The sequence below is a fragment of the Populus trichocarpa genome, chromosome 10 (genome assembly GCF_000002775.5).
Source record: "Populus trichocarpa isolate Nisqually-1 chromosome 10, P.trichocarpa_v4.1, whole genome shotgun sequence".
In the NCBI taxonomy this organism is placed as follows: domain Eukaryota; kingdom Viridiplantae; phylum Streptophyta; class Magnoliopsida; order Malpighiales; family Salicaceae; genus Populus; species Populus trichocarpa.
In genome coordinates, this window is record NC_037294.2 from 9,367,506 (window position 1) to 9,469,387 (window position 101,882).

At 32.9% G+C, this 101,882-nt stretch overlaps 10 protein-coding genes across 20 annotated transcripts; 4 read left to right on the forward strand and 6 right to left on the reverse strand.

Moving 5' to 3' along the window:
- The first annotated feature begins 12,053 nt into the window (after positions 1 to 12,053).
- LOC7475426 (3-isopropylmalate dehydratase large subunit, chloroplastic) lies at positions 12,054 to 18,185 on the forward strand. The gene is made up of 15 exons (XM_002315555.4): positions 12,054 to 12,296; positions 12,404 to 12,541; positions 12,709 to 12,879; positions 13,385 to 13,537; positions 13,652 to 13,720; positions 13,804 to 13,920; positions 14,412 to 14,486; positions 14,604 to 14,681; positions 14,789 to 14,884; positions 15,027 to 15,076; positions 15,849 to 15,903; positions 16,083 to 16,214; positions 17,068 to 17,115; positions 17,214 to 17,372; positions 17,796 to 18,185. Exons 1-15 carry the CDS (start codon positions 12,246 to 12,248, stop codon positions 17,934 to 17,936), a joined length of 1,533 nt encoding a protein of 510 aa, XP_002315591.2. The 5' UTR covers positions 12,054 to 12,245; the 3' UTR covers positions 17,937 to 18,185.
- A 2,257-nt stretch (positions 18,186 to 20,442) lies between these two features.
- Positions 20,443 to 23,688, reverse strand: LOC7475425 (auxin-responsive protein IAA13). Its single transcript, XM_006378254.3, has 5 exons — positions 22,874 to 23,688; positions 21,935 to 22,254; positions 21,472 to 21,586; positions 20,916 to 20,977; positions 20,443 to 20,815 (listed from the first exon to the last, which is right to left on the reverse strand). Exons 1-5 carry the CDS (start codon positions 23,236 to 23,238, stop codon positions 20,766 to 20,768), a joined length of 912 nt encoding a protein of 303 aa, XP_006378316.1. The 5' UTR covers positions 23,239 to 23,688; the 3' UTR covers positions 20,443 to 20,765.
- Positions 23,689 to 33,390: 9,702 nt separating this feature from the next.
- Positions 33,391 to 35,494, reverse strand: LOC7459993 (uncharacterized). Its single transcript, XM_002314472.3, has one exon. It carries the CDS (start codon positions 35,078 to 35,080, stop codon positions 33,698 to 33,700), a length of 1,383 nt encoding a protein of 460 aa, XP_002314508.1. The 5' UTR covers positions 35,081 to 35,494; the 3' UTR covers positions 33,391 to 33,697.
- Positions 35,495 to 38,837: 3,343 nt separating this feature from the next.
- LOC7475424 (uncharacterized) lies at positions 38,838 to 43,681 on the forward strand. Its single transcript, XM_052456444.1, has 6 exons — positions 38,838 to 39,717; positions 40,437 to 40,609; positions 40,938 to 41,022; positions 41,164 to 41,313; positions 42,702 to 42,874; positions 43,314 to 43,681. Exons 1-6 carry the CDS (start codon positions 39,244 to 39,246, stop codon positions 43,432 to 43,434), a joined length of 1,176 nt encoding a protein of 391 aa, XP_052312404.1. The 5' UTR covers positions 38,838 to 39,243; the 3' UTR covers positions 43,435 to 43,681.
- Positions 43,682 to 44,045: 364 nt separating this feature from the next.
- Positions 44,046 to 50,073, reverse strand: LOC7475423 (nuclear transport factor 2). Of its 2 annotated transcripts, XM_002314471.4 has the most exons (10): positions 49,915 to 50,073; positions 49,703 to 49,811; positions 49,472 to 49,606; positions 47,266 to 47,572; positions 46,668 to 46,933; positions 46,352 to 46,529; positions 45,959 to 46,080; positions 45,803 to 45,868; positions 45,139 to 45,220; positions 44,046 to 44,565 (listed from the first exon to the last, which is right to left on the reverse strand). In XM_002314471.4, exons 2-10 carry the CDS (start codon positions 49,745 to 49,747, stop codon positions 44,354 to 44,356), a joined length of 1,413 nt encoding a protein of 470 aa, XP_002314507.4. In that variant the 5' UTR covers positions 49,748 to 49,811; positions 49,915 to 50,073; the 3' UTR covers positions 44,046 to 44,353. The 2 variants fall into 2 exon arrangements, with proteins under 2 accessions (XP_002314507.4, XP_024466375.2); XM_024610607.2 differs by having other exon boundaries at positions 46,652 to 46,848; positions 49,703 to 50,057.
- Positions 50,074 to 52,225: 2,152 nt separating this feature from the next.
- On the reverse strand, positions 52,226 to 58,991 carry LOC7475422 (31 kDa ribonucleoprotein, chloroplastic). Of its 3 annotated transcripts, XM_024611068.2 has the most exons (9): positions 58,714 to 58,991; positions 58,501 to 58,620; positions 57,438 to 57,533; positions 57,246 to 57,338; positions 57,054 to 57,135; positions 54,496 to 56,414; positions 53,110 to 53,211; positions 52,717 to 52,989; positions 52,226 to 52,612 (listed from the first exon to the last, which is right to left on the reverse strand). In XM_024611068.2, exons 6-9 carry the CDS (start codon positions 54,904 to 54,906, stop codon positions 52,559 to 52,561), a joined length of 840 nt encoding a protein of 279 aa, XP_024466836.1. In that variant the 5' UTR covers positions 54,907 to 56,414; positions 57,054 to 57,135; positions 57,246 to 57,338; positions 57,438 to 57,533; positions 58,501 to 58,620; positions 58,714 to 58,991; the 3' UTR covers positions 52,226 to 52,558. The 3 variants fall into 3 exon arrangements, with proteins under 3 accessions (XP_024466836.1, XP_024466835.1, XP_002314506.1); XM_024611067.2 differs by lacking the exon at positions 57,054 to 57,135; XM_002314470.4 differs by lacking the exons at positions 57,054 to 57,135; positions 58,501 to 58,620; positions 58,714 to 58,991 and adding an exon at positions 57,626 to 58,035.
- Positions 58,992 to 64,736: 5,745 nt separating this feature from the next.
- Positions 64,737 to 67,058, reverse strand: LOC7459991 (plasmodesmata-located protein 2). 3 transcript variants are annotated; one of them, XM_002314468.4, is made up of 3 exons: positions 65,949 to 67,056; positions 65,253 to 65,366; positions 64,737 to 65,151 (listed from the first exon to the last, which is right to left on the reverse strand). In XM_002314468.4, exons 1-3 carry the CDS (start codon positions 66,712 to 66,714, stop codon positions 65,144 to 65,146), a joined length of 888 nt encoding a protein of 295 aa, XP_002314504.2. In that variant the 5' UTR covers positions 66,715 to 67,056; the 3' UTR covers positions 64,737 to 65,143. The 3 variants fall into 3 exon arrangements, with proteins under 3 accessions (XP_002314504.2, XP_024465372.1, XP_024465373.1); XM_024609604.2 differs by having other exon boundaries at positions 65,253 to 65,369; positions 65,949 to 67,050; XM_024609605.2 differs by lacking the exon at positions 64,737 to 65,151 and having other exon boundaries at positions 65,260 to 65,369; positions 65,907 to 67,058.
- A 4,842-nt stretch (positions 67,059 to 71,900) lies between these two features.
- Positions 71,901 to 75,830, forward strand: LOC7475420 (uncharacterized). Of its 2 annotated transcripts, XM_024610477.2 has the most exons (9): positions 71,901 to 72,250; positions 72,420 to 72,709; positions 72,796 to 73,272; positions 73,376 to 73,448; positions 73,555 to 73,635; positions 73,763 to 73,826; positions 74,652 to 74,739; positions 74,846 to 74,930; positions 75,596 to 75,830. In XM_024610477.2, the coding sequence occupies exons 2-9, from the start codon at positions 72,603 to 72,605 to the stop codon at positions 75,632 to 75,634; spliced, it is 1,014 nt and encodes a 337-aa protein (XP_024466245.1). In that variant the 5' UTR covers positions 71,901 to 72,250; positions 72,420 to 72,602; the 3' UTR covers positions 75,635 to 75,830. The 2 variants fall into 2 exon arrangements, with proteins under 2 accessions (XP_024466245.1, XP_002315588.2); XM_002315552.4 differs by lacking the exon at positions 72,420 to 72,709 and having other exon boundaries at positions 71,902 to 72,250; positions 72,791 to 73,272.
- Positions 75,831 to 76,556: 726 nt separating this feature from the next.
- Positions 76,557 to 85,125, reverse strand: LOC7459990 (pre-mRNA-processing factor 19 homolog 2). Of its 2 annotated transcripts, XM_024610476.2 has the most exons (19): positions 84,957 to 85,125; positions 84,784 to 84,869; positions 84,166 to 84,237; positions 83,967 to 84,029; positions 83,190 to 83,276; positions 82,296 to 82,443; positions 82,095 to 82,216; positions 81,766 to 81,882; positions 80,966 to 81,061; positions 80,828 to 80,887; positions 79,862 to 79,936; positions 79,081 to 79,185; positions 78,258 to 78,374; positions 78,028 to 78,105; positions 77,858 to 77,954; positions 77,462 to 77,513; positions 77,139 to 77,209; positions 76,926 to 77,046; positions 76,557 to 76,802 (listed from the first exon to the last, which is right to left on the reverse strand). In XM_024610476.2, the coding sequence occupies exons 1-18, from the start codon at positions 84,967 to 84,969 to the stop codon at positions 76,931 to 76,933; spliced, it is 1,575 nt and encodes a 524-aa protein (XP_024466244.2). In that variant the 5' UTR covers positions 84,970 to 85,125; the 3' UTR covers positions 76,557 to 76,802; positions 76,926 to 76,930. The 2 variants fall into 2 exon arrangements, with proteins under 2 accessions (XP_024466244.2, XP_002314503.4); XM_002314467.4 differs by having other exon boundaries at positions 76,557 to 77,046.
- Positions 85,126 to 93,322: 8,197 nt separating this feature from the next.
- Positions 93,323 to 97,704, forward strand: LOC7459989 (uncharacterized). 4 transcript variants are annotated; one of them, XM_024610322.2, is made up of 6 exons: positions 93,323 to 93,356; positions 93,741 to 93,835; positions 95,376 to 96,179; positions 96,541 to 96,726; positions 96,894 to 97,019; positions 97,171 to 97,704. In XM_024610322.2, exons 2-6 carry the CDS (start codon positions 93,794 to 93,796, stop codon positions 97,270 to 97,272), a joined length of 1,260 nt encoding a protein of 419 aa, XP_024466090.1. In that variant the 5' UTR covers positions 93,323 to 93,356; positions 93,741 to 93,793; the 3' UTR covers positions 97,273 to 97,704. The 4 variants fall into 4 exon arrangements, with proteins under 4 accessions (XP_024466090.1, XP_024466089.1, XP_024466091.1 ...); XM_024610323.2 differs by lacking the exon at positions 93,323 to 93,356 and adding an exon at positions 93,405 to 93,507; XM_024610321.2 differs by lacking the exon at positions 93,323 to 93,356 and having other exon boundaries at positions 93,402 to 93,835.
- The last annotated feature ends 4,178 nt before the right edge of the window (positions 97,705 to 101,882 follow it).

A 101,882-nucleotide genomic window follows, 5' to 3' on the forward strand; every position in this document is an offset into this window, starting at 1 on the left:
ATTTTGTGATAAAAAAAAAATTGTGTTAGTGATCAAAAATTTAGAGACTGAACAAAATAATTTGTAGCAATCAATAGTGTTTTGTAAGGAAATATACAGTGCTTTCGCCACATGATTTAGATTTTCTGTTAATAAAAAGAAAAAAAATTACAAAGCTAAATTCTCTACCAACTTAATATTAAAAAAAAACCAACAAAGATAATTTTGAAAGAAAAAAAACTCATGAGGAAAAACGTTGTAGCAATTGACAATGTTTTGCGAGGAAAGCTACAGTGCTTTCTCCACATGATTAAGTTTTATTACGAAGCTTAATATTAAAAAAATAAAATTAATAAAGATAATTTAGGAAAAAAATATTACAAAAAATAAAAATAAAAAAAACTGGAAAAAAACCATGCAAGAAAAAAATGTATCAATCCATAGTGTTTTGTGAGGAAAAACTTATATTTACTTGTAATTGCAATTATTAACCAGCTTAATATTTAAAAAATAAAATTGACAAAGATAATTTTAGGGAAAAACATAACGAAACAGAAAAAAACTATGTGGAAAAAAACATTGTAGCAATCCATAGTAGTTTGCGAGGAAAGTTACAGTTCTTTCCTCATATATTGTAACTGTAATTTTTAACTAGCTCAATATTAAAAAATAAAATCAAAAAAGATAATTTTGAAGAAAATCATAAAAAAAAAAACACAAAAAAAATCATGTGGAGAAACACTATAGCAATCAACAATGTTTTTTTTTAAATTACAAAACTAAATTCTCAATCGGCTCAATATAAAATAAAATAAAATCGACAAATATAATTTTGAAAAATAAAAAAAAATAGAAAAACTATGTGGGAAAACACCGTAGCAATCCACAGTATTTTAAAGAAAAAAATACAAAGCGAAATTTTTAACCAGCTCAATATTTAAAAAAAAATCAACAAAGATAATTTTGAAAAAACATGAAAAAAAAAAGGGGAAAGTAGGGGAAAAAATAAAAAAGTGCAAAAAAGAAGAAAAAGTGAAAAAAAAACAAAAGAGAAATGCACTGTGGATTCCATTGTAATCCACATTGAAGTTAAATTCTAACCAACTCAATATTAAAAAAAAATCGATAAAGATAATTTTGAAAAAAAATATTACAAAAACAGAAAACACAAAAGAAACTGGAAAAAAACCATGCGAGGAAAAACTGTATCAATCCATAGTGTTTTGTGAGGAAAAACTTGTATTTACTTGTAATTTCAATTATTAATCAGCTCAATATTTAAAAAATAAAATTGACAAAGATAATTTTAGGGAAAAACATAACAAAACAGAAAAAAAATCATGTGGGAAAAAACACTATAGCAATCCATAGTAATTCGCGAGGAAAGTTACAGTGTTTTCCTCATATATTGTAACTATAATTTTTAACCAGCTCAATATTCAAAAATAAAATCGAAAGGGATAATTTCGGAGAAAATCATAAAAAAAAACAAAAAAAAAATCATGCGGAGAAACACTGTAGCAATCAACAATGTTGTAAAGAAAAAAATTACAAAACTAAATTCTCAATCAGCTCAATATAAAAAAAATAAAAATAAAAAAACTATGTGGAAAAACACCATAGCAATCCATAGTATTTAAAAAAAAATTACAAAGCGAAATTTTTAATCAGCTCAATATTTAAAAAGTAAAATCAACAAAGATAATTTTAGAAAAAAAAATAAGTAAATGAAAAAGAAAAAAGAGGAAAGATGGAAAAAAAAATTAAAAAGTGCAAAAAAAACATAAAAAGTGAAAAAAAAAATGCACTGTGGATTACAATGCAATTGGGTTTGGGGGAACAGTGATTTCCCAACACCTTTTAGTTTTATGTATAATTTTTAATCAGCTCAATATTTAAAAAGTAAAATCAACAAATATAATTTTAAAAAAAATAAATGAAAAAAAAAGAAAAAAGAGGAAAGTTGGAAAAAAAAGGAAAGTAATTTTGAAAAAGGAAAAGAAAAAATAAACAAAAAAAAAGAAAAAAGGGGAAAGTTGGGAAAAAAATTAAAAAGTGAAAAAAAAAAGTGAAAAAAAAGAGGAATACAATGTGGATTACTATTGTAATCCAAAGTGCAATTGAATGTGGGGAAACACTGATTTCTCAACACTCTTTAATTGTATGTATAATAAAAAAAACTCTTCAATTTTTAAAACATTTTTACTTTTTCACCGTCGATTACAGATGTTTTTAAAAATTAGCACAACAAGTTAAAAATTTTAACATAATAGTATTATTTAATAAAATAATATATTTTTATCTTATTGTAATTTTATAAAATATTATTTATAAAATATTATTTTTTAAAAGTTACAAGGTAGTTAATGACATTTAAAGATGGCGTGTTTTTTAAACATGACAACTTAACATGTAGTCTCATTACTAATTATTTGGCTCAACTGGTTGGTCGGTTGATCTAGTTGTATGAACTAGTTGACCGTTTTATACGAAAACAATAATATTTTGATTTTTTTTTCAAATATATTTTACGAGTTAAAATATATATTTTTGTACAACTTGTAGATTAAAAAACAAACTCCAATTAAAATCTCAAAAAATTATTGTTCACATGGTAACTGTCCTTTATTTTTCATTGTTGGTGATATGGTCTAGTATGGGTCTGTCATAACTAGATGAGTATATGTCTTAGACATATTACATGGATAGCCTAGCAAATGCATTTATGGACCGATATGACAGGTCTAAGTTCAATAAGAGGTCGGGTCGCGCCTGACTAGAATGATAGCTCGAAATAACAATAATTCTTGATTCAACCATTGGATCGCTTTTAATTTTTTACAAAAGTTTCGGGATGTTGTTTTCCTTAGAGTAGTTTTCTTTCAAGAATTCTTACTCAAGTTCTTACACCTTCTACTGACCGTCGAATCTTTAGATTTTAGAAATCTTGTTCTATAGCCCTAGTTTTGGCAATTTACTAATTTTCCTTACAAAATTAGTCGATCTTAATTGATCATTACAAACCGGTCGACTAATTAATCTTGAATTTAATAGGTATTGTAGTTATGAACCGTGATATTAATTGAAATTTTATCATGATTTTCATCTGCAATATTTAATTAATATTGCAATTTAAAAATAGATATTTAATTAAATGTTATTTTTAAAAATCGTGATTTTTAAAAATATTTTATTTTATCAAAACTTTTTATTCCTTGTTAATTCATCATTTTTATTATTATTTTTTAATGGTACTGCCTAATTTGGCCGTGGTTTACGTGCTGGATTGAACAAAATGTTTTTAAAAATAAAAGAATGAAATTTGCCTATATAGTATCAGACCACCACCCAAAACTCTCTCTTTCTACTTTCTCGCTCCCAAAAATCACAACTCGTCTATGTTGTAGGGGCTAAACGGTGTACACGGAAGTTTGCTGAATTCAGCAGACTTGAAAGTTGTCAAGATGGATTAACCCCCACGATGATTTAACTATAAAAAAATCAAAACTTAACATGAATTAATGCACCTAATTAATATATATTAAAAGAGCTTTTTTATTATTATATCATCATTACTGTACATTATTTCACGTATCACTTATAGATTCAAGCAGTGATTTTTAAGAATTTTCAATTTCATTATCAAACTTTTATTTTATATAATTTAGCTTTTTTAAATCTAAATTAGCACTTAATTGCATTTTTTTTTTATAAGGAAATGTTGAAATGAAAGATAAAGAACTAAAGTGAAAAAAATAGGTGAAAATGATGATGATTTTGAAATTTGTCTTAAAAGTTTATTTTCATCCATTGTTATTTTTTGGCCTTTCGATAACCAGTCTATTTAATTTTTAAAATTTTAATTTTGGTATAAATTTTTTTTTTTTTTATTTTTCAGTCATTTTTTTAGTGGGGGGAGAGGGACTCGCCAAATTTTGGCATGGATAAAGAAAGTTGTCATTGATGGTGATTTCAACCACTAAAATGATCGCTTTTTATGTCAAATGATTCCATGTGATAAAATGAGTTTGAACTACGTGTTTTTTTATCTTGAAAATGCCTAAAAAAATAAGCTCAGAAAGATTTTTGGTTTCAGGTTTTGAGGTGTTTTTTTTTTGCGTTTTTTAAGGCCATGAATTACAAGGTTCCCGTGGTGTTTTCTATGTCTTTTTAAGTCAAAAATATATTGAAAATGGTTTTTTGGATGGATAAAAAACATGAACCTCGTTTTTTCAGCCACCACAGTGGCTAAAATCTAAGAATCTTAACGACGTGTTGTCTGTTTTTTCAAAAGAAACATCTCTCTTGCCCCATTAATTTAAAAAATAAAAATTGGCTTACCAAGCTCAGCAGCGTCTGACCTCATTTTTTTTCTTTTTATTTTTTCTAATTAATAACCTTTTATGTCTTTTTTTTACATAATTTTTAAGTTTATGTTTTAATTGATAACCTTTCCTTTTATTTTATTAAAAAAAAACCATCTTCAAACTTCAATCTCCCTCGTACCCCCCCTAAAACCACTAGTTTTAAAGACAAAATGAAAAAAAAAGAATTCATTATCCAAAAAAACTAATCCCCCTAACAATATTATTGTGCCCCAAGACACATATTACTATTTATTACAATAGTGTAATTAATATTTTGCCCCTTTGTCATTTTATCTTCAGCCTTTACTTTAAAGGTAAGGTGATCTTTTCACCGTGACATAAAAAGTCTTTAGAGAATCGTGTTGGGTTATTTTGGTGATTGTGTTTTGTAATGCACAGTAAAATTATAAATGTAACCATTGAATAAAATAATCCAATGTTTTCTGCACATGGTTGTTTTCGTATTTTCATATGTTATAAAACAATTGAATTACTACATTATCCTTACAATTTGAATTTTAGCCTTGGCTTTAGGGGCTTGGTTGTAATTTCACCATGGTTTGTTTGTTAATATTGTTTAGTCCTAGGGGCATTTTTAGTTTCTGCACCAAAAAAAACAAAAAAGTTGTAGACATGTGCCTCGCAAGCCTTAACACATCAGTCATTTCGCCGCCTTCTGACGATGTGTGCAGCTAGCTCTGACAGATGTAACCGTGATTCCGCCCCAACATTTGATTCGTCCCGGCGTCCTTTTCCTCTTTTGGTGGCATATGTATGACGGTTCAACGTGGTTTAACCCGAAAATGCTTTTCTTTCTTTCTTTTCCTTCTCTTTCTTAATTGGATTGCATGTTAGCCATGCAAAAGTTCATATCAACCCTTCAATCTATTTTTTCTTTTGATTTAATCCATCTTCTCTTATTTGCAATTGTTTTATTTACATTGATTGTTTCTAATTGGATTTTATTTTTGATTTCATCCATGATCATTTGATTTTTTTAATTTGTTTTCAAATTTGATCATCGTTCTTTTGATTTCTATTTGCTTTGTTTTGAATCATTTTCTTGATTGATTTGTTTTTCTTCGATTCCACACAAAGACATTTATTTTGATTTAATTTTTATGTCAAACTTGGTCATAATTTTTTTATTGTTATTTTTAATCATTTTCTTAATGGATTTGTATTTTACAATTCCATCCCTAAACATTTAATTTCTTTTGATTTCTCCCATAACATTTAATTTCTTCTAATTTTTATGTCGAATTTAGTCTTACTTCTTTTAATTGCTATTTTGTTTTTGTTTTTTATTTTTTAATTGATTGATTTTCTCAATTTCATCATTCAATGTTTGCTTGATTAAGAATCTTGCTTCTTTGTTTGTTCGAGTTTGCCTTTAATTGGATTACCATTGTCTCATTACCTGGATAATAGATCTAAAGGATTAGTCCGGCTCGACTTTCATCTTTTTTAACGCATTTTTTTATTTATTGTTTGCCGGAGTTTTTTTTCGCTTTCCTATATATAGGGTCATCTTAATTTCTTATCCTAGGTTATGTATTTGATTTGTTGGCTATTAGGTTTGCTCAAGACTTTTTTTGTTATCTATTTTTTCTACCTTGACAATTTTTTAAAAATTTATATTTTTAAATTGGCTTATAATAAACTTCTTGATGGGACCCGAATCCAAGGTTTCATAGGTTGCAAGCTTTTTAAGATTTGATAATGTTTAGGATGTTTGTCCAAGTTTACTTGGTTTTTATAGATGTTTTCAATTTCACCACCTATGATTTTTTTAATCTTTAAAATTTGAACCTTATTATTTTAATTGATATTTATTTTATGTGGGATTATTTTTTTATTTTCTTCATTAAATTGCATCATCTCTAGGTTTTTTCTATTAAATTTTATCATCATTCTTTTTGTTGTTTTTGTAGGTTTTTTTATTAATACTTTTCTATCGATCTTATTTTTAAAAATTAAATTGGTTGAGAATTATGTTTCTTGATTCAATCAAGGTAGAAAATTTCACAGGGTGTGATTTTTAGAGATTAGATCAAGTTTAAAAGGTTTGCCTTATTTTTTTCTTCTAAATTGATGTTATCTTATTTTTTATCATTTTTTTTAACTTTAGTTTTGTTATTTTTTTCGATTTAATTCTATTGGGTTAGCTCCCAATAATTTTTTCTTATATTTCACTCCTATAATTTTTTAATTTATAAATAATCTATCATATTATAAATAATTTTCAGTTTCACCTCCCGTGATTTTTTAATCTTTCAAGTTTGGTCACAATTCTTTTAATTGCAATTTTTTTTGTTCGTGATAATTGTTTTTTTAGATTTCATCCTCCTCAGGTTTTTTTTATGTCATAATTTAGCCCCATTCTTTTTTTATTGATTTTTTTTGCAAGTTTTTTATTAATAGTTTTTTCAACGATTTCATCTTTCAAAATTAAATCGGATGATATTTAAACTTTTTGATTGAACTCGGATCTATAATTTAACAAGTTGCAAGTTTTGTAGATTAAATTATATTTAGAAGATTCGCTCAGGTATGCTTGCCTCCCCTTTTATGCTGATGTTTTTTTTTTTGGAAGTTTGACTTTTTTTTCTGGTTTTCCTTTAGATAAGCTAGTATTTGTTTGTTTTATAATTTGAACAGGATAAAGTGTGGTTTTTGTTTTTGTTTTTTTTTAATATTTAAATTTTCAATCTAACCATTGATTTTGGGACTTAAATTTTTTTTATCCTATTATTTTTTACATAAAAAAAATATTTAGCCTGTGGCAATATATGGGCAACATGTCTAGGTAAGATCTAAAACTCAAGACGATGGAAAGAGCATTTTTTTAGTCGTAATTCATTCGGTTATTTTCCTTTTGGGTTGATGATTAAAGGTATTTTCAGCAAAAAGCTACTTGCTCTTGTTATATATAAAAATATTCTTTTTTTTTTTAACTGGTTAGCTAAGCAATCATAATAATCCTTACGTTAAATCTAATTTGGTAAAAAGTAAAGGTGCGATGCAGAGTGTTTTTTACTTGAAAATATATTTAAAAATAATAAATTTTTTGTATTAATAAATAAAAATCATAAAAAAACTAAAAAAAAATATTAATTTAATACATCTTCAAACGAAATACTTTTTTAAAACACCTAAAATACAATTCCAAACCCAAAAAACAAATGGTGATTTAACCATAGAGTTGCCAAATGGACTTTCAGTCTACCACATCGTCTATATAGAAAACATAACACATGTTCATTCCATAGCTATCAGACCTAGGTTGGGCTGGTGGGTTGACTCAGGATCTTGACTGATTCTAAAGGTGATAAAGAAGGGCTTAGAATTGACCTATGACCCTATGGAAACCTATTTTTCTAGAAAAATTGAATCTTTGATTTAATTTTTATTTTTTTATACGCGAAACAAAAATTACATTTTTCTTAACAAAAAGAAAAATTAAATCAATGAATAACAAAAACATAGGCGTTGCCTCACGTGTATCGGGGGCAATCAAATGTTTTCCTCTTACTCAACTTTTTTCTATTGGTTACTAACTCGTATCAAATTTCACTATATAAATACTATAAAAAACTTTTATTTTTTTAGTATGGGATTGAAAATCTATTATCATATGTACTCTAGGTTCACAATAAAAAAATATTGTTTGTCTAATGTGGGATATGAAATGTTTTTTATTTAAATATTTCAACTTAAAATGAGAATACAATAGATGTTCAACGTGGGATAAAAAAACATTTTAAAATAATTTCTTAAATTTATTTATTTACAACATGTATAGCATGCATCCACATGAATTGTTTCTTAATTTTTTTATGTTGGATATTAAAACCACAATTTTTTTTTGAGATTGACTTAGGTCAATTTATGTGACTTAAGACCCGATTCCTTAGTTGGGTCAAACCTCGTGCCTAATCTGATAACTTGCCTTAAAAAATTTCTCCGTGTATATTTGTCAATACTTTATCTTTGCTTCCAAACTTTATTTTTCTTCTATGTTTCTTCTATATCTACAAAAATGTTTCAATTCTCCCATTGATTTTGAAATGGTTAACCAAAACTAACTTTTTTTTCATGTTTTTCTCTCTGTTTGTTCTCATTCTCCCCTCCCACATCCGCATAAATATTATAATAGCTAACATAACACTTTAAAAAACTTCAAGAGAAATTACATTAAATTTACATAGTATAACAATGAAACAGCTAGTTATTTGATACAAACTTCGCTTCAGGCCATATTTTTTTTTCAACAATAAAATATCGAATATGTAGGCTTTTTTAATATATTTGTTTACATAAAAAAAATCTTAAGGTCAAATTAAAAAGTATATACACATATTTAGTTAAATAAATCAATAATTATTTATGTTAATAAAAAAATAAAAAAATCATTAACAATAACTAAAGACATAATTAAAAAAATAAAGAGACGAATGTAGATTAAAATATTTAATCTTGCAACACATGTTATTTATCTGGTTGTGTTCAATGACTCTTTTATTAAAATTCATTTTAATTTTATCAAATTGTAGTACAAGTAGACACACATGAAATTAATTGAATAAAATCAAAGTGAAAAAAATATCACACAAAATTGCACTTATTAGAACAACTATCAAAAAATAAATATTTTTTATTTTTAAAAATAAAGTATATTAGTGTGCGTGCATGTATATAGATGAATTAAAATAATTTTTTTAAAAAACTAAACAGATACAACATATTTTTTAAACAACTACTATTTAAGAAATACTAAATAAAAAAATAAGAGAGAAGGGGTATTATTTTAAACATTATTTTTTAAAAAATATTAAACAAAAATATGTAAAAAGAAAATTATTTTAAAAAAACAAGTAAAATTAGGGGGGGAAAAAAGATGTTAGGCGTTGTTGGGCCTCACAAGTCAAGCCAACACACCTAGTCCATTTTGAAAGAGTTCACACAGGTTGGCCTTTGTTTTTTAAAAAATTGTTAATGGGACAAACAACATGATGTCCATTCCAAATGTTTTTGAAAAAAAAATCAAAACGATGTGTCATATGTTTTTCCCTATATTACGCCCATTGTGATTGCCAGAAAAATCAAGGTTTATGGTTTTTTTTTACTTATTAGTCCATTTTTCAATCCTTTTTTTACCAAAGACATCTAAAAATATCATAAAAACCTTGACAAACTCATCAATGGCCTTAAGCAACCTAAAAAACTACACAAAACCTTTAAAACACAAATCTTGTCTGGTTTATATATGGTGTTTTAGACAATTTCAATGTGAAAAATCACCCAATTGAAGCTCTCCTCGCAAATAGAACCGACGACACCAATATCAATTATATTTGGTGGTTGGAATCAACATCTACATCGACTCTCTCTCTCTGCCATCATAGTCCGATGATCTCACTCTTCTCTCTAATACATGGATTAGAAAATAATAAAATTGAACTTCTGTACACAAATCAAACCGCGGTAAGATTAAAGGATTAAATAGGTATAACCTGCAAAGTTTGAGGACTAAATTGAACTCTTAAAAAAAACTTTGAACTCACTGTGCATTTTTAGCTACTTTTCCACACCGATTCTCATTTTTTTTTAACTTTGTCATTGGTCAGTAAATTTGAGCCATTTGTCATTTAATACAAACCTAAAAGGATGTAATCGTGCAAATACAAAGTTTAAGAATCAAATTAAAAAAAAATTAAACAATAAATCCACAATAAAATGTGAGGAGATGAATAATGTTTTTTCTACAATAAAACACCCACATATTTTAGTGTTTTTTTTTATAGTTATAATAATAATATAACGGGAATAATATTAAAAAACTAAGAGATACATAAGCACGGCATCCATGAAACCTGACACGTATAAAATTCACATAATTTTTCACATTTATTTACTGTGAGAAACTCTAAAAGGCTAGGGCATTCTACTTAACAATTCACATGAAATATCCATTTCGCCATTTCAAGTCAAGATCAATAAACTAGTTACCAAGGGCAATTCGATAATTACATAGTTGTTCATTGGACATTGTCAAATTTAAAAGTCGCAATTAAGTATTTTTACTTTTATAACACCTGCTGAAATGACTTTAATACCTTTAGATTCATTTTTTTAAAAGCTAGCATGTAAGGGTATTTTTGTATTCTTATTTTATTTTTTTCAAACGCAACAAAATAACTTAAGCACCCTTAAAAGTAGAGTTTTATTTAATCTACATCCACATGTATTTTTATCTTTTTAATTCCTATACAACATGGTGTGATGGATAAAACTATTTTATGGCTTGATGACCCTTTCTTATTATTTTGACATTGCAAACTTTCAAAACAATTTTTTAATTTGTTTTTTTTTAGATTTGGTTCGTTTTTTATTACTATTTATTTCATTTGAAGTAATTTATAAAATTGATTTTATTTTTAATTTCATTATTTTTCATTGTTTTTACATGTTGGATTTGGTCCCTATTTTTCTAATTGCTATTTGTTTTGTTTGAATTAATTTTCATGGTTGGATATTTTTCAATGATTTTGTCCTCCAATTTTTTCCCTTGCCAAATCTGGTTCCTATTCATTTGATTGTTATTTATTTTACTTTGATGAATTTTTTAAATTAATATTTTTTTTATAGTTTCATCATTTAAAATTAAATTGGTTGGGAATTTAGCTTATTGACTGAGCTTGTGTCTGTAATTTTACTGGTTGTAGGTTTGAGAAATTAACCAGAATTTAGAAGATTTAAGGGGGTCTTGCTTGTTTTTTTTTTAAAAAAATATTTCATACAAAAAAACCCTCATGCGCTTTATAGCCGTGTAATTAAATGGAAAATAATCTTTGGGATAAAAAATTTATTGAATTTGATGATGTGCTTGATTTGTGTCGTGAGTTTGGTTGGTTGACTCGAGTTCACTAATTTTTTTTTAATTGAGTGTTGCTTTTTACGAATTGCATCCTTCAACATTGAGTTAACTGATGACTTAACTTTTCAATTTGGTTTTTGCAAGATCATCCATGCGGGTTTCGCTAATAAACCCAGGTTAACTTATATAAATCCAACATGTTTTCATCTCAACATCAGGCAAAAATATCGTTAAGTATGCAACTAATTTTGAATTCATGGTTAAAATCTATTTGTTTTTCTAGAAAACACGTTAGTGATACTTATAATTTTTTTTATGGTGTTCGAGAATTCTTTTGCTTTAATCTTTGTTATAGCGCAGACTAATTCTATTATTATTTAATTAAATAAATAATTTATTATAAGAAACAAAATTTTTAGATATAACCATGTTACGAGATAAAATACATCTCTCTATGTATATCTATTTACTTTTTGAGTTTATATTTTAGTTATTTTCAATATTTTTTTATGTTTTACTAGCACAAAAAATCATATAATTAAATAAAAAAATTACTTAAAGAAACAAGGTTATTAAAATAAGTCATCATGTGAAATTAAATATTTTAATTTATATTTATTTCTTGGTTTTTTTCCGTTCAGTCTTTACTTATTATTATTTTTTTTATATTTATGGATATGTACAAGTTTTTTAATTTTTTTATGACTAAAAATACTTTAAAAAACTTATATATTTTGTTTTTAAAAAATTAAATTATTTGACCCGCGATGGAACGCGGGTCAAATAATGAGTCATATTTCTAATAGGGTAGGATACAAAATAAACCGGACTCATCAGAGCCACAAATCGCATGCCTGTATTACTAGCAGACTCGTGTGTCGAGCGTGCTCTTCTTCTTCTTCTCTATAGCAGCCTCCATTTTTTCTTCCTAAGGACAAGACAGGACAGGAACCAAACACAGCATTGCTAACTTAAAACGCTAGCAGAGCAGTGGTTTTTATCATCAAACATTGCCAGTCATGGCTTCCTCTACCATTTCTCCAAACTCCACATTCTTCATCACCAAAAAGGTTTAGACTTTTTTATCACAATCTTCTTGCACTGTACAATTTTTTTTTTGTTCTGGTTTCAGTTACTATGCACTCGGGTGAGATTTGTTTGTTTTCTGATGCTGAAGGATCCGGGTTTGTCGGCCTTTTCTTCATCATCACCATCACCCTTTTCGATCCCCAAATGCAAGAAATCAATTTCAAAAAAAATAGTATCGGTCATGGCTCCTCAGCAATCAGAGCGCAGGCCTGCCACAACTGGCTCGGTTAGCTTCCTTTTGTTTTACTTATTCCTTTTTTTTTCCAGCTATTTTGTTTTGGTTCTGACTAGGTGATGTAAAGCTTTTTTTTTTAATTGCTGTCTTTTTCATTTTTCCAATATTTGATTTGATGTGTTACCATGGTGATGGTTTTTCTCATGGTGAATTTGTAGGTCAAGACTGCGTTGACAATGACAGAGAAAATCTTTGCTAGAGCCTCTGAGAAGCCCCAGTTGATCCCAGGTGAGAATGTTTGGGTCAACGTTGATATCTTGATGACCCATGATGTTTGTGGCCCTGGTTCTATTGGGATCTTCAAGAAAGAGTTTGGACAGGATGCTAAGGTATTCGATTGTTTTAGACTAGCTTTTTTTCCTTTGCAAGTAGTTCTCGGATTCTTTTTTAAGAAAATAGGTACTTGAACGGGCTCTTGTTGTTTTACTACATGATAAGTTGATAAATTTAAATAGATTTTATGGTTTAGTTTGGATTTCCTAGTGTGAGTGTAAAACAAGGTGTTCATCATGATACGGGTGTTTGATGCTGCATGAAACGGAGCCTAATACTTTGGAGGCTCTGTTTTCTTGAATACTGCATGAAATACCAGACCGATTCAATTTCCATTTGATGCCCAGAAACTCCATTTATTACTTCAGAGGTTTCAATAAATGGCAAATGGTGTTCATTTCTACCCTATTTTTTCCCATTTAGCATAATCTTCGAATTAATTCTTGAATTCAAGAACTGACATTCTCAATATTCCGACCCTCTCTCTCTCTGTTTGTATCTCTAGTCTTTTTTTTTCTGTGCTCCAAAGTACCTACCTGACTCACTCTTTAAAAATTGCAGGTTTGGGATCGTGAAAAGGTTGTCATTATACCAGATCATTATATATTCACTAAAGACGAACGTGCAAATCGCAATGTGGATATATTGAGAGATTTCTGCAATGAACAAAATATAAAGTACTTCTATGATATCAAGGATCTTGGTAACTTCAAGGTATGGTTCAATGACAATTTATTTAATTAAAAAATTCTATACATTTAAGTAATGAATTTGTGGTTACTGCTATTTTCTGACATTGAATGTGCATATTACTTTGTGACTTTGCAGGCTAACCCCGACTACAAAGGTGTATGCCATGTTGCACTTGCCCAAGAAGGTCATTGCAGGCCTGGAGAGGTGCAATTTTTTATCCTCATTGAGTTGTCAAATTTATCATTTATATTGAAGGAAAGCCAGTAATCATGCATTATGAACTTCAGGTCCTGTTAGGAACAGACTCACACACATGTACTGCTGGAGCATTTGGCCAATTTGCAACTGGAATTGGCAACACTGATGCTGGTTTTGTATTAGGCACTGGGAAGCTCCTGCTCAAGGTTTGGAAAATTGATCCTTTATTTTGCATCCTTATTCTTATATTGTATAGGGTGCATGAAATACCTGATCTTATGACCTCACATCTATAGGATCCAGGCTTTTTCCCCCCCTCCTAACTCCTCATGTTCCCCTTTGACCTGTCAATATCCTGGTGGTTTTGTTTCCTTTTTATGAAGCAAATTAATTCTATTTGAATTAAGTCATCAGCCTATTCTGTTCATTCCTTGTGTATTTTTAAACTGCAAGTAGCAGGTGCACTCTCTACATTCCTGCACCTGGATGTTCTAAAAGTCACTATAAGCCATAGTTCTCAAAAGCACAAAGAACTTGATGTTTGTGAAAAGTTAATCAAACTGTGTTGTTCTAATTTTTTTGAGCTTGTAGATGTGTTAATTTTGTCATTTCTACAAATTTGTGTTCTCATCTGGATTGAATTGATTGTGGTATTGCCAACTTTATTTACCTATGATTTTGCTTCTTAAATTTGCAGGTGCCCCCAACTCTGAGATTTGTAATGGATGGTGAAATGCCTGATTATTTGCAAGCGAAGGACTTGATTTTGCAAGTAAATTTACTTGGGTCTTAGGCATTTGTTTCCTTTAAATTGCCACTTAACATATGCTTAAAAATATTAACTTCTGTTTTCTGTATCAATTGTGCGATGTTTGTTGTCACTCTTCAGATTATTGGTGAAATATCTGTTGCTGGTGCCACATATAAATCGATGGAGTTTGTTGGCTCAACTGTTGAAAGTTTAACTGTGAGTAACCATCGGTATCTTTAGGCGAGCAATATGCGCTTCAGGTTCTATCTGTGCTAGTTAAATTGCACTTCAATTGATTTTTTTATTGTCTGTCTTCGATATAGATGGAAGAGCGGATGACATTATGCAACATGGTTGTTGAAGCTGGGGGAAAGAATGGTGTTGTCCCTGCTGATAGCACTACATTCAAGTACCTTGAGGTATGCCTCACTGATTTTTAGATGAACTATTCATCATTGCTTAGGTTTTCTTTGTTTTCATTATGGACGATATTTTCTTTTGCATGATTCTGAGCTATTTTTCCTAGCAAGAGTTTACAATGTTATATTTTGTTGTGCACAGGATAAAACGACTCTGCCATATGAACCAGTTTATAGTGATGCGCAAGCAAGGTAGGTTTGTGCAAACTAAGTGTTTGCCAAGAATTAATTTCTTAAGTTCTTAGGGTTCTCTTTTTACTTATTGTTTTAGTTACCCTATGATATTTTGAGAACACATTTCTGACTGACTGGTTTCTCCATTCCTTCCATTTGGAATTTGAAAAAGGTTTTGAAAAAATCTGCCTGATGAAACTACCATAGACAATCAAAGTATTGAATCATTTTTAATAGTGTTTTTTGGGTGGTAAATTGGGGCTTTCCCAGCTGAAAATAGTCATCAAGATTCTCTACTTCGTCTGGTTTTCTGGTGACTCTATAATGGGATCTGTAAAAATAAAACAAAATGCTCTCATATATGTACTGTTTATAGGAAAATGGTCATATATCAAAATTCTGTTTAGATTTTGGATCGTTTTTTTCTATAATCATGTTCAGTCATTAACTAAATAATCTAAAGCAATCAAATTTTATAATGTGATATGGATAATTAAAGTTATGGCATTGAGCATATATAGATTGAGTTGACTTTTTGTAACTTTAAGGTTGTCTATAGCTGTATTTTACTTCAGGCAGTCAGTGCCATAATTTGGTCTTTTAGAAACTCTTATACTGATTTGAAAAAAAACTCAAAGGTCATTGAACACTATATTATTTTTTCTGCTGCAGGATCATGACATTAACTTTATTATTGTAATAGGTAGTCACTACTAGAATATTGATAAGAAGTTCCGTGTCGTGATTTTGGTTTTCATTTATAGTGATGGCATGTTTCTTTGGCTTCTAGATTTCTTTCAGAGTACAGATTCGATATCTCAAAATTGGAGCCATTGGTTGCAAAGGTGGGTGATTTTTTTTTATGTTTGAGTTTATGGATTCTTTTTTTTTTTCAATATTTACAGTGGGGGACCAAAACTTTGATGGACCTATATTGATTCTATCACAAAAGCTGTTATTATCTCAGTTCTTGGAGATTGCTTTTTTACCATTGAAGAAGTGATGCAATCTTATATTTTTGCAGCCTCATTCTCCTGACAATCGTGCTTTAGCAAGAGAATGCAGAGATGTCAAAATTGACAGAGTATATATCGGATCTTGTACTGGTGGAAAAACAGAGGATTTTATGGCTGTAGCCAAAGTCTTTCTAGCTTCTGTAAGAGCCATATATCTATTTTATTTATTTCATGATGTTATTGCTGCTGGACTGTTGGGTTGTTATTTCAACGCAGCATAGAGTTAATTGAAGCAGCTACCGAGGAAGAAATTTTGCTTTTACTTTTATAATAATTTCAATTTGATTTGGTAGCACTTCTACTTGTGTGGGCCTTTTAACCATGGTCAATAAAAGTATAAATTCAATCATATCCTCCAGTTGATATTGATTCCTAATTAGACTGGGCTTAATTTATTTTTTTTATCCTTTTAATTTATGGATATTGGGGTATTTTTATTAGGATTATATTTATAAATCTGTGCAGTTCCTACTGTGGTTATCTGGTATTTTTGTTGAAGCTAGAATCTTCTAGGAAGTCTTTTTTCGAGTTCTAAGTTAGCCACTTATGGCCCATTATATGTAGTTTTGATCATAGACAGCTAAGAAAATTTTGAGTCTATAAACAACCCCACATGTACTGATTTCTAAATCTAACTCATTGCCGGTGCTAGTAAGCTTTTCTCTGTCCTTCATCTATAAAAAATTGAATATCTTTCTTCCTCCATAGTATACTCATTTCTGATGGCTAAGTTGGATTGTCATCTATGTAAAATTTGAATATCATTCTTCCTTCATACTCATTTTTGCTTGCTAATTTGTATGGTTGTGGCATGCAAATGTGCTTGGGCACAATTGATAGGAGTTAATAGCTCTGAGCATTTGATTTAGGGTAGTGTGGCAGTTTAATCTTTGTTGCAAATAGTACAGTGTTTTACACTGAGATTCGGTTTAACCCTTACATTGGTTCCATCCCTCTTCTTAGACTTGATTTATCCTTTCGATTTTTGTCCAGGGTAAAAAGGTCAAAGTTCCCACATTCCTTGTCCCTGCTACCCAAAAGGTTTGCAATGCTTATTAACTGTCTTCAAATGTGTGGATTAATTGTAGAGTACTTCGTTATACATGTAACATTACATATTCATATCATAAAATTTACAGGTTTGGATGGACGTATACACTCTCCCAGTACCAGGATCTGGTGGCAAGACTTGCGCCCAGATTTTTGAAGAAGCTGGGTGTGACACGCCTGCAAGTCCTAGCTGTGGTGCCTGTTTGGGAGGCCCTAAAGACACTCATGCTCGCATGAATGAGCCTATGGTAAGTTAATTTTTTTCTCCTGCTACATCTTAGTAACACGTATAGGTTGACCATTCTGCCTTTCTAGAGTTTCTTTCCTGATTCCTGCTATAAATAAGCTCTTGAACATAACGTGCTGGATTATTAGCTTGTTTAGGCCTTGCTTGATTCCAAAGAACAATTGAAGGGAAATGCTGAAAATAACATTTTTTTTCTTGACCTTTTTTCTTCCCTTTCTTTCCCTCAAATCATCGTGGACGAGACTGTCGGATATATAAATCTAGTTGATTATTTTACCAGTCCACTAGAAGTTACCCTTATGCATCGCTAATGGTTGCCTACCATGTGTACTTCTGCGTTATACTCTGACTGGGAAAAGATTGAGGGAGGCGTTTATGATTTTCAGATATTCTGTTAACTGCTGCAAGGGCTTTGTCATTACAGGTCTGCGTCTCGACAACAAATAGGAACTTCCCTGGCCGTATGGGACACAAGGAAGGCCAGATATATCTTGCCTCTCCTTACACTGCCGCAGCATCTGCTTTGACTGGTTTTGTCACTGATCCAAGGGAGTTCTTGCAGTAGGCATTGGTGTCATGTTTCTTTGCACCCAAAACTGTACCCGTAATTTAGTAATGTGGGAGAATAAATAGTTGGTGCTATTCCGAGTCCTAAAATTTCTAGCATGTCTCAACCGTTATGCTGCTTGTATGTAACATGTTTACTTGAGGTACAATATCGCACTTTAACCATTTTGAAGTGTTCATGTACAAGGGATTGTGGTACGGATGGAATATGTTGCTTATAATGGCACTTTACCCTATTTTACTATGAGATCAGGGGTGTTTGAGTTATGAAGAAGCAGTAGTTGTTTTAGTGTATATTTTTTTGGAAATATATTAAAATAATATTTTTTAGAAGCAGTATTTAATTTTTTTTTATGTGTATTTTTTTTTGGAAATATATTAAAATAATATATATTTTTTAAAAAATTATTTTTAACCTAGCTAAAAAAGATATTAATTTAAAGAAAATATCAAAATTTTTGAAAACTCTCCAAACAGGAGTATTTTACTCTGAACGATAATATTATTTCTTCAAGGGCTAAGGGAAGTGAAGGGCATCTCTCTCTCTCTCTGTGTCTCACAAAAAATTCTTTTAAAAATCAGTATATTAAAATATTTAAAAATATAAAAGAATTAATTTTAAACATAATTTTTTTTTAATTTTTAAAAAACTTTAGCCATGGTTCGACATGTTATGATAGAGATTGGAGGAGTGACTTAACATGTGGTTATCTGGGCATGGCTCTTACTGTGGCATGGAAGACAATTTCAATGGGGTTCAACTTGAAACCGTTGAATTGCATTTCGTGTAGAGCATGCATGGAAAGCGAAGATCATTTAGGCCCCATTTGGTTCCCAGGAATAAAATGAGTCAAATTATCATTTAACAGTTCGTCCAGCAATCATCCATGACCATTTTGTAGCCTGTTGTTGTTCCTACACTTGGTGCAAATACCAGATGGTGGACCAATCTGCACTGTAAGGTAAAAGTATTCAAGAAAAAATGCATCAAATGTAACGATCTTATAAACACTCGTGCTCAATTTAAATGTCTCAGCTCTCAAATGGACATAATTGCTGCTTTACTCTCTTTCACCTGTCAGCACATTCCTAAGATTACAGTGGAGCCAGTATGCACATATATACATAAGATGCTATCAGTACGACTGGAAAGCTTTCCAGCTGTGGGGTTCCAAGGCTATTATTAGTCATGTTTTGCTTGATGTTCTCCATGTATGACGAATGTTTGGGAGACAAAAGTGAAAGAATGGACCTTAGATGGCGGGTCAGTAATTTATACTTCATGGCCTGGCTGAGAAAAGGGTATTCAGTCTTCTGCATAAATACAAGACATCTTTTCACTTTACTTTGCAAGTTGTGGGAACCAGCAAGAAAATCCTCAGAACAGTTGAAAGAAATTTAAGAAAGAACTAAGCATGAGGCCTTTCACTGATGAGGGTTTTCATGAAAAGCAGTAGAATACAGTTGTCCCTTAATCATTTACTGTTATAAAGGAAAGTCAATATGCTAATGGATCGCACTATTAATCAATTTAGTAATCTGCAGTCAAAATCAAAATGATCACATAATCTTAGACATCAAGTTTGTCTCAATTGTTGGAGCAAAATCTCCTAACCCAGATTTCACTTATTGGCTTATATGCACTTGAACCCAGGTCCTTTGGTTTTTAGTTCCCTTCTGTTGTCTTCTCCTTTTTCTTTCAAAAAACAAAGAAAATAACCCCATCAACTTGTTCCTGCCAAAAGTTCATCACGGGGTAATGTTTTTTCTTCAAAAGGAAAGGACAGGACTCAAAGCGAGGTTTATCATGGAGTAATACTTTCCCCTTCAAACAGGAGAAGATTATCACCGAAGACTGCAACTGAATTACCATTAAACATGCTCTACGTCATCTACTCGTGAAATTACTGTTGCTGCATTGTTTTGGTTACGTGAATCTCAGACTTACCAGAAGAAAAAACTAAATTTACATAATGAATTTCTTTGACCAGGTTTAAGTAAAAAATCTCATGTTTCTTTGACCATTTTCCTCTTTTGTCGAGTTTCCATATTGGTAGATAATCACAAGTTCACAACCACTTATTCTTAGCCACTCTCTTAATTTTCTGCCAAAACTGAAACAGTTTGGAGAAGGTAAAATTTACTGATCAGCCCTTCTTGGTTTAGTGTATTAATTAGGATTGCTGTGCTTGAAAGAACGTGATCAACAGAAAATATCATCTGTTGCATAATTGGAAGAACTGTGATGGTGGAATTTACTATTGATGGTGGCATGCCAACTATCAGAATTGCGTTTTGCAGGCTCAACTATCAAGTAACATAGCTGCACCACTTACTATACGAAGGTGAGAGTAACTTGAAGCGGACGTTTTAGTCGCAAGAAGATAGAATTAATCAATGCAGTTATGCCAACCCGCAGGCATACAATCAATGGATTAAAGTATAAATATGTCAAAAACATGGCCAACCGATAACATGAAAACTTTCAAGCATCAAACCACACAAGCACTAAACTGAGTCCACTAGATTTCAGCAAACTCCACTCTAGATATCAAGTACTCCCATATTTACAGTATGAGAAGCAGTCAAGTGTGCGATGCCGGTTTGGCAGCACCACATAAGATGAAAAAAAAGAAGCTAAAATGAATATCGCCTACAAAAACCAAAAACCAGCTAGAACCAGATACTGGTTCAGCAAAAACCCGATAAAACAGTAAAAAGAAGGAACAATCTTAGCAAAATATTCTGATTCATCAACTTCTCTATCTGTTTTCAAGCAGTGAGTGTCTCCATGTTACAGGAGTTTAAAATGATGAGGCAGCAGCGGCTAAACAGGCTTGCTTCTTTGTTTCTCATTCCTATCCTGGAGTCTTGGAGCTGCAATCAATTAAGCAGTCTTAGAGTCGTCAGGAGAAGCAAAAATAAGTGGGAAAACTAGGAAGCAAACACAGAACAGTTGATTGAAAACTTTGCATACCAAGTCCATTGGCCTCTGAGGTCCTCATGATTCGAAGCCTTTTTACAGAGGTGAGGAACATCCTGGAAAAAAATGAAAAAGAAATCACGCAAGAGCATTAGAAATTGAATGCTTGAACTGTGCAATTTTTTTCCTATTCAGAGAGGAAGGGTCGATAGGTTTCTCAGGAGCTCTACAAACACTCAGTCAACCTGGTTAAACAACTGAGGACTGATGAGAAATAATACATCACAGCAAATGGAATTATGGTCCATCAGTGCGAAAGCTCAGCTGACGGAACTAAATGTCTTGATCCATATTTATCTAGAAAGCGACATGTTGCAGAACATGGTATGGTAGAGGAATAGCGCACCCCACTTAGCTTAATATGTGGGGGTGAGGTAGGCTTAGTTCACCATCAGAGTGAAAGCTTATTTTCTGCTCCATCCTGATTGTCTCAATTGACAAGGTCGCCAAGAAACAATGACACACACACCTGCATGTTCACCCACCACACCGCCTCCTCTCATCTCTCCTAATTAGTAATATGAATTTACAGTTAATGATAGTTGCGTACCCCCAAGGAACATCTCCCACGAGCATCCAGTCTCCCTCTTTATCTTCATAAGTGAGCACAAACTCAGACGACCCATCCAATAGCTTAGAGAACTTTGATAGTGGCTTCTGTCCACCTGATAATTAATACAAAATCAGCAAGTCAGTATAAGAATACATCAAAATATACAGTACAGGTCTTTCGATCGTTTCATGCGGAATGAGAAGCTGGCATATAAATAACCAAGCTAGTTTTTCTTATGTTTTTGAAGCAATCAAACGTGTACAATGCTGTGCTTATTGTCATTTGCAATGGAAATTATACCAGGTTTATCGCCAGGATTTTTGCAGGCAGGGAATCTGTGTACTCATATACTTTGCATTGCAATTGATGAAAAGAAATCCGTGGTGGGAAATAAAAGATCAAATCCAAGCTTCTATCCGACTTCAAAATTAAAATAGAGAAATTAAGGGCACCGTCTCACCGATGGAATTGATAGTGGTGGTGGACCTGAAGAACATTTCCTCTAATGCCTGGGCTAATGTTTCATAACAAGCATGGGCATTCAAATCTACCTTCCTTCCAATTGGAACTCCATCCATATTCACCTTGACAAATCCAAGATGCCCCTTTTCATTACCAGTAGCATTGGTCTTGTTACCATTACAGATTTTCTTCTTCAAATTCTCCTTAGATTTATCCTTCTCACCAATTCCCTTTTCTTCTTCAGCTCTCGCAGCCTTTGCTTGGCTCACCAAGCTATTCATCCGATAAGCCCTTATAGGAGGCCACCCCACAACCTGACTGCTCCCAGGAAGAAATTTAATATAATCAGAAACTTAAACCACCAAAGGAGAAATTAATGAAGTATGAAGGGAAGAGAGAAAGTTCGCACAGACAGATCAATTCCCTATAAGCAAGCTTTGTAATGTAACAAAAACAAAATTCAAGATTTTCTTTCATGTCAAAGGAGGAGAAAGGACATGAACATGGATAAATCAGGAAACGTAGGCAAACAAGAAAAAAATATTATCAACTAGCAAACAAACAGATACAAGGGAAAACAACTAAACAAGGGACGATACAACACATCAAGTTTCAGTATTGTAAAAGAAGCAATCGTTTACAAAACGACTTGCTCAACAAAATATAGAAGCAAGCAACGGAAAGAAGATAAAGAAAAATTGAAACTTTATGCATATATATTTAGTTCTAGGATAGAGTGGTCAGAAAATAAGAAGATTAAAGAAACCCCTTAGACCAGAGAGAAAAAGAATGTACTATTAGACACAACAACAACATATAATCACCAGGAAAGAAAATACTGTCAAAATATGCAAATTTCACCTAACGTTTCTAGTAACTGAACAAAGTAGATTCAATCTGAAGAAAAATAACAGATAACAAAGAATGGAGTCGCCACCTGCCAGCAGTAGGGGATCCACCCTCATGGGAGACAGAGTCAGCAGCTCTCTTAGTCCCAGAAACAGCACCAACAACACAGGTAGAAGGCATAGAGTTGTTGTTGTTGGGCCTTTGAGGCTGAGAGACCACCGAAGGAAAGTCCTTGGCAGTCAAGATTCTACCACACTCACCCCATGCATTTGCCTTACCCTTTCCTCCTCCACCACTACCAAGACTCAGCCCCAGACCCAACTCTAGCTCAGCTTCCACTGGATATGAACTTGCCTCAGCCTCGATCACCTCCACTTTTGACAGTGTGGACTTATTCGTGGAGGCTCCAGAAGAACCACCGCCACCAAGTAAACCAAGACAGCCTTCCATCATCAAGATACAGTCTTTGAATTTTCAAGATTCAAGAAAAGGTTAAAGAAGTGTGCTTTTTTTAAAGAGAAGAAACCAGAATGCGTTACAGTATAGGAGACAAGGAGAAAAATACCGGGCACCAGCACTAGAAGTACAGGAATTAGGAGGGAAAGGGGAGGTAAGATGTAGCTAGGGGTGGAAGGAAGGTGGTGGAGGAAGTGATGACCGTGGGGCCATATGTCTGCTAGTGCGCCAAGCACTCTCAACACAGGTCCACAACACACTGTCAATTTTTCTTGACATGATCATCATGTCTGTTTAGAATCTGATTTTCTCTGTTGGTACACAAAATTAAATGAAGAATTCCCACCCATAACAATAAAGAATAAACATTTTTTCTTAAAAAATACCTACTGTAATTTACTGTTTAATTTCTCGAGAGGAGACCTTTTAAAGAGACTAGGATATAGATGCCTATATATTGAGTTATAAAAATCAAAATCTAGCTACTTGTGTGAATTTACCAGCAATAATATTGAAATATAATCCTTCAAGTCCAATCGATTTATTTTAGAATTTCTTTTTATCGAGAATCTTAAAAAATAAGATTTTTGTTTCAACTCACATACATATACAAGTATCAAATCACTACGTACAGATAAAGATAGAGAGAGGCCTTTGGCTAAATTGGGGTTTTTGTGCAGCAAAAAAGGAGTTTATAATGTATGATTAAAACTAAGAAATGGGTAACAAACTATAATGATTCTAATTAAGTTGTAGTAATTTTCTTAGGAATATCGTAATGGATGCCTAAATAGGATAAGAATTCTTGAAAAAAGTTGCAGATGTAGACGATGATGATAATTTAATGACTCGTGATTAAAGAACAAACCGAGACTTTAATTTGAGCTTAGGTGTCTCTTAGCTTTAATGTAAAAGCATAGGTTAAAGTCTAAAGCTCGAGTCTTTTTACAAGCAAAAGCATATACTAATCTCTACTGGGCTATACACCTTCCTTTCTTCCTATGTGCTGTCTACTATTTTAAGGACAAACGGCACAAACCCTTGTTTTAGAAAGTTGAGACCTAAAGATCAGATGCATTATCGACGGACAGCAGGGCTGCCTGCATGAAAAAGCTTGAGATAAATGGCAAGAAAGCACAGCAATACTCTTTTTTAACCAAATATTTATCATTCCAAGCTATCTTGAAAGGGACCACTTCTATGCTGTGTATTTTGTTGGCCAGGGAGGGTCTAACTCACTTGATTGTTTAGCAATAAATGGAGATTTAATAAATCCTGAATTGATTAAGTGAAAGTGTTGCTGATATATAAATATAGAGGTTGCTGGTTTTTCTGTCTCGTCGATGGTATTCTTCTGAAATGCCTCCATCATCATTAACAGAGAGTTTTAAAAAACAAAAGAAAATCACAACCTAATCCAAGGGTTCAAGAATCGAATCTACATATATTATTGATGTTACCTGACACAATGTCACCGACTGCTGAACCAATCTCTCAAAATATTATAGAGCCTGTGTTAGGTTTCTGTATCCTTCGTATTTCCGGTGAAATGCAGGCCTGTGCATGCATAGATCCTTACGACATAAATGCATTAAGAAGTCATTTAATACTGGTTAATGGTTGTTTTTTAGAGTTTTTTATTTTATTTTAATATATATTAAAATAATATTTTAGTTTTTATTTTATAAAATTTATTTTTGACATTAACACAATAAAATGATATAAAAACATAAATTTCTTTTAATTTCGATAATATAATTAGTTTTTCCTTTGCATCCACGCACTAGTTTTAGTTTTTTTTTTTGTTTTTTTGAAAATAAATGTTTATATAGGTTAATATATGCATCTAATAGATAAATATTTTAATAGATCCAATCACAATTATATACAACGTCAAGATTAGATTGTTTGGAATCACGTGAATTGAATTATTTACATTATTAAATCAATTCTTGTGCTTGAAATATTTTTTAGGATATTGATTTAAATTTTAAATGAGATTCAATTTATATAAAGAAAAAAGCAAAAGCAAATAAGAGAAGAGACTCTCTGATTTACTACAATAACAATTCCTTTTAGAATTATCATTGAAAGTAATATTCTAAAAATATCTGCCTGTTTTTTTTCCTTTCAAACACTTCAGAGTAACCACTGCTTTATTATACAAAGTAATCTCATAACCCACCTTCTCTTTCTTGTCTCTTCTTTCACCTTCTTCACTCCTCCATCATTGTCTAGAACTTCATCTTTGAAAAGTAAAAAATGAAAAGTTAATTCAATGACAAATGATTTTACTTTGGAGTTTCAAGAAATGACTAAGTGCAATGAATAATATTGCATAATATATTATCAACATAAACCATCAAGTTTGAAAGATGGTCGGGATAATTGAAGTAATGAGAAAATTAAGATTAGAGGGATTAAATATTTTTGAAAGTGTTGAATGACTTGTAAATCATCTTAATCTTGTTGGAATATTTTTTGGATATTCGAATGAGCCACGTTTGAATGGTTGACAAAAAAAAATAAAAAAAAATAGATTGGTAATATGTAATATTTATGAAAGTTAGAAGTAATATTTATATAATTACCACAAACTTATTTATGCAATTTTCATAAATTTATTTTGAAGTTGAAACTTCTTATTCCATGATTTGTATGGTGATGTCTTTTGAATTATTAGAGCTCTAAGTTAGGTATCTTTTTTAATTATTAACATTATTAAAATTATTTTAGTCATTGACTTGTCTATTTGACTATGTAAATTGTGTTGATTTGATATTTATTTTATTTAAGTTTGATTTGAGAAAAAGTCAAAAAATTTTATTGGGATATTTCTAGAATTTTTTTCTTAACATTCCAATGAAAAGATTTTAATGGAGAAATTTTTTCAACAAATATTTAATAAACAATTAATATAATATAGGTCTATTTATATCTTCATTAAAATGTCTATATTTCATGTCATTTTAAATAAATATAAGGGTACTAGTAAAAACAAAAAGATTAATGTAACAAAAAAGATTTCTAAATTAAAAAAAGTAGTCAAGATTGTTAATTCAATTCATTTCCAGTGTATTTCAAACAATATAATTGAATTTAATTATATAATTTAGTATTTTATTATAAACATAAGAATTATAATACATTATCAATTGAATTTAAATATGTTTATAAATTAAATTCAATTCAGTTTGCGATTTGATTCTAAACAAGTTGTAAAGTTTGAGTTATATTTACACATTTACTAATTAAACATAAATACATCAACAACAAAACTTAAACATGTGATCTTTAATTAAATAAATTCTTTTCTTATTACAAGAACCAACAATCTTTGGAAGGTATACATTAATGACTTTATTTTGCTCCATCACTGCTTTGTTTTGAGAAATTACCATACTAGAAATAATTTTTTTTTAATGATTAGAGATATTAATTTTCAGGTCAGTTTTTTCACACTAAAACTGTTCATACATACATACATACATACATACATATAATTATATATATTCTGACAATTCATTTTAATATTAATATGCTTCAAGGATTGAATATAATTACTGACATAAATTTAACTCATTCAAGTGCAGCAGAAGAAGAAAAAAAAAAAAAACCCTTCGATTATCTACATAAAAAGTCCTCAACAGGGAATCTTTCATTACTGGTTTGCCACGTGGCTGCTCTGTGTTATTTTGCATTTCTTCTATTTAATCCTTCATGTTGTTGTTAATTGTATTTTTTCTGATTGATTACTAATAGTAAATTTCGGATTCTCATTAGTTATGTTATTTTGGGGTGTTTTACTTTATAGTTTTTTTTTTGTTTAAAAATATATTAAAATAATTTTTTTATATTTAACATCAACACATTAAAATCATAAAAAACATTAAAAAAATATAAATTTAATATTTTTCCAAATCACAGACACTAAAACATATGTTTTTCATTGTTTTTCTCCTAAGATGGTAAACATATAGCTTAGCTGGAAAAACATTACATTGGTACTGGAAAAAAAAATAAAAAAAAGAAGGCTAATTGTACAGTTGGAAATGGAAGGCAGGGGATTAATTAAGTGAAATGAAAATTAATTAGGATGGGAAATCCAAAGATTAGGGAAGGTAAAAGGTTGTCTGATTCAAGGGACAAGCCGACAACGTGGGAGCCAATCCACGTGCCTCCAAGCTACGAGCTAATGCCACGTCAGTAGACAGGGTACGCGGCTGGCCGGGGGGCTTATGGGGAGGTTTTGGGACCAGAATGCCCTCCTTCGAGTTTTTCAACCCTAGATAGCTCGACACTTTTTGTTAAAAGCTTGTTAAGGAATGGGATAACTACAAATCAGTCCCTTGTCTATATAGAAATTACGAACCAGTATTAAATCTTTGTTTCTTTTCTTTTTCTCTCCCTCAATTTCTCAATCATTTATGGCTTGTTTGGACCAATTCATGCTATAGTTGATTTCAACTATTTAAGTAGATCGAATTAATTAATTTATTTTTTATTTTAAATAGGTTTTAAAATTATAAAATTCTTTTTTAACATGCTATAGTTGATTTCAACTATTTAAGTAGATCGAATTAATTAATTTATTTTTTATTTTAAATAGGTTTTAAAATTATAAAATTCTTTTTTTAAAAAAATCACCAATGATAAATTTTAAATCCATAAATCATGACTGAACCAAAAGTCACATGACATTGATAGTGAAAATATTTAATGTTATCACATATATTATATATAAATGAATTCTTTTTAAATTGTAAAAGTTAAATTACATAATTTATAAAAACATGTTATTTAAATTGTTTATCATTTTCTTACATATTTAATATAGATGCAAATCTTAATTAATTCATCCCCGTAATAAAATAATATTTGAATATCTTTAACTCTAATTTTAATCCATGTGATTATTAATTCCAACCTATTTAAGTTGCAGTGATGAATTTAAAATAACGAGTTAACTCTTTCATTTTAAAAATTTACTCCGACAAAAATATATTTTAATTTGAAAAATACTCAAATGAGTCCTCCGATTATCTATTTATTCTGATATAACTTATATTTTTTTAATCTCGATCAAGTCTCCTTGATCTTATTATATTTTTCAATTGTATCTCCTAGCAAAAACCATTAGAATTTTTTAGCAAAACTTTCTCTTCAAATTAGCATAGTTTTTATCACATATATTATACATTTTTTTTTTTTAAAAATATAGAAGGTAGGGGACTCAAACGAGAAATTAATTATGATAGGTGAAGGATTAAATTAAGATGATTTCTTAATCGAGGAACACAACTGAGAATTAGTCGATAATTAGGAGACTAACTTAAGAGTTTTCCCTACACATTCCACAATCTCATGCTTCATTATTTTGCAGGAAGTGGTGGACCAGGAGGAGTGGTGCCGGAAGTAACCTTTTGGGATTCTTGTTTGCAGATTATAGCTGGGAGGACAGAGAAGGCTAAGGCGCATGGGGTTTCTCCTTGGACGAGTAGCTTAATCTAAACCTAGGCAGTGGCCATTAAAATGATGACTTGGTACGGAAGGTTTCTTTCGAAATGGCCCCCAGAAATGTGGGAGAAAGGGACATTGTGCTTCCGAAATGAGTAGCTTAATCTTACTGCCTTTTCGAGGCCTACGTTTAGATGGTTGCTATCATTTTAATTTCTTTTGTTTTCTCCCCACGCCTCCTCCCTCCCTCCTCCCCTACCTGGTTCTTTTTGCCGGCCGCCGTTCCTTCTCTTTCACAGTTCAACCAAACCTTCTCTCTCTCTTGCCTTCACTCGCTTTTCTAACTCTCTCCTCACATGGTAAATGAATTCATTTTCATGTTTCTGTTATAATCTAACAAAAGAACAGCAAAAAAAATTAGATGGATATATATCACTACCAGTAAATTAACAAATAAAAATAAAAATAAAAATAAAAATATTAGTGACTAAACTCTTGTTAATAAATTATAGTTAAATTCACCAACTAAATAGTTCATCATTATGTTACTTGGTATACACTAACAATTTTTATTTTTATTTTTGTATATTAAGAGAATTACAGTAAAAAAAAAACATGGATCCTAATTCCTCATCATTTTAAAAAAAGAGTGAGAAATATTATCTGCTAATAACCTTAAAATGGACATCCTTGGTTGGAAGATATATTAGTGAATTAATTAAGATGTAGCTCTGGTTTGATATTGTATTCCAATCCTATAAATTTTAAAATTGTTTTATATTTTGAAATTGTTTTGAAGTGCTAAAATTAAAAAACAAAAAAATTTAAAAATATTATTTTAATATATTTTTAAATAAAAAATATTTTAAAAAATAACTGTTATAATACTCTCCTTAATAACAAATAAAAAAAAATAATCAAGAATACAAGTTGTCAACAATACCTAAACAAAACTGTCTAGGAGAGCTGGGAAGCCCATCCTTTCAATCAATGCTAACAGTTTGTTTGGTAATTTGGTTTATGTTTTTTTTTTACTGTTTTATTTTTAAAATAAAGTGTATCAAAGAAATGTTTGATAAGGATTTTAAAAATGAATGATTTAAATAACAAGGAAAATAATTATAATGCTATTTTCTTAGAGATGGGAGGCTTCTTATTTTATTTAAAAGACAAAATGATAATAAATAAAAAGTATAGTTTAATAAAAATATATAGTTTAATAAAAGACTTTGTATTAATATATAGTTTAATATTAATGATTAAAAAGTATTATATGATTCTTTTATTCTTGTTTTCTATTTATATTACTACTGACTTTTGATTTTAATTATGAAAGTGTTTTTTTTTTTAAAAATTAATTTATTTTTTAATAAAAATCTTGAAATGCTATCCTCAATAGTAATGAACTTAATCTAAATAACATACCAATATTAGATTATCAAATATTAATTGAATGATTTTATTTAAATATTCTTACGACATAATGCAGCACTCACATTAACACATCACAACATGATTTAAATAACCTCTAAAACAATGCCTTTTAATTTTGACATTAACGCCTTATTCCACTATTTTATTTCATCTTTAGGTCTTGACTGCAAGTGTATAACAATAGCTGGAGAGAAAGGCCATTAAGCTTAATTAAACAATTGACATGAAGCAATAGAAAAATGTTATTTGACACACAACGGTTTGTGATAACATTCCAAAATATCCTAGAAACTTAGAAATAAAGTTTATATATTGAATAATTGGTTTATCTCTTAGTTCAAGTAATTTAATTTATTTTTTCTAGCCAAAGTATTCGGTAGTTTGATAAATAGTTGGTAATTAATAGTTGATATCTGTAAAAGATTTTTTTTTTATAGATTCAAGAACTCTCATATGCTTAAATAAATATCATTTTAGAGAAATAATATAATGATATTTTAGAGAAATAGATTATGAAAATTTATATGCTAAAAATGTTAAAAATAAAGAGATTGTAAACATGAAATTTGAAGGACTCATGGTGTATTTTATAACCCATGCACCTTATCCTTTCGTGGAGAGGAAGAGCTGGAATGTAATTTTATCCTTGTGATATTTCAAGTTGTATTCTACTCAAAACGATACATATTGAATCAATATAAAATAATGAGAGACTTGGGTGAGAATCTGAAAATATTTCCAAATAGATGTTAGGCTTGGACAAGGTGCCTAAGCCTATTAGAGAATGGTTCTAGATGCATTGCCTGAATCTAAGCACATTGGGCTCATACATGATAGCCTAAGCCGATGTAGGTGTTGGTGTGCATACCCAACATCAACCTCAGCATGTTGAGCTTGGACATGGTAGCTCAAGTCCATGTTGGTGAGTGCTGGGGTGCATACCCAGCTTGAACGTGCGCCTAGCATGGGCTCCAAGCTATCATCCCCGAGCCCATACTCCTTGATCATAATTGGGCTTGGGCATGGTAGCCCAAGCCCATCAAGATAGTTTTTTTAATTTTTTAAAGGATTTTTTTTTATGTTAAATTTATCAGTTTGTTATAATTTTTATCTCCCAAGAAAAACAAAGTACCATTGATCATTGATGACTTGAAGAAAAAAAAAGAGGAACATCAAATACTTCCGAGCTATTAGTTTGGTATCATTTTGTATCTACACTATTTTTTTAATCAATTTTACTTTTAAATTATTTTATTTTTTCATTTAGAACTTTTGTTGAAACTATCTATATAGTTGGAAGATATTTGACATTTTCTAAAAAAAAAGACGTAAGTGACTTAAGCTATTGTTTTATTCGACAATAAACATATACTAAAACTAGTTTATACTTTAATTAAAACAATTTTTTTTTTAATAATTTTAAAACGGTTTTGTCAACGGTGCATTCATAAAAGTACTTAAGTGACTAATTGTTTTTGGGTGTACCTCAAAAAACATCTTCCTGATACTTTTAACGAGGTTGAAACGGATCAAACCAGCCATAATTTAAGAAAAAAAAACTTTTTGCCACGGTTCTTAAGGAAGAACTTCCTATAGAGAGAATGTTTATCTGAATTCGACCTCTCCCTATCCTTTATATCGCTAGCCAAAGTGATAAGATCCTTGTTTCAAATCAGTCCCAGTACTCCTCTCTTGTTCCCACCCATTTCCAGTTTCGTTAACTTAAATTTACTTCACAAGGAAACTCCAGCAAATATTCGTTCCTCCAAAATGTTTGTAAGATATAGCATAGTTACTATAGTCGTCATGGAAATTAAATCCTTGCGGTGCTACTCCGTAGCTTATCATAAATGGAATCCACTGATGCACACTTTTTGCTAGCTGATACTGCAGACTGCTTTGACATCAAACAGTATCAGAAAGGAACTTGCCTAGACATATCAATCAATGAATAACATCAAACTTAATTACCAACTGTATTACGAATAAAATTCATCTACTCTCCCATATATATATATATATATATATATATATATATATATATAGCTAGCAAGGTGCCCATTTTTTATAGATAAAATTACCCTACTCTGTTAAATACAAGTGTTTTTAAGAGAGAGGATATATCAGAATTACTCTTGAACTCTAAATTTAATGTCCTTTCAGTTCTTCAAGTTATCTTATTGTGTATCTGAATTATTCATAGATTAGTATAAATACATGTATTGAAATTGTAATCTAAGTCAAAAAGTTCAAGTCCTTCAAAAATCTTAAAAGAAAAGTGTTTCATAAGAGAAATATTATGACGATCACAAGAGAAGAAAAATTGATAATAATAGCTATATTAAGATGATAAATACAATTATTGAAGATAAACATATTGAAAAGATGATAATGAGATGCTATTAGCTATTCATGATAAGAATCATCTCAATTTAATTATAATTTAAGTTGTTAAGTAAGGTTCTAAGATATAATTTATATTATTCTCTAATACACTCTCTTAAATAAAAGTCTTTTGAGTTTCAAACTTGTACAAACCTATATTATCTTGGACTTAATTTTTATCAAATAAATAGGGATGGTAAGATTCGAACTCGTGACCGTTTGATCATCAAAGCTCTGATACTATGTCAATGAATCATCTCAACCCAATAATTTAAACTATTAGATGATATCCCAAGATATAATTTATATTATTTTTTAATAAAAAAAAATGACTAGTACAAAGATGGAAGAAAGATTTTTTTGAAGATGAAGATGAAAGATTAAAAAATAGTGACAAAGTAATGAGATTTTCAAAAATAAAATAACGTGTTAGAATTAATTTTAAATATTAAATGAGTATAAATAGTCCTTGAAACTTCCTATCTTTGAAGAATAGTATGATATGAAAGAGTTTTGTCTTCCAGTACCATACTTCCCTTCCTACCTGTTCTCCCTTAATTATTTCCAGCAAAAATTATCATTCTTTGTTAAATACAAGTGTATTTAAGAGAGAGGATGAAATCACGATTTTCACAAAAACACAGTTGATTTTGATTCCATCCTACTTAACTTTCTATTGATTTCCTGTATCTGATTTATGATTTGAAAAGTATAGGGAACCATGCACGATCGATGCACAGTACATAATATTTAGCATGGCTCCTAGGCAAGAATGACAGGCACAAATGGAACAAGGAGGATTCTGAAGCATCTGGTCTTACTATTTAAACAGGCCTTCTTGATTAATACTGAAGACAACAGAAACTCTTTAAATTTGACAAAATGCAAAAGAAAATTGGAGAGCAAGAGAGAGAGGGAGAGTGTTGCGGTGTGATTAAAGTTTATAACAGATAACAGAAACAATATACAAATTTTACGCAGGCAAAGCAAAGTGAAAACATTCCTGGCCAGCAGAGAATATGATCTGAAAGCTGGCATTGCTAATTTCAGGAATGGAATGTGACGAGATTCACATATACAGTCAACAACAGGCATTTCTGTAGCAAAGAGCTGTTTTTAACTGATCGGATTATCAAATCACGAAAAAAAAAAAATGATCCGATCAGTCACTCAGGTAAATTTAAACACTGTACCTCAAATTATCCATGGAATGGCTCCGAATCCCCTGCCTGGTCGTTTTCCTCCTGGGAGGGCCGCCACATACAATTGAACACTCTAAACCGCAAAATCTACCGAAGCAAGAAAACGTGCCATCATCATCCGTGTGCTTGTGGTTGTGTCGTTTAACAACTTTGCCTCCTTTAGAAGTGCCACTAGTAGGAAAACTTGAGATATTACTGGCATCATAAGCTGGAGGAAGCTCTGTCCTCCATCTTTCCAGTTTAGATTGAAGAGCCTCCATGCTTCCATCCAAGCTCATTTCGCCAATTATCTCGCTCTCTGTCTCTTCCACGCGACGATGTTTGTTTCTTGCAATTACTGCCGCCACCTCTGATGCTGATGGCCCCAATTGTGATTCGGTAATAACTGGCTTACTCACAAAATTTGCCTTTTTCGGAGTTGCATACCTGAAGTTGTTGTTGCATGGAGAACCAAGATCCAACCCCGTAAATTTTGGCGAGGGTTTCAGAATGTGATCCAATTCGGTTGATTTGGTATCTGTTTTTGTCAGTGATTCAGAGGTCAACGAGGCTTTTCCAAATGCCCCATTTTCGTCCTCCTTGACAATCTCCGAGCCACCTGTCAAGGAACTAGCTTTTGATCTCCCTTTATTGAGCATCTTCCTCTCCTCTACTTCTGAGCCACTAATCATGGAACTACCCTTCCCTTTCATTATCATTTTTCTCTTTGCCATCACGATTGACCCGAACATGGAACTGGAATCACTCTTCGTACGTCTTAATTCAGGTTTTGGAAGCCAAGGAAGCAAGAAGGAATTGGAATGAATACCACTACTTTTATCATCAGAATCATCTTTATGATGATTCAACTCCCCTTCACCCATAAGCTGACGATACCCAACGGCGGATACGCTTATCTGGGAATACAATGGCATGCTTCGCATTGAGCTATCAAGAAGCGCCACGCCAATGTTAAGAATCCCCTGGGGGCGTCCTGATGGTCGGCGGACCTGGAGGGCAACAAAGCGCATGCCAAGCTGAAACTGGTTGTGATGGTGAGGACGAGGCGGGGGAATCAGGTTCCCAACAATAACACGGACGGTGCCAATATGAATGTCACGGAACCAATGTAGGGCGTAGATTTCAATCATGACAGCGGAGGTGTCACCATGGAGGAACCTGTCATCAACGCGGAAAACAAACTTGTCATTCCAGGTGGGATTGTTGCATCCTTCAGAGTCGACTCTTGTCGAAAGTCTCCGGTCAGGGTGAACCCATGCAACTGCATAGGTTTTCATCTTTCGCGAGACCTTGACGAGATCTTGTGCAGAAATAACATTGAGTTCCAATAGTTGAAAGGGTGACAGGATCATATGAGACATTGTAATGATCAATGATCAAAACAATTGTTGTTGCTGTAATGATTGTAATGGAGATTTAAAAAAGCCTCCACAGTGTCGTCCAAGGAGAGGACGAAAAAAGGAGGGTTGGCATCAAGCGGCAAGACCTGCTCTGGGAGGTTGCATTAGGGTCTGGTTTCCTGTCTCTGTGTTTTTATTTTTTATTTTTATTTCCTTCTCTCTCTTATATTGGCTGTGGGTTGTAAAACCTGCGAAACAAATGGAATGGCCAGTTAATAATTGGCTCTTGCTTCTGACCTAAGCACCACAACACAGCAATCACAGGTTTGAAAAGAGAAGGTTTTAGGTGGGGATATGGTAGCTCGGTCGTGTTGAATATAGGTTTCCTCGAGTCAGCAAGACTGGCTAGTTTCCAGCTATTGGGGTGGGGAGATTGGCTTTTCTTTTCCATTTTTTTTTTAAAGTTCAGAGTCAATATCAGAATTAGACTGGCTATGATTAGAGAACATTTTTGTTGTCAATGCTTGTAAAGGAAACACGTACGGATTTGAGTTGTCTCGGTGCTAAACTACATCAGGGCAATCTGTTCTAGAAACGGACCAAGTCCAGAACAGTGAAAGTGGCAAAATATCTGTATTATTAGCTATTGGGATTCGAATTTCAGGTCCAGAACAGATTCAGGCCATTTGTGATACTGCTGGGCTATGGATCTTCATAAACTTAGGCTATTGGTGATGGTCCAAGAAAAATGTCGAAGCCCTTGGTCCAATTACTTAACAAAGAGATAAGAAAACAGCATGCATGCCATGTCGATTTGAGTCCTCGGAGGCTAAATTGTTGGCCTCCGATCTCCATCCATCCCTTCTCGAGTCTTGAGGGGACAGAGAATTAAATTAAATGCTTGGTCCATTCCATTCCCCATGTTCTGCTGCCCTATCTATGAAGAAATGTCCATTCCATTCCATAGCTCCTCCGTGCTCCACCCCCGAGAACACCCACCTCCCTCTCCCTCAACTCCCGCTCGGACCACGAAATATACAGGAGTGAAGAGGATTGAGTTGTGCCAGTTCCCCGAACATAATTTGCATCACACCAAGTTATAAGTATAGTTATCGCTCCCGTCTCGGGAGGTATTTTGAATCAACTAGCATGACAAGTTTTTAGTACCAGTTCATTTAGGTCTTTCGTTTTGAAGTTAATTTTATAACATATATTTTTATATAATTAAAAATATTTATTATTGATTAATCGATTGTCTCTTATCTATAACACCTAGTTGTTTAAGTAGCATGGGTGTCCACGTTTTGCCGCATGGTTAAACTATTTTTTTTTTAAATGATGTTTAAATATTAAAATTGTATTAAAAAGATATAAAAAACGATCATAATAAATATATAACAATATTAGTTAAGGTTAAAACAACATTATTTATTTTTGGATAACACTTGTCACTCATAATATAAAAGAAGACAACAAGAAATAAAATTATACAACAAAAATCTATTTTTGACCACTGGGAGTCATCGTCCAAAGTGCGTGGCGGCCTCAACATACCAATACTTTTTAAAAAAATTTAAAATATTATTTAAATAGCAAATTACATTATCATCATCAATCAAACATATAATTAATAGAAAAAACCTATGCTAAAAGACCCTAACACTCCTGACCTCAATTACTTACATTTCTTGGATTCAAGGGCGCGTGTATAATTTGACTATTTATATAAAAAAATACTAAAATGCCCCTATCCCTGTTATGTTGAGCCTTTTATTATTGGGAGTATTTTTATTGCCATTAAAAACATTGAATGTAAAAAATGCCATCAGTCAAATCTATGATAATTAATAAGTTGTGTGAAAATACAAAAATACCCCTAGCTCCAAGGCAAGTTTTTCTTTTGGAAGGTCATAAACATCGCTTGACTATTATAGTGAATAGTGGATTATCTCTATGTCTACAAGGAAACCCCCTTCCTCTTTAATTGTTTTTTTATCAGTTTAATCATCTTCATCACTATTATTATTATTATTATTATTATTATTATTATTATTATTATTATTATCATCATCTTCATTATTATTATTATTATTATTATTATTATTATTATTATCATCTTCATTATTATTATTATTATTATTATTATTATTATTACTACTACTATAACTATTAAAAAATAATTATTATTATCATCATCATCATTATAATCACCGTCACCACTACTATTACCATATCTTTTTCTTGACAAAAATATATTTTATCATTTTATTATATCCATATTTTTTTTTTATCTTAATATTCACACCATTATCTAGATCCTATTTTGGAATAGCTACGTGAAATATTTTACATTTAATTACCTATTATATTTAATTAATAGAATGCATCTACATCTAGATTTATATAATATATTTAACTTATATGATATTTTTATATATTTTATTTTTTATTCCATTTTATTTTAATAGAATTAAAATTTATATTCATTTAGAATTTATTAAAAATGTAATTTAGAATTTCTTAGAATTTATTATTCTAAATTAGAATTTAGAATGATCTACCATTATTATTATTATTATTATTATTGAAATAAAAAAAACAAACTTGATTTGAATGATAAAATTAAAAACCATAAAAACTTTGACAAAAAAACAAAATCAAAAAAATAAAAAATCAAAAGAAAAAAGACCAAATCAAAATTAGTATTATTCCTATTGAAAAAACAAAAATAAAAAAACCTGATATGAGGGATCAAATTGAAAACCATAAAAACTTTGATAAAAAAGCAAAAAAAAAAAAGAAATCAAGAGTAGAAGGACCAAATTAAAAATAATTATAATTCTTTTACTGTAGTGGGTGCTGTAGCAATGGTAAATCTATCATTTTTTGGTTTTTTTTGTAGAAGAAATATTTTGTTTAGATTTTCCTCCCCTTTTTTTCTTCTTTATATATATTTTTCACTTTACACTTATCCTATCTATCACTATTTTTTATTTTTATCTTCATTCTTTTATAATATTTATCACCTAATAAAAAAGAATTGTTAATTGCCCCTCCTTTTATTAGTTTAGGCGGTGTTAATTTTAAGCAAGGAAATCTTTGAATTCCTGTCAGATTAAAATTAATAAAATACTAACAAGAAAATCACAAATGAAGTGAGCCATGCTTAAACCAAGTGGCCTTAAACGTGGGTCAGATCCTAGATCAGTGGAGGCTTCGACAATGCTCGTGAAAACCCTCGTCATTTATCATGTAAAGCCTTGCTAGCTACCTTTTCTTGTTCGAGCTATTCGGTTATGGAAAAGATTAGTAGAGAGTTTACAAGGGAAAACCTTACCTTATGAGCTAGTTTTTCAGAGGTAAATATGTTAATGACCATATATTAATGACTAGGACTAATTAAATTGATTTGTTTCAGCTCCGATCCCGGGAAAGATGTGTGAAAAGGAGATCGTTGAAGTTATCCCGTACCAGTAGAGACCTTGCAAGTGGTGGCGAAAACCTCTTTTCATGAATGGTTTTTGAGAAGGGAATGGCCTCAAGATCACCTAACACATCCCTGGCCTCATTTACTGGTCTAGAAAACACTCACGGTCATCTTGCTATTCTACAACTCAAGAGAGAAGAGACCAGCATGAAAAGAAATATTACTCGCTCGTGACAATATTTATGGCCATCTTTTCTTGTACAGTTTGAAATAAAAGAAACAATCAAAAAAGTAAAAAAGAACTCTTTACGTAAGGAACAATTTTCACCAGTAGTTATTTTGTGCAAGGTCAAAGGAATCTCGAGCCGCCATAAGACAAGATCCAATAAAAATGCTTCTGAGGAGGTCACCGCTTCAGCTTCAGCAACTGGACACTTGTTTTCACCCTTCTCAGACGGCCCTGATAGAGACTTAGAAACTACTATCAACAACGTCCACACCAACCACATCGAACACCACAAACTATCATTCCGTCATGGTTTGCCCCACCTCAACTTGACACCATTATCAGGCAGCAGCTCATCTCCACTGTCTGAACTCAATCAAGAAAAGGGTAGTTAATTTGCGATTTGACAGCTTTCGAAGAGCTTGGTCGGATATCAACTTGGAAAATTTAGTCTATACATCTTGTGATCAAGAAGAGTTTCATAACTCGACTACCACACCAAACAAGTTTCAATATAGACATCACAAGAGAATGTTGCTTTCTTCACTTTCTTTATCAATATTTAACAAAAATGAAGGGCCAGAGGATGAAGAACAAAGTGGACTAGATATGAGAACAGAAGAGGAATTGATGAGAACTATTACTATTGGAGAAAACATAGAATCTATTGGTAGTGGGGATTTCAGTTTTGGAAAGAAGAGCATGGGGTTAATAGAAGAGGAAGGAGAGGAGCAGAAACAAGGTTCAGATGGGATTGAGAATTTTGATAATGAAGAAGTAAAGGATCCGGTTAGTCCTTCCATGTATCTTGCTGGAGGGCTTGGGATTGATGATATAGATTTCGGTGGTGATAGTGGCGGCGGCGGCGGCGGCGGCGGCGGCGGTTTTCATTTAAGTGTTCCAAACTTTGACGAGGGTGGTGATGCGGAAGAGTACTTTAAGAAAATGATTGATGAGTATCCCTGCCACCCTTTGCTTCTATCAAACTATGCTCGGTTCTTGCAGGTATGATTGGTGTTTTCTTCTTTTCTGACTTTACTCTTGAATAATTGTCACTTCAAATTCCTATTTAATATAACTCACACCTGCATTATGATCTATCAATCTTACCGTGATTGATTCATCACCAATTGTCGTTGTGTTTACCAGAATAGCTGCTCGGTTATTTTTTGACCTCCTTATTGTAGAACATGTGATCTAAACTTTGAATAATCAGGTCCTAAAAATGATAGTTATTTCTATGTTCAGATCTTTGTCAAGATCCGATTATTTAATGATAAAGTCCGGTCATGTTCAGTAGGTTTGAGTGTCTAAAGTAAATGTCTTCTTGTTGGTGCTTCTGTGACAATTTTGGAGTAAATTGTAAGGTTGGCTTGGCTTGCTAGCTGCTATTTTTTCAATTATTCCAGCTGCTGCTGGTACTTTTTGTACTCTTGCTTTATGCAAATCTTTGGATGTCTGTTCGCTACATGGCAGAACAATCGATAAAATATTGAAATACTTCTAACCGGTAAGAATGCCCATCTAATTTTTTATGAAGGAAACGAAGCATTCCAACAAAAGTTCTCATTTAAGTAAGAATGGTGTTCAAACAGGCATACTGTTAATAGTGTTGTTCTTCAATATTGTAATTTCTCAAACATTCTGAGAATGGACATTTATATTTTGTCGAGGTCAAAAGAAAATGATCGGTTTTTCATTGTAAAGCTTCTCTTTTCTAACAGTCTAAGGGAGAGCTTCGTGGAGCTGAGGAATATTATCATCTTGCCACACTGGCAGATCCTACAGATAGTGAAATTCTGATGCAGTACGCGAAACTGGAATGGGAGCTGAACCATGATCAAGGCAGAGCATTAGTTAACTTTGAACGTGCAGTTCAGGCAGCCCCTCAGAACAGGTGACTAATAACTTGCTTTCATCTAGCTCCTTTGCAAAGTGTTGCAAATCTAATTACCCGTAGTAGCACCCTGTCTATTATTGCGGTGGAGGTACTTTTACAAAGTGCTTTTGTGCTGAAAATGCACCATATTGATGCATTTGTGTGCTTTTGATATGGTGTTGCGAAAAGCATGAAAAGCACCCCAGGCATCAATTTGATGATTTAAGTGCAAAAGCTCTTGCAGCTGTAGTGCCACAAGATGATTATCCTGCATGGACTTTGAAAATGATCGCAACCGTATTTTAATTGAGATGAATAAGCATAACTTTCCTTTCCATATTTTCAGCGATGTTCTTGCAGCTTATGCCAGTTTTCTCTGGGAAATAGAAGACGATGGGGAAGGGGATACATCTCAACCAGAATACATCCAGGTGTCTCTTCCGGGTCATAAATTTGTGAATGTTTTATCATATGGTTCTAATGTCGTTTTGAACTTGTTGAAGGTTAGAGAGGAGGCAATTCTAACTAAGCTTGACAGCCTAGCCACTAACTAAGATTTTAAACTCTTGCAGCTTCCATCTGAGCTTAATATTGACGTGGAAGACCATGCTGCATCTGATGCCAACGAGGGTGGCAATGCTGAGGAGTATTGTAGGAGGATGGTTGAGGAGAATCCTTGCAACTCTTTGGTTCTAAAAAATTATGCTGAGTTTCTGTATCAGGTGAGATCTGTGCCCACTTTTATCTCTTTTCTTCGTAAGGTCACTCAGTTAGTATTCTTGTTGTAGAATACAAGGAAAATCTACGATTCGTGTTTGAGCTTTGTTTTCATAACTGGATATATTTTCACCAGATTTCATTCTCTAGAGGTGAAGCATGGTGGAAGAAGAGATTTATGGCTCGCTTTCAAAACTATTGTATGGAATATCTTTGTACTGATGCCTCTAGACTAATTAATTCTTTTAACAGTTTGAATACGTGGAGGGATATTTTGCTAGCCTGAAAAACTGTTTCAAAAAAGTTAGGAAGATCTGGAGAGATCTAATAGAGGACCAGTAGTTTGATAAGGACATACCTAACCTAGGTAAAGGACACTTTTCCATGACCATGGCAAACAACTACAAGTCGATCATCAAAGAGGAAAGTCTATCTTATGATCCAAGGAAATAGATCTTTCCAATGGGGGTGAGCGACTAAACGTATAATTCAATATGCCATCTGGAACACATTCCATTAAGGACTAGGTGTTAGTCACCATTTATTTTTCTTGAGACAATATTCCTGGGTTGAGGGTAGAGATATTACTATAGATGTAGCTCTGACATGGGAGTAAGAGAAAGAAAGTCATTCAATGCATCCATTTGTTACTCTGGCGTATTTACAATTTGAACATATTTAGGCTATAATAGCGAAATTCATTGAATCCCATGATGGATCGAGTTGTCCTTCAACTGTCATTGCACTTCATCATGAAGGGTAGTTAGAAAACACTATCTGGAAAGATTAATAAAAAATACATGCACAACATGTATCATATGTCTAGTTAAAAATTCAAGTAAAGCAAGTTTTGCAAATACGTGAGTTGCAGTTAAGACATGGCTTAGGACTTGGCAGATCTTAAATTGTGGTAAAGATATCATTCTGTAAAAGGATGCAAGGGTTTGGCACTGGAAATCAAAATCTGAAAAAAGCTGCAAACGGTGAGAAAGGTAAATAAACATGTTAACCAAATCTAAGAAACATGTTTAGTGATATACAGATCTTCTATTTTAGGCTTTTGTAAACAAAAGCAGTATCCATGTAATCTCTAATGCAGATACATAAATACATGTTTATGTTGATGACAAGGATGATTTTGCGAATGTGTTCTGTATTTAGAGTAACATCCCATGTAAAATTGAAGAAAGCATGCAGCAGGGGGCGGAGATCACAGTGCAAAGTTTTTATTAGGTGTTGTGGGAACAAGCTATGCTGTGGACTATAGTGTATTGCGTGTTATGCTTCGTTTACTATGTTGTTTACTTCTTTCATGTGAACATCTACATTGTAGTCTGGAGTTGTCATTAGTCCACTGTCATTCTTGACTAGAACAATTGTTTTCAACTGACAGTCCAAGAGAGACCTTGAAGGGGCTGAGGAATACTACTCCCGAGCCATACTGGCTGATCCTAGTGATGGTGAAATCCTGTCGCAGTACGCAAAATTGGTGTGGGAACTTTATCATGATCATGATAAAGCCTTGAGTTTCTATGAGGAAGCAGTTCAAGCAACTCCTTCGGACAGGTACATCCCTTTCTCCATAATTCAGAATTCTTAGAACTCAGAGGGGTTTTGATATTCTTTAACGTTCATAAGATGGTCCTTCAGAGCTCTAAAGTTTACGGTCTTCAGTTGGAAAATGTACAGTATTGATGCTGGGCCTCCTGTTTCTTTTCCTTACTACTCTCTGCATGTATGTCTATAAATGAACATTCACTACAAGGAAGAGACTCTCTCGAAGAAAAGGGAGATGGTATAAAGGAGTCTAGTTTTAGAGATTAATACGTGTTTACCAGCCACTGGTTTCCCTATAGAAAAATTTTCTGTTTTGGCAAGTGTATTTTACTGGTCCGATGATTTGCATGATATAAGATGCTTTGATTGTTTGATAGGAATAGCAGCCAAATTATACCTTCCAAGACTGACTGATTCTTGCCTTGTTTTTTTCTTTCTTTCTTTCCAGCAATGTTCTCGCGGCGTATGCTAGTTTCCTATGGGAAACAGAAGAAAATGAAGAAGATAGCACAAGTCAGTTTCAGATCCCCAATCACCATGAAGGTGCTGCAGCAGCTGCCAATGCATAAATAATAAGCCAGGAGTATAGTTACTAATACTTTATCGGAAGTAAAACAACAATAATGTGTTAAGATGGAAGCTCCAACTGAATAAATTAAAATATTATTAAAACTGAGAGAAATTGCGACCAAATTAACAGCATTTTCTGATCTTTTCCATCTGCTTTATTCAGTTCCCAGCAGTCTAGAACAACATTTCTGTAACATCAGAGGGTTTCCGTTATATTTACAGATATAGTGTTGTGTGTTGTATGCAGAGACTGTGTAAAGGAGGGTGAGGCCATTTTTGTGCAATGCATGATCTAGTGACTTCTGGGACAACTAGTCCTGCCATATTTCTTCAAATGCCAACACCTTGCTTTTGGGGCATGGAACACGTAGGGTTACAGGCCGAAGGATAAAGCTATTGTGTTTAAGAACTATTTAGGTTGAAAGTTGGAAGAGGGAGTATTATCACAACCACGCATACAATACTTCCATGACTTGAACAGAGATAAAACACTCCATGCCTGCCCTGTGCAGACATCAATACTTTTGGACTTGTGCATATGACCTGCATGCCAACATCACTATTTCATAATACGTGGGAAATAGAATGACCGTAGGAGCGCTCAAGAACCTTAGAAACATTGAAAAAATTTGAATAAACAAATAGATCCAGCTCAAGGAGCTTCATCAACCAGAGGTGCTCGATTCACATCAAACAAATGATCTCAAAATTGCAAACATATTGCCTAGAATAATGAATGTTCACTAGAAACAAGTATCAAGAAACCCCAGAAGAGTGATTCATATGGGCAACATATAAATCAACCTGACCTGAAAATATCAACACATCCTTCTTAAAACTAATAAATGTGACTGTGACTGATTTGCAACTGCTAAACCAAAAACTTTTGCTCTCCCTTAGTTAGGAAACCTAAACTATCTAATCTGTTTGATCTTGTCCATTTCTTGATACTTGGTGACCTGAGAACCCTCTATCTTGGCGTGGACCAGGCCTGTAATAACCATTTCCTTTTGGTCTGTTGTAGTCCCTGTCACCTCCATCATAGCTACCTCCTCTACCAGAACTCCGAGAGCTAAAACCACCCCTTGGAGCATCTGTTGGGTAGCCACCCCTGCCTCTACCCCTTCCTCCTGTTTGGGACATTTCAATCACCACAAAATTACAACAAAGATGCAATACTATACAAGATAACTGCTCAATAGAGAACCAGATGCTTTGTATTGCTTCAACATTCCAACAATGCTTATCCTAAAAACATAGAAAGACAGAAAATTCCCGACAACAAAAACTGTTCATATATTGCTTATACCAATGCAAGATGTTATCATTCACTCTGCAGGTGTACTGGACAGATTAGATATTTATTGCCATCAAGACATTTCTGTCACCATGCTTCCAAAAGGAAAGCCAGAGGGAGAAACAAGGAATAAAGGTTTATAGTAAATATCATTGTCAAGCTTTTGTTATCATTATGATCAATAGAAAGCAAAGCGGTGGTAATAAATGATGGCAAGAAAAAAAAAAGTGACAGGTCAAATTGGGGACTTGGCATAAACAAAGTCATCCAAAAGCTCCCAGGTAATTATTAAAATTATATATAATAAAATCATGCAAATCTAATTTTATGCAGCAATCAAACAATAGCAAGGTAATAAGGAACATAATATTAGTGTTAATGATAGTGGCATGGGAAAAATACGTACTTCCTGCTCGAAATGGGATGTTGCTGTTTGGTCTTCGTTCTTCAATGTAAACTTGCCGTCCACCAACAATTGCACTACCCGCCTATAGATATACAATAATATATAAGGATGTATTGCTACATTACTCAAAAAAAATAAAAATTACTTGCCTTTAAGGAAGGTTTTTTTTTCACATCAATGTTATAACCAGAATAAAAAAGACATTACAAAGTGAAACAATGGCTTTTCAAAAAAAAACCAAGCACCCAAGAATCTACTAGGTAGGGAGAAAAGGAAACAAAAATGAATTGGCAATCAGTTCACAAAAAATCAGCCTCCCCACCATCAAGAAAATGATCAGCAGAAAACTTGTTTCTGATGTGGAATTACAAAGTAGAAAGACATGAGAAAAAGTTCAGAATTTGAAGTTGCAGTAAAGCTTGGTAGAAAAAAGCACCAAATGCCTCAAAATTGTACAAATTTATACTGAGACTCCAAAATGTACATTGGAATTTTCTTTTTAAGAGAAACCGTGGATGTTACACATCCTTCACATTTGGAAGGAACACAGTTAATCAGTGAAAGTTCTTAATTACAAACTGAATGATGAGAAAGAGTAACACATGATGAAAAAGCAAGGTGTGATAAAAATGCTGATTTTAAGGTTATTTAAACTTATTTAGACCTTGACTGCATTATGAACACCAGCCATATCTTCAAATTCAACAAATGCATAACATACACCAACATCCTGCATGTAAACAAGAATCAACCTTTCAGCACAATAGATTTAAGGAAGACAAGCAAAAATATACAGACAAAACAGATGCATGGATTTAACCTTGCGACTTCGAATGACTACTCCATCAGGCACGATTTCACCAAAATTCTTGAATTCCTCTTCAATCTCAGCTTCTGATAAGGTAGGCAGCAAGTTTCTCACATATACAGACCTTATTTCATCTGAAAGTGATTCACACACCCACCCACCCCAGAACAAAAAAAGAATCAGTTTGAATGCTCCAGAAATTTAAGGAAGTCACTTTCAAGTTCCAAAATATAAATAAAAATACTTGTGCCGGTCTACTCTTTTTTTTTTTTTTGGGGGGGGGGGGGATCAAAGTCATAATCAATTCAATCAAATTGTTATAGATGTTGAAAGTGGCATGATTTATTGGAAATATCAATCACTGTGTCAAAGTGATAAAATGTAAAGGCAGAGCTCAAATATAACCTTCATGAATTTCCTCAGCTGTCTCTGCCTCTGGCCTTTCAAATGAATCTGACATCACAGTTGATTGTTGAACAGGGGCCTGTGAAGTGTGATTCCATTCTGAAGCAGGAGGTACATTCTTATTGACAGAAGGCTGGGGAGTCACTGATGTGGCAGATTGCCCCTTAGCAACACGTAACTTTCAATACAATTTAGGAAAAAGGAAAAGAAAATTCAGTCTTCTGTATATAGATGAATCTCAAATACTACAGATACACATTTTATGCATATATGTGCTATTTATGGAATCAACATAACTACCATGTATGGTACATACAATAGAAGCATATGTGTGTTTTTGGGGCTCTCTAGCAGGTTCCTCAACAGAGGCAGGCTGGCGGTCTTGTGCATTGCTTGCTGTATTTTTAAGTGAGCCATTTGGCTTTTCCACAGAGTTTTCCTCCAGAATGTTTTCAGACTCAGATGCTTGCTGCAACCTTTTCTCTGGGAAAGTATAGCTGTCAACAGGACCATTTTCTTTGGCGTCAGCAGGGGCCACAAATTCCCTAGCCTGGGTTTCTCCACCCATTAAATAGGTAGGAACTGTAAAGTTGTAGATAAAAAAAAATTATTTTCTGTATCTGGTGAAATTGACTTTTGGCCGCACTGGATTTTAACTACAGATATTTGGTAGCATAATTAGATTCCAGTCATAGCTTCACAACTCCTGACCTTGAAAGTAAATATACATCCAGTAGCTGTACACTTTCCATTACTCTATTGCTTAGAACTCGAATGTCAATCACACAGATTCCATCAAAGAACAATGACAACATCAGTAACTTACTTCCTCCTCATCTATGTTGAATAACAAAGCAATATGTGAACAAAATCCAGTATTCATCGTATAGACAGTTCAGGCTAATCCATAATACCTGGCTCAGGAATGGCATTAGGAGAATTGAGTTTGGAATCAAGATGGATCTGGGCTAAGAAGACTGCTGGATGATGGTGAGTTGGTTGTTCGTCAATGAAGTGAAAAACATCATTAAGAACAAAATAGCCTTTCTCCTGAGGGGCAAGAAAAAATGTCTCTACAAATTTCCTCTTATTATCAAAGCCTTTTACTTGCACGTAACCAGAAACCATCACAAGAACACCTCCATTCCAAGAATCCAGGGCATGCGCTGTCCTGATCTCAATTCCAGTATACTTGAGTGACATAATGAGAGCATGGATTTGCTGCCGAAATAGAAAAGGAAAGGGAAACTGTTATCAGGGTCCTAATTAATACACATCCATGCATGATATATGAGATGTACAGAACAAAAAAAGGGGTCATTGACTGGAAAACTATAAACTTTTCAGGTTTGCAACCAAACATCATTATGCATCAATGTTAAAGACTATGTATCTCTATATTCTTTGTCCAGGACCCCACATCAGAAGAACTGTAATTGGTAACGGTCTTTTATCAAAATACAAGTAGCACGGGAGGAGGGAGAAGAGAAACTGACATAATGTTAATAAAGCATACTTGATTTCAGGTAACATAAAAGCTTAGAAAGAATGTCTGTGTGTGTACATGTGTGCCTGCAAGGGAAATCACATTCTACCATGAAGGCACAGAAAGGGAACTACAGTTTCCCAAATCGATTCAATTAATAGAGCCTAAATGTTCAATTGTAATAATATTTATATAAATTAAAAAATTCCATGGGCCCATATGCTAGTGCGGTGGCTTATATAAAAGTACTATAATTAGAAGCTCTGCACTTATAAGAGGTTGTTGTAAGGAGTTTATCATGTTTTAGCTGGCATGATTTTGAAAAAAGCTTCTACAACAAAGAATAATGTGTTTTCTTATCCTTTGGTAAATAAATGGTACAAAAGTAACCTTTCTTCATACAGAAAAGTTTATTGAGATTATAACATCCTGTCCTTGTGAAATCACCACTGGTGAGCTCTGAGCCTCTTTACCTCTTAACTTTAAATTACTTTTAACGCGAACCAAACCCTTACTAAACTTTACGCAGCAACTAGGAAGCAACTTGAAACCAAAGCACCAAACAAGACCTTACGTTGTCTTCTAAGAAAAGCTAAAATCAAATTGTGAAAATTCATCACTATAAGATAGAATACAGACAATAATTTCCCATAATAAATGAACTAACATCTCTTTAAGAAGAATGTAATTTATAACTAAGATTGAGAAAAAATTTCAAGAATACGTTTATAATTTAGGTCAGAAATAATTTAATATTTTTCTTTTCTTTTTTCTTTTTGAATGTTTCTGTTTGTTGATAATAAATTACAAAAAGATCCTTAATATGAGTTTGTGGCTAAATAAGCTATGGTTTTTATCTTTTAATTTTACTACGAGTCTCATATCTTTTAAATGCAAATATTTTTGTATATCAAATGTGTGTGCCTTGCTTAACACCGTGCATGCATATATGCTCTGTGCTAGCCACATTGGATTCAACACGCACTCACAAACACGAGCATGTATTGATATAAACACATATGTTCAGTTTACAAGTTGGTTTTATTTAATGCTCTCTGTGACCATATTATGTCTCCTTGGAGATGGTTATCAAAAATTTATCCCTAATAAACAGTAAAATTTTGCTTCAAGGTTGTAATAAACAAAATGCATAACACAGCATAAAAGAAGTAGAAAAATGCTGTCACTATCGTACTCGTGTAGTGAAACATTTCTTTTCTGATTGAGAAAAAAAGAAAACACACACACAACTTAAAGCTATGTCTCTAATGATGGAAAGTAAAATCAAATCGTAAATCGCTGACCATTCCAAACAAGAATACACAGGACATCATCGTTTGCATAATTTTCCTTCTTTTCTTTAGTTAATTAGCGTTAAAAAAGAGCCATTACCTTGTTGCCATTTTTTTTTCTAGTAGCTAATTTGATTCAAAACAGGCATACATTTAAGGGTACTCAAAATTTTGAGCTTGTATTAAAACTGGGAATTTCTCGTTAAAGAAATCGAAAGACACCAAATAATAAGAAAAAAAAAAAAAACAATGATGGCACAAGTAAAGCAACTGCAAAATGGCCAATCAAATATTATAGAAATCAATTAAAAGAGAGAGAGAAAGAAAGGGAAGATTACTGACGAGCATTGTAGCAGCGGATTCTCTGATAGAGCCATCAATACGAAGCATAGTACTGGCATCGCTGTAGAACTGGTGGACAAACTCGGGTTGTTGCTGTAATACTTGATAGTACTGTGCCACAAAGTAAGTCCCTACCTACAACAACCAAGCATTTCTTTATTTTCAGTTACAAATGATAACGTAAAGAGTATAAAAATATATGTTTTTTAAGGAGCCAACGGACGGACGGACCTGAGCAGCACTGACTGGAATGTGATAGGGCACCGACGACGACATTTCCGAAAAAAGAAAAATCTAGATCTATAAATGTCCCTCTCTCTCTCTCTCTGTCTCTCAAGATCTGCAGCATCAACACATTGTCTAAAAATAGAAGATAATAAACAGAGAGAAAGCAGGATCTGAGTGGTGACTGTTGTATTTGCTAGATAAAGAAAGAGAGATACCTGGAGACTCACTCACTCACTCACGGGAGGGAGGGAGGGAGGGAGGGAGGGAGGATAATAATACTAATACCCTACAAGATTTGAGTGAAGAAGATTTTCTCCCACTCCTTTCCCCCTTTTCTTTTTTTCTTTTTGTTTTGATCATGTGTTGTTTGGATTGCTATTAAGTTGTGTTCTTTCTTTGCCCTTTCTTTGATTTTTTTTGGGACAAATGCATCATCATCTTGTCCCTTAGGTTTCGGAAATCGGTTAAATTAACCCCTTGTAGTTTGATTTTAACATAACAATCCTTGTATTTTTATTTCGTTGTCACATATGGTCCCTCTTACAATTAATGAATGTACGGATGTTTATTTTTGCTGTTAAAAAGTATTTTTGTATTTTTTTAGTATTTTTGTATTTTAAATTAATTTTTGTATTTTTTTTATTATTTTAATGTGCTAATGTAAAAAACAAGTTTAAAAAAAAATAAGTATTATTTTAATATATTTTTAAATAAAAAAACATTTTAAAAAGTAATTATTATTATAATTTTAAAAACTAATTCTATATTGCTAGTTACTAGTAGTAGACATTTGTATAAGAAATAATCATAGATTAACAAATATGAAGGTTAACCTAGAAATTATAAATATATCACTTCTTTTTTATTTTTATAAATATGGAATATATCAGAATAGAGAGAAATACAACTTTTAATATATTAATTAATTTTTTTAAAATAATATTAGATATTAAAAAAATATCATTGAAATCTATATTATTATTATTATTGTTATTATTTTTCATATTAAACATGGCCACAGTTGAAAAGATATTGATTTTAGCGTGTTTAAAAGTATGGTCGGGACTATTTTTTAAAGTGTTTTTTACTCGAAAATGTATTAAAATAATAATTTTTATTTTTTAAAAATTATTTTTGACATCAGCTCATCAAAATAAATTAAAAATACTAAAAAAATATTAATCTAAAATAAAAAATAAAAAAAAATAAATTTTTTAAAACACAAAAATAAAAAAAATAAAAACCTAACCAATTTCAAAGGCTGAGAGACCAGACAATGTCTTTAGCCCTCCTATGATGTTTGTTAGTGCTAGCCGTCAAAATAACTATAAAAATAATAATTAAAGGGACTTTTAATTTACTAGCTAACCCTACTGCTTGGTGCTATCTTGCGCTCGTGGAACATGGCTCGCTTTCCTTTTTGTCTACCTTTTCATTTTCTTTCAAGGACTCCCGAAAATAAATAAAGAACCATTATTACTTTCTTTTTCATATTACTTTTTCATTTGAAGCTTGTTTATTACTGTTTTTTAAAATATTTTTTATTTAAAAATATATTAAAATAATATTTTTTTATTTTTAAAAATTTATTTTTATATCAAATATTAAAAAAATCTTAAAAATATAAGAAAATTAGTTTGAAGTAAAAACAAATTAGATTTTTTCAAAAATATTTTACAATCGTGAAAACAAATTCATTTTTATATCAAATATTAAAACAATCTTAAAATTCTTTTTTAGTTTTATTTTTTTAATAAAATACTAAAAAAATATATTATAACTTATAATAGTTATCTTAAAATTTTGTATTTAAAAAATTTATATGGTTAACTAAAAAAGAATCAAATTTATAATACTAACTAAATATCAAAATATAAAAAAATAAATTTAATTTCTTACATTGTTAAAAAGTGCTTCCATATAAAAAATGTGTTGTTTTCATTTGAAAAACAATAAAAAGCTTTTGAAGAAAACAAAAAAATTATAGAACATGTTTTCCAAACTCTGCTTAAATTCGAAAAATTGAAAAACTAGTTTTAACATAGATTAATTCTTAACAACACTAAAATTTCTGGGAAATTACTTCATCACTTAATCAATGGAATGTATCCTATAGTGCAAAATGTCATCACCATATTTACAGATTGATTTTTGAAAGGACGATTCAGATCTTCTGTATCACTGCATGAAGGTCATTTGTTGTCTGACTCAATCATAGCAATGCCAAATCTATGCTTCTGCTAAACACTGTCAAATACTGTGTTTGATTCCTTAATTATATAATGCTGTTGCTGTTTCTTGTTTCCTCCATCATGCTAAAATGGAAAAGTTGCCCCTTTTTTGTTTACAAAATGAGGGACATCCGGGATCTCCAAGGATCTAATGGCAAGCCATGGCAGAGACCATGTCTCTAAAACATCATCATAGCAAATCATGACCATCGGGTGTCCATCCACTACAGCTTATTCTGGAAAAAAACTAGCAATTGTAGATGAAAGTGATACACAGGTCTTTTGTTTGTCAGCATTGTCAAGTAAAAATGTTAGCTAGGTATAAAATGCAGCAATACAAGCAGCATGGCAGCATCTCGCTAACACGAGATTTTTTTCTTTTTTCTTTTTTGTAGCGAATTCATAGCCTTACCAAATAAAACCACAACAGATTTCATAAGGAACTTCCACTCATGGATCAGAAGGGGAAGATCAGGCAAACACAATAGACATGTAAGAGAAGAGAATCCCAGGTTGCCAAGTTACTGCAATAGCAAAAGTAACTATTGTTTCCTTCCATTAATTCTCGGTGCTATCGGCATTGATGTTCAGCATCCCTTAAAAAATCTGCACTTTTTCGTCCACAATCTCATGATTTTCTCCCTTCAGCTAAGCTTACGCGCAATGCTCGTCCCTCTAGTTCCTAAATAAGGAACACAAGAGCCATTGATTAATTGCTTTCCAAAGAAAAAAAATGGTAGTAGTAACTGAGAAAGTATTCAGAGAGTAGAGGGAGATGGACTGTACCACTCCATCAAGAGATACAAGGGCTGTTTGCATCTCTGCTTTTGTTGAATAACATACAAAACCGTAACCACGGGATTTTCCTGTCTCCCCATCATATAGAACCCTTGCTCCAACAACGTTACCATATTCTTGAAAGGCTTGTGTCAAACTTTCAGATGTTGCTGACCAAGATAAATTTCCAACAAAAAGTTTGTATTCTGTTTCTGGATATAATGGTTCTTTAGGTTTAGGATTGTCTGAAAAGTTCACCCTCAAGATGCGACCCATGTATTGCTGAAAAGGAGAAAAATATTGAAGCTTGAGGTCAAATGACTTGTACATATTTTAATCATTCACACTCACTCACAGAGAGATAGACAGAGAAAATCATAGATGTGAAAGATGAGTTCTTACGCTTTCATCAAGATTTTCAATGACTGCATTACAATCTTCAATGCTGCTCATTGTCACGAATGCGAAACCTCTGCTTCTTCCGGTTTCTCTGTGATAGAGAACCTGCAGCCATGCTCATTCTTCAGTAAAGGAAATAAAACAGTGCTATAGAATCCCATGAAAGCATTAGTAGCGGGATCAGGGCACATTGTAAGCTAAAGAGTAAAGAGTAATCAATACTTGAGCACAAGTTCTAAAATATTCAAAGCATTTCATTACCAATAGTCAAGTTTCCATCATGATATAGTACTTAAGCATCAATGTCCTGAAAAAAGTATGAAATCAGCAATAACAAGAGAAGGGTTGTCTAAATTTGGACGTTCAGGAGTCTTGAAAACGAAGGAAAATCAATGCAGTGCTTTAATGCACACTGAAGCAGATTTCACTCTTTCACTTCCCCAAACCCCGTGAAGCAGTGAAAATTGGGAATAAAACTTCTCTAGTAGCAAATGCGAGATCACCAGTTAAACAATCATTCACCTCCCTTTTTTCATAGGCAACAATTATGCACCTCCTCGGGCATCGGTTCACATTGAACAACCTACTTAGTTACGACTCATCCTTGAATCCAAGTGAATGTAGCAGATAACAAGGAAACTGTTGCCACAATGATAACATGTGGCTCCTCCTTCACTCCTTGTACCATAGTTTTTTTCTAGGACAGTGGACCACATTCCTGACTGATGGAGTGATCGTGATAACAAGGGAATAACAGCATACTCAAGCCTCCAATTTGCCGATCCAATCTTTTCAAAGAGGCAACCTACAACTTTGTCTTGAGATTATAAAACTGAATTATCAGGCTTGTTCCATTCATCCAAGTTCAAGAAGCTCATATAGTTATGTTCAATCTATTACCATTTACCACTCTATTGCCAACTGATCACCAACACAGGAATTTCACTACTTAGATTGAATTGTCCAATTAACCTACATTTTAAAGTTATTAGAACCTTCACTCATGGCATATTAATGCAAACATATGCACCTTGCTCACACTACCAAAGCAAGCTCAAGTTTTCATAGCGCATCAAAAAATTTAGATTTAAAGCACATGCCATCTGTCGATCCAAGTATCTCTATGGTGAACTTTCGAGCTGAATTTTCTAGCTATAGCAGAGCTATATTTAACGAAGTTATTTGGTTCTTGCATGTTTGATGAACCCACTTTGCCACCACACTATATACGTTGGCATCATACACAGGCTTTGCTTATTCACGAGTTGATGGTAAATCTAGTCATAATTGCATATCCTACTTAAGTAAAGTATAAAATAGCTAATATGTTTAGAAGGAAATAAATCACACTCCCAATTATCTCATCAGATGCATTAATGTTTAACATACCTCGACCATCTCTGGACTACCATACTCTTGAATGATTCCAGCAAGCTGTGCGCTGTCAACATTATATGGCAAATTCCCAAAGTAAAGCTTAGTATTAACAGGGATCTCATTAGTTTCTCCTTTTGCTTCTTCTGAAGCCAGTTCCTCTTCCTCCACCGCAGAAGCAGTTGCAGGTGCCTCCTCTTGAGCAACAGAAGCAGATACTCTCGGCACCCTCCATGTGACTGCAACTTGTGAAAGTGGTTCTATAGCATAATCAGAGCGATATAACGAGGCTAACATGATGCGAGCTGGCGAGACTTTGAGGAGAGAATGACTCAATGGACAGTGCTTGATATGCATGCGTTTGAAGGTGTGAATTGATGAAGGAGAGAAAGATGAGCCTGCAGCTGCAGCAGCAGAGGCAGCCATGGTGCAAGAAATTGGCTCGAAAAGTGCTGGTGATGGTTTTTTCAGTTATGGGTGGGGGTATGATGAGTTGAAAGTAAGTGCTAATGGAGGGATGGGAGAAGGGTTAAGCTGTGCAAGCTGATGTGGGCAGATTGTGTCCAATGAGATGAGGGTAGAGATATGCATGGGGGGATAAGGTGAGTTTAGCATGGATCAGACTCAGACTTCAGTGTTGGTAATTTTTGGTCTCTCTTGCGTTTTTCACTGCCAGAACTGATGCTTGGTCTATCCGTTGTTTGACATGTCTTTCTAGATTCATCAAGGAAAAAAATGAACGACACGCCTTCCAAGATCTGTAACTGAGAAACATGTCTTTTGGACTAACTGCTGTTGTCACTCCACACTTGATAATAGCATTTCACTCAACAGTATCGTTATAAGTTCAAATGATTTTGATGAGTGAGCAATGAAGTGTTAGATCTTTCGATTGGCAATTGCCTAAAAGCTAGTACATGAATGGGAAATTGTTTAAGATCCACATTTGCATGCATACATATGTATATTTGCTATTCAAAAAAAAATGGAAAAAATAAAAAAAACAATGGCTGCGGCCAAGAAACATAAGGGTTCTGGCATATGTTCTTAAGGAAGTTAAAAGTTTGGTTCTCAAGAACTACTTCTGTGCTTTTAATGCAGAAGCGAGTTCCAAGGAGATCTACTGTTACTAAATCACAAGTAATTTTGCTCCTGGGTAGTCTGGATCAACAATTTCAATAAGATGTTGGGCACAATCTGGCTGCTATGAGATATTTTGGATGTTACTCATCCCGCGACATCCATGCATCCATGTACTGTTTTGCCACTCTCATGTACACGTTAAATGATGATACTGAACATATAGTCTGAGTTTGTTTGCTCCACGAATCACCATGGACTTTCGCTGGAGAGCCATGCCTGCAACTGCCCCATGTATTGTTGAACCTTTCCATCGATGATTTGTGCGGGCTGGCTGGTCTTTCTGATCTCCCTTTCTCTGGATTCCCCTGAACTACAAGCTCATAAAGTGAGGATTTCTTCTTCTGGGCTACAAACTCATAATGTAAGGACTCTGTTATGTGAACAGTGTTCTTCATGTGGTTTCTATTACAGTATAGCAAAATTGCAACTGAGGTTATCACGCTTCCATTAGGAAACAAAAAAGCCCTAGCTATAATCATAGCTATCATGATCTCAACTGTCGATCCAGTGTGTACAATCAAACAATTAGATTCTCATGAAACGTGGTTTATCGGTTGCGATCTTTCTTCTCTGGCTGGATGCTTCAGGTGGTGACCATTTCTTTACTTTAAGCTCACTCTTGTTATCAGAAGTGTTCTTGGACTTCCTTGTACTTGTTGGACTTGCATCAGTGATTTGACCGGGGACAGCTTTACATGGTTCATGTCTACTTTCCATCAGCTTATTATTCTTTGAAGCTGTAGGTCGTGCCACTTTAGTCCTGTTGTTACTTCCAATCACCGCATCATTGTCTAGATACAAATTCGAAAATCCACAAGTTAGAGATCTTCACAGCATCTAAATAGATCGTGGGCATACAAACACATAACTGGAAAGGAGTGCAGATAGCTGGCCAGTGCATAAGCAGCAAAAAGACGTGCATATGAACAAATGTGATACAGCAATGGTTATCATGGTATCTGGGCTTTTTGATGCCCAAATAAATACTGGTTTAATTTGTCAAATCCCGATCCTAAGAAAACTGGTCATTATGTTCCTAAAACAAGCACAGCATCTTGTTCCCCAAAGTTTTTAAAATCTGATGCTTCCAAACCAGACAGACTTTAAGTTATTTCAGGCTTTATGCATCCAGAGACTTCCCACTGACATGGTTTCCTAATTGCATGGAGTTCATTAGTACCTTCTGCATCTTCCATGGTCTGATTCAATAATTTGAAATGCTCAAAATTTAGAACATAAAAATCAACAAGGATGTCATACGATGAAAATTAAAGCTTGTGCATTGTAAGAAAGGAATTAGACTCTGGATGATTTGCATTGTTGCCTGAAAAGCCAAAAACCAAAAGCATGTTTCATTACTACAATTATAGCGCTCCTACACAAATATATCAATCTTTTGTGCTACAAACATAAGAGTAATGAAAGCTTACTTTCATTCTCCAACCCTAAACCACGTTGAAGCTGGCTTCGGTTTAATTTATTTTTTTGTCTATATGAAGCTCTTTGATGCACCTATTAAGGCATGATAGAGTACAACACCATAGTAATAGTAGACAGTAAATAGTAAATAGTACTTCAAGAGATAAATTTGGATTAAATGGTTAGCAGGAAAAGAATATTACCAGGACTAGATAAGACAGCACGTGGACGTGGGATCGAACTGGCTCTAATATTCAGTCTATCCTCCTCGGTAGAATAGCTTTTCTTCTCTGCTTCTGAGAATCAATAGAGTTAATTTGTAAGTACTGACAAATATCTCTGCACAGAGTATAATGTGAATTTTGTGTCATGAATGCAACGGGCTAAACTTTAACCTTCAGAAACAGAAACTTGTGGCATGATTACATTCGGTACATAAGACTTCGGAATTCTTGCTACGATTGGTGGAGAAACATCTTGGTGCCCCTTCACTGCAAATAATGAAGGTCAGCAGGAACATATGGACCAAATATCAAAGAACAAACTGATTTGAAAAGGGAAAATTAGCAATAAATTCCATTACTTAATTTGTCAGTGTTTATCTAATTTGAAACAAAGGAGAGCAGCTTCTCAGATGTATGCTCATTGCGTAGCTTCCAATCTAATGTTTATTTCACATTCTGCACATGATTCTGTACCATCTTGTTTCTCAGAGCATAGTACCCCTTATCAAATAATAATATCACCCCCTTGAGTTGTGACATCAAAATTACTAGCAAGGTGGTGAAAGTTCTTAACACCACTATTTAACTTGATAACTGAATATTTCGTAATGATAGCTAATGGAGGCATCATTTTCATAAAATCACCCCCCCCATTACTAATAGTAAAATTGGAATAAGACAGGCATGTCGTATGCTCGACATTTGTTGCCCTGGTTTATACCCCGGAGTACTGCTACGGCCGATCTGTCACCCAACATCCTGAAACAACCTAAAGGCTTGGGAAAAAATAAACAGCCGTGAATGCTCATCCAGCCGGTTAGAAACAAAAAACAGCTTGACTGAAGACAGAAATTTCTTTTACACCATCCCATCCAACTTAAAAAATAAGACATACATGGACTTGGCAGAGCAAAAAATAACTAATACTTTTTTTATCAACTATCAAAGTTTAACCATACTATCAACAAAGCATGCTGTTGAATTCTTGGCCAAACAGCAACAACCCAGAATAACATGTTCCAAATATTTGTCAGATAGAAAATAAGTATAGCAGATATATCAAAACCCATATATCCAACTATTTATCCCAGTTAGCACTAGCAGAGGTAGCTCAGCAAGCTCAGACTGCTGATAAGATAAATCAAACTAATTGGAAAAAAGAAAAACTTATGCCACAAAATTCAAAATAAAGAAAGAAAAAGGGCTGGTATAGGAAGGAGAGAGCAGGAAGCACCTGGAACGCAAGAATCCTGCAAACAAAGAAACTGGATATCTTTCAAGGAAAGCAAAGAACTCCAGTCGTGTGCATGTTGATCGTCTCGCCCATCTGTTCTCACCTTCACCTTTGGATACACTTGAAACAAATTCCAAGAAAAAAAAAACCATGTCAGAATACAAAGAAAGTTGACAGCTTTCTATAAAGAAATTCCAAAGATCAAAAACCCACTTTGTGTTTTTTGTAATCAAATCACTTGCTATCCTGTTTTGGATGAAACTATCATTAAGTATGATGAAAAGTGGAGGTGGTTTTATTGCTCTGTTGTGAAGCAAAACCGCAGCAGAAACAGTAAAAACAGGGGCTTTTGTGAAGTGGGCAATCCAAGGTGAGCAGATTGTGTTGATGGATGGGTATGGAACAGAGTTCTGAAACTAAAAAGTCTGTAAGAGATTGAATTGCGTTATGCGTCTGCTGAGTAGAAGGAAGAGCAATGGTTGGGTTTGGTCAAAGACTCAATTGATGCATATGTTCGGCATTTGGCAAAAGGTTGGGCCCTACTAACCATTTCTTTTTGGCAATGCACTGAAGCGAATCGGATACGCAACAAATAAATGATATTTTATTAATTAGTTTTTAAATTTATATATTTTATTAATCTTCATTTAAGATTTTCTTCTCTTACTTACATATAATTTTAAGGAAAAAAACGAGCTCAGATAATAATTAATAATATCATTCCATAAAATTTCTTTTACTATTATATTTCTCGAAGAATTGAGATTCGACTAAAAATAAAATTATTTTAACATTATTTATTTAATTTTAGTATTTAAGAATCTTTAAACAATATAAATAAATTATGCAAGTCAGAGATTTTTATAGATTTATAAATCCCATTAAAAAAATTTAATATTTTAAAAATCAGTCATATTAACATCCTTCTATTGCCTCCTCTCTTTTTCACATAAATATTTTTAAAATAAGTTTTTTCAGATGAGAACAAGTGGGGAATAATGTAATTTCATCCATTCAACTCAAATAAACTCTATAATTTTAAAACCTATTCCATGCAAAATAATTCAATTAACAAATCAAATCAGTTCTAATAAAGAATTGATTGATTCCAAACAAGCTGCTGCTAGGTTTTACAGTTTTTGTAATTGGTGAAAGTCCTTGATGATTGTTAAACCAGGTGGTGTCAATGTCATGTCACTGCTGATGCTTTAAGCCGTGTAATTTGTAATTACCCCAAAAAGCTCGTTTTGCTTTTTATTTTAATTGGCTAATTTCTTGTTTATCCTTTGTCGTTGTGTAGATTTGAGCAGTATGGTGTCAGTTGACTCAGTTGTGTAATCGTGACCTTGTGGATGCTAAAGCAGGTCTAATAATTTCTTATTTCAAGCTGCTTGATACCATAACCAAAGCCCTGTCTGGTTTGTCTTGCAGAATGCATTGTGGAAGTATCTTACCTTTTCTTTGCGACCGCGTCTCTCTCATGCATTTCATCAAACACTTTGCGTGCTTAAACAGGGAAGCGAGTCTTCAAGTAAGAGAAGGGGTTGGTGTTGAGAGAGAGCTTGATAGATAAAGCATGGAGAGCGACACCAGAGGAGAGAACAGAGAGGGTAGTAGCGCAGGTTTTGAAAGGGGAAGCGAGGGTAGGGTGGCGCAACATGGAAAGAAGGGTAGAGAAGTAAATACAGGAATTTGAGTTAGCAGAAATGAGGGTTGTCATCAAAACAATGTTGGAAGGTGGGATTTGAGAGAAGATGCAATGAGTGTAAGAAAGGAATTGTTGCCGGATTTGGAGTGGAATGTTGTTGGTCCTTTTTTTTCAGGAGGTGTAGTGCTGGATTTTGGTTGATTCGTGGGTCACTTGTCACTGAAACTGAATCCAAATCCATCATGGTCTTCGCCAGATTCTCACGTCTGCTGCTGTCGCTGCTGCCATGCAAATTAATTGATTGATAGCACAGGGATGATGATAACTGCTGTAATATCACCGGAGAAAAATAAAGGTTATATAATAGAGTGTCGCCCACTCTGATCTGTCGACAAACCATCATCTGGTCAGGACCCCAGCTGTTTGAGTTTCAACTGATTATTTATTGGTGCTTTGCCTAACAATTGTCCAATCATTGATCGCCTCCAAGGTGTATAAAAAAATCAAGTAAAATTTAATATGAAAAAAAATTACGTGAATGAATCGAAATAAAAATTAATTAGTAAAAGGGATTAAAAAAATAAAAATTAATTTAATATAAAAATCAAATAAAACTGAAAAAAATTAGAAAGGAAAACATAAATTAAAGGAAGATAAAAAAAAATAAAAAATAGTAATAAAAAAGTAAAATTTAAATTGGATATGAAATATAAATGGAGAACACTCTCATGCTTTGACCAATTATTTTTTTTTATTAATATTTTATATTTTAAAAGACTAAATTACTCATAAGTGAACTTAATAACAAAAAAATCAAAATTTAAAGATGAAAAAACCCCTTAAAAGAAAGCTTTATTTTTATTTTTTCCTATGGTAGTTTAGTAATTTAACTGTGTAAAGAAAGAAAATGTCTAGAAGAGCAGATACAAGTTAATGATTTTTTATTATTATAAGGCTAATTAGGTCATTATATTATTCATAAAGAAAGTAAAAGGTAAATTTTGCTTCTAATTAATGTTCCAATGACTAATGTGTTCATATAAAAAGATTAAATTATCTCTTAATTTATAGGTTAGTGGCTTTATTAGAGTCAAAGCGGAGAAAGTAAGTATTATTTATTGCTACAATAATTTCCTCACAAAGTCCTAGCTTATATTAATTAATTGAGACCCTCACATACAATTGTTGTACAAGTACTTCCTATAATGCTTTTTTAGAATATGGTGAAGTAGTGAATTTAATTTTAAGTATATCAGTAATGGCTTTTTTTTTATTATTAACATGGGTATCCGGGCCAGCTTACACGCACCTCGACTAATTCCACGGGTCCTGAAATTAACGATCATGTAAGCCTCCAGTGGCTATTATATTAGCAACCACAGGGCTCGAACCTGAAACAACAAAGAGAATAAATTTCTTAGTCTCAATCTCTTATCACTTGATTATCTACTAGATAGTTTCTAGTAATGACCTTTTCATGGTGAAAATGGTATTTGATTGTTGTTGACAAATATATATAATTAATTAATTCAGTTATACTAGTGATTTTTTTTTACTTTAAAATTAAAGGTGAATTTAATTTTAATTATACTAGTGATTTTTTTTTTATTAACATGGATGTCCGGGCTAGCTTGTACGCACCTTGATCAATCTCACGGGCTCTAAAATTAACGACTATGCAAGCCTCCAATAACTATCATATTAGCAATCACAGGGAGCAAATTCTTTGGTTTCAAATTCTTATCACTAGGTCACCTACTAGATAGTTAAGTATACTAATGATTTTATTTATATTGAAGATGGTATTTGAATGTTGACAAATACACATAATTAATTAATTTAGTTTTTTTTTTATCATGTTTCTTTTCATTTTCTCTTTATATGGACTCACGGTCATTCAATTTATTTTTTTAGATCATCTTCTAAATGACTATCTTTTAGTTAATACATTTAATTATTATAAAAAGTAAAAAAGAAATGATGTAGTGAAATTCATGCCTGTGTGTATTATAATAAATATCTAATTTAGATTTGTTTTAAATAGAGTATATTGTGTGTTTTTAAATATGTTTTTTTTCTCTCTCTCTTTATTTTAGATTGAGTACTAAACATATTAATTTTAGGTATAAATTAATATTAGGAACTTAATTTTTTAAAATAAAGCTACACTGTTGTTGCTGATATACCGTGCTCCCTAAGGTTAAAAAGTCTAACAGTGCTCTTATTGCTAGAATTTAATGAATTTGATAGCAAATATCTCATAAATATCAGCCAATGATCCAAAATTTCTTAGTTTCTTAATGAATCTAATAGCAAAAATCTCATAATAATTTAATGAGTTTCTTCAAAATTTCTCATTTTTTTTATTCTCTAATATTATTTATTTTTCAAGATATTATGGGTGGCTAGTATATATCACACTCAGATCATCATTGACAACTTTTTTAATATTCTTATATTTGTTTTATTGAAGATTTGGTTTACTTTTAGTGTTTTTTTTAAATTTTATTTTATTTTTCTCTTATCTCTCTTCTTATTATAATTCATGTAGCTTATTTCAAAAAAAATAAATTAAATGTCTTGTTTCGTAATTGCAATATAACAATGTTATTTTACTATTTTGTTTTTCAAACTGTAATATTTTACTTATTATTTTTTAAAAAACCGTACTAATAAGCAAAGATATCCGTAGTTGCCATGGAACAAGAGCAACATTTCCCTTCCTTTCTTTCGGAAACATTTCCCTTCCTTTCTTTCGGAAATTAGCTTTCCATTTCATGTCATGTCAATAAAATAGTTTGCAGCTGTTTGCGTGTTGAGCGTACCACAGCTAAACAATTGTTTGGCAACATTCAAAACACAATTTATTTTTGATGGAGCTACTGAGTTTTGTGTTTAAAACATAGTTATATATAAGGGTGTGTTTGGTATTACGGTTGTTGTTGTGATTGTGGTTTTAAAAAAGTTGTTTTATAAAAAGTACTTTTAGTTGAGGTTGGTTTGGAAAAATATATGTTTGGTTAAAACTGTGGTTAAAATTGAGGTTGAACAAAAAGTAGTTTAATGTGTTTGGTTAAAAAAATGTTTTTCAAATTGAGGTTATAAAATAATTAAAAAATATTTTTAATTTAAATATTGTAGATTTAACTACTATTATTACATCATGAAATAAATAATATTGATATCAAATATTTTTTATTATTCCATTAAACTATATGCAATGTCATCACATACGAAATTTATTCAACAATAACTATATTTTTCATGGTTTCTTAAGCACGCAACAACAAAAACTGAATTTTTTGTTACGTCATCAAGCGATTTCCTTCTAATTTTTTGAATAAAACACAATTAAAATAAAAATAAAAACTGAATTTTTTTTAACTGGGTCGGACTCGGCAAGAACATAATTGGAATTGCGATCAAATTCTACAAATGCTACGTCATCATGTGATATCCTTCTAATTTATGTAGTGTTATTAAATAATATTAAATACTAGTTTTTCGAGTAAAACTCAATTTTTTAAAAAATATTTTACAATTTCATTACGTACAAAATTCATTCGAAAAAAACTACAGTTTTCATGATTTTTTGAGCATGCAATAAAATTAGTTAAAATATTATCAGGAATAAAATTGAGATTACAGTACGAGTAAATTTAATTCACCTTAAACTAATTTAAAAAAAAAACAAAAAAAAAATATTGTTCATGTTCACGTGAATAGTGCGAGTAAAATCATTTAACTTTTCCTAGTTTTTTAGAGAAAAAAAACTAAACTTTTCCTGTTTTTTTTTTAAGAAAAAAAAATTGATTTAAGTTTAAGTGAACAGTACGAGTGAATTAAAATTTACTCGCACTGTATAGTGGAGTCCTGCCTCAGGAGAAGCAGCCAAAGGACGGCCACTCAAAAGCAGCTCCGCTTAGCGTAATTTGCGGCTCAATGTTCATTGTGGGTTTTACTTTTACTTCAAGGAGGAGGATATACGTGTGTGAGCTTTTTTCAGGTTTGAGATCTCTTAAAAGATAAACTTTTATTTGCCTCAAAAGCTCAAAAAAAATACCATCCAGATGCTCATCTCCTATATTTATCACATCGCCATAATCTCCAAAAACAGAGAAATTGTTGCAAGAAGAATATCGCATGTTGGTTGTCATGGATAGGTCATATAGCAAAAAAAGAACACAAAAACAAGGTCATCTTGCTATATATTCCCTCGCCTCGCATGAGGCTTATTCCAGCTTGCTGCCAATGTATAATAATTGCATCTAGCTGTCTAAACTCTAGCACTCCTTTTACAGGGAAAAGAAGTGCGTAGAGAGATTGGAAGTCATAATTTGCAGTGCCAAAAGTAGGGCATGGTTATAAGATTTTACAAACTGTTCTTCATCATGATGTGAATTAGTAAAGAACCCGAGACTCTGCATCAAATATCCACTTGAAGCCGTAGGTCCATATCATTGTTAATCCAAGCAAAAACAAAACAAGAAGAGGAAGAAAAGAGATGATGAAATGCATGAGCAGTGAGTGCCATCTGCATGTAGAGAGGGAAAAAGAGAGAGTATATGTTACCACTTTCTAAAAAGCATAAAGCAGAAGAAAATGGGGATGCATTAATCTGGAGAAGGGGGAAAAGGTGGCAAAACACCCACATGGCTATGCAAAATATAAAGGGCAAAGCCCATTAATTCAACCCTCCTCTGTCATCCATTCAAATCGACAAACATTCATTCTGCTGTCTGTTTTCACCTTCGTGAAACACATTCAAGCCCTAGTTACTTACTTCCATCCCCATATATATACTCCCTTACCGAACTGTAACAACAGAACAGACCCCCAAGAACAGACCCCCATTGGCCATTTCTATCCTATATTTTTCTTCATCAAAATTGGTCCACCGCGAAAACTCATTTCTCTACAGAAAGAAATGAAATTGTAGAAAGAGTCCACCTCAAAAAAAGGTGTTTGCCTCCTCTTTGGGACCCTCCTTTTCTCTTAAAAATCTGCACAAAATAATTAAAAGAACAAAAGACATCATAACCAGTGAAATGTAGAGTATAATTATCCAATCCCATAATGTTCTTCGAAGTGCAAAAAAGCATACCTTCACGTTTCTTTATCAAACCTCTTGCAAACAGCAAGAAGATGACCAGGAACCCCACACCAGCTGCCCCTCCTACTATAATGGCCACCGTCTTCCTTGTATTTTGCCCTGTCCCTGCTGCATCCATCAAATCCCATCCCAAATCCAAGTCTTTATTATATATATTTCTCAGGCCAATTAAAATTAAACCACCTTCAAACAAATTGAAAAGATACTGCACATTCTTCACACGGGATAGTTATATACTAATTCCAATAGATACGAGACCCAGTAATCTATAAAAAAAAAAGGGAGCTTCTTTTAACAGGGATCAGAAACAAATCGGAAATAAAAAATCAACAACCATGACCATATTCTCATTTCAATACACAGAGAGACCCACTAATCTATTTTTTCAAAGAACCTCCTTTTATCGTTATCAAGAAAGAAAAAGAAAAACTCTTTTCAAAGGGAAACTCAACAACCCAAACCATATATACTAATTCAATATATAAAGAGACTCGCTAATCTATTAAGAAAGAACCTTTTCTTTACAGGGAAATAGAAATGATTAGGAAGGAGAAAAAAATCAAGAATCCAGCAAAGCAAGCCTCGACCAAAACGAGTGTTACTAAATACTGATAAATAAAAAGCAGAAAACTTTTCTCTCAATACCAGATTTAGATTTCCCAAGAATTCCCTTCTAGTACATGCTACCTGATGAAATTGAATTGGAAGACGAGGAAGATGATGACGATCTCCTGGGCACCCCATTTGCGTAATAACTGTAACTAATGAAGCATTTATGCAGGTAGATTTGGCCTGAGATAGCGTTCCCACACTCAACCTGAGCTTTCTGGACAGCAGTTTTCACACACTCACCACAATCTGAATCTCCAACATCACCTTCACACTGCCCCAGAACATACACAGATTGATAGTTGGTAGCATAGAAGCCATGGCCACTAACCACACCATTTTGCATGACTGATAAGGCAGTATCTCTTCTCTCTTCATACCCGCTTCCTGCCACATTCTTAGCCCCACAAGTCTTGTACAGCATTTCCATGCCCGAAATTTGTGCAAAGCCAGCAACTTCATACAAAATGTAGCATCCATAAAGCTGGATTCTTGCCGCTATTGTTTTGCCACAAAGTTTGTCTGTTAAAATGGGGAGTTTGCTGACACAGTTGTAGCAGTCAGTATTGCTAAGGTCTCCTCTACATTGGAAGAGACCAGTTATTGTGGTTTGGCCAGTCCCGGTGGTGGTTTTAAAGAACTTAGTTTTGGTAGACTGGGAGACTAAAGAACCAAAAAGAGCAGAGATGGCTTGTGAATACACGCCATTTGGATCTTGAAAAGCTTGCTTTGCACAGCCCTTGTAGATCAAGGTGCTGTAATCAGGGGCAGACTGAGAAAGACTAACAAAGAGAAAGGTGGAGAGAAAGAGGGAGCAAAAAAAGGGTTTTGAGGGAAAACCCATTTGGGAAACGGCAGAAATGGATCAAATCATGACAGGTTTTGGAAGGATTTGAGAAGTGGGTTTTGGTCAAAACAGAAGAGAAGATAGAAAATGAAGGAGAGGTTGGGTTTTGGGGTGTGCTTTGAATTGCTTAAGAAGTGTTTGTCTTGTGGGTTTTGGTTTTGGTTTTAGTTTTCTGGTGTTTGGTGTTTACTTTACTTTTTTCTCTGTATATGAGGATTGGTATGAGAGCTGGGGAGGTCTCTCTCTCTCTCCCTGTCGCCGCCAGTGAGAGTACACTGTCCAGCAGACAATAGAGAAGTTTTTTTGTACTGCTCTACAATTTTCATTGGAATGGTGAACAGTGAGTACCAATACTTGCGTATTTTTTTAGTATTTGAAGAGAATGAGAACAAAATTGGTTTAAAATAAAATATTTTTTATTGAAAGGTGAAGGAAGAAAATATTCTCTCTATGAAAGTTGTGAAGCGTATGAATGCAAAGGAATCTGGGTTTGTGCGTGTACAGGGCTTGAAGTTTGACTGAAGAGCATCATACTTTGAGTTAAGGGTTTGAATTTTGAATGCAGCAATGGGGTCGTTGTTTTCTTTCCTTTTTTTTTTTTTTTGAACTTGTTTAATTTTCATGTACTGATAATTAGGATTGAATTGAAATCCTTGCGAATTTATAGCTTTGAATGAAATACACGTCACCAAATCTTGAGTCATTTATGATTTTTTATTATTATTATTGTTAACATGGGTGTTTATGCTAACTTGTGCACATCTCGACTAATTTCACGTACCTTGAAGTTAACTACCGTGTAAGCCTCCAATGGTTCTGAGGTTTGTGAAACTCGAACTAGTGATTTCTAGAAATCAAACTCAGAACCTGACCAGTTAAGGTACACCCCTAATATAAGTCATTTATGATCTTCTTAATCTCTATTTTCTTGTATATTCTAGTAAATGAACCAATACACATGTGATTAGGTTAATTTCAACAAGCTTATAATAAAATAAAATAAATAGTAAAAATAAAAATCAATATTGAGTTTAAAGAATAATCAAAATATACAACGATATTTCAGAATCCAATATGCTAAGCAATGTGATTTTTAAATGTTTGGATAGTGTGTAATCACATGCATGGCAATTTTATTCTTTAGAATTAGTGGAGAAGATGGTTGGTGGTGAAAGTCTTAATCCCTACAAAACAGTGTTTTTATGGGGTTTAGTGATTCTTCAATAATTATGTTAGTGACTTTTTAATAAGGGATTGTAATAAATAAAAGAATAAACATTAAATTATATGAACTAGGATGTTTATTTTTATTTTTTTCATGTGATAAATGCTATGAGAATGTATGGTAAGAGAATATAAAATGTGAATCATTTACCTGAATAGTTCAATAGATATTTATATCTCATGAACCTTGTTGTTTTGTTGAAGGGGCGGAAAGTCATTTTCTTTTGAAAACTTTGTTAATAAAAAATATATATTACACGCTATTAATGTTAATGAAAATAATTATTATATTAATTTCTTAATTCATTTTGGTAATTATTAATAAAGCCGACTTGGCACAAGATGAATAATAAAAATATTGGTGAACATTGTGCAGCTGTCACTATTTCTATTATTTTTGGATAATATTTATAACATATGCAGTCTTGCATAATGTTTTTTTTTCTTTTTATTTTATTCAATCAATTTAATTTGTGTCTCTATTTCTATTATTGTTTGCTTGAATAAAAAAACTATTTTAATAAACAAGTTTAGCAAACACAATTGGGTAAATGTCCAGGTTTGCGGGTAAATATCCTTGTTTGCGAGATTAAATATTTTGATCTACATTCATCTCTCAATTTTTTCATTTTTATTTATAATTATTATTTATAATTTTTTTTCATTTATTAGCTCACATAGTTCTTAATTTATCTAATTACATATATGGATAAACTTGTTGATTTTTATTTAATTTTTTTCCAACTTCAAAAACATGTTAAAAAAATCCATGTGCATAATTTTTTTTATTTAAAAATAAAATAATAAAATATCTGACCTACCACGCGGGTGCTTGGCAGTGTGGTAGTAGTTGCTTTTCAAATAACTTTTTGTGCTGAAATGCATGTCAATGATGTTTTTTTATTTTTAAAAATTATATTTGATATCAGCACATCAAAACGATTTAAAACATATAAATCATATTAAATTTTAGCAAAAAAAAAATTGAATTTTTTGGGCCAAACATGTTCTACGAATCTTATATGAAGTATATAGTAATAATCCAATTATGTAGCTACAGAATAATTTTGCCGTTAAACGTCCTTAGCATTGAAGAAGTCAAGCTTAGAGATGTAAAGCACAAGCTACGAGTAAACGGCATGTTATAATTACAATAATTAACCACTACTTACTTGGTAATTGAAGTGGTTATAGAGTTTACTGCAATAAACAAGGATTAGCACAGTGATCATGATGTCGGGTCGGGTCGGGTCGGGTCTTTTAATTTGCCCTCCTCCCTCTTTCACTCTCGGCAGGGATCTTTCACAGCAATCATCCTCTGCTCATTGATGATCTTCAGAATCCTCAAACTGACGGCCATCTACTCCAATTCTGGCCCACATGTTCACTGTCTTGTAATTTGCACCTACCTCGGTCTCGGAATAATTTTCTTTTATGATTTTGATATTAAATAGAGTCTGCAGTTTACTGCCATTCTTGAAAACTAAGTAGCGATTAACTGTAATAAGAAAATATTAAGAAAAAAGATGAGCTGCAAGTTCTTAAAAATAATACGAGGACAGAGGAGTTGAAAGGTGGTCGCATCCAAAGAACTCTGCAGAGAGAGATTTATATCGTGTATGAAGCATAGTAAAATTATTTTTTTAAATATTTTTTATTTGAAAATATATTAAAATATTATTTTTTTTATTTTTTAAAAATTATTTTTGACATTAATATATCAGTATATCAAAATGATATAAAAACACCAAAAAAATATTAATTTAAAGTAAAAAAATAAAATTTTTAAATTTTTTTCAAATACATTTTTAAAACGAAAAAACAATCTTAAAAAAACGAATAAGTTCATAGAGCTCGAGCAGCAAAAAGAAGCAGCGAAGTTCTAAATTTAATGGTTGCTGCAATTACAGGGGGAAATCTACACTAATCTGGGCAGCAAGATTGAATTTCCAAGTCCCAGTTGCTTTTTAATATGTACAGAAACTTTCATCACCTATAACTAGAAGAAGAGGTGATTTCCTATGTTATTCTATAAAATATTATTTATTAAAATAATATTTTGTTTTTTTAATTAATGTTTTTTTTTAATTTTATCCTGTAATTTTATTTATTTTTATCTAGTTATCACACTCTCGTAATACAGATTTCAGGTTTTAGCATATTAACAGGGTTGACTTAGATTTTTAATTTTTTTTTTCAGTTTCATCATTTAATATTAATTTAATTAAAAATTAAACTTCATAATTTATTTTGTTTACTTTTCATTAGGTTATTCTGATCTGATGACCTGGAAATAGTGCTTAACGGGTTAACCCAGATTAACTCGGTTTGTTTTTTATGTCTTTTATTTAATTAATTTTTTTTTAAATTTTATCATTTAACAATAAGTTAGTTGAGAATTTAATTGATTTTTTTCATTAGGTTATCTTGATCTCATAACCCGAGAATAATGTTTAATGGGTTAACCCAAGTTAACTCGGGTTGTTTTCTATATCTTTTATTTAATTGATTTTTTTTCAATTTTATCATTTAACATTAAATCAATTTGAAATTGAGCTTAATAATTTATTTTGATTTACTTTTTATGAGAATACATTGGTTTCATGATCAAGATCACGGGTTTTAACATTTTAACCATAATTAAATCAAATTGTTTTTTTTATTTTCTTTCTAAGAGGTTTTATCGTTTTTATGACCTGGATTATGGATCTTTCAACATTGAACTTGTTTTTTATTGGGTTTGTCCTTGTCTAATAATCCGGGTCGTCGGTTTGGCGGGTTAACCCAACTGACTCATTTTCTGTCTTTTTTTAATTGAATTTTTTTTAATTTTATCAATTAATATTATGTTTGATTGAGAATTAAACTTTATTATTTGTTTTGATATCCAAGTTCAAACCTATGCTAGCAATTTATGTCTGATATAACAGAAGATAATAATTAAAAAAAAAAAAGCATAAAACAACATGTATAGTGCTAAGTGTAGATGTAAATATAATATTTTTAAATACTCACTTTCTATTTAAATTATTTTCATTAATTATATTAAATTAAAAAAAATATTATAAATTTATTTACTAAAAACACTTTTTATAAAATTATTTTTTAAAAACCATAAGCACAATCACCACCAGCAAAACCAAACACGTTCTAGAAAGTTTCAAAGAGAGAGTTATGTATGGTTCATTGAGAATTTTTTCTTACTAAAAGTCTTCAAAAAGAAGTGTTATACGCGTCGAATGAAGATTCTAAGATACATAGATTAAAAAAGAAAAACAAATCATGCAACATTCAAATAGCACACAAAAGTAATTATTTCCTTATTAAAGTTTTTTTCAATATTTATTTAATTAAAAATTAAGTTTTGTTATTTTGTTATTTGATTTTTATAGGTTTTTCATTAATTTTAAAAATAACTTTAGTTATATCATATCTTTTTATTTATTGTAAATTTTGTTTTTTTAAGAGAAAATTTATTTTTAAAATTAAATATAAATTCATTATGCTTATTTTATAATATTTTGTAGCTTTTATGAAACTTAAACCTCTTATTTTGTTTTTATATATAAAAAATAATATTGTTTGGTTATTTGACGAAAGGTTATTATTATAGTTTTGAAATTCGATCCGACTTGCCAGGTTGATCTGGAATCCGGCTAATTCAGGGCTGGAACCGGGCCGGGTTGAATAAAAAATAAAAAAAGAAAAAACCCGGTGTGACCCAATTGACCCGGCAATATCCGATCAAAATCCTGGTTGCAACCCGTTGATTTTTGTTTTTTTTTTTACTAAAATAAAATCATGTTGATTTTTAAAAAAACTAATTTAAGTAACTTAGTAATCCAGTCAAAACTCGACAACCTGATTAAAATTCAGACCCTAGATTTTAAACCGGGTTGAATCTAAAAACTATAGTTACAACAATTTAATTATTTTACGTTAAAAAGGGAAGGGAGAGAGACAAAATAGCTAACTCCTTGCGAGGTGTCGAGGGTCGAGAAGGCAAACGCAAGTAAAATTGTCCACTCCTCCCTTTCCACCGACGATCTTTCCTCTCCCTATGCTTGTGTGAGAACCAACACGAAAAGGAAAAAACACAAACCTTAAAAAGCTGCGAACACAAAACGTTAATTGCAATTTGTTTTTAGAGAAGATACTATTCGCGCCTGCAGTTGTTAAATCTTCTTCACTGCGAACTGAAGAAATCATTTAATATAAAAGAATGAGTGCGTTTAAAGAAAAAGTCTCAAATCAACTATCTCGTCTCTTTGCCGGTTCACCCAATTCTTCTTCTCCTGATAATTCTCAGGTAATTTAACCTTCCTTTTATGATTTCCTGCTTTTTATTTCTATTGTTTTGATGGGTTTTCTTCTTCTTCTTCTTCCCTTCGTTCCCTGTAGTAGAATGTTAGATCTGGTTGTTTTTATACAGCGTAGCTGGGCACTTGAATCGCTTTTGTTGATTTTGATTGTTTCAGTTTGGATATAGAAACCTCAACATCCTGGACAACAAAAGGAATTCAGATTTGGTTTTAGATTTTTATGAATTCTGTTTTTGGTGCTGGCTGGATCCATTGTTTGGTAGCTGAAAAAACATAACAAAATACTGAAAACTCTTCTTGGTAGCTAAGAGAATACGAGAAAAGAAGGCAAAAATAAACATGGGTTCTTATACTTTCACTGCTTGTACCAGAAAAAATCAAAACTTTATCGAAACCAACTCCTGTAGCTTTGAATTTTTACGGATTTTAGAATTTGTAAGGAGAAGGTAATTGCTTTGTTTTTGGGCTCTTTATACTTGTTAATTTTTATTGGTTCTGTTTGTGACGCAAGATTTTTGAATGTGTAGGCCAGGCCGTGCTCTAAAGGGGAAAAATCATCTTCATATTTTCCCTTCGCCATCCCTTCACTAAGCTTTGTCGGGTCTAGATCGAACAAGCACCAGGATGAGTTAAAACCAATTCAATCACTTCCTGTTAGATGGAACGGTAAAGATCTTGAACAGCGAGAAGAATACTCAGATAGGTATCATGAATGCAGCACAATATGCGAGACAGAGGAATTCCAAAAATCTTGTAAAGACGACAAAGAATACAATGCAGCTTTTGAAAACAATCAAACTGTTAAAAGTCATGACGGTAATGATGATGCTGCCCCTGCAAGGAGCAGTAGTGATAGTGATTTATTTGAAGAAGCAAATAATCAGACTCCACGAAAGCCTTTTCCCTGTCTCATGGATGAGTCCACTTTTATTTCCTCAGAGCTGTATGAGTTCTTGCTCTCATCCCTTCCTAATATTGTGAAGGGATGCCAGTGGACCTTGCTGTACAGGTAAGGTTTTTGCTAATAAACCCGCAGCCTTTTGTGCTGCTGCACAGCTGTTCTTCCATTTCAATCTTGATTTTTTTTGTTGATGATTTCGAATGAAGGGCAGTACGTTGAAGCATGGCATATCACTTCATACACTTATTCGCAAGAGTGCTGCTGTTTCTGGTCCTTGTTTGCTGGTATGTCATTTTTTTTGCTGCTATGTTCTGACAAATTCCATATGGCAAGGGTTCATCATTTTAGTCGTTTTTCAACTGGTTTAAACTTGTTTTCTGCTACTTATAGATTACCGGTGATAGACAAGGTGCTGTGTTTGGTGGGCTGCTAGAATGTCCATTGAAACCTACTGCCAAGAGAAAATATCAGGTAACCTTGTCTTTACTGTATTGATTTACAATTTACATGGTAGGGTGTTGTCGTCCCTGCTTTTTTCTACATTCAAATTTCAAACAGTTCCTTGAACACTCTTACCATTTTCCGATACTTGTGACAGGGGACAAACCAATCATTTGTATTTACAACCATTTATGGTGAACCAAGGATATTTAGACCAACTGGTGAGCACTTTTACGCACTTCATTTCTTTCCAGATTAATGCAAATAATAACTTCATTATACACACATCTAGCAACTTGATAAATGAAACTGCTATCATGTTCCGGGTATCATCAACATTCATATTTGGTTAGTTTGTATATCAAATGATGATTTGATCAGTCTCTTACAAAGAGAATTGAGGAAACTTTGTTGCACGGTGCTGAGATGTCAATAATAGTTGAAGCCAGTGCATGCTGAGAAACGTATACATGGTCTGGGAGGGGTGTTCTTATGTAAAAAAAAAAAACCATGCTTTTTAGACATCCATGTTTTTTCAATGAAACTTTGGTACTTTGAGTATCCTGTGTGTAAATATTAAGAAAGAGTCTGTCTGCTGAATTTGTGGGATGTTTGAGTGGTGAATGATAATTATTTAGGTGACCTTAGGAATTACAAGCCAGAAATATTCAAGCTTCCTAAGTAGTTTGTATTGTAATCAACCAGGCCTTGGGATCAAATTAAAACAATAACAGTGATGAGCCCCCGCTCAATTAAATATACCATTTTCAAAGAGAGCATTTTGAGGTCTGCTGTCTGCAGCCCTTTTTTCTGCTAGTGCAAAACATAATAAATCAACAAGTTTATTAATTATAAATCTAATGGAAATTATAATTGATGGTTGCTTTCTTGATGGACAGAAAGCTGCTCTTTGGGAATTTGATGTGCAATTTTACTATTAATTCTCTCTAACGTTAGAGTTTGCTATCTTTTGTTTCAGAGAGATACCATTAAGATTGAAAAACCATAAAATTTGAGCTGATCCCGTTGTTCATTTATGTAAATAGGTGCCAACAGATATTACTACTTGTGCTTGAATGACATACTAGCACTTGGAGGTGGTGGCAACTTTGCCTTGTGCATGGATGGAGATCTGTGAGTTCCTTTTCTATTAATTCCTCTTTGAAATACTCTCCATTTGCTGCAAAAGTTTTAGTGTTTGTTTCTTTACATAACCCCTTTTTTTTTAATCTTGGAAAAGGTTGAATGGAACTAGTGGACCTTGTCAAACGTTTGGTAACTTGTGCCTGGCCCATAACCCAGAGTTTGAGTTAAAGAATGTTGAGGTAATCTAACTGTTTTTAACTGTCCTTGGCAACTTTGGCAATTTTTGTTCCGTTTTGTTAATTTTTTTTTGAGTTACTGTCTGAATCCCGAACAGTTTCGTGGTTGACAAGTGAAAAGGTAAACATGGGCTTATTTCCTTGCAACTTCATCGAACCCGCTCAGAGCCACTTGTTTCTCACCTTTCATTTGAATGCTTGTCACTCTCTGGCTGCATAGGTTAAGGCTGTCTCCAGCATGTCATGGTTTGTGAGTGAATAATTAATATATAAGGCTTCTGCTTTCGTAACTAGACTAAAAGCAAACCACCAAATCCCTTCTATATTCTCTTAAAAACAGCTGAAAGTTTGGATACTGTGCTGTATTCTTGTGCACTTTTACCATATTTGGGCCTACCTTAGCTCTATGGATGGCATTGGTGTTGGTGTAGTTGATAGTAAGTTAATTGAGAGCACTGATGTTAGATCTCCTAGGATAAGATTTTAATCGTCTCACAATTTCGGATTGCTTGAACCTGGAGGCTTGAGCAGGTGAAATCAAAGTTGGATATATGATATATGTTATTGGAAGCATCTGTTGACAAATTTTAAGCATCATAGGAATAGCTACCATTTCAACTTCTGAGATCCTTTTTTCTCCCCATAACGACGATATATTCTTGTTGCAGCTCTGGGGGTTCACACATGCATCAAAATACCTTGCCTGATGATGCTAGGCAAGATATGGAAGCTTCTTGTTTTGTCGCCTTTGATTAGTTTGTGATTTCATTCTTTATTCTTTGGATCATGGAGTACTCCATTTATGCAGAGAATTGACCCTGGTAAAATTTTAGATTTGAATTCTGATTTATTTGAATAAAGCCATGGTAATCCGGTCTTCTGACTTGAGACCATTTCATCAAATACATTGTAAACCTGTGTGTATATCTGGCTAGTTACGGGTGGTTAGCAAGAAGCAACAGGAGCTTTGGGAGCTATTATTTATTTACACATCAGAAAAAAAAAACTATAATGGTTAATATATCTCAACAGCTTCGTTTGGAATTTCAACCTGGACATCCTGGTCTGAAATCTGTTGAGCTGGAAACGGAGGGACTTCATAGGAAGGAGTTGCGTGGCTAGTTTCTTTCTGAATAAACAGGGATATAAACACAGAATACGGGCATGGCAGGTTCAATTAACTTGGGTTTCATGAACGCTCTAAAAAGGGAGGATGGGATCAAGATCGACCAGAATCACCAAACGTTTCTTCTCAAAGAGCATTGCCAACCTTGCATGTTGAGCTAATGGCCGGAATAACATCCAGCGGTGAGATCCACCACTAAAATGGGCACAGTGAGAAACTATATCGTTCTCAACGCTCCCAGTTCAGAATGGTATGGATACTTGTTTGAACACACCCTTTGCATCGCTGAGCTATGATCTCCGCATGCATCTATCAGCGTTTAGTTTTATTTCAGTGGCAGAAAAGGAACTGTCACCAGCGGCTCAAGGTAAGCTCCTTTGACATGAATCAAGAGCCAACGCAGGCGACCATAACAGAGGTTTTTATAACACCGGCCTAGGTTGTGCTTGTCAACATACCCAGCCACCTGAACCATGGTGCATTAATTAGCATGGCAATTGCAATCACATCAAACAACATTTCACTACAGTGATGAAATACAGATCTCAACTGGTTATCCCTTTAAGAAGAGCGCTTGACAATTATCAAGTGTGCCCCAGTACACAACACCTCACCGTGTAGATTAACATCTTCTTCTGGAAGTTCCAATGATATAACAAATACAAAAAGACTGGTAGTAGCTGGTCAAATTTAAGTTCTTCAATCCCAGGACAACCGCCCTGCGCCAAAGCATATTCCAGGCCTGAAAACTGCATCAAGTGTTGGCACCACATGAGTAAACTCTTTGTTCTATCGTTTTGCTGCACCCGCCCCCAATAAAAGCTATGGCAGCAACTGCAGAAATCCATAGGCTCAACTTTCCATGTTGGTACCTTCATTATGATTCCACTGGAGCTTCATCCTCAGGCAAGCCAAATATCCGGAGGTTGTGATCCATCGATCCCACAGCTATGTAATTTGATTCAGGACCAAATTTTACACAAGTTGCTCTTCCTGCAACCAAACACAGAATAGTAGAGCATCTGTCAATTCCTCCAACAAAGGTGGGAAGCAACAAACAATAACAGACAAGAGAAGGATAAAACCTGTGCCAGACAAATCAGGAAGAGTTTTGATACAATTCCAATCTGCTTTAACACTGCCAACTTGGTAAACTCTGCACAAGTACATGACACAAAATCGGATGGGAAAAACGTTTCTAATAATTTACAGAATTTTTCCAAAAAAAGAAGAAAAAGATATGGTAACAGCTTTTCCGACAAGGAGAAAATTTCTTAGCGTTATCAGAAAAACGTTTGCACAGCCCAAACATTTTTGTGAATAGGCAAAAAAGTAGAGCTGTAATCCAACTTCAGACAAACAAATTCTTAAAATCTGTTGAAAATGACTAAATATTTGGAGACTGAACCTTATATCTGATCCTGAAATTCCAAGGTAAGATCCACTGTGGTCGAACTCCACTGCAATAATAAAAAAGAACATCACATCTTCCCACAGAAGAATAAAAAAACATCCATATTGCTGTAGAACAAGATTGCCCACCCTAGAATTTGAGAGTGCAATAAAAAAACAAAGCCTCAAAAAATAAAAGAAAGAAATATAGCCAAGCTTGAAGTTTTTAAAACCACTTAACACACAGAATTCATCATAGCAAGTATGACTTGTTAGGTAGTGGGAAGCAGGTTGACCAGGGGGTACCATAAAAGCTTGAAAATCATAGGAACTATAGCCAACAAGATGTTGCCACTAGCCATGAAGGCATACACATATACATAAGGAAAAGTATCACCATAGTAACACACACCAGAGTTTGTAGGTGTGTCAGAATCATAGAGATTGAGCGTCCGGAAGTTTTTCAATTTCCTCAGATCCCACAGCTTAACACTATCATGGGCAGCAGTCTGTCCAGTACAAACATTAAATCAGATCATCCATCACAGCATGTGTTGTTCGGAAAAATAAAAAGATACTTACAGCCAGAAAGTATCCATTTTCTGAGAAAGTTATTGCTGTCACAGGTCCAACATGGCCTTCAAATTTTGCAACATTTGCCTGCATATAAACAAAGAATGCAAAAGAAGTAAAACTTCAAATAGTTTTAATTAAACCAACAGACAAAGGTTCTATTTTGTGCACATCTGGCCTCCACATGCTGCACTCTGAAAAAGCAATAAACACAACAATTTTGATAGTGACACGTGTACCTGACTTTTGACATCCCAAATTTTAACAACTGCTTCTGAAGTGCCTGTTCCAAGGATGAGACCATCAGGATGAAAGGCAGCAGATGTATAGCCATCAGTTTTGGAGGTGTCAGCAACCTGCAAAATTAAACATCCATGTATAGTTTGCCTAGAACCAGATCCAACTGACACAATGAAATTTTAACATGAAAATTGAAATAAAAACTATAAGCAAGTTTAGAAAATTAAGATTGACTGAAACATTTAGAAACCTTGTGTAATAGAGGATATTTTAACTGAAGTATTTGATAACAGCCTGAAGAAAAATCCCCATAGTACAGGAAAAATACTCCAGAGTTGCACAATACAAAAACATTACTTCACCATTCACTTTCAGTCTGATCTTAGTGACTTTTTAAATGTGCCTCTTTTGAGCTTTCGAGCATGAAAAAAGGCATCATAAATGGAGAATAATGTGCAGTTCAACATCAATTCCCTGTTAACTTTTCAACTTATTATTGGCAAACCAAAATAATTGAAATAGACCACAAATATGTGATAGAAGGATTCAATTCTTCGAATTTAGGTAAAATGTAAAGGTAATTGCTCCTGAACTTTCATGAATTCTATCTGCAGATCATTGTATCAAATGAAACACAATAATCGGTCATGAAAGTGAAAATCTCAGAACAGGTGATAGATTTTTATATTTTGGCAATATCTTTTCTGCTATCAACTTTCCTACATATTTCACATAGAGGGAAAAAATTGAAAATAACTACTTTTGTGAACGTGCACAAGACACAAATGAGCACACATGTACACAAAGAAGGAGAGAGCAGACCTGAGTCAAGCATAAACCAGAGGAGAGATCATAGAAGCACCATGTATTGTCAAGAGAAGCAGTCACGAAGTAGTTATTTGTGGCATGAACAGTGACAGCTTGCACCTGACAGAATTTGCACGCGTATCAATATCATGTCATAAAAATGGCACAAAATCAGTACAACATCACAACCAAGCTGAGAAAATATTAAGATACCAAGAAGTGTGCAAATACATGAGTGTTTTTAGTCCGCACAATCTGGTCAGGGAACAGCACTGCCTTGTAATAAAACCAGATGCTTTCCATAAACTTGATTTGATTGATCTCATAACGACTCAATTCTAGGTCAATGGTTTTAAATTAGTTGTGATCGTTTAATTCAAATAAGCTTTGCAAATTTCATTCAGTGTACAAGGCAAGCGTAAAATGTACAGTACATGACTCAGGATTTTGCTTGGGTCCTAGGCCTCAAGCTCACATTAGAGAATTTCCTTGTAGCTCCCCTCAAATGCAGGCATGAAAAACAGCATTTACCCGAGGCTTACCCAAATTCAGCCACAAAGCACAGGTTTCAAAAGCTATTTAAGTAGCCTAGAAAGGCCCCATTGGCGGAGGTTATCTATCTTCTGCCTTTTTAACATAAACCTAAGCATTGCACTTCATTAAAGGAAGTATCCACTCTAGAATATGCCTGGATTTATCAAAACAGAAGCAACATCCGGAATCTGTATCCCAATATCAGGCTAACAATCAGTCATTGATTATGAAAAAGGACCAACGTGGGTTGAAAGGCAATTACCTCCGCAGTATGATCCTTCAGGATGTGTCTGCAATCATAGTTCCCATCTTCAGATCCTTGCCACACTCGAACTGTCTGCAGCATTTTAAAAACAAATTAAATCCTGGATGAATGCCTACGAACGCTAATTTAAGCAAGGATACTTGTGGATGAGAAGATCCAGATGTCAGAAATTCAGTTCTTTAATGGGTGAAAAAGAAGTGGAAAGGAATCAGAGGAAGGGCCTATCAAAAAGTCCAGTCTCATCATAAGGTAAACTTTAAGATTCATAATAGCTACAAATAGAACTAGTTTGAAGATCACAGTGGACATTGTTTCATGATGTAATCCTTTACAAAATAAAATTCGTGGCCATGATGCAAGTGACCTCCTTCATGGGAGATTTGATTCCATACAAGCAATTGCTTCCACATCCACAACCACTAAATGATACTAAATCACTGTTTCCTTGAACAAGGGCATATTGCATTTACATTCTCATGGTCCACTCTGACCTTTTATTTTAAAAGAATCCTCAGTGTTTTCCTATAACCACAGACCGGTTGAATGTTGATGAGTAAATCCTACATAACAAAGATTATATTACAATACTTTTAGAAGTTCCAGCAAAGTTCCAGCAAATGGCACCTTAACTCCAGTACTAGATTTGCAATGATCTAAATCCTTTCAGTTGAATGCTTTTGTTTCTCATAAAAAAGCATGATTTTTTCAGGTTGAGTAATTCATGGACTACAACTGACAGATCAACTAATAATTTGGGACACACTAAAAAGGAATGTTGGGACATAAAGATGAGATGATGGGAGTGATATTCTATGTGGGTTTGCCAAGCTTCCTTGAACCAAGTAGAGTAAAGCCAGTTCAGACTATGATTAGGAAAAAAACACAATCAGCAAAAAAGGGGGGAAAAGACTATAACAATGGTAAACAAGAAGTTTAACACCCACCAAATTGAACAGTGCTTACCTTATCTGCTGATCCAGTTAAGAAAAATTCACCCTCACCCACAAATTTCACACTGGTTACCTACAATAAAAATGATGTTATCATTCATAAGTTTTACTAAAAAACTGAGGTACAGCAATAAATGAGTAAAATAACAACCTTCTTTGAGTGACCACTGAGTGCAGATGCAATCTGCCCTGATGGCCGATCAAAGATTACAGCAGTTGCATCAGCCCCGCCAGTAGCAATGATATCCTGAAGACCAGAGAGAAATGGTGCATCAATCACCACAAATCAGCAAGCAAAGCAATTTTGCTCATTAATGCTAGTTATGCCACTGCTAAACATCTAAAAAATTTGTTAACCTTAGACAACAATTATATGATATAAACTCAAAGCAAGCTCCTATCACCCATTCCCAACATAAGATACAGAGTGTGTGTTATTAGAAGAGCAAAAACAAACCAAATCCCTAAGTTTGGTATTTTAATGAGACAAACACTGGGCATATACTAAAACATGAACAGTAGCATGGAAAACCAGATGAGAGAAGCTTTCCTGAAAACATGTATAAGCCACCATGGAACCACGTCAATGTTTCATAATTATTTACGGTTTAACTTATAGCTTTCATCAATCATTTCTCAATAAACTGCAGTTATGGGGAAATGTTGCAACATCATAGTCAAATGCGCTACACGCAGCAATTTTTCAAACATTATATTCAAGTGCAGAAGAAGAACACCACAAATACAGCAACTGTATGGCAAGTGGCCTAAATTGGATGTGCAATGAATAGTTACACAAAGTCAGGAAATTTCCCAAGGCATTCAGAATACAGAACAGCACATGCCTAAATGCAGCTGGGAAACTATTTGTTTACAAAAATCTTCTAAACAGATAAACCTACTGAGTATATAAAATCCATCAACCAGATCAAATTTTACAGATTTTCCTACCTTCGAATATTGTATATCGATAGATAAGATGCCCGGCTTGCTAGTTCTGTGAAGTGGATGGCTAGAAAGTTGGGTGTACCTCTCTAGAGCATCAATAGGAGCCAATGTTGGAGGAACCTAACCATTAAAAGGGGAAAAGAAAGATGAATATCAGATCAATCAAGCAGCACATACAAAAGAAGTGGCTTTAACTTCATTCATTTCTTATCCTCTTAAATAAATCACACAAAGAGATACACTTTGACAACTTAGTCACGCCAAAGTAATGTAACTACATCCACAATCTACCAACAGAAATTTAGTACTCCTACATTAAAATGCATCAGTACCTGCCGCTTTTTACGCTGTTGCGAAAGAGCTGCATTACATTCTGTAAGCTCAGTAATGATGCTAGCAGAAATTCCAGGTCGTATTCTCTTCCCAGGTTGGGCCAAATCATCATCCTTGGCAGCTATTATGATATCAACAAAGCTTTAAATGACGTGTTGATAAGCAACTTGAGAAAACCAAGAAGGATAGAAGAGAAAAACCTCGTTTTCCATTGCTAAGAACTGAAGCATTTGCTGTAACAGCTTCTGATGTAAACATGGGTACCTGCCTCTCTGCTTGTGCAAGCAATGACCTTGCTTCATCTCTTTCCTTTTTAAGTCTTGCAATCACACGGCAAGCAGCATCATGCTGCCAAAAAAAAACAATAAAAGTCCATGAGTTGGATCAGTAAAGTATGCAAGTGATAATTTCAATAATCCAACCTGCATTGTTTTTAAAACCAAAAAAAGAAGTAGGTCTGACATCAAGGAGAAACTAGAGATGAGACAAACTTTAGGATCAGCTACAAAGCTAGAATGTTGAGTACAAAAAATTTGAAAACAAAAACTTCAAGGGTCTTAGATGATAACAATTTTGCAAAAATGCTGATGGGCAGCAATTTCTATAGTTCAAAATCCATTACAGAAAGAAGGCAGTTCCAAATTTGGTAGAATAACTGGACCACTCTATCACAGCAATAGATATCTCACTGAAATAGAGCTTCATGTTAACAGACAATGTTGTAACTTTCTAGGTTAGTGAAGGAAAAGGAAAATTCCATTTTAAGTAAAAATCCTTATCCACTGCATCAGAAAGAACATTGATGCACTGTTGATAACACAAAAATCACTGATTAAGGGTTCATGGTCATTGTGAAGATGAAACAATGAATTCCAAATAAAACAAACTTAGTAAACTAAACAAGACTCAAATGACGGCAAGCACAAAAGTAAGCAACAGTTATGTTAAAACAATACTTAAATAATGATAATAAAATAATACTTGCAGAAATACATAATAACGTTCATAGTTAGCATAAATAGAAGGATGATATACCATATGTTCCCTGCCAAACAAGGAGCATGCTAACAAGCATCTAATGATGAGGCAATTACCTGGTATAATGCATGACTTAGCTCTTGCCTTGCTGTATGTAATTGCTGCTCCAGTGCAAAGTTGGACAACATCAGGCCATCCCATTCCTGCAATTAGATCAAGAATGACTTTACAAGCAAAATCAAAAGCAAAAATATTAGCAGAATAAGCCCATTAAAGGGTGGGTTACATGAGTCACCAAAATAATTAGAACTGGTTAATGAACAGGTTAAATGAACTAAATGATTATCTAGTGAAAATATTTAGTCATCTAAACATAAAGTAGATTAGCAAATCCAAGTGTTAAAATTCTTTTTAAACTTTTGACAGGAGCACATCTATTTCCAAATCAAGATTTTTAGTCTCAGCTGCAATGAAAATTATCCAACAATTTACTATTATTTTAGCTAAAACTATTCAAATAGAACAAATATGGGAGTTGCACATGGATGAACTCCAGGGAAGCTTCACAGGTAGGATGTATAGTGATTATTACCAGAGATTTGGAAAGAACACTATCTATACTATAAATGATAAAAAGCATAACATTTTGATAGAATCAGGCATAGAGGCTTATCAGCGTCGTAGTAATAATTCAAGGAGAACTTGATGGGGGCAAGCATCCCTCTCATATATGTGACCGAGCAGCCTTATTATCTTGTAAAAAATGAAGAAATGCTGATACAAGAGTTTACAACTTTACAGCAACATGAATCTTAACACCGCACCATATTATCAAGAAAAGCTGGAAGTCAGAAATTTGACAATGAAGGTAGTATATGAGATGATACACATACATTCTGGAACATTCCAAGCATCCCAGGGATGCTTGCGGTCTGTACAGTTCTCGGCTTCACAATCTACAACAAAAGCAAAAAAAAACTAATCAAGTATAGAAACAACCAAACTAGTCAGGTATAGAAACAGCTGACACTGCAGCAGTGGGATACAAAAGACTTCAATGACAATTGAAACTAAGACCAGAACTAAACATACTTTTCCTGTTTCGACTGGAACAACATCATCCATGGTAAGCGGTTCCCCGGTAATGGGGCATTTTCCATATTCCTGATTAGAAAATAAACACCGACAAGACAAGGTTTATCAAACATCATGCCAAATTTCCTGAAAAGAAACTTTGAAGATCAATGCAGTTCAAAGTAAAGCTTGATTTTATAGATTTGGAGAGCAAAAGACAACCATAGGCAGAAAAAGCTATGCCTCCCTCCCATCTGTCAAACAAGGAACTTGTTCTTGCACATTCAAAAAGAGTTAGAAAGACACGAAAAAATTGACTTCCTAAATAAATCCTGGCTAGTTTTGTCATCACCTCAAGGTTGCAAACCCTAACCTTCGCAATTTTTACTACTTCCTCAGTAAACACACAAAATAACCAATACAAGCAGCTTCAATATTTTCATTAATTAAACTTTTAAACCATAACATCTCGTTCGTTCGTTCAAGCTATGCAAAACACATGACAATTATAAAAATGTCTTTTCTCTAACTGTACTCTAAGAAGCCAAAAAGTAAAACCCTAACGAGCTACAAGCTAAAACCCTAAAATTGATAAAAAATAATAATAATAATCTAAAAGAGTAAAGAAAAATATACCGATATGTGTCTCTCGATTAAGCGCTTCTCGTATAAAATCCCAGACCTCTTCGAGACGACGGGCTCTCCCGGAACCTCGCCGGAAACTGTCGGGAAAAACAAATAAAACAGAGATCGATAAGAAACTACAAGACATAAAAGAAAAGCAGAGTAATAGAGAAAGAGAGAGATACTTGAGCAATGCATTATAGAAAGAGAAGCTAGGGTTTATCTGGGGACTAGCTGCGAAGTAGCTATCTAAATTTAATGATTATTGAGGGTAAAATTTAAGTAGCAGCCGAGCAAGAGGCAGGAGCCTTGAGTTGCCAGTTGCCAGTTGCCAGGGAACTGTAATGTAACATATCATTTCTTATTTCTTTTTATGTATTAGCGATAGAAGAGGAGGAGAAGACCGGCCGATCCATCATCCAAGTGAAGGATTGGGCTTTCCGGCCCATAAATGAGTATCCTTGTGGGCTATATTAATTCTCTCAGCCCATAATTTACCTTTTAATGGGCGGAATTTTAATTATTTTTTCTTACATGCTGTCCTGGAATGGGTGTTTTGATAATTATTACGTAGGTTACTGATTTGGGAAAAAAAAAAATAGAAGGGAGATATTTTTATGTATTTTTATATTAAAAATATGAAAATTATTTTGAAGACATATAGCGTTTTTATATATTTAACCAATTTTTTTTTCTTTCATGTCTATTTTTTATTTCCTGTAACACTAATCAAATAAAAATTTACTTATAAAATTGTATGTATGCTACGGAAGGTAAAAGAAGAAAAAGAAAAAAAGAATTATCTTCATACTTTACATGTCTCTGAGAGTTATTTTTTTATTTTAACAGGGTTACATTGTTCTTGATCCGTAGTTTTCAATTATAGAAAAAAAGAATGCTTGTTGTTAAATATAAATTATATATTAGGATCTAAAAGTTTAAGTTATTGGGTTGAGATGATTCATTGATATGGTATCAGAGTCTTGATGATTAAGCGGTCACAAGTTCAAATATCACCATCCCCATTTATTTGATAAAAATTAAGCATAAGGTAGTGTGGACATATGCAAGTTTCAAGCTCAAGGGACTTTCACTTAAGAAGATATGTTAGAAAATAATATAAATTATATATATATATTAAGACTTTCACTTAAGGGGATGTGTTAAAAAATAATATAAATTTTATATATATTAGGGCCTGTTTGTTTGCTGGAAAGTATCTTTTTGGAAAGTGAATTCCGGAAAAATAAATTTCGAGAAAGTGAATTATTTTTCGATGTTTGGTAGTATAATAGAAAATAAGTTGGAAAACAATTTTCAGTGTTTGGTTATGTCATGGAAAATGAGCTGGAAAATAACTTATTAATGTTTTATTTTTTTCAAGTTTATTAAAATAATGAGGAACAAATCTTACAAATTAAAAAGTTGAATGAGAATGAAATTGAAAAAAAAATAATTTCATAAATTATCTCAAATAAAATAAATAATAATAAAAATAATAGAGATCAAATCTAAAAAATAAAAAAATTGAAAGATGAAGAAATTAAAATAATAATAATTAACATTTTATAAATTATTTCAAATAAAATAAGTAACAATTAAAAGAATGAGTACCAAATTTGATAGATAAAAAATTTCAATTAAAAAATGATAAGGAAAAAGCAAATACACAATTATAAAAATGAGGATCAAAATTAATATAAAAATTAAATTCTAAGGGATGAAATTGAAAAACAAATATTCAAAACAAAATATATATAGCAATCAAAAGTTTGAGGATCAAATTTGATATAATCAGCAAATAATATGATATTTCTAAACTTTTCACAACTTTCGGAAAGTGTTTTTCACTCAAAATAAAAGAAAAACACTTTCCTGGAAATCAAGCTAAATTTTTCTTTGACTGGAAAGTGTTTTTTGTTGACCAACTTTTTTAATGACAAACAAACACAAATTTGAAAAATGATTTCTATAAAATCACTTTTAGAAAACCAACACAGCTTAAAATTTTTATTTAAGCTATTGGATTGAAATGATTTTTTTTTTATAGTTATCGGCAAAGATTAGATTAATTTTTAAGAGAGGGAGCTTTGGTAAAACATTTGTACGTGGAGATCTAGCATTCAATACCCCTTACACTTGCACTGTTCAAAAGTACTCGTTGCCATGAAAATGTTCTGTTTGAAGTCGATAAGATGTAGTTGTGGAGGACAACACATGCGCATAGCAAGGAAACTTGATAGCTTGGTCCTGTTCTATCCCTGTAGACAGAGGAGACACGTCCTTTATACGCCTGCCTATTAATTCTTATGAATGTATAGGGAATTACCTCCATTAGGGTGAACATCTTTGCGAAACGTATGCATATAGGCATGAACTTGTAATGTTCATATGCCAGATTACTCTGAGCTTCTGCAATTTAAATCGAGACCTTCAAAGTTATTCAGATTTCGATCGGTTCATTAATGGCAAGATGAATACATTCCCCAACAATTTTGTGCCAGTAATTCGGATACCAGAGGACGATCCTTAGAGAAAATGCATTGCTTTAATTATGATGAGAACCTAAAAGCACATATCTTGGAAAAGAAACAACAAAATAGATATGGAAACAGTGAATTAGATGCTAAGCAGCAATCACTTGCCGTAGCCTGCAAAGTTTTATATACCCTCCTCCTGTCATGAGTCATGGCAATGCTTTGGAAGTGATCGCCTGTGAAAAAGACCCCTTGCTCCGATCCCATGCCCGAAAAGGTTGATGATATATATTGCAGAATCTGCATTTTCTATCTATAACAACACCAAATCGAATTTCTGTAAATTTTATGCAACAACGGACATAATCAGTCCCACAATAAAAGGTGGGATTGCTGAAAGTTTAGGAAAGTGACAGATACGCTGAACAACTTCAAGTTACAGGATCATGATCAGGTGTAATGAGCTAAGTTGCATGCAATACGTGGTAGCTGCTGGTAGCAGATTGAGCTGGTTAATCACTAATAATTATAGGTGTCAGTCCCAGTGTCCTGGGATAAAAAAACACATATATACAAAACAAGAAACGTGAATTAATTAGAGAGTAGTAGAACATAGTTTTAGTTTCCAAAATAAATTCAGCAGAATTCTCACTCTCCCGAAGTATCCACAGCACAAGAGAAAGACCTCCTTTGGTTCTGTAGAATTTTGCGGAAATAAGATTAATTATAGAAGCTCTATCTAGAAAAGAATTTTTCATTTCCAGGTGAGGGAAAAGCTAGCAGAAAAAGCATTGGAGTCGAAATGAGTTAGGCAGGTGGAAACACAGGCATGAGGCGTGCTGAAATGTTCTTTAATTGCTGCAAAGGCAGTCGCGTCAAGCAGCAAGGAAAGTTAGGGGATCCTGTGCTATGCTTGAAAGATTTGACTAAAAGAAGGTTGTGCAAAGTGTTAAATTAATTTAGATTAATATAAAAACAATATAAAAAAATTTGAAAATTTCATTAATTTGTTTATTCTAAAATGCTTGAATTAATTTAAATATAAAAAATTATATACAGATTAAATTGAAAATATTATTTTACTTTTAATAAATAAAATAATATTAAATATATTATTTAATACAAATAAACCTAGTAGATAGACGATCTATTGATGGGTACTTATGTAGGTGGTCTGCCTTTTATACTCACTTGGGAATCAAACGTACGAAAGTGGAGTATACAGAGCTTTGTTCTGCTTGACTTTGTTGAACTCTAATTAAGCTGTCAAGTGTCAACTCCAACATGTGTTGGTCTTAACCCTTAAGCATCTTGTATCACTTCCAGATATTGTGCTCGTTTAAATCATTTAAAAGAAAAGGTATAAAGAAAATATACATAATGATCAGGACAGAGGGTTCCGCAGTGCTAGGTATTGACATGGATACTGATACATCAGTAATTTTATTTTTTTGGCACTTTATAAAAAATGAATTATTAGCCTGGTACATGTTTAGAAGGTCAAAAGATATGGTGATAATTCATTGAAAAATAAATTGGGCTTGTGTTCATTCTCGATATTTTTAAGCTGAATAGAATGTCAGATCCAAATGATATGGATTTAGCTTATTTATAGACTCAACACCTTTGGATATAGCTACAAATCGAGCCCAAATGAACATGTTGCCAGACCTAGATGTGAGTCTGGAAATGTGTCAAACCCAACGCCCGATTCCAAATGCACAGGGGTTTGACAATGAGCTTGAGCACAAGCATTGGGTTCTCACTCAACGCCTTTTGGGCTCAAACAGCATACCCGAGCCTAAATATAGAGCCCACACCAAACACCTTTTTGACTCATGTGTGGAGCCTGAGTCTAGGCACAAGGTGTGTGCCAAGAGCCTTATGGGCTTTGGCGCCATGTATAATCCCTAACATCAATCCAACGCTCAACACCCCATATAGGTTCAGGCAATACGCTTGAGCCCAAGTGCTAAGCATATGCCTAATATATCTTGGACTCAATGCGCGTCCTAACCCCATTTGGGTTTGACTTTGTAACTTGAGTCTGACCACTTTTATCTTTCATTAATAAACATGTAAGAAATATTTGTCTCTCGTTAATATTTATGTCAGAGATATTCTCTCGTCAATACATGTGTAAGAGGTATTTATTTCTCATTAATACTATCAAGGCAAAATAACTTTTAAATCCCTCCACTCAAGCAACAAGATAAGATACATGAGCTATAAATATCTCTTGAACTATGCAGGTAAAGGGTCACAATCTTTCTTCTCAACAAAAACATTTTTTTTTAATTTCAAAGAACAAACACTTTTATTCTTAAGAATAAACGCTCATTCCCTCATTTATTGTAGTCATTTGCTAAAAAAGTTCACTGACTTTATCATCTAAGAGATTTCAAATCCCACCAAAAAGGATTGCTTTGCATATTACATGTTTTTTACAACAAGCTACAAGTTTTATAAATAATAAATAATAGACTACCTTGTTAGAACATGTAATTAATCCATAATTCTACCTCTAAAATATATATTTTAAAACATTTTAGATTTTAAAACATCATCGGATATAATAAAAATGTTTGCTAACGACAAATGAACCATCGGCTTAATTAACACGCATGTCCTCTCTCTTTTTAAGAGTTCTTATCTTTAACTCTTTTTTAAAAAAGAAAAAAAAACTGGAAGTTTGTTAACATAACATTGTACTAGTTAACAAGGTTTTGATAAAATTTTCAAGAATTATTTAGAGATAGTTTGGAAACGCGGGCCAATTCGTGTTTTTAAAAATTTCAAAAAAAGTTTTTTGCTAAAAATTAATTTTTTTAATATTTTGGATCGTTTTGATACATTGATCTCAAAAATAATTTTTAAAAAATAATAAAACATCATTTTGATGCATTTCGGAATGAAAAACACTTTGAAAAGCAATCACATTCCCAAACAGACAATGTTATTAAACACATATTAACAAATTAATTTTGAAAATTTTTTATTTAACTTCCTTTTGTTTTACATGAATTTAAAATTAAATAGTATAAAAATTATATCAATATGACCTAGTTGATTTAGCCGATTTAAAAACAACCTAGCTGACGATAAAAAAACACTTTAAGGATGAAGTTATGAGGAAAAAAAAAGAGATGAAATTTATAGGGGGGAAAAAGACTTTCTGACGCAACTTTTTATTCAATTTAAAATTAAATTATGTAAAAATTATTCTGACTAAGTTAACTACATTAAGTTTCCCAAACCTTTTAGTAAAGTTGGGTAATATTTATTTTAATTATCACATATCTAAATTTAAAAAAAAAAAAAACCCTTGAAGCATTGTTCGGGCAAACTCGCTAGTTGCTGTCTAATATCATACTGTAACAAGTCCAACTATATAACAGCATCAACAAGTGGAGCACTGTTTCCCTATAATAGAATGACAGCACACATGGGGGCAATAATTGTATGAACATGTCTTGTCTTTCATGTTTTTTTTTTTTTAAAAAAAGGAAATTGATAAGCCAAAAAAGCATGATGCCATGATGTGAAAGTTTTATGCAGGTAAAGAAACCTCAGGAAATGGAGGTCTCTTTCCAGATTTTTAGAATCCCTACTAATGGTTTCAAACTGTGACACATCCAATCCCGTTGAAAGTCCCTGCGAACCTATCCATCTAAAGTCGGAACCAACTACTAAAAAATGCAACAAAAAAAGAAAGATTTGAAGAGATCATATATGAGATTATCTGGTTTCTAGCCTGCTTTTTTTTTCCTTTCATGAATGAACAAGTATTATTTTTCAAGAAACAACTTAGCAGGATAGAATCCTGCTTCCAAACAGGAATCTATACAAAAGAATAACCTGTCAAACAAAGTTTGACAGATTTTCGGCGAAATTAGAGCTAGCAGCAGCTTCTTGCAAGATATTAGACTTGTACAGCCTATTTGATCTCTCTGTTGGGCATAAAATATGTAGCTAGTCTTGCTAGATAGTAATTTGGTTTCTGGGAATTTGATTCCCGCAGCTTAATCTCAAGAACGGTTCAGAATATGAACTCTCCTGGCATCTTTTGACTGGTGTTTTTTTTTCCTCTCGTATTGTGGCCATAAAGCAGTAACGGGTGTACAAAAATAGATGACCACCTCTCTTAATCATCGCATTCAATTCATAATTCAAGTTGATAGCTGTGTTTCAAGCGAATTTATCCCCCTGTTTGCGCAGAACAGAGCATCTCGAATAATTTCAAAGCATTTTGACCTGTACTGTGAGTTGCAAATAATTGATAATGAAACTGTTATCTGTCGGTTGATTCAACCGCATCCAAATCCATTAAGAAAATACCTTCAAATTTGCTAGGGAAAATGATGCGGCTCTCTTTACCTGTGTTTGAAATCATACAGACGGACAGATGATTTCAAACTTGCATAATATTGGATATTTTGCTAATTTCTTCTTTATGTAAGTCGATATGGAAAATATTTGCTTTGTTTTTTTCATTTTCTTTCTCTTTTCTCTTTAAAAAAATATTGAAAACTTATTCAACAAGTACTAGTAATGTAGCTACTAGCTAGGGTTTTTTTTTAAATGAAAGGGGCAATTTACTAACACACGTTTGATTTTACATAAACATGCGATGTATAAAAAAATCAATTTAAAATATATATAATAATTTATATCAAGAGAAATTAATTGAAAAATATTTTTTAAATATAATTATTTTCTTCTAGTTTTTATATTTTGAAAATTATTTTATAATAACTTCAATATCAATCTCCATCTTTTCCGCATAAAAAGGATGGTTTTTAAAGATTTTTCTTTTTTTAAAAAAAAACTTATCAATGAAACATTCCCAAAATTTTTATTTAGTCTACATTAATTACTTGATATTAAAAAAAAAAAAACTAAACTAAACGAGGAAGTTAATTCTATGTTCACCTCCTCTCAAATTACTAATCAAGAAAACAATGCTTTGTTTTTTTTTTTTAAGAAAAATATATTTTTTTTAATTTTATTTTTTAACATTGAATTTACTAGGATTTAACTTCATAATTTGTTTTCTATTGAATTATTTTAATATCATGACATTAGTCGCTAGTTTGGTAAGTTGACCCGAGTTTTCTTTTTTTTTTTCTTTTTAAATTTAATCCTTCAACATTTGGATTTAGTGCATGAGGATTAAAATTGAGATTCATAATTTGTTTCGGTTTACTTTTTATAGGTTTATCCTTGTCTCATTATCCGGGTTGTGAGTTTGACGAGTTGATCTAGATTTAACTCAAGTAGGTTTTTTTTTGTCTAGTTTTTTAATTATTATTCTTTTAATTTTATCATTTAATATTGAATTGTTTGAAAATCGGACTTTATAATTTGTTTCAATTTGCTATTTTACAGGATTTGAATATTAACCTGAATTGATTTTTTTTCTTGCTTTTTTCTGTAATTGATATTTTTTCACTTTCATCATTCAATATTAGATTAATTAAGAATTAAACTTAATAATTTATTTTGATTTATTTTATATGGGGTTATCATAATCTCATAACCTAAATAGCAAATTTAACAAGTTAAGTCAGTTTGATCCAATATGCTATTATCTTAATATTATATAAAAAAATAAAAAATATATATTTTTACTGATCATTCAAGTTTTTTTTTTAACCTAGTAAATCTATAAAATCAACAACATAGGTTTTAAATGTTTTCCTATTAGAAAACGTGTCAACACCGTGTCAACACCACTCGACATTTTTCTTTTATGTTTAGAAGAATAATTATCAATGATCTAATATGACTACACTTACAGGAATCTCAGCTGAATTGAAGAGGAGGATCGATAAGAAGCATCCTAGGCTAGGAGGACGAAATGGACATGAAAAGCAAAGATACGATAAGAAAAACTTGGTCAACCCAAATTAATGCTTGACCGTATCAAGATACGTACAATGAGTCTGACCCCTCCCCATCCGAGTGGCGCGCAGCCATGTCACCGGAATGCCACGTCACTAGAACTGCCACGTTTCACCACTCATAGGGTATATATAACCTCGGCAAGGCAAAAGAAGTGAAGAACTTGAGGTCCTCCTTTTGTGGCGGGCTGACACAAAGACAAAGGTGAGTGTACGGACAAATCACGTAAACCTCCTTTAAATTGTCGAATTGTGGGTGACTAACTTCTAGGACAGCCCACAACCTCCTTGTTCTTAGCTAATCGGAAAAGAAAAAAAAACTTTGAACAATCCTCTCCCTGTTTCTCAACATAGAAGTACTATTACTTCACCCTCTCTATCTCTCCCCTTACCTTTGTTAATTTTTTCTTCTTTTTTTGGGTTTTAATGGAGTATTGGGTTACGTTAATTTTAGCCATACAACATTTGAAAATTACCATATATCATCATCACCATCGTCATCTAAAAAGAGTTCTTCTTTAATTTAATGTTATCACTAGGTGCTATTTTGAGGGTGTGTGAAAGGAGTTAATTAAGGCTTGATTCTCAGGTTTGATTTTGAGGAATACGTAAAGCTTACCTCAATCAAGAAATACAGATACAATGTTGGAGGACATGGCTCATCCATCGGAGCAGCTTCTTATTGTGAGTCTCCTTCTTTCTTTCTTTTCTTGTTCTGTTTACTGTTTAATGCATGCATGCATTGAACAGTACATGTTAGTTCAATTTGTGTGAACACCAGTTGCAGATCATTTCTTTTAGTTTTTGTGCAATGTTTTCGAGCACGGTTTCATGTTTTCTGGTTTCTCTTCGCGGCTGGTTAAATGTTTACAAGTACTTAATTAATTATGTTCTTAATCAAGTTGGATCTTTCATACAAGGCCTCTTAATTTCTAGATAAAGATCAGAAGGGAGGTAGCTCCAAAATCTCGCTTGCAAAATGGAGTGAGATTTTGCAGCAAAGAAGTAGATGCAATTAGTCTTCTTAATGATTGATTATGAGTTGGAAATGCATTAACTACCACGAGAAAGAGATTACAGAAATAGCAGCAAGTTAGAGCTGCTAGCTCCTTTCGATTTCCATGATCATAATACTTGCTTCAATGATACATATGCTTCCGGCCTCCGGCCACAGTTAATACGTACGATGCGAACATGCGATCTAATTAACTAATAATTGCCACTATCTTAAACGGCACCATCAGCCAAAGTAGATATCAAAATCGTTACTTTTCTGACCATAATATTTTCAACTAATTTGATCTTTAGAGAATATATATGAGTACGTACAAGGAATATCTAATCTATGATTCTTTTCTTGTCAGTAAGGATTGATGTAAGGTCCAAATTAATGACAGAACCTCACATGGAAAGCATATTGGGTCTTCCTATCCTAGCTAAATGCCTTTCAATTCAGAATGTTTGCCTGAACTCGTTGCTAGATAACGAGAGTGAAAGGAACAAGCCATGGACACCCATCTTGCTAATGCTATGAAGTATTTTTGCTAATCTCGGGTGCCCTAGTTCCCGCATCTCACATGGTGGCACACAAACACATCTTTTTCAACTTTATAATAATCAGATATCTACTATATGATATATTCTTTTATTCTTGATCAAATATGGAAACTAGATTGGTACTTGGTAGCCGCACTTGTATGAGCTAGACTAGGTGCTTGCCCTTGGCAACCCACCCGGCCCGGCTCCTGCTCCATTTTGGTCAAGGATACATTATAGAGTAAGGACAGAGAATTGGAACCCCATGCCCGATGTCTAATTACCCCCACTACTTTGCAGGGAGAGTATCATTCGTTACCTTGTATTTCTAGCACACTTGACAAAGTGAATTATTATGGACTCTCATTCTATCCTTGATGATTAACATGCATAAATTCAGCTTGATTAGGGAATTTTAGCCTTTTTAAGTTGCATGTCTTTATCATATCATGGCCTGAGGGAATAGATCACAATCACATTGGACCAAGATTAAGAATTAGATCCGAACCATGTTGCAAACGATGAAGAATCATTGTTGGCGGATGCCTAAAGGAAAGGTCAATCTGAATCGTAGTTGGAAAACATCAAACTTCAAGCTTGGTTTGCGTGTATGTGCTGTAGCTTAGTACATGTGATCATGACTTGTATTAATTAATGATCTTAACATTGTTGCTTTACTATTTTACAGGACGATGTTTCAAGCCCAATCAGTGGCCAAATTTTGGAATTCTGTGACCCTGAGTTCTTCCAAGAAACCCTGCAAAACTCAGAAGTCACTTCTAGCTCGTACTGCTGCTATGAGAACTCTTCCTACACTAACAATCTTCCATCGCCACCAGATATAGACAAGTCCAATTGCTGCCAAGATAACAATGGCAATCATAACAGCACGACCCCTACAACCACAACGGCTAGCACCATCACTACTAGTACCACTACAACTACAGCTGCCAATACTAACAACATAAATAACAACGACACTAGTAATCTGTCCATAATATCTGACTCCCAAGATGAGCTTGTCAGTGCACTCTCTGCTTCCATAGACTTTTCTCCATCTACTTTTGCTTTCCCTATATTTATCTCTACCCAAAATGACCATTTTGATTTCTCTTCGGTGCAACCCCAACTCACATTAACAGATTTTGTATCTGCTGATGGTCTGTCACAGTACACTGCTGACCCTGCTGTCCCAATCATGGGGCATCCATTACCATCAGTTTTTGAAGAAGATTGGTTGTCCTCGGTTCCTTCTTATGTACCTTTGAACCCATCATCACCTACCTGTTCATTTCTTGGTCCAGCCATGAGTACTTACATGCTTGCTGGGACCATGAATACCGCATTATCTGCTGACTGTTCTGGGATTTTCGATGGTGGTATTCTTACGGGTTCTGAATGGCAACCACTAGAATTGGATTATCGGGGTGAAAACGGTGGGATTTACTGTCCTGATTCCCTCCAGCATGTTTTTAACCCTGGTGATCTGCAGGTACTAGCAATACATCAAATACATGCAGAATTATATTATTATCATTATTATTTGTTAAGTAGCAATTTGAAAAACCTTTACTATTCTATAGAAAGCAAATTCCAAGTGAGAAGTGAGATTTTTTTATCATGATGAACCCAAAGAGTACTCTTGAATATCGAATTAGCTCCCTCCCTATCTTTCGTAAACGGAGTTTCGAAGCCGAACACTACTAATTTTTCAACAACTAAATTACCTGCTTCGATGGTTGTAGCATTTCTTAGGCACAAATAGCAGAGCATGTACACTTTAAATATGGTTCTTCTGGAAGGAACTCATGTTGTGTTTATTCTCTCTTCTCTTTATAATTTGTCTTTGGAAGGCACTTGGCAATAAAACTCCAAAACTGGTGGGTGGGCCTGTGAGTTCTGCTCCTTTAACATCAGAGATTTCAAGCTTGGAAGATTCAACTTTCAAGGTGGGCAAACTTTCAGTTGAGCAAAGGAAGGAGAAAATCCATAGGTACATGAAGAAAAGAAATGAGAGGAATTTCAGCAAGAAAATTAAGGTGCTCTCTTCTCCCAAAAACAGAACACTATATATGAGATATTATGATCAAAAGTGATAGTAGATATCTCAGATCACTCATGTGCATATCTGTCTGCAGGCAATGCCTTAGAGTATGAAACATGTGTTTTTTTATATTTGTCACTGATGATTTGAGCAAATACGCAGTATGCCTGCCGCAAAACACTGGCAGACAGCCGGCCTCGAGTCAGAGGAAGGTTTGCAAAGAATGATGATTTTGTTGACATCCACAGGACTGTTTGTGGCCATCATGAAGATGATGAAGATGAAGGAGTAAGATTCTTGATTTTATTTTATTTTATTTTCATCTCCAACGTAAAACATTTTGTTAGCATTCAACAAATGTTTCCTTTTGGTAAACGTCTGTGCCTATTTAATCCTCTCTTTGCTTGCTTCCCTTTTCTGTTTTTTTTTTTTCCTGCAGCCAGCAATGAAAGAAGAAGATGTGACTGATTCTGATATTTTTGCCCACACCAGTGGTGTGAACACCTTCAAATGCAACTACTCTATCCAGTCCTGGATTTAAGTACTAGCTTACCCCTCTCTACAATTTTGAAGGATCCTGTTTCAGCCAGGATGTTAATTAACTCTCCAAGTTAAATTTATAATAAAAGAAATCAAATGAATGGGTGGTCCATTTATATGAATTCAGTGAGGATCATGTAGACAGCTGAATAACAAGGTAGTTTTTGTAGATATATCTATCCTTCCTTTTCTTTTTTTAACCACCATCTCCGAGATCCAGCAAATCTGTTGAATGCTGTGGCATCTCATTGTGAGTAGTAGCTTGACAAGTTTGTCAATAAAGTTGTTTTTGTTTATTACACGTTCTTGCGTCCAAGAAATTTGGAGTGCTTATTGCAGTAAGGATGGCTTGCTTTCATCCTCTGCTATAACATGTACATCTGTCAGAATTAATGGCTACTGGACTACCGGCTACATATTTTGCAGAGACTAATTCTTTGTGTTCTATCCTCAAGTCAACTTGAATGTTAATCAAAACGACGTCCTTAAAGATTCACTCTAAGCGAGGAATGGTGGAAAATAAATTTTCTTGGTTGTTCATCCACAAATACTTCAGCCTCTGTACATTAAAGAGTATTTGTATTTCGCTAGGCTCATTAACAATCTGTCCTGATTTGCAAGCCCAGTAGTTTTTGAGCTATGACTAAAATACAGCCCGGCCTTTGCGTTTAACAAAAATGGTGACCAGTCTTTGTTGGTGCTTCCCATGGGAAAAAATCCTCACGGGGAATTGTAAGAGAAGAAGAAGAAGAAGAAAACGTTCGTTCAGTCAAAGTGGCTTGAAACAATGTCAAAATTTTGGTGGTTAAGTTACCTAACATCCTCGCAGTCTATAGTCATTAATTTCTGCTATTAGTTATTTCGGTTCATAGCTAGTTTTTCTTTTTTAAAATGGTTTTTATATCATAAAAAAATATTAAATTAATATTTTTTAGATATTTTTTAATGATTTAATATGTTGATCTTAAAAATAAAAGAATTATCTTAATTTTTTTTTTCAATTAAAAAATCCCCTCAATACCGCCGCCCAATACTGCTGATGATTTCTAAACGAAACGCTCCGTTTATATTTAAACTTCAAATTCTTAAATTGTGGAAACATATCACTTGGTGTCTTGGTCCTACCATATGCTCAGCAAATACAAACAACAAGAAAATAATGAACAGAACAGAACAGTTAGTTAAATGTCACTAGCTCCTTCCCAGTCATACTGATGTTTTGACAAAAATTAAGGTCATAGTCACATGTACACATCTTCGACGAGCATGGACGCGCAGATTCTCGACTAGACCTTTGACAAAAATGATCGGACCTACAAAAGGTTAGGTGCCCGTTGGCCATGGGAGTGTGGACTTTTTTTTCCGGCAAAAACAACAAAAAGGGCTTTGTTTTTCTAGAGGTAGTTGCTCAGACGGTTCCTAAAGTATGCCAATGGAGGACCGGTTTTTCCTCTGGATCGGAATTTTGAGCTGCGGTTTAGAAAAAAATTGTAGAAAGTTCAACTAATCAAGCCCACTGTTATCTAATTCGAGGATTCAGTTGGACCCACCAAATAAAAATTTGAAAATAAGAACATTCAGATTGGTGGGAATGTTCTTCGGAAAACTCAACCTCGTCTCTGGAATCTCCATGTCGCCGGTGGCAGTGTGTCCTCGGAAGACAAAAGGAAGCGATGCTACAATGAAACCGGTGAGCAAATGAATGTTACTCGAGAGGTGGTGAACGGTACACTGTGGGTAATATTAATTTTTTTTCTAGTGTAAAACAAATATTTAGACGATTACAGCGCTTTTAAAATGGAATTTGAATATATTAAATAAATTTGATTAATTTAATAACATAATTGGAAAATAAAAGGGCATAACAATTTAAAAAGAAATGTTTGTCAATATTGTAAAAGAAAAAAATAACTTATAAATATTTTTAAAATATCTTAAAAATCTTATTTGATAATAAAATAAAAATTAAATAACAAAATAACAAATTTATATATATATATATGGAGCTCGATTACCAGCAAAGCAAGCATTAAAAGAATAATTTAAAAAAAAATCAATTTTAAAAAACGATGAAAAATTAACTATACTCGATATGTCAAACACGCGACCAGCTTATGATGACGATATAACCCCATACAAAATAAATTGAATAAAACAATGGAGGTCGGGTCCTAGAAAAACAAAATAATTAAAGATGAAACTAGAAAATTTTAAAAAAAAACTTAAATAAAATTAAGTCAACCTGAGTTAACTCGATCGACTCGCGGGATATAAGATCTGAACAACACCATAGAAAGAAAAGAGTAAAAACTCACAAGATGAAGACTTAATAATATAATGTTGAATGACCAGAATAAGAGGGAGGGACGAAGACACATCAAGCTAATCTTCAAAACTCGAGTATCGAATCATGAGATCGGGTTACCTTGTAAAAACCAGACTTAGAAAAATCACAAAGCAAAATTCTCAACCATCCAAAATTTAAAAACAAAATAAATAACAATCAAAAGAATAAGGACCAAATATGATACAAAAATTAATTGAAATAAACAATGTGGGATGAAAATAAAAAATAAAATAAATCAAGAAAATGATAGAAAAAAAATTATATAAACAATTAAAAGAACGTGGACCAAGTTCGATATATAAAAGAATTGAAAAATAATGAAATTGAAAAAACATTATAATTCTATAAATCATTTAAAATAAAACAAATAGTAACCAAGAGAACATAGACTAACTTGTCTGAGAGTGTGGTTGTGATTACTTTTTAAAGTATTTTTCATTCAGAAATGTATTAAAATAATATATTTTTTATTTTTTAAAAATTATTTTTGATATCAGCGCATCAAATGATCTAAACATACCAAAAAAATATTAATTTGAAGCAAAGAAAAAAAATAATTTTTTTTTTCAAAACACTTTTGAAACGCAAAAACAAACAGAACCTAATAATAATTCAAAGAAAAAACAGGTTAAAGGGCTAGTATGAAAAATCAGAGGGTTTAGTGCAGGAATCAATGGGACAGAGAAAATAGAAAAAAGAAAAGATCATCTACAATAAACCAGTGATTTGTTGGCTATACGCATTGCCCAGGCATGGAGGGGAAGCCAAACACTTTCCAACATCGCCTTGAAATTTGGTGTTTGGACAACATGCAACACTGCATGTGTTACCCGAACCTTGTGAACACATTTATGCATTAGTCATCTTTTTTTATAATATTTAAATTTAATAAACTTTCAAATCATTTATTAGACCACGTGACAATAAGAGTATATTTGGCAGTGTGGTTGCGATTGCTTTTCAAATAACTTTTCGTGCCGAAATGCATGTTGATGATGTTTTTTTATTTTTTAAAAATTATTTTTAATATCAGCACATCAAAACAATTTAAAACATATAAAACATATTAAATTTTAATAAAAAAAATTTGAATTTTTTGGGAACACGATTTGCACCGCGTTTCCAAAAGGGTTCTAAAAATAAAAAAACACACAAATAATGAAAGACCAAAAATCCCTTGACAATAAGTTTAAGATTTTTTACTATTAATAGTAATTATGTTATTTTACTATTTATAAAAAAGTGAAAAGACTTGGCATCCCTTAGATGTCAAGCAATTGTTTTTTGTTTTTTAAGGTATTTTTACTATATCAAAAAAATAAGATGGTTAATTTGATAGTGTCAAATAAATCTTGTGAAAAAAAAATCTCTCAATTTATGCTTGGTTGACTTGTAATATAAAAGGTAATAGTTATTAAACTCGATAATTTGTTTTAGTTATGGAAAAACTTGTAACTGGATACTAAATTTGGATTAAATTTCAAATTAAATTAGAAAAAAATATTGATATGGGGATATCTAACTAACTTGATTAAATTTTTAATGATTTAATTGGCAATGTTAAACACTAAAAAAAAAAAAAATTATTTCACCCAGTAATTTAATAACTTCCCTGTTTATTAAATTAATTCTTAAATTGGATACAACAACTATGGCTTTATAATTCTTGGAAATTGAATTATAATCGATGATCCACAAACCAGTAGCATCGATTTTTGTCCTTTTGGATGCTTATGAAAATATTTACTATTAAAAATTAAAAAAAATATTTTAATATATTTTAAAATAAAAAATATATTTTAAAAATATCATAAATCACAATACCAAATACACCAAAACAACGAAGCTTTGAGAATCCAAGTCGTTCCCTTTAAAAAATACAAAATTTCGCACTTCATTAATAGATATTATTATGAGAAATAATTTCGTTATAAATATCCAGCAAATTTATCAGAGAACACGATAAAATGAAGTACAAAAGCTCCCCCACAGTCAACTTACTGTTGGGACCTGCGATCTTGCTCCCTGCTTGCTCGACAACTTGTTTGATTTGTCGATGGCCTGAGGAGAACGGCACTTTACCACCACCCCTTCTAAACTGCTTGATTATCTCTAGCTAGAGAGAGTGCACATGGTGAAGATCGACGTCAACCAAGAACTGCAGAATGCAGACAACGCATAGAAGGCACAGATTCAATTATTTTTCACCCGTGACAATTCAATCAAAGTAAATTTGAAAAATAATTATCTTGCATGGTAAGTAA

Coding starts and splice junctions, on each gene's coding strand:
- LOC7475426 (XM_002315555.4), top strand. CDS start 12,246: ATGGCTTCCTCTACCATTTCTCCAAACTCCACATTCTTCATCACCAAA. Junction 12,542..12,708: donor GGCCTGCCACAACTGGCTCG/GTTAGCTTCCTT, acceptor GTGAATTTGTAG/GTCAAGACTGCGTTGACAAT. Junction 15,904..16,082: donor TGGAGCCATTGGTTGCAAAG/GTGGGTGATTTT, acceptor ATATTTTTGCAG/CCTCATTCTCCTGACAATCG.
- LOC7475425 (XM_006378254.3), bottom strand. CDS start 23,238: ATGATGGAAGGCTGTCTTGGTTTACTTGGTGGCGGTGGTTCTTCTGGA. Junction 22,255..22,873: donor GGATCCCCTACTGCTGGCAG/GTGGCGACTCCA, acceptor TCCTGGGAGCAG/TCAGGTTGTGGGGTGGCCTC. Junction 20,978..21,471: donor GTGGGAGATGTTCCTTGGGG/GTACGCAACTAT, acceptor ATTTTTTTCCAG/GATGTTCCTCACCTCTGTAA.
- LOC7459993 (XM_002314472.3), bottom strand. CDS start 35,080: ATGTCTCATATGATCCTGTCACCCTTTCAACTATTGGAACTCAATGTT.
- LOC7475424 (XM_052456444.1), top strand. CDS start 39,244: ATGTTGCTTTCTTCACTTTCTTTATCAATATTTAACAAAAATGAAGGG. Junction 39,718..40,436: donor ACTATGCTCGGTTCTTGCAG/GTATGATTGGTG, acceptor CTTTTCTAACAG/TCTAAGGGAGAGCTTCGTGG. Junction 40,610..40,937: donor CAGGCAGCCCCTCAGAACAG/GTGACTAATAAC, acceptor CCATATTTTCAG/CGATGTTCTTGCAGCTTATG.
- LOC7475423 (XM_002314471.4), bottom strand. CDS start 49,747: ATGTCGTCGTCGGTGCCCTATCACATTCCAGTCAGTGCTGCTCAG. Junction 46,530..46,667: donor AACACACATATGCTTCTATT/GTATGTACCATA, acceptor TTGTATTGAAAG/TTACGTGTTGCTAAGGGGCA. Junction 45,869..45,958: donor TAGTCATTCGAAGTCGCAAG/GTTAAATCCATG, acceptor GTTTACATGCAG/GATGTTGGTGTATGTTATGC.
- LOC7475422 (XM_024611067.2), bottom strand. CDS start 54,906: ATGGCTGCCTCTGCTGCTGCAGCTGCAGGCTCATCTTTCTCTCCTTCA. Junction 53,212..54,495: donor GTAGTCCAGAGATGGTCGAG/GTATGTTAAACA, acceptor GCATGGCTGCAG/GTTCTCTATCACAGAGAAAC. Junction 52,990..53,109: donor TTGAAAATCTTGATGAAAGC/GTAAGAACTCAT, acceptor TCTCCTTTTCAG/CAATACATGGGTCGCATCTT.
- LOC7459991 (XM_024609604.2), bottom strand. CDS start 66,714: ATGGGTTTTCCCTCAAAACCCTTTTTTTGCTCCCTCTTTCTCTCCACC. Junction 65,370..65,948: donor TTCCAATTCAATTTCATCAG/GTAGCATGTACT, acceptor TGATGGATGCAG/CAGGGACAGGGCAAAATACA.
- LOC7475420 (XM_024610477.2), top strand. CDS start 72,603: ATGGGTTCTTATACTTTCACTGCTTGTACCAGAAAAAATCAAAACTTT. Junction 73,827..74,651: donor AAGGATATTTAGACCAACTG/GTGAGCACTTTT, acceptor TTATGTAAATAG/GTGCCAACAGATATTACTAC. Junction 74,931..75,595: donor TTGAGTTAAAGAATGTTGAG/GTAATCTAACTG, acceptor TTCTTGTTGCAG/CTCTGGGGGTTCACACATGC.
- LOC7459990 (XM_024610476.2), bottom strand. Junction 83,277..83,966: donor TGCTTGGAATGTTCCAGAAT/GTATGTGTATCA, acceptor ATCTAATTGCAG/GAATGGGATGGCCTGATGTT. Junction 77,210..77,461: donor ATTTCAGGATCAGATATAAG/GTTCAGTCTCCA, acceptor GTACTTGTGCAG/AGTTTACCAAGTTGGCAGTG.
- LOC7459989 (XM_024610320.2), top strand. CDS start 95,197: ATGTTGCAAACGATGAAGAATCATTGTTGGCGGATGCCTAAAGGAAAG. Junction 95,296..95,375: donor ACTTCAAGCTTGGTTTGCGT/GTATGTGCTGTA, acceptor ACTATTTTACAG/GACGATGTTTCAAGCCCAAT. Junction 97,020..97,170: donor AAGATGATGAAGATGAAGGA/GTAAGATTCTTG, acceptor TTTTTCCTGCAG/CCAGCAATGAAAGAAGAAGA.